At 45.6% G+C, this 105,599-nt stretch overlaps 7 protein-coding genes and 1 long non-coding RNA gene across 11 annotated transcripts in view; 1 reads left to right on the top strand and 7 right to left on the bottom strand.

Moving 5' to 3' along the window:
• Nucleotides 1–1,133: 1,133 nt before the first annotated feature.
• LOC307229047 (uncharacterized protein) lies at nucleotides 1,134–4,812 on the bottom strand (the record flags this gene model as incomplete). The annotated part of the gene is made up of 2 exons (XM_079998920.1): nucleotides 1,134–3,285; nucleotides 3,451–4,812. 2 exons carry the CDS (start codon nucleotides 4,810–4,812, stop codon nucleotides 2,668–2,670), a joined length of 1,980 nt encoding a protein of 659 aa, XP_079855046.1. The 3' UTR covers nucleotides 1,134–2,667.
• Nucleotides 4,813–5,359: 547 nt separating this feature from the next.
• LOC307228876 lies at nucleotides 5,360–6,829 on the bottom strand. Its single transcript, XR_013844099.1, has 3 exons — nucleotides 6,765–6,829; nucleotides 6,389–6,546; nucleotides 5,360–5,673 (listed from the first exon to the last, which is right to left on the bottom strand). It is a non-coding gene; the product is annotated as an uncharacterized lncRNA (long non-coding RNA).
• Nucleotides 6,830–15,209: 8,380 nt separating this feature from the next.
• noctb (nocturnin b) lies at nucleotides 15,210–22,174 on the top strand. The gene is made up of 5 exons (XM_079998481.1): nucleotides 15,210–15,342; nucleotides 19,235–19,389; nucleotides 19,587–19,758; nucleotides 19,871–20,202; nucleotides 20,371–22,174. The coding sequence occupies exons 2-5, from the start codon at nucleotides 19,243–19,245 to the stop codon at nucleotides 20,875–20,877; spliced, it is 1,158 nt and encodes a 385-aa protein (XP_079854607.1). The 5' UTR covers nucleotides 15,210–15,342; nucleotides 19,235–19,242; the 3' UTR covers nucleotides 20,878–22,174.
• Nucleotides 22,175–22,387: 213 nt separating this feature from the next.
• On the bottom strand, nucleotides 22,388–41,765 carry LOC307228798 (ETS-related transcription factor Elf-2-like). 3 transcript variants are annotated; one of them, XR_013844095.1, is made up of 11 exons: nucleotides 41,681–41,765; nucleotides 34,277–34,446; nucleotides 33,852–34,107; nucleotides 28,558–28,671; nucleotides 28,051–28,230; nucleotides 26,861–26,947; nucleotides 26,243–26,438; nucleotides 25,646–26,068; nucleotides 25,363–25,531; nucleotides 24,501–25,113; nucleotides 22,388–24,444 (listed from the first exon to the last, which is right to left on the bottom strand). XR_013844095.1 is itself a non-coding variant. In XM_079998593.1 (10 exons), exons 2-10 carry the CDS (start codon nucleotides 34,349–34,351, stop codon nucleotides 24,568–24,570), a joined length of 2,046 nt encoding a protein of 681 aa, XP_079854719.1. In that variant the 5' UTR covers nucleotides 34,352–34,446; nucleotides 41,681–41,765; the 3' UTR covers nucleotides 22,388–24,567. The 3 variants fall into 3 exon arrangements, 2 of the variants coding, with proteins under 2 accessions (XP_079854719.1, XP_079854720.1); XM_079998593.1 differs by having other exon boundaries at nucleotides 22,388–25,113; XM_079998594.1 differs by lacking the exons at nucleotides 33,852–34,107; nucleotides 34,277–34,446; nucleotides 41,681–41,765 and adding an exon at nucleotides 30,914–30,980 and having other exon boundaries at nucleotides 22,388–25,113.
• A 5,668-nt stretch (nucleotides 41,766–47,433) lies between these two features.
• On the bottom strand, nucleotides 47,434–53,700 carry LOC307229252 (uncharacterized protein). Of its 2 annotated transcripts, none has more exons than XM_079999200.1 (4): nucleotides 53,502–53,700; nucleotides 50,542–50,642; nucleotides 50,294–50,366; nucleotides 47,434–49,260 (listed from the first exon to the last, which is right to left on the bottom strand). In XM_079999200.1, the coding sequence occupies exons 1-4, from the start codon at nucleotides 53,572–53,574 to the stop codon at nucleotides 48,830–48,832; spliced, it is 678 nt and encodes a 225-aa protein (XP_079855326.1). In that variant the 5' UTR covers nucleotides 53,575–53,700; the 3' UTR covers nucleotides 47,434–48,829. The 2 variants fall into 2 exon arrangements, with proteins under 2 accessions (XP_079855326.1, XP_079855327.1); XM_079999201.1 differs by having other exon boundaries at nucleotides 47,434–49,257.
• Nucleotides 53,701–55,843: 2,143 nt separating this feature from the next.
• On the bottom strand, nucleotides 55,844–64,491 carry LOC307228758 (ras-related protein Rab-33B-like). The gene is made up of 3 exons (XM_079998541.1): nucleotides 64,219–64,491; nucleotides 56,418–56,596; nucleotides 55,844–56,332 (listed from the first exon to the last, which is right to left on the bottom strand). Exons 1-3 carry the CDS (start codon nucleotides 64,438–64,440, stop codon nucleotides 55,978–55,980), a joined length of 756 nt encoding a protein of 251 aa, XP_079854667.1. The 5' UTR covers nucleotides 64,441–64,491; the 3' UTR covers nucleotides 55,844–55,977.
• A 2,307-nt stretch (nucleotides 64,492–66,798) lies between these two features.
• Nucleotides 66,799–87,089, bottom strand: naa15b (N-alpha-acetyltransferase 15, NatA auxiliary subunit b). Its single transcript, XM_079999664.1, has 20 exons — nucleotides 87,008–87,089; nucleotides 80,744–80,828; nucleotides 80,486–80,590; nucleotides 78,946–79,103; nucleotides 78,034–78,168; nucleotides 76,582–76,735; nucleotides 75,725–75,844; nucleotides 75,495–75,590; nucleotides 75,155–75,261; nucleotides 74,975–75,047; nucleotides 74,448–74,617; nucleotides 74,153–74,305; nucleotides 73,471–73,599; nucleotides 73,171–73,384; nucleotides 71,443–71,636; nucleotides 70,816–70,924; nucleotides 70,489–70,587; nucleotides 69,768–69,911; nucleotides 69,260–69,357; nucleotides 66,799–69,130 (listed from the first exon to the last, which is right to left on the bottom strand). Exons 1-20 carry the CDS (start codon nucleotides 87,059–87,061, stop codon nucleotides 68,933–68,935), a joined length of 2,595 nt encoding a protein of 864 aa, XP_079855790.1. The 5' UTR covers nucleotides 87,062–87,089; the 3' UTR covers nucleotides 66,799–68,932.
• Nucleotides 87,090–93,777: 6,688 nt separating this feature from the next.
• The window catches only part of maml3 (mastermind-like transcriptional coactivator 3), a gene marked incomplete at its 5' end in the record, with an annotated part of 100,015 nt that continues 88,193 nt past the window's right edge, over nucleotides 93,778–105,599 (bottom strand). The window contains 3 exons of the mRNA XM_079999877.1: nucleotides 93,778–95,421; nucleotides 98,528–98,615; nucleotides 99,676–99,942. Of these exons, the coding sequence (XP_079856003.1) occupies nucleotides 94,292–95,421; nucleotides 98,528–98,615; nucleotides 99,676–99,942 (1,485 nt within the window). The 3' untranslated portion in view covers nucleotides 93,778–94,291. The remainder of the gene's footprint in view (nucleotides 95,422–98,527; nucleotides 98,616–99,675; nucleotides 99,943–105,599) is intronic.

The raw sequence follows: 105,599 nt of genomic DNA, 5'->3' as shown, positions 1-105,599 counted from the left end.
CGCTGGAGACGCTGAAACCACGCCCAACCGTGGGAGAGGCGCAGCCACCCTCAAGTGTCAAATACCACATAACACACGCACACACATAAATGCAAAATCAGAAAACCAATAACGGGCTGTTTTTCATTGTTTTGATTTTGTTCTTGAGTTCAAAATAGAACAGGAGAAGATGTGAGAGCTGAGGGAGCCGTCGGGCTCGGAACGGAACGGAAATGTAAATAAGGAGACGGAGCCGTCGTGTACGTTCTGGCCGGGGTTGCCACGTCTATGCGACAAAACCAGCCCAAAAACCAGCCCAATACCCAATACTTTTAATTCTAACAAAACAACGAAGCTAAAGAATGCCTTCACTCCGGCAATGTAGATTAAGTGTCTAAATACAAATACCCAGGCTATTTGCTTCACCAGATACAACAACAATCCCCTTAGATTGAAGCTTAATGACATCCACTACACAAAATCATTATCATGCGATCGGACGTGTGTGTGTGTGTGTGTGGGCGTTGCCCACGTCCATGCGTGTACATGCTGATCTGGAGTCAGTTTGGTAGGATTTGGGCATACAGTCAATAAATTATTTCATTAAAAAGATGCACTTTCATTCATAGATATTATTCATGTTAATTCTCCTGCTAAATAGGCACAATTGAGCGAGAGAACCACTGACCAATGTGCCATGCCAGGTAGGAATGCATTGCGTCGAGTCATGATATAGCCTCGCCCAAAACAAAAGGGAGCTCAAAAGTTGTGAGTCAGTACGACATCGTTCAATTTACAACTTACTTTCCAACATTCATAATGTGTTTCGAAACAAATCTCGGAATTGACTTTACAGGGACTTTAGGAGGAGAATGTATTTCAGTATTGGTGAGATAGGAGAGAATTTGATTTTTTTTTTTTTTTTTCCCCTGTTGGTGTACTCATTTGTATCTTTTGAGCACTTGGACTGAACAGAGCTTAAACTCTTTTAAAAGTATTTGTTTTATATTAAATATAAAAGGGGCAATAGAGCACTCCGTGGAAACGACCACCACCACTTTGGAAACAAGAGAGGAGAAAGAAGCAGGTTCACTGAAGAGGTCAATTGAAAATGTCACAGTCTTAGTTAGATTTTATTTCTTTTGGTTGAGCAATCATAGACATATATACATAGACGCCGCATTGACTGCACCTGCTCGTCACTGCGATACGTCAACATCGCCTCCGTATCGGAACAAGCAAAACTGGCCTATAAATAAATACAAGTAAACGGGGGAGCTGCGGTTTTTCCTGGATAAAGAGCACCAATTACATTTCTGAAGCACCAATTACATTTCTGACATTACATTTCTCAACTCATTTCAATGAGCCGTTTTTATACTCAAGGGTTTTCGATCTACCTGGAGTAGATTGCTCGACCCTCCGCCATTTCCACTACTGGTTGCTCATTTGTTGGTCTTTTGAGTGCTTACACTGAACAAAGCTTCTACTAATTTGCAGTATTTGTTTTATAATAAATATTAAAGGGGCATTAAAGGACTTTTGCACCGCTGTTACAAAGACAACTGGATCGCTTTACTGAGAGTTCGTACCCAGTGGCAGTTCAAATGCAGTCATATGGAGGTTCATAGGGAACCATTGTAATAGCAGATGGTGTCTTTATTCTAAAGCCATTACACTGTCCAATCGACATTAACTTCAAAAAAGTTGTCTATTCCTCCTTTAAAATGTATCCTTTGCATACAATGCATTATAGTTAACTGTTATTTCAATACTGTCAATTTATTTATTTCATAAAAAAATATGAATAATTCAGAGGAATATGTTAAAAGGCAAGTTTTACTTGGCAGACTACGAGCCAGCCTCACTAGTACAGTTGTAAAGTTGGAATCATATTTAAGATCCATTTGACAAAATGGAACTGAAATTGAGTACATTGCGTCATTTACTTGTTTATTGATTTATGTGACAAATAAGTTTTGGCCGCAAACATACATTGCAGCAGAACAGATTTGATCAGACATGGTATTGCTTTATATTTAGGGAATTTAATTCCCTATTCTATGCAGTAAGTTGAACGTACATCGTTAGCTTTCTTGAAACCTCAAATGTTATATTGTATACAAACCTAAAGTTAGCTAGGTGCCTTTGGTAATTTTGTCAATTGTAAATTCACTTTTCATTATTGTCAAAAAGAATTAAGTAGTTGTCTTAATATTATCTACAAGAGTAAATGTACAACTGATATAGAACTCCAGAAATGTACACAGAGCTCAGTATTTTTAAATTATATAAACAAAGTAACTCCTGTCCGTTTTACACATGTGCTTGTGTAGATGTGCCTACAGGGTATTCTGTCCGTATTGTTTCCACACAGTTGTTAATGTGATCATAAGCACCTCAGACCACCTGCTTACGGTGTTTGGGTGATGTCATTGCTAATGCATTTGTACCAAAATTGTATAGAATATTTGAACAGGTCACACAACAACGACAGGTTAAAAAAGGTACAAAGTTGTGACTAGAAAAGGAAGTGGATACTCTAAAACTACAAACCTCAACAAAAAAAGAATACCTGTAGAGATGTTGGAACTATTTCAGACTAGTACATACTAGTACCGTTGGACAGAGACTTTCCCGCGACAACCTAACGATTTTCCCAACATCTTGACATCTTCCCCGGCTGCTCTATTGTAAATCAGTGGCGGACATGCGGTTGTGATGCAGGAACAAGATCTCAGCCATATTCTCCGGTGGAATGTTCATCCTCTTCCTGCACAAGCCCTCTCCCGCTTCCAGCAAAAAATCCTGCGCTGCGCTGCCCACCACCGCGGGGGCCGCCAGGTAGGACCGCGCGACTGTGGCCAGCAGAGGGAACTGTGCCGCCTTGGTTCGCCACCACATCAAGGGCTCTACTCCCAGCGAAGCCCCCCTGTCCGCTCTGAAGAGAGACAGCTCCACGTCCACCGCCTCTTCCACAGAGCTCTGCTTGCTCTTGGGGGAGCCAAACAGGTCTCCCAGTAAGAACTCCATACCAGAGAGACCGCCCTGAGAGCCCGGAGCCACCACCCCCCTCTCATCCCCCTCCTCTGCGGCGCTGTCCTCATCCTCCCGCTCCTCAAAATTGATCGGCGGGTTGTCTTTTAGTCGCTTGCTCTTCCGGGGGTGGCTGTGATCTGAATCTGACGACACGGGCAAGGGGCTTCTCCTCTTCCGACTTTGCTTTCCAGTCCGGTTTTGACTCTTGTCCTCTTTCACAATCCTGACTGCCTCTTTCTTCAACCAAATGAATGTGGCTGTTTGTTCCTTAAAAAAAAATAATAATAATAAAAACACAACTGAATGAGTTATATGCATAGCTTCTTAATCATTTGTACTTTCATCCATCAAATATACAATCACAAACATGTATAGAATAATAAAGAAAAACAACGACAATTAAAAAAAATAAAAATCAGCTGCATGATTTACCTTGGCTTCCATGAATCCCAGGTTAAGAAACTGAGGATCAAGGGAACAGGCAACACATAGAACCCTGTTAACAACAGGGTTGTCGTAGCAACTTGCCAAGTATTGTCTCATCTTCTTTTTGACTTCCTTCATGATGATGGATGACGAATCTCCCGGCTGGGAGACGAGGTGCCGGGTGAGAAGGCCAATGAGGATGGGCTTAATCAGAGAAAGGCGAGGGAACGCCTCCTTAGCGAGCGTTTGACAAGCCACTTCCAGAGGCTTTAGCACCAAACAGAGCTCCTGTAGAACCTTCCATTCAGACTCCTCAGGAGCCATTTTGACACCCATTGAGGATGTGTTACAGGGGGAGTTTGTGTTACACTCGGCAGCTGCGGACCTCGACTCACCTAGTCTCATTAATGTCTCCGTTTCCATCTCCTTCATGAGGTCGCAGACTTGGTTTTGGTGTTTGATCAGCGTATTGATCACAGTGTACAGACTTTTCCAGCCGGGCCGACTGTGAGCCCAAGACTTGAGCCGAGCCTGATCTTGCGTGGGCATTTTTAGCAAAAAGCTCTGGATGTGCAGCTGAGGTGATTGGTTGTTTTGTGTATATACCATGAACAGGCTTGAGAGAACATGCTGAAACAGACTGAGGGTCCGGGAGATAACAGGAAGCGACATCACTTCCTCTATGCACCCCTGTACAGCGCTAAAGAAGCAGGGAACGAAAGGAAGAGCTTCACTGGAAGTATGACCGGCTTCTAGACCTTTTACCTCCTTTGGCGACATTGAGTCCTCCCTTTCAGGAAATGTTGTCGAGTTAGGGTAAAGGCCGCTTCCCGCGGGCTCACCACTTCTCTTGTTTCTCCTAAACCCTAACCTCATCTTCTCACCTCCCTCCCCTCCCAGCAGGACGAGATGAGGGAGAGAGATACGCCACTCCCAGGCCAGAGCCTTCACCTGGGCCTCCACATCTTCAGTTCCAGTTTCTGTCAGTTTTTGGGTGGTCAGGGCCAAGTTCTGAAACCTAAAGTCAGCATCAATAAAATGTGCCCAGAGGGTGGCATACCCATGGGAGTCTCCCTGCCACTCATGGAACCAGGCGTCCACACTTAGCGTGACAAAGTGAGGAGCCTCCCTCTCAGAGCTGGGGGGTCGACCTCGTCTCCTCGAAGGAATCTCAATGGGAGCGGTATAGTCAAAAATGGTTTCCTCTTCTCTGGTGCCAATTTTCTGTTTCAAAAGCTGCAGCAGGGTCCTCTTTCCCTTGATGTGGAGGTCCTTCAGCAGACCCCCCAGCATGCAGGCTGAGGGCAGATCTTTGTAGGACGGCAGGAGGGTGTGGATCAGTTGTCTGAAACCCTCCCCTTCTACCATGGCCGGCTGATGGAGATCCCTGATTAAAAAGTTGGCAATGGTGCTGGTCACACAAGGTATGGTTTGTGGTAGCGGGGGGAACGGAGAGACCCTGTCATGAGAGCTGCTGAAGACTACATTCTTGAACCTTTGACCTATCAATAAATGGCACAAAATAGAAAATAATGTTAATAATTTAGAATACATAAATAATAAGTGGCTTTTAAGTTGCCACAGATGGCTGAAACTTGAAAGAAAACAGCTTGAGCTAATTTTAGCAGCCCACCATGTTGAGTAATAGCGGTAACAGAAGGTTTAAAAGGAAAGAAAAAAGTAACACATTTAACAAATAGAATTACAACACACACACACACACACACACACACACACACACACACACACACACACACACTTTAACTCTGTAGCACTATGAGGAAGGAAAATTTTAGTTACCAGATGTGAAAGAGCTCCGATCCTTGAGGGCCCTTGTGATGTCATTTGGTCTAATGTCATGTTTGCTCATCAGGTGACTCTGACCATCTCCAGAGGCCACCTGCTCCCCACATAGCTTACACACGGCAAGGCTCCAATCTAGAGGCTGCCCAGTTGGATCAGGTTCAAACCCATAGAAGTACCAAAGACCGTTCTGGGCCGCAGAGGGGTGGATCAACATCTTTTCAGTTCCCGGAATAAAATCATACTTTTGAAGATAGTCAAAAAAGGGCAATGAACACATGGAAGAAGAGCTGGAAGCAGGCACTGCACAGGAGTCGCCAGCTGAAGAACTGCTGGGCTCTTGGAGAGTAACCACTTGGATGTCCTGAAAAAGCCGCAGGATTGCCTCCTTTTTTCCAACGTCATACCTCATGCGCTCAGCAGGATCTAGAACAAAACAAAACAAATTGCTTACAGGGTGCGCAGGTTTCAAGATTGTTTCAACCAGTTAAAAAATAACTAATGAACTCAATCAGAAAAGAGCATCAAACAAGACATTTAAAAGCCCTCATAGTTCTTGACCTAGCCACATTATAATAAGTACATTGTAGTAATTATTATGTACTGAAAAATTATGTGGCATTTAAGTGAAATCAAAGTTGCAGGTGTGATGACAGAACTCAGCAACCTACTGCTGAACCCCAACAGGCGGCCTATACATCTATCCAGCACCCTGGACAGCGGCCGTCTGTCGGGGTTCAGCACTACTCTTGTGGACAGCCAGAAGACCCATGCTGGAAGATAAAGCCACCAAAATGTGCACCCCTACCTCCTGATCCCCCCTGGAGCTGTAGTGGATCAGGGCCTTCACCCACAACCACTAGCGTGTAAGACAATAAAGAGTCCACGGGCACTCTTGTATTCCAAATCTGTGTTTGAGTGTTCTGCTGCCCGCTACAGCATTCCTCCCCAGACCACACAAGCCAGAGAAAATCTAGATTCAAACTGGTCAAGTAGAAGCATGTTTAATTTGCCTGACCTACAAATTTTACTTGCTTAAGCAAGTGTACGTAAGGAACAAGTTATATAAAGAGCCGCGTGACATTCACCGGGGAGTCCATGCCTCAAGGACTGAGACAAGAGAAGACTATAATGAACTCACCCATTCCTAGGCCCAGCATTCCAGCATAATCCTTGCCAATCCAGACTTTTAGTTCTACACCTTCTGGGATGGGCTTAGAGGTTCTGTAATAGATCTGACGGTACAACTGGAACACAATCAAGTTGTGATCCTCCTCACTGCGTGCATACGACACATACCTGAAACATTGAACAGGTTGACAACTATCAATATATGATGGCGAATAAAATAATGGCTTAGTCCTGCAAGACAACGGCACTATATGGCAATAAGTAGCAAAGAGTCAGAAGAGACAGTCACAAAACATTATTATGAAGATAAAATTCTAAATTATGAGTTGGGAAAAATAGAGGACGATTAAACTAAGGGAGAAATGTAATTTAAATGAACTTCTCACCTCATCCAATTAGATTTATTTTCATCTGAGGCATCTATGTAGTAGAAATCAGCATCATCCCGAATCTGAAGAGTCAAGCAAAAGTGATGAGTTTGTTTAGTACAACACAAACAAACTGTTTTTTTATTATCCAAATAATTTGGGTGGGTAGTATGAACATTACACCGGAGATAAATTAATATGTATACATGCAAACAAATGTGAGTCGAAAAAAAATCTCAACCACATAACTTCCAAGCAGCAAACTGTCTCAAGCCCTATAGCTACCTCCTCTTTGCCATGTGCTGCTTTGTGTGGTGTTGCTACTGGCATGTGCGCTGGTATAGGTCACCTGTACTAAATTGTTTATTCTTGTTTGCCCTGTTGTCCGTTATGTACTACCGTAGTCTGTGCTGTCTATTGTGCTGTGTGATTTTCCTGTTCATGTGGTTTGTTACCTCATATGTTTTTGCTCCTCCCTTGTTTTTATTTATTTATCTAACCCCACCTTAACATTTTTTCTTAATTAACTTGCTTGGTAAAATTAAGGTTGATGATGATGACTATGTAATAATAAATCTGTAACAGTCAATCAAATAATTATGTTTAGATTGATCTACTCACAACCCAGGCGAAGCTGAGGCTGGTTTGCAGCTGTCCTCTGGCCACTTCCCCAACAAAGGGTCCAAATATCAATCCCTCTTGAAGGTGGTGCTTTGCAAACACTTTCATATCTCCCATCAACTCCTTGCTGGAGGATCCAGGAAGGGCCACTTCGCTAGGCTCGGGTTCCCACCACAGATGGAGGCAGAAGGGCAGGGAGAGCATCGCTCGTGACGGTCCCTCCCGGAGCCATGGTTCTCCAGGCGGCATTGCTGCATCTGAGATGTAGTTTTGGTTTGGAGTGGCCTGAAGAGCTGTGGATTCCTTGAGGTCTTCCAGGCTATGATCGAACCCTACGAGCCCAAAAAAGGAAATTGTTAAAATGTGTAAAAAGTATTAACTTACATCATTTAGCAAACGCTCTTATCTAAGGTGACTTACAATACACAACATTTTGTCGGAAGGAGTTAAACCGTATACTGTACCACAAGCCAAATGACCCTTCTATGGGAATAAGCAGCATTTGTAGGGTTATGTATTTTTTTTAGTTAAGTGATTAGAAAGGAAAATATAAAGATTCTGATTAAAGGTGGAGAAGAGCAAGGGGGGAAGAAATCCTTATGCGATAGAGATCCTTATCAGGTAGACAGGTGGGGTCCAGGTCTAGTATGAAGAGATGGGTTACGCACAACGCATACGAAAGACATGCGATTTATGATGTAGATACGAAGGCAAAATTTGACGTGTGCCGTTTCAAAACGCCTCACTGGTTGTGTCCTAGCAGGGAAGCTCGTCTTTCCACTCACACTCCGTCTTCGGGAAGCCAGGGTAGAAAGAGAGCGACGGTGCGGGAACGAACACCACAACACGGGGCAGACTCGCACCGCCCTCAGACAGTCCTGGACCCGCGGGGCTTTCACAAGAGTTCTCCGTTTTCCAGAAGGAAGGGGTCGGTCTCTCCATCCCGGCGACGCTCTTGATTGTCGAGCACTCCTCGTAGAGCTCCCGGTGGTTGTATTTCAGGTGGTTGTGCAGGTTGGTTGTGTTCCCGCGGCTCGTAGCCACCGCGGCTCGGCACGTCTTGCAGAGCACTTGCGTTTGGAAGTAGTCCTTACTTCGGTAGCCGAAGTACCGCCAAACGACGGATGTGCTTCCCCTTTTCGGCAGCAAATCTTCTTCTCCGAGGACATTTTCCCCTTCGGGCGGTTCGTTCATTCTGCGTCTTCCCCGACAGCGGGGTTTTCACGTGTTGTTGTGTTTATTCCGCGAATGTATTAGTCGCCCGGTGATGACGTCATGACCCGAACCGCTCCAGCGCACGCCCACGTCAAATGACGTCCATAAACGAACAGGTCGCCTCCTGAAGTGGATCTGTTGCCAAATCCGATACATTTCTTTATCAAATCATTAAAAGTTGAAAAACAATACTAATTTCAAATTATTGGAAAATTATGAAAAATGTTTATTATTTTATTTTACTTAAATAATAATACTCATAACTCTAATAATAACAAAAACATTAAAAAATAAACATTGCCATCATTATCAAATAAGAAAATGTTTCGTTTTTTTTCCAAAGGATATCATTTGTATTTTATTATTATTATTATCTATTCAAACGGGAAATTAATTGATAATAAATCAAGCATGTTTACTATTGCAAAGTTCTTTAAACATACAGCATAATGCCTAAGGACCCCGTCAATAATAATTTCATCAGAGTGTCATGTTTAAAATTCAAAACAAATATTTCAAAGAGACGTATTCATCAGTAGGTAGGTAGGTGCCGTCGTCGTCTCTGCCATGTGTTAGTCGAATCAATGGTATTATTAGCCTTTTTATCAGAATGTTTATCTGCCAAGAGCAAGATGCACCATGATTTCCAAAATACAACCATTCAAACCGGAATGAAATTATTTTTAAAAAGTATAAAAAATTATACATATATCTATAAAGATATACAACAAGAATGTTGATATACAAGATGTGTTTGATGACAGAAGATGTGTGCGATCAATATAAATATTGGCATTTGCAGGTAAAGTGCAAGTCTGCCAACAGTCACAGAGAGGGGACATGGGAAGGTTCCATGTTTGTATTTGAGTATTACTATTGTTACTACAATTTAATATTTTATATACTTATATTTACATTTTTTCATTAATCAGATGCATTTTTCCAAAGAGACTCACATGAGAGGCTAGAAACAATCAAAGCATACATCAACCATTGGTGCAACATCGGACTTAAGTGCATGATCTCCTGTTTCTAAATTCAACCAGATACAAGTGTAAGATGCTGTTAGAAATCAGAATGAAATAGCGTTGTTAACTTTTTATGTTAGAGCATTTTTTTTCCAATATAGAGCATTATTTAAAATAATAACTTAACGGCTGGACAACATCAACAACTCATGTGTTGTTAGTTTATTGTCAATACAACAACGTAAAGCTAGTCAGCCTCAACCAAAACAAGAATAGTTAGTCATAGCTAAGATAGGATCAGGTATTCAGATGTTCCTGAAAGAACAGGATCTTCAGATGTTTCTTGAAGGTTGTGAGTGTATTTGCAGAGCATAGCGAGCTGGGTAGTGTGTTCCACAAATGGGGCACCAACGAATGAGAAGAGTCTGGATTGAGAACTCATTCCACGCAGCAGAGGCACCAACAGTCGCTGCTCATTTGCAGACCTCAGAGTGGGTTGGGGCGTGTGGCCTGATACGTGATGCAATGTGTGTGGGTGCAGATCCAGTGACTGCCCTGTGGCTGCCCGCTTCAAGGATCTGAACTTGATGCGTGTAGCGACAGGGAGCTAGTGGAGAGAGATGAAGAGAGGCGTGACATGTGCACACTTTGGCTGATTGAAAACCTGGTGCGCTGCTGAATAATCTGCAGTGGTTTAACAGTGCCCACTGGTAGACCAGCCAGTATATATTATTAATGTTCTGGTGCCTTATACAGTATATTGTATCATGTATTTTAACATTCTTCTCACAATCCAGTGGTGGAAAGCAACAAACTACAAGTACTTTGTTACTGTACTTCAGTGGATTTTCTTCAATGCACTCGGTTAAGATTTCAAGAAAATATCTACTTTTTCCTCAGCTACATTTCTCCTTCTAACAAAGTCGCATGGAGGCTTTTTTTTAACTCAAGGTTTAAATTTGTTATTTTATATCCTTGAAAATTACAAATAATGTACAATTTATTTGTAAATTATAATCAAGATCTGGGGGGACGGTAGAGTAGCACTTTATGCTGTATTACAGCTTTGTTGTATCAGGGCACTAGATATGACAAGTACTTTTACTTTTAATACGTTGGGTATATTTAAGAGCAAGTACTTAGAGACTTTTACTTACCTTTTACTAGAGGGTAGTATTTGTACTTTTACTTCAGTAAAAGGTCTGAGTACTGGGCATATGGGCCCACGGAAACATAAGGCAGGGGTTGGACTATATGTGTTTGCGGGTGTCCAATTTAATGTAACTTGAGCAGTATATGGAGTAGGGGTGTCACGATTCTCCAAATCCACGATCCGATTTAACGGTCGGCCAACTCTCACCGTATGCGGCTGTGCGTCCGCCATATTGGAGCGGTCGACATCCGCTGGTAGGCGGGTGCCGTGCGCGTTGAGGTATGCGGCGACCGCCCGACCGCAGCTCGTCCAGCTCCGAAGCAGAACTTCACGAAAGTCGGTCCGGAGCCGAGCGAGACGCGGTCGACTCCGCGGAGGGCGCCGCATCCCTCGCACCCGCCCCAGCGCGCCCCGTATTTGTTTGGCGGCGGATCTTGACCGCCCCAACATGGCGACCGCGTCGGACAATAATACCAACAGAAATACGGGGACGGTCGCGAACCTGCTCGTGGTTTCGAAGTTGGAAATCGAAAGATCATTTCCATCGATTTTTCTATTTCGATGCGGAATCGTGAGGCGCGGAGCGCGAGCGCCTGGTATGACAGCCTGCCCGCATAAACTATCACGGTTGATTCGGAGCGGGATCGACTGGATACACACCGTGTATGTACTCCGGGGGAGCTCCCGCGGGGTCTTCCGCCAGGTTCCTGCGGTGCCGCTTCTTCAGGTGAGCTCGGAGGTTCGTGGTGCTTCCTCCTTTACTGGGAACAATCTTCCTGCACTGCCGACAAATGGGCTGGTCCAGGTCCCGGGGGTTGCCATTCTCGTCGGATCTGAAACCGAAATACAGCCACACGCTGGACTTACAGTTACGCTTCGTCACCAGATCCATGTCGGTGATGTTGTTATTGTTTGTGGGTTTTTTTCGGGCTGCTTTCTAACACTGTTCACTTGGGGTTTGTTGACTGAACTAGCATTGTGTCGACGGAGCCGTCTCACTTCTTCCGCTGGTTTCATTTGAGGCTGGAAAAGCCATTTGCTCCGTCACCGCCATCTACTGAGCTGGAGTGGCAAGGAAATAATAAACCATTTAACGCAATCAAAGGATGTAGGATTTATTATTATTATTATTATTATTATGAAAATCATCATCATCATCATCATCATCATCAATACTATTTCTACTAATAATTAATTGTATGATATATTATATTGATTATAATAATTGCGTATTATTAATTAATATATCGAATCATATTATATTTACAATTATTGTATTCTTATAAAAGCAGCATTGACTAATATACTCAATTGGCCAACATATGTTACATTTCCACTCCTTCTACACTGCACTGTTTGTTTCTTTTGCTGAATTTTCCCCCCGAGTAAGTTTAACTGAGGTTGTCACTCAAAATGAATACAAGTCAAGTCGTTTTTTGGTGTGGGTTTTATATTGTATAATAATAATAATAATAATAATAGTTATTATTATCATTACTCCTATTATTGTACCGTATAAATGTTATTAGTAATAACTTTAATTCATCATTATACTATTAATTATCATTAATCAAATTATTATTATTAGCATCGACATTTACCGATTTGGTTCATATGTACATAGTCCTTATATCAGTGTGTACTTCATGTTAACTATTCATTTCTCGCTGGTTTTCTCATTGGATCCAGTCGTTTCCCCGTCAGTGTTTTGACACATTTGAATTGCCGTAGCCGTAGCTTCGTTTCCTTGGCAACCCAAAGTAATCAACGGTGGACACGCGCTCGTAACAGGACGGTTTCTCCACATCCGCGTGATGACAACAAAACAGAACAAAAACAAAACAAACGGGTCATGGCTTCGTGCCTGGTCCCCGACTTCCCCGCCGCGGTGTTCGCACTGGAGCGTTGAGGCCGCCGGCACCTGGGGGGAGATAGCAGCCGCTCTCACCGACCTGGTGGCGTCCAGGCGCGCCGCGCACGACAAGTTGGAAGTGGAAACCATAGGGAACGGCAGGTTGAGACACAACACCACTGGGACAGGGTGAGCCGAGAGATGACGGCCGACGTGGCCGCGGGTCAGACGATCCCACGCAGAGGCAGCGGAAGCTCTGCAGCGAGACGTCCCGGCTGTGTGACGTCACAGTGCGGCGGCAGGAGGCGCTGACCGGACAGAACGCTCAACTACCCCCGGAGAGGGAGCGGATGAGGGCAGAACGGGAGAGCGACGTCGGGGCCCTTCACCACCAGCTCACCTGAAAGGCAGGCAGGCAGGCAGGCAAGGTGCAGCTGAATCAGACCTTGAAGCAGGTGGGGGAGCCCAAGGCCAGCGTCACCATCCTGGAGCAGGACAAAGTTGCACTGGAGCGAAACGTCACACTGGAGAGAGATGTCTTCGAGGTGACAAAGAGGAGCCTTCTTGGTGAGATAGACAACATTGTGGAGACGATTCAGGTGCAGAGGGAACGTGCGGAAAAGGAATGAGTTGGACTTGGCTACGAACCCGGAACTGGACAAAGACGACTAGCTCACTGAAGTAGCACAGCGCGAGGCGAGGCTGCAGGCCAGTGTCGACCGGCTGAAAACCATTCAGCGTGTGAGAAGCAGCTGCAGGAGGGAATTGACATCCGTCGGGAATTGATGCAACAGATGGAAAACTCAGAGGTGGAGCTGTGTGAGCGCTATGACATGTTACATTACATTAATCAGACGCTTTTATCCGAAGCGACTTACAATTATTCAATTTTTCGCAGCCATCAGGAGCAATTAGGGGTTAAGTGTCTTGCTCAAGGACACTTGAGAAACCTTTAGATTACTAGATGACCAGCTCTACCTCCTGAGCTACCATCCCCATGACACAACCGCCCAGAGACTCCAGGACGATACGATCCTGGCCGACGGCGAGACGGAGGAGGGTAAGGCGGTGAGAAGGGCCCGTCGGGTGTCCCTGGCCCGCCTCTCGGAGAGCCTCAGGTCCCGGCGCCGGGAAGAGGAGGAGGCCCGGGCGGTCCATCGAAACGTGTCCCGACGATTGGAGCGATCTGCACGCCTACTGGACGAGCGCACTGCCTCCATAGCTCAACACCGCCTCGAGTTGAGAGAAATGGAGGAGGAGATTGGACGACTCATAGAAACCGACCGTGTGAACGAGGGTGTTTTCCAGAAGAATCAAGAACAGATGCACAGCCGACTCCGTACGGAGCAGATGAACTTGGCTCAGATGGAGGAGGAGAAAGGCAAGCTCACTCTCTTTCTACTGGAGGGGAGGAAGGAACAGGAGGCGCATGTTGCCGGGGTCACATCCGACATCAACGTCACCAGGAGGCGATACCAGGAACTTTGCCAAGAGGAGGTTGCCCTCCAGCGGCAACCTATGTGCAACGAGATCGACTCCCTCGCTGGTCAACTCGCTCAGGCGGAGGTACACCACCTTCAAACGGAGCAGGCATACCAGCGGGGAAGGGCCCGGCACGCCAAAGAGGTTGAGCGCCCCGCGAGGAGGGGCAAGGAGAAGGAGAGGGAAACGGTGGAGCAGGAGGAGATCCTGAAGGAGGCCGAGGCCCAGTTTGACGAGGCGCGGTCGGCGTTTCGGAGACTGGAGAAGCTCAGTGCCGAGCTGGAGAGCGAGCGAGATGAGCTGGAGCGCTCCACCCGGGAGCTGAGGGAGGAGGCCAGGGCTTTGCTGCGGCCCAGGGAGCGGGCGGCCTTCGGAACTTGAGGCGATGCGAGCACGTCACTTGGAGCGGCTGCTGAGTCGGTCGTCGGAGCTGAGGTCCGTGGAGGTAGGCATCTACGACAGCGGGTGGAGGTTGGAGCAGGTCAACATGGAGAACAGCCGCATGCATCTAACCATCACGCGGATGAGAGAAGACGTGGCCGACGCGAGGAAGGACAAAGAGGGACACCTGCCGAGGATCGACAGTGTCAGGGAGGAAGTGAGCGGCCTGTTGGAGCGTCTGCAGGAAGCCCGGAGGGAGGACCTCCGGGTCAGCCGGGAGTTTGGAGACAGCAGTGCCCCGCTGTCCGACTCCTTCAGTGCTCTTCTGGGTTTATTGATTCATTGATTTTATTCCATTTATCGTTTAATTTACTCCACTTTGAGTGTGTTTGTTTTATTACTTTTTTTTCCGCTGTCGGTCTTCACCTCGGGATTTATCCAGAGACAGATAAAGATAAAATTGCTTCTGCAGATCTACGTTCTGGTCTAATTAATTAGACCATACTAATGAGTAATTGTCGTTTTGATAAATACCTTAGACTTATTAATAGCATTTTTTCTATTATTGACTTCCATTTATTGCGTGGAAATGAGTCGATTCCTTCTGTTTCTCTTGTTGGGGCCTAAAAGATTTGTCTTATTGGTAACGGAGCAAACAAATCCCTTTCCTGCCCTGGCTCCAGCCAGCAGATGGCAGAAGGACGGGAAAGGCCTTTTCCACTGCTGTGTATAGTAGCTGTGACCTTGCTCTGCAGCTGTTGGAAAGCTCAGCTGACACCCACTACTCTGCATAACACACACACTCACACACGCAGAGGTAGTTCTGTGTCACATACAATTACATAGATTGTCATACTCAGAAGAAGGGGGTGTGGAAAGTCACCAGCTGGTTGCAAGAAGCTCGAGGGAAGACGTTTTATTCTGGTAAGGAGATCACTTTTCCGGCATGTCTGAAAACCTCTACGCCTGTGGCTGGATTGTTTGTTTTGAACCTTTGCCTCTGATGCTGTTTGTACCTTGTGGCCCCGCAGCTGCTGCTCAGCTTCTGAGATAGGGGCCACCCACCTACTTACTGTACTTGCGCCGGAGAGCGTTGTTTACTTCCATGTAGCTCGGCGACCTCCATATTTCACATGTTCCCGGGATCTCCCATTTATTTGCCTACCCCCGATTGGCGCAAAATCCCAAATGGGTTTAGGAACTCTGATATGTCTGAATTGTTTTTATCTGTTACGGTGATGGACACCAGAACACAGCCTACAATTCTATTTATTTATTTATTTATAAACCCTCATCAGTCCCACAACGGGGAAATTCCTATTTAATTGTGTGCTCAGAGCTTTTTAACATTTCAGCCAATTATATAATATTTTCCTCAGTCATCACCTTATGAGTCAAGGTGGAAACATGTTTCCCACCACGTGGGCAGACCAGGGGTGTTTAAATACAGTGAAGATGAGTCATATATGACCAAATTAATATTAGACAAGAAAAGACGACTTCCCTGAGTGACTATGTCATTAAAATAAGATATGGTTGTGTGAAGACATGTCATGTGATGATGGTTGGCTGCAGCAATATATAAATATAATAAATGAATATATTACATAGATGCCAACCAAACTTAAAATAACACCTTAAAGACTTCCTGTTGCAGAACTAATAACGGCAGTCCCATTTTCATACCAACCGATCATTTATTTGAGAAGACACAACCCCGGTGACGGTGTCTGGTGCAGGCGGCGCTGGTGCTTGTGTTGTGAAGCTGGACCAACGTCACCTGAAGGTCAAAGAGCAGAGCTGCAACCTGACTCCACGTACCGCCCGGACATAACTATTAGAATGTTCAATATGAAATTCACACACACACACACTTCCTTCTCACTCTCTTCATTTATCCCACAGTAGTTAATGTAAACGCACTGAAGTCCCAAAGTATTGGTTTGTTTGTTCATTTGTTTTTGTTCGGGGAAATACTTTGAAATTTAAGTTCAAATGACAGGTGGGCTCTTGAATTTGATGAATATTTAATAACGTTTATCTTAGCGTATCTTCAATGAAACAAACAGGCAGCCATAGCAACGGAAGACTGTGAAGTTGCCTTTACTGAGGCAACATTGGATTTTTCAGTGGCCATGTCCGTGCGACCGGCTGAGGGCAGGGACGGTCTCAGAAAAAAGGAGGTCACCGGGTTTCTGTGCCATGAATCACAAAACGCAAAGGAAGAGCATGATGGGGCCCGTCGTGTGGCTTGGTAGTCATTGTACACACAGCAGACAAAGCCGTGAATCAAGTTTCCGCCGCTACACGCCTTTGTAGCTTCCTGGGTTTTAATTTAGGAATACTAGGAATATATTCTGTTTATTTATCAAAGCACAAACACACAGAGGTGAAGACATGTTGAGAGAACGGAGGACAAAGAAAGGCCTTGGTTTTGTTTTTTTTGTAAATGAATAAACTCATATTTCAATAGCGTTTAAACAAACTTTAAAGACGGATAGGAAAATTCCACCTTGTGTTTTTTTTTTTGTTCTGTGTGCGTGTGTGTGCGTGTTTACACTTGTGGGTGCGTGAGAGAGTGATTAGGTAAGGTCACGTGTCACGCATTGTCATCTATTTGTTCTTTTGCTCAATGTTTGTGGTCACGGGTGCGGGAAACGTTAAGATAAGTCAGTTTATAATATGAGCAATCTTAGCTGCGACAACCCACTGTGTGTGTGTGTGTGTGTGTGTGTGTGAGAACGAGAGAACAGAGCAGAAGTTTGCATTGCACAATGTATGCTACCACACTCGGTGACTCTGCAATAACCCATACGGCTTAATGACGTCGATGTGGCCTAATCTCTCTCTCTCTCCCTCTCTCTTCTTTCCTCACTGGGGCATATTGCGGAGAGTAAACAGTTGAGCCATCTCAGAGCAGTGAGAACACTGGGTAGGAACACGTCTGTCAAGTTTTTACCCTTTTAGCAGAACGTTGGGCTCAATCCGAGGAAATCCGACGGCAATTTATCAGCTCAATTTCTATTGGACGTTCACAAATCCGACAGTGGAGCAATAGTTTCGGTCTGAAGCGCTGAACATTAATATCGCACCACGATGGAGACTATGGGTAAGCGTGGAGGTTGGTCCTTTAAAACCACCAGTAGAGTATCTACAGAAACCTGTCTTGCGTGTTGTCAGAATCAAGAAATGTGCTTATGCTCGTTTGGGGTTTTGGAGCCATTTCCCCAGTACACTCAGAACCTCCAAAGTTCGTGAAATGTGTAATAGAGAAGTAGAATGGTAGAGGCATGAATCCTGAGACGTGTCTTGACATTGCCTGAGAAGCATTGGTATTGGAGTTATTTGGTACTGGAGTTACTTGGTATTGGAGTTATTTGGTATTGGAGTTATTTGCTCAAGTAACAGGCAGACTCAGCGTTACGGGTGTATTTCTATTTACTAACCCGTTCATACACAGACACATCTCTGTGTTACTCTTTGTTGAGTTTCTTTTCTCGCTTGGGATGCACAGCTTTTACAAACTGATTTTGAAAATTCAATAATAACTGCAACTTACAGGAGCAATCGAAGCATCTTTTGGTGAGAAGAATATTTCAACTGCATTATTCTGTTTGCATAACAGCGTTTCCATTGGCTGTTCAGAATCTGTACAAACTTCTTTTTTTAGCCAGTTATACTGCTTTTGTTTTGCTCCGAGGACTTTTGCAGGAAAGGCATGTTATGAAATGCAGGGTTTCTTTTGTTTGCTAAATATCTGTTTATTATAGTCAAGTTTGGGTGATGAACAGGGCTTAATCATAGCTGCAGGTCCATCTTCTCAAAGCCATTGTCCTAAAAATGGCAGATGGTTCTTTGTGAGTTCAAGTTTCATCAGCAACTGGCAGAAAAAATGTTTTCAGGGGTTTTCGTAATCTCAGTGTTTTTGTTCCCAGCGCTGCTTGGTTGATCATGGAGGCCACTCTGGATGTGGAAAAAGTTCCTGATGAGTGTCAGGTTTGCGTTAATAGGGGTCGTAAAGAGAGCGATAACGTCGTCACGGAATCATCATGTCTTTATGACATCACAACTCTCCCTATAAAGCGTTGGCTCATTGAAGAAGCGAATGATTACAGGATTGCTGACTCAGTTTGATTTAAAAAAAACAAATGAATATCAGAGTGGCTGACATCAGACATCAGAGCGGCTCATTGGCTTCAAGGTTTCTTGCAGGGCAGCACTAACCCAGGCCAGAGTTGGATCAGGCCGATCAAGGAAATACGAGGCAAAAAAATGGAAGGCCACCGGTCCGTGTTTACATTGAGTGTTTTGGGCAACGAGGACACGACACAGCCAAATTTAAGTAGGTCAGGTTTTGCAGGCGAGGACAGAAAAGTGGGGCCTAAAAGGTGGATTCAAGTTTTCCTTCGATAAAACCAGGAGAAGAAGGTACATGCGAATATGACGTTGAAAATGTACAAAAGAGAATTGGAGAGAGGGACTAGATGAGATAATAACACTGTTGATAAGAACACGGGGCAATGGCACGCGCTTGTCACGTGTCATTCCTTCAATCATTTTCTTCTCTGGCTTGTTATGGCGCCTTGAACCCTGCTCCAAAGACCCTTTTACGGTATTTGTGGATAAAGATGTGACACTGTGCATTTTGAACAATTTCAATGATTCTCTAGTGTTGGTGTTTACACCCTGAGTAACATGGTGATTTTCTGTCCTCCACACACACACACACAGACACACACACAGTCACTCACACACACACACACACACACAGGTTTAGACATAATACCCTTCATGACTCTCCATCTCCTCTTCACAGTGTGTCCAATGGGCGGAGGGGCGACCAGGCTGTATAGTGCCCTCACCAAGAACCTCAGCGGCTGCAGCAGCAGCGGCCATTCTCTCCCGCTGCCCCAGTCACACCTAGACCAACAGCACCACACAGATAGAAACCTGGACCCGTCTTACAGTCAGGTACTCCACACCGCTCTTCCTTCACTTCCTAACAGCTGCTTATAGGATTAAAAAAAAAAGGACGCTCAGCTCAGGTTTGTTGTTGGGGTCATTAAAAAAAACAAAAACGTTTGTATGCATCAAATGTGTGAAACTAATGTTGAGTTCAAAAACCGAAGCTCATCTCCGGCCCCGTCGTGGTATTGCTGACTTTGCAGGGGCAACACTTCTCTATGTGTAACCACGACCCGCTGGAACTGCTCAGGGAGTGTGAGATGGCTCTGCGGGACCGACCTCCTCGCTTCCACAGGAACTTCATCCACCCCGGTGATGGAGACAGCGCCCCCATTAGCCCCATCCGGGTGATGCAATGGAACATACTGGCTCAAGGTAGATCCAAGACAGTTCTCTAACGTTGTATGTTCACAATGTGTATCGGTTTATGGCAGGCTACCTCCCACTCCTGTTTATGACCCTGTGTTACTCGTGTACATTCCTCTAGCTCTAGGCGAAGGGGTTGACAGTTTTGTCCAGTGTCCTCTTGAGGCCCTGAGCTGGTCTGAAAGGAAGTACCTCATCCTAGAGGAGATCCTCACCTACAAACCCCATATACTGTGTCTACAAGAGGTAGACCACTACTACGATACCTTCCAGCCAATACTGACACGCCTGGGCTACAAAAGCAACTTCTGCCCCAAGCCCTGGTCACCGTGCCTGGACGTTGCGGGCAACAATGGCCCCGATGGCTGCGCGCTGTTCTACGATCAGTCACGATTCGAGTTCCTGGATAGCGTGAGCATACGCCTCTCAGCCATGCTGATTCCTACCAATCAGGTGCGTGAAGGACATCTACATAGGCTGAAATGACTCCTCGCACGTTGCTTGAATTACAATGTTGAAAATATTACTTTTACCATTACTTCACGGCATTGACAAAAGCAATGCTTCGAAATGCCATTCCTGAGCACTTCTCAATGTCGGCGTCCTGGTCTTTTGCCGCAGGTCGCTGTGGTGACGATGCTGCGGTGTCGCACTAGTGGGAGGCATGTGTGTGTAGCGGTGACGCACCTGAAGGCCCGCAGTGGCTGGGAGCGGCTCCGCAGCTCCCAGGGCTCCGACCTCCTGCGTCACCTCCAAAACCACCTCCAGAGACAGGAGCGCGACTCCGACCGACTCCCGCTGCTCATTTGCGGCGACTTCAACGCCATCCCATCCGAGGAGGTTTACCAGCGCTTTGCCTCGTCACCTCTCGGGCTGGACTCGGCCTACAAGAAACTCAGTAGAGACGGCTTGACGGAGCCGGGGTACACGACCTGGAAGATTCGGCCGACGGGCGAGTGCTGCAGCACGCTGGACTATATTTGGTACACTCAGGGCCTGTTGAGCGTGGAGGCAGTTCTGGACATGCCTACAGAGGAACAGATTGGCCCCAACAGGCTCCCGTCCTATAACTACCCATCTGATCACCTCTCTCTGGTCTGCGACTTTAGCTTTAGGGAGGAAGAGTGAGAGACCCAAGTGATTAGGGAAGCGCAAAATAAAAATAAAAGCCAACCAAGGCAGTTGCCTCTGGGTTGCATTCGGTTGGCAAGTGGAAACGTGAATGCGGACAGAGTGTAAAACCTGCCCCCCCCCCCCGTGCATTAAATGCAGCAAACGGTCGGTCACCCTAGAAGCAGAAAAAGGCGGAAGAAAAGTGTCAGGTAAGCTATTACAACGAGCTGCAGAACCAGACCCCCTATCGGTTTCTTTTGTTGTACGCTGTTTGGATACCGAACCGTCATTAAACCGACCCCGACTCTCTGGCTGCAAGGTTTCCTACATCTTTCTTGCTGCACAGGTTTCTGATGTGAACAACGCATAGCCTCTGTGATGCAAAGTACATCGTTTAGAATCAATGGGTTAGAGGTTTTCACACAGATGAGGTCAATATGGCCTGTTCCTTAAATATCATTATTTTCCTTTTTACCCGACATAACCTTGTGATGCTTTTGGCCTCTGGTAACCTGAAACTCAAAAGTTAAGAGTGACAGTCAGTCACCTGTTAAATAATAATAAAAAAAAATAAACCTTCATCGAGCAATAAACTTGTGGGATAGTTTTGGAAAACATAAGTTTACATAGGTTCAACACTAGAGGCACCATCCAGAGGCAAACTTTGGTTTGTTTACAGACAGAATGATCTCGCAGCTGGTGACCTAAAAAGAAACGAAAATAAATAAATAATACGTCAGGCTGTGTCGACATAACCTCATGATCACCATCACACACTGGCAGCCATGAGACAAACTCACAATATGGTATTGTGTGAAGGCAAGATAATAAATAAAAAAGTGGATTTGGTAAAAGAGTGATGGAGGTGTCACATTTTGTCAACCACATGAGACTGCTGTGACGGTGTAGTCTTTTTTTTTTTTTTTTTTTTTTTTTTTAAGCTGAAGCAATAAACAAGCACGTTGGTGTTTTAAATGGCATGGGCAGATTTTGTTGATATTCTTGTGTGGAATTTCTATTTGTTAGGCTAATCTTAAATGGTCCTGCAACATGAGTAGTTGTTGACTGGCAACACACTTTCAGACAAAATTAAGAAATCTTATTAAATTTAAAAACAGGATGGCCTGCATTTTGCACTGTGGGAGCACAACAGGAAATCTGCTCCTTCAGCATTTCTAGAAAACACATGGAGCATACAATACATAGCTACGTCATCTACTTTCCATAAATTGTAAGCTTTTTTTTTTTTTTTCCATTGGAATTGAATGCCAACTCAAATCTCTTCATCCACGACTAGGTCCAATCTTATCAGCTTAAGTAACACTTGATTGCAATCTCATTGTACTGCTATACAAACACAAAATATACATGAAGTCACACATCTCTGAATATCAATAAAACAATACTCCTTTGTGTATTCAGACTTTGTTGTACGGACTTCAGGCTTAAACCAGCTATAAAAAGAACTTGATCAAGCGTCTTAACAATGTCGTCAAAAGGAAGCCGTTTAAAAGAATGAGAGAACTTTTAAGGTTTCAAATGTCTTTTATATCATTAAAATCTACATAATACACTTTGAAACAAGAGTACAACAAAATAGAATATACTTCAAATGTTGAATATACAAACAGTTCAGTCCGAACAAACACCTTTCTCCCTCTCTCTCACATCCCGATTTTTCATTTTAATGTTAACAATAAAAAGTAATACCTGTAAAAGGAAATGTAAGGGTAGAGTTCTAACCCGGCTATAAAACCTATTCCAGCGATACGACCCTCTGGTCGAGAAAGAGGAGGAAATGGAAAGTTGAACCCACAGTGATGTTGACATCTTGTTTGGTAAAGTCTGATAAACCCGACTGACCGTACCACAAACCCACGCCAGTCTCAGAATGCCATAAAATAAAAACATTAAATAGGTAACAGACTTTTTCCTTTCCAAATTCTACCATTTTTACCCCCGAGCAGGAGCTTCCATTGCCATCACTGGACAATTTCCAGTGGCGGCAATGGAAGCTCCCGGGTTTGAACAGGAATTGGCAGCATGTGTTCGATCACAGTTGCATTACAGTATATGCAGTTTTCAGAAGAGGTGTTTGTTGTCAAGAGGGGGAAAAAAAGATGCACAGAAGGCCTGAGGGCTTTTTGCTTGTTTAAAAGGTGCAGTGTGCAGAATTTACGGAATAGACTTTGCAGAAATGGAATATATTCATAAGTACGTCTTAATTAGTGTATAACCCCATGAAAATAATAATGGTGTTACCTTAGAATGAGCAGTTTTTTTTAATCTACATAGGAGCGGGTACGCTTCACGGCGGCCGCCATGTTTCTTCTACAGTAGCCCAGAAAGGACAAACCAAACACTGGCTCTAGAGAGGGTCTTTCGCGACCGTCTCTTCCAGGCCACCGTGGAGAGGGGTATTCAGTTGGTTGCCTCAACCTCACCCCTAGATGCCACTTAATTCGACACACTGCACCTTTAAAGAAATACTCCAGAAAATGTTTATCATCCTTATGATTCCTTATATTTGATTTACTGCCAACCAATACATCTAAATGTCGAATGTTTTTACATCCGTGGCAGCTGTAAGGACAGCTATAGAATTTCAGACCTGCTGAGGGCTGGATTATCATTAAAATAAGTTTGATCCATATAGAGGATGCATTAAAAAAATAAACAATAATTTCGGAGTATTACCTTAAATAAAGCTGACACCAAGACGTCATGAAGCTGTCAACTTAAAAAAAAAAAAAAGAAAGGACAGAACCCAAGCCCTCCGCTGAAAAGAGGAACATGCTACAGGTCAAAAGTGATCCAGGTTTAATTAATATTACAATTTTACATCCTTACAAAGGCGGGAAATCTAGAAACATGAGCTGCCCTAGAATCAGTAATACTGTGCTTGGTACAAGATATAAAAAAAAGGTCAGCTTACTGTGGAGACAATACATGAAAAAGTAAGGTCAAATTAAAATCTAAGGCTGTCCTGTCATCTTAACCTGTGTAAACTGTATAGTAGATAGATATATATACACACACATATATAAACATACAAGTCTCTTTTTTCAATAACGTGTCTTTCGCATACTCTGGAGTAGGTCTTTAATAGCACCGGCCACACTAAATCTGCACAGTGATAGAGGGAAGAAATAAAAGAAATAAACAATATGCTGGTTTCGACATCTGCAAAGGTAAAAACCAAACCACTTTATATACACAACAGCACAGCTTCCAGACATCTCGTTTCTGTAGTGTTTCGGTTCCTCCAACACATTATCTGTCGTCAGTCAGTGGTTCAGATGTAGTGATTGAGGTTGGTCCCTTCAGCTGCGAAGTTTTATCTCCCGTGTCTTTGAGGGGGGTTTCCTATGGGTTTCCTTGCTGGGGGATGGGGGACGGGGGCTGTACAGGTCACAGCGAGTGAAGTCAGAGGGTGGCCGCTTGTGTTTTACGGCTTTAAAAAAGAGAAGGAAAACAAAGCGCCTCGAGGAGTCCTTTAAAAGTCTTGCAGACTGTTGCTGGTGGCGTGGGGTAGTATCCACACTGTACAAACCAACCCTCTCTGACGGAGGCTGATGACATCTAATCTCACACACACACACACACACACACACACACACACACACACACACACACACACACACACACACACACACACACACACACACACACACACACACACACACACACACACACACACACACTTCAGCACTCTACCTCCTCCGCCTTGGCGGCTACCGGGGCGATTATGACCACTTCTTTGACCGTCTCTGCAGCCGCCGCTTCAGATCGGCTCTGGATCTGAGCGACTTGGGCCATCGCTTGGTTCTGTTTGACCGCCGTCGGCGTCAACCCGGGGCCCTTGATGATTCCGCTGATGATGCGAGGCTGCGCCATCGCCGTCTGATTGGCCGTGGACACCGTGACCATGCCCGTCCCGCCGCCGGCCTGAGACACCACGAGAGTCTGTTGCTGCCTCTGCTGCTGGGGTGTCTGCACGGCGAGCCTCATCACCTGCGTTCCTGTGGCGACGCTGACCGGGGCCAGCGTGAGGGGGCCTCCGAGGAGGCTGATGCCCGTCTGCGTTGGCCCCATGCCGGACTTGTTGGAGCCGGAGCCGGCGGGGGTCTGGAGCTGGCACTGGGCCAACTGGTGTGCAGGGATGGTGATGATCTTGGCCAGCTGGACCGTGATCTTGTCTCCGTTCTCTGCTGTGGCTGGGACCATGGTGGGGATGGTCTGGATCACAACCTGGGGGGGGGGGGGGGGGGGTACAGATATAATTAGCCATGCATTAAGAAATAACTGAAGTTTTTACTGAGGGCTCTGAACCCTCTGAACAGAGAGCTAGATAAACACTGTATTCATCCTTGGAATTGCAGCAGCACAAATGGGCAATAATACCAACGTCATAATTTCAACAATAATCCTCCGTATCAGTTTGTTAGAGCAGAAAAATGTGCATTCATGTCAAAATGAAGGAGCTCCACGTTGCCGGACCTTCTGCTGCGAGTTGGGGCTTCCTGTGGCCGTGCCAATGGGAGACGCGTTGGTGAGGAGGGTGGCGTGACCGGGCGCCCCCGTCGCCTGCTGCACGGCAACCGTTGATATCTTCTGGCCCAGGGACGTCGTCATGACCACGGGCACCTGCATAGCGACCCGCACCGTCCTGCTCAGGAACAGACGACACAGCGTTTTGTCAAAAAAATATTGTGATTTGTTTTTGTCAAATCACAATATTTGACAAAGTAGTTAGATGTACGCCACACTTCCTGCTTCTGACCTGGGTCCCGAGGCGGTCGGGATGATGGCCGTGTGCGATTGCTGGATCGGGCTCCCGTCGGGTGCCGCAGACACGGTCACTATCCTCGGAACGCCCGCCGCCGCCGCCGCGCCCCCGCCCGCGGAAGGCTTGCTGTCCTTGGCGACGCGGGGGTGCACGGTGACGGGGGGGTTGACAGCGCCGGTTCGGTTCGTGACTCTGAGAATGTTGGGCTTCTTAGAGGACACCTCCGTCACCTGGAGGAGCATGTCGGATGACGGCGGAACGCGCTCGTAGGACACCGTCATCTCCGAGCCCATCAGGTCGTCGGGGCGGTCCGCCTTGTCGTCGTCGATGATGACGATGTTTTTGGGCATTTCTTTGAACTGGTAGACGAGTCGCTGGCCTTCTACCTTGGCCAGGATGCCACGCTGGTAGTAATACCTGGTGAAAGAGTACGGCATTAAACAACTGGAAGATGGTGTCGTCACGATTCCACTAAGAACGAGCTCAATTGGAATGCTAGTTTTGATACAATTAAACACAAAACTGAGTTTATATCACTGTTATTCTGTCATTTGTGCATCAATGTGAGCACTGGCGTCAGCCCCCCCTCACCTGAGTGCTCGCCCCATGGTCTCGTAGTTCATGTCCGGCTTGTTCTTGTGTTTGCCCCACAGCTTGGACACTGCCTTGGAGTCCACCAGCTTGAAGATGCCCTTCTCCCTCTGAGTCCACTTGATGTACCTGGGACAGGTGTTCTTATCCTGGAGCAGGTCCAGCAGGAACTCCCACAGGTAGGTGGTGCTTCCAGCTGGGGAATAAGATGGTGACACACACTAAGCGGCTGATGACCTCTTTAATGCACTGCAAGTGACTGAACCGAGACAGAGACACGGTGGTGACTGCAGATTAGGAAAACATCCCATAAAGCAGAGGGATTCAAGCTGTAGGGTGCGCCATCCCCTAGTGGGAGTTGAAGGAATTGCAGGAGCACAAGTAAATAAAAGATTATAGAGATTTTCCAATATAAATTCCAATATGTATACAATGATATACAAGATAGGATAGGTAGGATTATATGTAATAATATAAATATAATTAAATATTATAAATATAATGTTAATATGTATTCATCTTTATGATCTAATTTACCAGTACTGTTAATTTCTGCTTCATTCATAAATACATTTCCATTTGTATTTTTTAATGAGTTTTTGGGGACCACTGACGTACCTTTTCCTTCTCTTGGCTTCTTCTTGATGCCGAGGTCTGGAGAGCCGTTGGACATAGCTGACTGGTGTATCTTTGGCTTGCGGCCAGCTACGAAACATTTATAATTTATTCAAGTAAGAATGACTGGCTTGCAGTGATGAATTACATTCTTGTATCGTGGTCTTAGAAAACCGACCAAGGGCACAATAACTCAAATCCACCACAAGATGGCAATCTTGATAACCTGTGAATGATAGATAGTGGGCAAAACATCCAATACATTCTGATTTTATTTGACTAGCGCATGCCTGTTCAAAATGTAACTTTCTAATGCACGGGTGTTCAAAACATAACACTATAAAAGACATTTTAATGCCACAACAAAATGTCAATGATTCAGTCCTGTGTTCCACAAAGGAAGATGAAACTGCCGATTAAAGTCAAACACTCTGTCACTCAGTCGTAGAGCCCGGGCTCGCGGATTATGGAAAGTTTATTAATATTACACGTGTCGCGTGTCCAAATTCGACACGGCACGACCTTGGGCCCACAGCAATACACCCGTCAAGCGCGAAGTTAAACGGATGAACGGTTATGGAGATAATCTAAGGAAATAACTTCCCAATTCCTTTAGTTGGATTAGATTATTTGAAAATAAATCAATACTTTACCCCAAGTATTCAACACTTTTTTTTTGTATTTTTAGAGCTTATTGTGCGTAATCACCGGATTTTATGACATTTCACTGCATATGTATGACTGTATGTATATGTATGTGACAACCTAGAACTAAACTTGAACATGGAACAACTACAAAAAAAACCATTAAAACTCACAGGTTGATGCTTGTGGCTTAGGATACTGTGCCCATGTACGCACTCATAATAACCCTCTGATATCTAAAGCTGATATAAATTTTAGTTGACATAGATGTGTTTAGTTCCTATTTGATGTTGTGTGTGTGTGTGTGTGTGTGTATGTATATTTATATATTTATTTTTGATAACTGACAGCTCTTTGGTACTTCTAGTGTAGTTTAAACAAAGCAGTGAATAAATCCAATTCCTTAAAATAATAAACACACATGATCAAAATCTGATATTCTGATTTGAAATGTTCCTCGGGTTACTCTCTATCATCAATAGATCAACAACAATCATGTGTGAGTACTTTGTGTTCTTGTGACTTAAGACTTCAACTTCTCCTTTTACCTTTTTTCTTTCTGATAGGCTCTGGTTCCGGCTCCTCTAGAAGAACCTCCATCTCCTCATCCTCCTCTTCCTCGCAGCAGTCTTCGGTTGAAACCTCGACCACAGTCTCCGTCATCATGTCGGGACGCATGGCTGCGTGGAGGAAGTCTGGCGTGGAGACGCACGGTGGGACAAAGACATCTGGATAGTAAGGATTTAAAGCGAACGTTTCATGAGCCGGGATGATCAAGCTGAAAATGCCGCTCGTCATCATGTATCGTTACTGCTATCATCACCCCCCTGAAAATTAAGACACCTTGCTTCCATGTCACGTCAGCCAATTTGTCACTGGAAGCACTCAGTATAACACACACACACACACACACACACACACACACACACACACACACACACACACACACTTTATTTAATCATACCTTTATCCCAAAAAATCTTAACACACATTACCGTACAAATATCCCTTCTTTGAACAACACCAGAGACTGTTCCTTTGAAAATCTGTCTCACCTGGACTGTGGTCTCCTCTGAGGCTGGAAGGTGAGTCCATATGTAGGAGCGCTTCAGCAGCCTCAATAGTCTTGTCGGAGCAATGGATACTTGTGCCATGGACAGAAGCCTCCACTGAAACACACAAACACACACAATATCATTTACCCGTCTGGAGAAAATTCAAAAGGACTGTACTTATCTGCCTATTCCCCCCTAATAAATAAACCAGTTGAACATTTGCCAAATACTTGACTAGGCCACTGTCATTATCAGGCACATGCTGGCATAAACAAAGCGCCCCCTAGTGTAATTGACAGTGCCTAGTAGGTCACTAATCACAAGTCATAGCCAGTCACCTTCACAGCAACAACAACATCCTGACAGTGTCTGTGTGTGTGTGGACGACTTTAAGAAATAAGAATGTTAGCAAATTAGACTTGCTTCCGTCCAACACCCTGAGACTCAAAGGAGGGTCGATTTGTGTTACAAATATGAATGCAAGCATGTTGAAGAATGTACATTATTGGGAAATGTTTTGAGGAAAACACAGACTGCAGCTGCGCAACAGCATGGACAAAAACAAATAAAGCAACGCGTAAAGGTCAAGTGGTAGAACCATCATATCAATACACACAAAAAAAAAGATGGGATAAGAAAAGGCAGACCCCACAACACAGAAATTAACCCTGTTGTTAGGGAATTGGCAGAGGGCCCATTTGGCAGCGTGACGGGGACCATGGGTCACCTGTTGATGTCTGTCACCGACTGGAAACATCAGATCGTGCTACACCCCACTGTGCCCATGTTTGGCTATCTGACTGGGGGGAGAGAAGCAATCTATCTTTAGCCTAGACCCCCTCATTCAGACCTTCACACAACCAATACCACACACTGGTGACAGCTTCGCAGACAGCCTATAGGCGGCTGAGCTACCCCTGAAACTAGGCAGCGGGGCTGGAATAAGACCCAGCGAGAGCTTCCCGTTGTCCTGACCTCTTTCACTACACACGGCCCATGTGTTTGAATTCAACTTCTCGGGACTTTTCACTAAAATACCGTCGCATTTAGAGAGCACTTCAATTCTCTGCAAAGCGGGGCGATGTGAACAAACGCATCGATGAGGAATCAAAACAATAATTCACGACAATAAATAAATTCACGGTCATAAATGAAAAGTGGTGCTACTTGGCGGCGCCCGGACAGAAAGTAGTGCGCTCCCTGATGACTTCCGTGTTTACACTCCATCCTTTCCCTCCAGTTCTCGTCAAAGAAGAACACAAATCTCCAGTCAGTCAACCCCCGCTCCAAGCTGATTGGCCCGCCCCACGCCGGGCGGCCAGCCCCCAAAGTGCGGCGATTGGCCCCCGACGGACTCGACACCGCGACGGGGCCACCGGTCACGTCAATCAACGCTACGGCCCCGCCCCTTATGCATAACAATGCTTCCGCCATTGAATTTGCAAAAAAAAAAAAAAAAAAAAAGAAAGAAAAAAAAAAAAAGAGGAAAAAGAAAACGCTCATAGATTTGCAATTCAACGCGGAGCGTCAAGTGTTTTGCTTTTGGAGATCGGAAAAATACAAATGCCAGCGCGATGCAAATTTCGCCAACAAAAAAAACAAAACAATTGCTTTGCGGGTCGAGGTAGACGAATGCAAGAAACGCCGCTTAAAACCGTTCAAGTCCTCCAGGCCAGCCCACGCTCCCGGGTCCACAACAAATAAACAAAACAAAACACGGCACGATGTAAAAATAAGGAGCGTGTGACTACGAGGTGTGTGAGAATAAGTGGGAAGCCCCGTGCGATGGTTTTTTTTTGTTGTTTTTTTTAATTCGCATCCATCACCATTAGCCAAAGGCTATGCCAACTTTGATAAACTACAACAACAAAAACCACAATGATATGGATGTTGAAAACGCTGCGGCGATTACGGGCGACGTCCGATTTAACGGCGAAGGGGAAACGGGGGGTGTCGGTGAAAATAAACCCACATGTCCTTCCCTCAGACAGCGTGGCAGAGACAACATCCCCCTCACTTCCTGGTTCCTCGCAGCTCCGCTGCAACGCCTTATCGGGAAACAAATAAACGGCGGGAAGTGCATTCGAATGTGCAGCTAATACCCCGTGCAAAACACTCCTTTGTGCGTGGGGTCCGCACGGGCAGGGCGCGCTCCTGCCGGTCGCGCCGGCTTTTGGAGGTAAACCGTGCGGCGATCCCGCACAGGTTGCTGCCAAGGTGATCACTTCCTGATTGCCCTCCATTACTTCACCGAACTACCCAGCGGACCCGGCCACGGCGCTCGCCGCTAAAACGCCCGCGGCGGCTCAAACGTCAGCTCCCGGGCTACCGCGGTCGACAAACCCCCGTACATTACCCGCTCTGATGAGCAGATCGAGCTGGTTAGCGGGCCCCTCATGCAGTGAAGTCGCCATGTTCTTCCCCCCTCGCCGCAGATTCACGTTGAGACTTCTCACCGAATCACATTGGAGGCTGCGGACTCAAATCACTCCGCCGCTCGGCGGGGGGAAACGCGTACGTACGTACGTACGCACGCACGCAAGCACGCACACGGCAGCGGGCGGGTATCCCTCCGCCGCCACAAACAGGAAATCCTCTGCGCTCTGGCGTAGAAACCGACGTCAACAAAAACACCGGAAGTGGAAAACATCCCCAAATAAACGAATGAAACGACCGATTTAAAAAAGGTTCAATTGTGAGCTGTAGATTAACAGCACGCGTCTCAGGGTCATCGTTCTCCCAAACAGTGAAGCCTTCGCTATTCTATATAAGATTAATGCATACTTTATACTTTATAAACACAGCGAAAAGTAATAGGACAATATATTTTAAAATGAAAATATACAACTAAAAGTAGGTCGCCCGGAAATAGTAATTTACTGGAACACACACACACACACACACACACACACACACACACACACACACACACACACACACACACACACACACACACACACACACACACACACACACACACACACACACACACACACACACACACTTTTGGTTTTGTCATTTTTCCCAATCGAGTAAAAGTATTCTACACAGCTTTGATGAGCGCAGAATGCCGACAGATATCATTTAAAATGTCATAACTAAAAGGTGTCTGTTAAAATGGAATCTACTCAAGGTCAAATAAAAGCAACAACAAAGAAAACCCAAATTATTTTCCTAGTAGCTTAAGCATTTCTCTACTAAATCAAATAACAGTTTACACTTACGCAAACATACACACTATTTAATATGAAAAAAGGAGGGAAATGCATTCAGGAATAATACCATAAAAGCCAAAAAGTTCTTCAATAACTCTAAAAGACATTATTATTGTCAAAGATTGTTGTTTTTTTGTCTCACTGTGTAAATAATCTTTTGTATAACATGGAATTTCTATTGTAACTCAGTGAAGCACAAAGTAAAAAACATAACTGCATAAAAACTCTGGAGGAACTTTGAAGAAAATACATCAACATCAAGCATGGATTTAATTTGAACATTTTAATGTTGTACCCACCGATGCACAATGTTTCCTCAATGCAATGCAAAGAATGTTGGGTAGTGAATAATGTCATGCATCTTATAATAATCCCATAACAACACCAATTCTAAAACTCCATTTGTAATACAGCGATTATGTAGGATTTACTATCCCAGAATATGCCACAAGGTGGCCTTATGTGCCCTGGGCAGTAATAATAAGTGCAATAAAGAGTCTGGCTTAGGCATACATATAACCAACCATTGCAATGAATCAATATTGTATAATGAATATTTATCACACAACAACTGTCTGAGAGTTGATCGCTACGCTGAAAATAATGCTTGATTCCCTAATCCAGATTTATATTAACATAACGAATACTATATAACAGCATTGCAGCCACTTTTGGTTATGTATACCAATAAACGCTGTATATACACCACTAAACCAATAGAATATGGGCAGAGCATTTTTATTTCGTTAATTTAATTAGTTGCTTTATTTGACAGGTACAGTGTATATTAATAAACATCACAGTAAATGTGCCAGAGTTAGCTAAAAAGGAAAAGTTCCCTTGCCAGATGTTAAATGGGCTGGGTAAGGAGTATGAAATTAATTTCAGTAGTGTGTTCCCAGTTTTCATGCAGGCGTGGGGACATTAAAGTATTTAATGTTGCATTAATCAAGAAATCAAGGAAATGAAGATTGATGTCAACAAACACTGATTTTTGTCCCCCCCTGCACTCTTTCCCAATCATTTTCGATACACATGGAGGCCGAGGAGTAACGAAGAGCGAGAAATTGGCAAACACTTGCATGAGCAAAAGCAGCAGAACAACCTGTCATGTCGACTCGAGCAAAGAAGTACGATACCATACAACAGTCTTCAAAAACATTGCTGTCTTTACTATATTGCCTAGTTGACAATACAAATCTTTCTTTTTTTTGGTATATTCTGGGGCGCTGTTGGCACTGTGCTCCCGGCGGGTTATCTCCCAAATAGGAGCCTTTCTGTGTGGAGTTTGCATGTTCTCCCCATGCTCACATGGGGTTTCCTCCACCCAACGTCAGTAAGGACCCCCACCAAAATCATGCACACATCATCACCTGACCAGCGATGGACACTCGTCACCAGGTCCCCGGGCGCGTCCACTAATGCTGCCCACTGCTCCTGGCTGTGCCCCCGGAGGAAGGACAAGCCAGGATGGGTTAAAAGCAGAGGCCTCATTTCACCGGCCACCATCCAAAGCATGTGCGTGTGTGTGTGCTTGCGCGTGCATGTGTTGTAGTGTGGTGTGCTGTGTGACGATTAAAGATTGTTCTTCTGTTCTTCTTCTTCAATGTTGACTGTCCACCAACCCCTTGTTTTCCTCACACACAGACTCGCCTCCATTTTGAGCTTCACAGACAGCCGTGCCATCAAGTTCAAGGTTTTAAAGAAAGGAGACAACACCCAGTTCTCGCTGACGGACCACAGAGAAAACAATTAGCCAAAACACAAGTGAGCCGAGACACAGCGAGTCTTCTGATTCAAAACAATAGCAGGAATATTGCCTCCCCTCATTTTTTAGAGGCTGGTCAGTTCAATGCCTGTGTGTTTATTCAGATCCTCCTAAGGGATTTGTTAAGATTGAGGACGAAAGCATGGAAACTGCCACAGCAACCGGCTCACTGACCACACTCAGCATCTGCGATCAACGCCGAATATGAGGCAGCCGCCCCCGACAAATGAAACGTGCCACCTCCCTTCAACCACTCACATACGAAGCACGCCAAGCAGACAAAACAGAAAGGTAAAAGGACAGAACCTCACCTGCCTCTTCCTGTGTATCCACCTCCTGCTCATTGTCCAGCTCCTGCATCAAATACAGCTCGTTGTCGCACACCAGCACCTGGGCTGAGAAGCCCCGGTCCTCAGTCAGGCCAGCGCTGGGCACCTCCTCCACTATCACCGCAGGGTAGTCCTCCGCCTCCTCGTCCAGCTCCACCTCCTCGTAAACCCCCTCGGCCTCGCAGTCATCCTCCACTGCTCCCCCCGACTCCAAATCCACCTCGCACCCGGCCCCCGGCTGTGTCGGGGGGGTGGGGGGCAGGGGTGCAGGAATGGGAGAGGGAAATATAGGGTGGTATAGAAAAAGAGACAGGAAATTAAGACAAAAATAGGATTTAGTCCAAAGGACAATATAAACCATGTCCCTGTGTGTGTGTGTGTGTGTGTGTGTGTGTGTGTTGTCCTACCTGCTGAGAGTTCTCCACAGCTGTAACATACTCCACTACTGTTCCCCCGCTGTCGACGAGCACCACTGAACTCATCACTCATGCTCCGGTGGGGGCCTCGCTCGTTCTCCCCGGGGGCTTGCCACAGCGCCTCCACCTGGTGGCCCCTGGCACTGTGGGAGAACCGGGCTCTGGAGAGACAACGGCAGTTCATCAAAACATTGATTTGGATTAACGAGTTTTTCCAGGTACATATGATTGTGAATGTGATGTCTTTGTAATGTAAATCAAGCTAGCACTGGGTCCTTTGAACGTTTTATTTCTTTAGTAATTCATATCAAGTTGGTACCTCTAAATGAATAGAATTATGAAAACATTTCAAGTGTTTTCTTCGTCCAGTTGTCCGCTCCTCTTAAGTTGTATACAAGGTCCCGTGTGCCTCAAGCATTAGCTGTAATTAAGTGTGGTGCATGTTTTAAGTCAGCAGGAGGAAATGTATGCCAATAATTGTGTAGTATTCTGAGGGAGTCAATTCAGGACATATACAATGTAATGTATTTCGATTATTGATTATTTAATCATCACATTTGTAGATGGTGATTAACACTTTTCAAAGTGTTACAAACAGTTTCTAATTGATTAATTCCACTTGTTTAATTAATATGGCGCGGAAGAAGCAAAAACGATACATTTAACGACTAGTTTCACCAATATGCAAAACGGGTCTAACTCCTGACCAAACTGACAACTGCAGCGGTGTGTTTTAAAAACACTGCTGTGTGCAGGCTCAGTATATACAATTTACTAGTTCATGAACAAATTGTACAACAAAGCACCGAGCATGACAATGCCAGAAACAATGATCGTCTCATCGTTGTCATCATGTCCATGATCACAACACACAGCATGGGAGCCCGGAGGGAAATAATACCAGTTGCCATACAACTCCAAAAAACGCAAACCTTGCTTGGACTGCAACAATTAGCAGTGTCTACAGAAGCCATTTATACCAGTGCGTAGACTAGACTACAGTAGAGGGGGTTTGGCACAAGGGGATGGGGGAGGCAACTTGCCGGGAAAGGCTGCTGTCGGGCTTGGAGTGGGAGTTTCGATTTACTTGAAGAATGTACCACTGCAGACTTTGTATATTTCAAGCTTGAGTTCGTACCATTTCTAGTTTTCCTGCAGCACTAAGCTGGTTGTCTTGCACAACAGGTCCAACCGACAACAATTCTAAATAAACTGTAAGCATTACAACTGCATTTACAACTTTAAACACAGCTGTGGATCACCTTTTGGGACTTTGCAAGTGGCCACGAGGCCCTATGGGATCCTACGCTTACCAGCCACCATCCATCTGTCAAGAATGTATCCTATACTTGTTACTTAAATGGTACAATCTGAGGTGTCGAGATTTCTTAAATTTTCCACCGATCTAGGAAATTCCTGGCAAATAAATCAAACACAGGGTTATTTTGTTTAGTTACTCGTAAGGGTATTCTAACAAGCTGACACAACTTTTCAGGGCAAAACCATCACAATCAGGCTATCAAGGCCTAAACGCTTTCTTGTTCCTGTCCAAACCACCCCCCTCCACACCCATGGTTTTTGCCTACTGGAAGTGCCTGTCTGCCAATACAGGAAATCAGCAACTAACAGGAAGCTAGGTCAGCGTTAGCCAAACGAGACACATGCACGCACACGCACGCACACACACACACACACACACACACACACACACACACACACTCAAAGACACGCACATACACAAAGTCCAGTGGAGGTCTGCGGGAGAGTAGGAACTATGGCAACAGTTGCCAGGATCTGCAGGGCCCACATTTCCTGCTCCAGGCTAACAATGGGATGCCAGATAGGACCGAATGTGGGGAGATGGATAGATGGACAGATGGAAAATGCATATTGCAACACAAATGCATATTGAAACATGCTGGTCCAACTGATTGAATGGCCTCCTGCTTTCCTCGCATTTGATTGTCTGACTAAATGTAGACCTATCGATTTAGTGCACTCAGGCAACGCGCAAGTGCAGAGATACGAAGTTCAGTCCAGAGGATTCAGATCATTAAAAATCCACCACGGTCATATAAGCAATTCCTGTTATGCATGTCCACCAGCCGAGGCCTCTCTCAGAAATTCTAAATGCTGTATAATTGATGAGTCAGGCTGTGCTGACGTTTCCTCCGCCAGAGAAACTGACATGGGATTGGTTCCAATGGAACCGCTGTTAAATTATTTATACCTCCCAGCAGACGCTGATCTATTGAACTCTACTGTACACTGCTGTACGAGGTGGGGTAAATGTAATCGCTCATCGTGACACATGCACTGCAAAAGTAGTCTACATATGGGAACAACGTGCATGCCTTTGCATTTACATACTGAGCCAGAGTTAAAAGGAACTACTACTATACATACTACTACTACTACTACTACTATTTTGGTGTGACCTGACCCTGTGCTGGACGGATTATAACGGTGACAATGACTAAGCATGTGATGTTTCAAATTCAGTTTGTGTTTTCCAGAAAGAATGTTTTACATTCCATGCAGATCAAATGAGTTGAAAGGTGACGCACCGTGGGACAGGATTAGGTGCATTTTCATTTGTTACCACATGCTCCTCCCGACAACAGGTGTACGCCTCCCCCTGCCACAAATAGAAACTTCTCGAGGAAACACGATTCTAGGCCTCCCAATTTGATTGCAAAACAATGTTGTCAGTGAAGGGGGGTCTCCAAGGGTTGATCCCATCCAAAATGTATTGAAAAGATATTCGAGGTACACAGTTAAAAACAATTTCAGATTGAATACTGAATGGGCACAGATTTTTACTGAGCAATACCGAGTACTGATGCAAATACTGGAAATGTCAGTTGCAATAATCATCTCATCATGTTTTTATTTATTTCACAGATTTGTTTCAGCTAAATGAGAGATGACATGAAGATGTCACTAGGTTCCCATAATATAACAATAAACATGAAGTCAATGGAAAAATGTCACGTTGGTGGGGGATTTAGGTATCAGAGGATGATTTGGGTACACGAGCACAGCGTTAGACCTGATACCCAACAGAGGTTACCCAATAATACAGTAACTTAAACAAAGTTAAAAATCGGACATCTTGGGCGTAGCTCCTCTTCAGTAAAACTTTCTATAGAGATATTTGTATAATACTGCGATAAGAAGAAATTAAGAGACAAACAAAACTCCAGAGTTGCGTAACAGTTGTTTTATTTTACCCCACAGTAGAACAGCTCGACAGCTATTGCAGCAGTCAAGATGCATTGTAGACCCAGTGACACGGACAACGATAGAGCCTGCATCGCATTACCTTGAAGTTTGTTTCCAAGAGTACCACAAATCTGTCTTTAAACCTACTCTGATAGTCCAGAGAAAAAAAATTCTCACTGTGAGCTGTGAGGCTTTTTTTTGCGAAGTTGAGAAATTAAGTTTTTTTCCTCAATAATCAGTCAAAATGACTGACTGTCTCAACAGTTTAACAGAAAACCAAATGCAAAACAAAATGACACCCTGTCACAGTTAATGTACCAGCTTAACCATAATTTAGCAGCAGTTCGCTGGACGCTGGTTGCCCGGTTTGGATGATAATGACCTCAAGACCTTATTTCCTATTAGTGTACCATTCTAAATAGGCATCCTGTTAACCACGACATTACTTTGATAAGAACACAGTGACTCACTGCAGTCCTACAGAGGCCTGAATAACTTTTGTTTTTATATTTCACAACAGCAACTGTTCCTCCACACCCTTCGTCCTTTGTCTGGCAAAGAAAGGGAGCTACAATAAGAAAGCTGTGTGTGTGTGTGTGTATGTGTGCATGCGTGTGTGTGCGTGCGTGCGTGTGTGTGCGTGCGTGCGTGTCCGTGTGTGAGATCTGAGTCGAAAAATCACAGTATGCAGTCAGGTGTCAATGCATCACCCATTTGCAGCAGACATGGCACCACAATGACAATGCCCTAGTCATTCAATAGATGGTATCAGTTTCAAATAATGTATGCTTTTTTTTTTTTATATAAACACTGGGCCGATGAAGATACGGACATGTCTAATTAAATAGGCAGACAAAAGGAGCAAAAGAACAACACCAAACGACATTGTGACATATAAAAAACAGTCAAAGAAAGGAAATTCTAAGCTTCTCACAACTGCAGTGAAGCCTGCATGGTTTATTGTTCCGCTCTAAAAATTGGAATCGAGTGAAAAGTGTCGGCCTAGATTAGTTACAAGGTCAGAACGAAAACCTCACTAATGCTTCCCTTACATGACCTCGAAACGTTTTACTTTGTCTTTCATTTCTCGCCAACCCAATGGAACAAGCACACGGGAGACACAACACACACATTTCAAAATGAGTTCCCAATTGCGTTATACAAATAGTCACACATGCATGCATGTGCACACAGGATGTGCCAACATTTAGAACAAGTTTTAGAAGCTGCACAGAAACAGGTAAAACAGGACCTGCCAGAGTGCTGCACACAAACGGCTGCCAAACAGGTCCGGTATAAGGGTCCACATTGAACTGAAATTACCATTTCATTCAGTTCTTAGCACAAGGAATGCATTAGGTTTCATTGTATCTGCCCTTCCCAATCGTATAAATGAATCATAAATGGCAGAAAAACTGAGATACAGGCACCAGTGTGAACCTTGTACTCCTCACCATCGGCTACCTGTAATTAAGTTGTTTTCAGGCCTAAACCGCTGCACTGAAGCATTTAGAATATTAAAGTTGTGGCCAATTAAAGAGTCAGCTTCATACCTATTGCTTTAATTTGATCTTACCGGGATTAAAGAGGGTGGACAGCATGACTTCGAGACGAACGTTAATCCAACTTGCCAATGAGTCACAGTCCCATGACCAGGAAAAACTGCTAAATCATTCTGACGGTCCAGCTTTCCCCAGCAAGGACATTTTCCCACCGAGACACAGAGAGTCCCAAACTGGCCTTGGAACAGAAGATTCCCAAATGTGGACAAAGCAGGCATGGCCATGTAGCTGCTTTTAAAAAAAATAAAAATAAAATAAATCCATAAAAAGTGAAGGATAAGGAAATTGGAGAAAATTATACATTGTTTTCTGTCCGAGATCCTTTCTTCTGTGACGTCCCCGTCCTTTCCCCATGTATCCATCTCTCCATCCATCCATCCCACTGAATGCTGTCTGTCTACTCCACGCGGTGGAAGGAACCTCACAGCAACTCAGCAATTCTCAGCTCCAGCCCTGCCCCTAGACCACATGACACACACACACACACACACACACACACACACACACACACACACACACACACACACACACACACACACACACACACACACACACACACACACACACACACACACACACACACACACACACACACACTCTCCTTTGACAACCAAGCTTTTGTTCCAAGTGACCAGGGCTATGGCAAATGATATAACACCCCGCCTTGTACCCTTCCCCGCAACGCAAGGCCTACATATACATGATACGGAGAGCAAATCCACAGTAGTTATGGGTTTGGTTTTTTCCCCGACACCAAGCTCAACCCCAAGACACACCCATAGACAAACACATGCACATGACATAACTTAGGAGCATATGGCATTAGGCTTCTCACACCACTGTCTCAGGACCAAAATAACTGAATAGGTTTCCATCTGATCAGGTTATGATGTTTTTTTTTTTTTTTTTATTCATACTGTGTGTCTTATCCTCATTTGTCTCATTCAAAGTGCTGCATTCAAGCTAATCAAACGTAGGCCTCTCTGCACAGCCATGTGTGATTTAAGTCTTTGTCCCATTGACTGTTTCAGGACATAACTGCTATGCCTCTAGGAAAGTGCATCTCCCGTCACTCAAAGCACTGTAAACAACCACTCCACTGTTAAGATGGGCTAACACAACGCTCCCTATGTGATTTTATCTACGCTCCCCCACCTCACCGTTCCCTCTTCCATACCATCACCATGGTAACCCAACCCTCGTGCTCAGTGCCAGTTTGTGCCCTACAGGCCACTCTCTTCAGCTCCAACACAAAACGTTCTTGCAACACTCTTCTCGCAAAAGCAGAGACCTTCCGTGTGGCACACAGGAGTCAGATCATCGTGGATTGGGCGGAAAAATAACAGGTTAATCATTTATCAGTTCCAGAAGGTAGTTTGGAAAAATGCAAGTTAAAGACCGTTGTTTATGTGTATGCCTAACATTCCTTCCACATCATACACATTCAAGCCATTCTTGAAACAAATCTGGGTAGTCAATCAGAATCATGACCAGTAACCAGAGCACCATGTTAAGACCTAAGATATTTGTTGAAATAGTCTGCAAAGTCAGACAACAGTAAGTAGGGGGGGAGGATTCAATTAGGGGGTTACCAATACAAGTGTGTGTTTTTTGCCTCGTTTCTAAAGAAAGGAGTGCACATATACAGAACATGTCACATTGGGAATAACGGCATACGCACAATAAACAAATGCATTTGGTTACAAGTGTGCACTTATTTTCCCCATTTCCAATCCCTTCCCAAGCAAAAACATACAAACCACACACACACACACACACACACACACACACACACACACACACACACAGTCTATTTCTGTATAAACCTTTCAATAACCAAAATGTTTCAGGTAAAAATGTCTTATTATAGATATTTGGAATCGCACCAACTCCCTTCTGCTCAATAGCTTACACCATTGGATATTGCCCTTGATCGGGATTTTACCTAATATTACTATGAAAAACAACTTTGGTGTGCATGACGCCACAGCAAGGCAGGATCAAAGGTCTGGTTGCTGCAAAAGAGATCCAGCCTGCAACTCACTTGGTTGCTCTGTGTGTGTGTGTGTGTGTGTGTGTGTGTGTGTGTGTGTGTGTGTGTGTGTGTGTGTGTGTGTGTATTGAGTCATGAGTGATCAGCAAGCTGTTTTTGTTCATCTCTGATGGTCAATGCAACTAGCCTTATTAACAATGTTTACCATGTTAACCATATTAACCATGTGAACCCAAGTCACATTAACCATTTTGTGCCATAGTAACCACTAAGGTGCCAGGTCTTCCATCTGAGAAATAAATGACTTGAGCTTCAGAGCACGGATCCAAGCCACTTTCCCCCCACAAGAAACAACCTGTCTACGCAGTAATAGATGTATTTCATATTTCAGATTAGTCCCAAGGTAAACAAAAACAAGGCTAACAACAACAAGGCAAACAACAACAAGGAGAACAACAACAAGGCAAACAATAACAAGGTAAACAATGAACCCGTTAGCTGGAGAAGTTACCAAGGAAACTAGCAAAAAAAAAAAAAAAAAAAAATGTCTAAAGGAAAGAACCACGAACTGCGGCTTGCTGGTGGTGAACGTTGGGTCGACTCAGCGGGACTTACCTCGGCCGCGTCTCGGGCTCAGTGTCGGACGAGCAACATTTTAAGGTGAAAAGTTTGTGTTTTCTGTTTCATGCGCGACATCCAGTGCAGCCCTGCGGACGGCTCGCTCACGGTCCTGCCGGAGCGACGCGAGGCGGGCGGACGACTCGTCCGTAGCGAACGAAGCGCCCGGGGAGGGAATCGTCGACCCACAAACGGAAACACAATTATTCACCGAGGACTAAACCAAAGTCCGACGAGGGGGAAAAACGCTCAGCGGATTCAAACTTTTTACAGTTGACCCCAAATTAACCATTTTGACATTATAAAATCCACCTTGTTCAAGTTCAAGTTCAAGAGATTATTTGTCACACACATACACACACGGTCGTACATATATGCAGTGATTCGTGCTTTCCGCGCTTCTCTGCCAAAATACACTTTTTTTTTTGAGAGAGAGAGAGCGAGAGAATACGTCGAAAAGGTTTCCCGGGAGCCTCGGCTCGCGTTCGCCCACGGGGATAAATAATTACGAAGGACTGGACGAGAACCGCACCCACTCAACTCAGGGCCAAACGACGCGTCCGCCCCTCGAAGAGTCGCAGAGGCGAACGGATCGTTTCACCGAAGACACGCGTCAAGAAACGAGTCTGAATCAAGGAGTCGAACCAGTCGGGCTGTCAGGCGTGAAGCCCGGAGCCAACCTCAGCTCGCCAACCTCAGCTCACCAACGTCAGCTCGCCAACGTCAGCTCACCAACCTCAGCTCACCAACCTCAGCTCACCAACGTCAGCTCACCAACCTCAGCTCACCAACGTCAGCTCACCAACGTCAGCTCACCAACCTCAGCTCACCAACCTCAGCTCACCAACCTCAGCTCACCAACGTCAGCTCACCAACCTCAGCTCACCAACCTCACTGGCGTTCTCCAGCCGGAGGAGCACGGCGTAAAACCAGCTACAAAATCGAGCACAGCAGCGAGGTCTCTCTTTTTGAAAAAGAAGAAGATAAAAAAAAAAAAAAATATTCATAACGATATATTAATTTCTGCATAAATTAAAAATAATAATAATAATAATAATTCTCCTTCTGTGATTGGCCATTTCAGCTCGCCGCTAGCTGCCGGTTATGCCGCATTCGAGTCCCGTCGGAGAGTCGGGGAAATACGAGCTCTGAACTCGGGAGTACAAGTTCAAGTCGGCTCCACCGACTTCGCCGTCTTGGGAATAGCGTGCAGCAGTTTACAGGCACAACGAGGAAAGGAACGTTTACATAATAAGGCCCGAGGGAAAACAAATACAGCTGAACTCAAGTTACCTTCGTAGGCCGGAGGTTTTTCAAACTTGGGGTCTTGACCCCCACACGGGGCCCGTGGGACATTTTGACCGATGTGTTGTTCTCTGATTGATGAACATTTGTCCTTTCGAAATCATCAATTCGCTGCTCCTTCCACGCTGTGTTAAAATCAAAGTATTTGAATAAAAATCACATAAATCACATAAAAAAACAGGCTGATAACCCCTGGCATAATATAACTCCAGATAAACTAATGTATATCATGTGTAATATTACTTAATGTAACACAACTTAATATAGTGTAATAATTACTCTCATGTATGAATGAATACCTACATCACATATTTATTCATATTTATCTTTTTTATTTAATAATACAACTATTGAAAGAAAAGTCCTCCGTCAAGTTTCTGCTGTTATTATTTTTTTTTCTTTTGTAGGATTATTTAAATATTATGTCAAAATTTGCCGTTAACCAATTTACTCTCTCATGACCCCAAATCATACATTTCTTCAAAACAATGCGCTATCCAGTCCCATCCTATCTGATATGATATATACGATAACCACATAATAAATAGTATATGTAGTGTTTTGATGCCCTATTTTCAGTACATACTTACTGTCAAGGATAAGTATGACAAAGATTGACGATCGTAAATGTTACCGTTAAACTGTAGATTTAAAGTATTTGTCGCCACCAAGTGGCCCAATAAAGGGCATTGCGGTGTGTAAAGAAGCGCTAAGTACAATTCAAATATTTAGGTGCGGCAAAGTAACACGACAGCTACTGTAGTCCAGCTTTTATTTTCTTTCTTTTTACAACCACGCTTTAATCTCTTTCATTCCGACCTAATTAAACAAACACAAATGCCACAATCTGTACATTAACAAAGAAAAGCTTAAATGAAATTGTTGAATTCGAAGTCCATTAGGGATAAGGGCTTCTTAATTCACTTCTAAATTCAAGATTTATAAATGAAAGCCTATACTGGCAAATTATAGATACGTATGTTGATCCAAGGCACTCACAAGGAATCTAATCTTGCCTTTTAATGCCTTTATTAAAACATGGCAGTTATTCCATTATATATATATATATATATATATATATATATATATAAGCAAACTGCTCAGGACCTCAACAGCCTTCCTCACGGGGCCGTGTATAACATTGTATTCCTGGCGAGTGCCTTGGATCAACATCTCTGGGACTTCTATCCCGTTATTCCAAGGAGCAAATCATTTATTCATGACATAACATTATATTAAGGTACACGCCACTAATCCAACGGAATAATGGCCAGATCGGTCAAATTTAAACAGAATCATTGAAACAGTCCACATCTAAACCCTGACAGAGATGTCCTCCTGACAACACACACAACGGCGATGAGGGGTGAAAAAGGGAACATCTGGGAACATCAGGATCCATCTGATGTTGTTGTTGTTTTTTGGGTCATCCTGGCTTTGGTCGTGGAGGCAGGCGAACACAGCTCGGAAGGCACGTCTCTCCGTCGTCTCCTCACGACCCGACCGTCGTCATGGCCTCGGCGACTGAAACAACAAACAACGAACAGAACTTTGGGTTTTTGTGTCGGGGCGTGGTCTCGCCAGTGAGCCGCAGGGGGAACAATGTTGTTTCCATAGAATCTGAATTGGTGGAATGGTCACGTGTCGTTTCCACGCTTCCAACAATTTCTGCGCGCGTCAGAAAAACAAGGGTGAGATTCAAACATGTTGTTTTTTTTGTGTTTGAACATCAAGATCTGGATCAAATGTCCGTTCCACCATCCCGGGTTCTACGCAGAGTCCTAAGGAAATCTCTGTTTTGTGTAAATCTCCTTATGTCTCAGGTCTTTACCTTCACAACTGTACTATTACATCACTGAGCAGCTTTTTACAGCCCACACAGACTCTGCAGACAGAGGCAGAAATGCAAACCATGTGATCAGGGCCCAAATCTGGGGAATATTCTGGTGAAGTGAAAAGTGAACGTTGATAACCTATGAAGTACAGGTACTCCTCACTTAACGACCTACCCGTTTAACGACCATTGGGATTTAGGACCAGCTCTCTGATCAGACTGTCTTGTACGCTGCCTACCACACCGCGGCGTCTCAGTGTCAAGGATTTGCGCACTATATACACTATATATCAATATACACTATATATACTATAAACACTGTAGATACTATATACAGTATATACACTGTATACATCTCATCACCGTTCTCAGTCTCATTCCCGCAGTCTGTCAGTATTCACCACGCTAGGGTTCGCAATTGCCACGCCCCCTTACCGTGACGCCACGGGTTCTCGCTTATCGACCAATTCGCTCAACGACCTGGTCCGAGGAACGGAACTCGGTCGTTAAGTGAGGCGTACCTGTAATACATTAGACCCCACAGTCCTACTGTAAATTGCATCCTACATGAATTCACGAAGACCAATATAATCTCCAGCTCTCAATGTTTTTCCCTGTATTATGTGGATAGCTTCGTTACATTCCCCGAGACTAAAAAACATATATAAAAAAATGATAATAAATACAGACAGGGCATAAATCCTTTCTTACCCGGTCCCTCCATTTGGGACGCCGCCTCCTCACCCTCTTGTGCGAAACCTATGGATCCTTCCCCGGCCCCTTGGAGGTCGGCTGGTAGGGCCACTGCCTCCTCCGCATCGGCCAATGAGTGGCAGGAGTGACAGGGTCCGCTTCCCTTCACTGGTGCTGGCTCCACGGCGGCCGGGAGGATCTCCGCGTCCGATCCGGGACACGCTGCTGCCGCCAGCTGGTCGGCTTCCCCTAGCCAAGTTGCTGCCTCGGGCACCGGCTCCGTCACAGCAACGGCCTCCCCCGCCCCCGATGTTTCTTCTGCCGCCTCGTCCGCCTCAACCGTCTCTGCGGGGACAGGAGCCTCGACAAGGAGCGTTTCCTCCGCCGGGGCGACTCGCTCGGTGTGAGCCGCTTCCTCCGCCGGGGTGGTCTCGGATGGGGCCCCTGGGAGCGGGGCGTCAGCCTCCGCCACCTCCTCCAGCGAGGGAGCTAAAACCGCCGCCTCTTCGGGAGCCACTTCCCCCTCCTCTGCAGCAACAGCAGCGGGCGTCTCCCCCGTACTCACCTCCTCCACACACGGGATGTCCTTTTCTTCCATTACCGCTGCGGGGGCATCGGCAGCATCGGCGGCAGCAGCAGCAGCAGCCCCCGCCGACCCGGGCCTTTCCTCGTCGGCCACAGCTCCATCAGCTTCATTGGGAGTCGTCTCCGCTTCTTCTTCTTCTTCCGCCACAACCGTCGCCGTCTCCTCGCCGTCCCCCGAAACCTTCGCGTCCGGTCCCAGAACCTCGACCCCGGGCGCCCCCGTCCCGTGTTCTTCCGTTTGCCGCGCAGCAGCGCTCACTCCGCCGGCCTCGGCCACGGAGGCCGCAGCGATCTCACCTGTGGAACCAGCCAGGACCTTCACAGCAGCGAGGCGGCCTGGAAGACACTCTGGAGGGGGACACGGGGGTGGAAGACGATGCCATTGAGACAAAAGGGAAATCTGGATCGATCCCTAAAATATCTGCCACGCCGCAGGGAATTGAATATTTAAACTGCATTGTGCAGTGAAGAGTCCTACCTCATGAATGGGATGTGCTGATGTACTGGGTATAAAAAGGGTGTGGGCTGTTTTGCATACATGTTAGTTGGCCCAGACCTCACCAACAGGTATAAAAACTCTACATCTGCCAAACATCCCTTGGAAAACTAAATGGGAGTCCATGTTCCTCGTAGTGACGGAGCACAACTCAGGCCCGAGACCATAATTTCACGTCATCATAATTCAAAACATTCATATCGATTAGGAATTTAACATCAGCAGTTATTGAAGTTACATTACCTGACTAAACATGGCATTTAACTCACGACCCATGAGGACAAGCGCAAAGAAGAATATTATATTACAATCTTCAAGCAGTTAGTCAAGATTTTATTTTTGAAGTTATAAAAAGATGTAAACGGCGGCATGCACGTAAATTTTATTTTTTTTAATGCCTTTGTTAAAAGCTTGTTGAACGGGACGTGCCACATGTCTGATACTGCAGCCAAGCAGTCACCGCCTCAAGGCCTCCATCCCCTGACAAGGCCACTTCCACACATCGTAGTGATTGAATAATGACTTTGTGCAGATAAAGAATTGCAGGCATTGCGTACCCGCGGCTCCATTTCTGTGTAAAAACGAGAATAGCTTTGGATGGCAAAGAGAAAAAAAACCCAGTAAACAAGCAGTTCTACAGGGAAAGGCGGATCTAAATTTAAATGAAGGGATTCCACAAATAAATAGCTTTAAGATACTCAGTTACTTTACACAGCACCAAGGTTGCAAGCCACAGACGAGGAAGGGAGCAGGAGCACATCACCAACTGCAGTAAAGAGGATTCAATGTAGATTTTCCATTGCACACAATTTGAAATAAATGCAATTTAGACAAACACAAACTGCAACTTCTTTATTGAATAACTTGGAATTCCCTTATTTACTAGTGCTTTTCATTTCAACACACGACCAAGTGTGAACAAGTACAAAATCTCCAAAAAGGGGCCAAGAGGGGAACAGTGAGAGTGACAAATGATTCCACGGCCGACGGGTCAGGCATCAACGCCAACGTTGGACAATTTAACAAAATGTGTCGTGATTTTTATTTTTACTTAAGAACGCGGTTGCTTTGGCCTGTGCTGCATATGCAAGTGAAGTGACAAGACCAACAAATGAGTTAAATAAAGCAGGTGCAGACTGGCGGAGGCTGGCCTGGGATTCAATTCGTTTCAAGTCTGACCTCAAGCACAGGAGTCAGGCTCGTACGCTGCAAGTCTCCGATTGGATTAGCAGAGCGTTGGAGCGGACAGCGACTCGCTACCTGTTGTTGATCAAGAAGGATTAGACAGCGATTGTGTAATAAGGGACCAGGTTGTGCCAATGGCAGCCGTGGGTGCATGAGAGCAAACCCCTCCCCCCCAGTGCTTAAAGTCAGGATTTGGCAGCTGGACCCCAGGAGTTGCACGGCTCTCCACTTAGAGCCAACGTCAACGATATCCCCAATGTCAATTTAAGGTTCACCATTTATTCACATCCTTTATGATCGTCCCCAATTACCACACCACTGTTAATTCCTTCTCAGATCCCTTCCATTTAAGTGTGTGTGTTTTTAAACTAGAGAAAAACAAGGAGCTACTGCAGCAAGGTGTAGGTCACTTTCCGGTCACTAAGATAGTAGAGGGAACACAGATACGCTCCCATTGGCATAGAACTATAACCTGTCTGAAGCAAGAACAATGCTCACTGGTCAAACACATAAAGCATTATTATATGGGAACACATGGCATTTTCTCTTGGTTAAGACAGTCAAAACTATGCTAAATGCACAAGATGTAACAATAGTTATTTATAAAAAACAAGGTGTGGGTTTGCATCCTGATTTAAAGAGCACTTTGAGAGTTTTTTTTTTTTTTGTTTGTTTTTTTAAAACAGACGCAAATGAAGAAATTTGTGTGATCTATTAAAAAATCCAAAACGTCAATACCCAAGATAGCATAGTTGGTCAGGCTCCTACAGACAAATATTTAACCAAAAGGATAACAGCATGGTCTTATTTGCAGATTATTGAACAAACTTTTTTTCATGAAACTGGATATGGGCTTCATTCAAAACAGGAAAAAAAAAAAAAAAAAAAAAAAAAAAAAAAAAAAGTGGAACTGGAACAGGTATGCAATCCCACTGGAGTAACATAATGCCATTTTTGGGGTCAACCAGTCCACTCTGTTTGGGCACAAAAAAGAGGTACACGACACACAGCTACCTACTCCACAACCGCTCCTTCCTGGGCGAAGGCCTCAGGCTGCCGCCGCAGGAAGAGCCGCGGCTTCAGCCTCAGGAGCTGCGGGTTCAGGGGAAGGGCTCTCATCTACTACGGCCGTACCCGCACTCTGCGCTGGGGTGACTTCAGCCGCTACGTCCTCCACAGCGAGCGCCGGCTCCTCTGCCACCGCCGCCGGCTCCTCCGCGGCGGCCTCCTCTGCCGGCACGTCCGCCTCCGACGCCGCCGCCGCCTCCGACGCCTCTTCCACCTCCTCAGCGGACGCCGCGGCAACGTCCGTCACGGAGAGTTCGGCGGCGAGCTCCGCCACGGGTTCCGCCGTCGGAGCCTCCTCCTGGGGTTCCGCGGGGGCAGCGAGCGACTCTGGAACCGGCTCAGCGGCGGGCGCTGCCTCCTGCACGGCAGCAGCCTCGGCTGGGGCGACCGCGGCCTCCGCTGCCTTGGCTACTGGAACAGCAACAGAGATTAAGTGCTCGGGAAGATGATTAAAGCAGCCCCTAAAAGATTTGTAATCCTGATAAAAATACGTTTGTCAGAAGCAGGTTTCTTTAAAGCATATGGTTTGTGACACTGGCGGCACCGAGGTCGTTTCTGCATGAATACAACCAACGTGTCCATCGGACACGTTGGTTGTAATTGGTTGTAAAACGTTGGTACACTAATCAGCTGTGGGTGAAAAGTTAAAAACGGAGGTCAAACAGTTACGGTAATCCTCTCAAATCCGTCGCTCGACCTCAACAGATCTTGCCCAGCTTTGGAGAATCGATGACCTGTCCCAAATTAAGGAGGCCGCAAGCTTTATTTTGACTCATGCAATTGCATTAAGCATGTGGAGCAAAGGCATTTTAAATACTTATACTCTTTAGAAACTTGCAGATTAAAAAAAACACTCCTAAAAATAAGTGAACGTCAGGGGTGCGAACCCAGGGCGAAGCCATGAAGAGCTTGAATCTGGATTTTTCAGTAAAAAAATAAAAATAAAAAATAAAAGTTGATAATATACAAATAATATAATGTACAAATCCAACATAACCCCAACCCCTGTTAAACGGGTGAGTCTCATAATAACAACAACAACACAGCCTGTTCCGCAGGCCCCAAACTGCCTCCATTGACAAATCCACCACCGACATAAACCAGATTTGACAGGCCAGATTAACCCATTGAAAGTGCCCATTCTAGCTTGTTTGGTATGTGGCTGCTGCGGCCCCAGCGAGCGACGGCCCGAGATGCAGAGTTTCTAACGTCTCTTCCCAGCAGCCAACTGGGAACCCACTGTTGGTTTTACCACAATTCCCCCGTTTTTTGTTTGGTTTTTTTTCCCCCCGCTTCTATACTGTAAGGGAAACACTGCGACACCCTCTGAGCTGTAACTACGAGGAAGGGATTACAGCATGCGATGCAAGTGTGGGCCACAGCACGTTGCAGGGAACAAAACACTGGTGGTTTTTTGTGTAAAGCATACACGACGGACACTCACCCTTTGTCTTGGAACCCATGTCAGCAAGTCTGTCATTATACCTCTCACTGTCGCCGTTGATCGTCTTATAGGCCTGTCAGGGGTGGAGGGAGACGGGGAATTAACATACAACAAACTCACTTTACCCACATGGATATTCAAAAGGAAAACAACAGATAGAGCAAGATTTGTTCTTAAAATGCACAGACAAGGGATACCACCGTGAAAAAGTGGTGGTAAATAACGGAACCAGTCGGGGAGATACCTACATAGACCACGGCAGCAGTGAGACCCCCGCCACACAGGACAAAGTAAGTCATGTTGGTGGAGCCCCCGGGGATTCCATAGGACATGAGCCGTGCGGGAGCCACTGATAAGAGAGCACAGTGCAATGGGTTCGAGCATTTGTTAACGGCCACACAAAAAAAAAAAAGTAATTAAAAAAAAAAAAAAAAAAAAAAAGGTTATTCACATGCCTAAAATCATCAAATCGCGCATTTTGTCGGATCAGGGTCGCACCCACACCGGTCGATTGAGCACAGGACCGTAGTTTATTTTAAACATAAAAAGGTGACAATCTAACCCAGTTCTAACGTTCTTAGTCTGCGAAACGGTCAAGATGCACGACGACGCAGCTTTCTGGTCGTCCATTTTGAGAGAGTCCAAACCCTCCAAAAACACTCCTACAACCTCATCAGTCATTATTCATTTCAAGAAATATTGGGTTGGGTATTGGGTATTATTTTGATTGGGTTGGACGGGATTTCAAAGCAAAATACACTTAAAAAGAGGGAGAGGTTCCCAAATGTGAGTCCCTCTCGCCCCTTGGCCTGAACCTCTCTGGGTGGCCTGCGCAACACAAAGGAAAAACAACACTCATAATTCCGCCTCCCAATTTCGCCCCGCTCCCCCTGAAAACGCCCCCCCCCCCTTCGACTGGGACCGGACGCCGAGCGCCGTGTTCCGTTCGGGTGGACATGTTTCTATCCCTTAATCCAGTTACACAATAAACCCCGTCACATTTTGTCTCGGGAGGAGATGGAAAGATTTAGCGGCAGCCAAACCAAACAGTGAAATGTTCTTGTAATTATGTCCCCCCCCCCCCCCCCGTGTAAACACACACACACACACACACACACACACACACACACACACACACACACACACACACACACACACACACACACACACACACACACACACACACACACACACACACACACACACACACACACACACACACACACACACAAGAAACAGTGGCTTCCTGCTCAGATCTTCAGAGATGCATCTAAATAAATGACATGAATTATCCGAGCCGGGTCTCTAGAGGTCCAACACGATCAATCAGCCTCTTAATTCTCACGCCACACGTGACAGGAGGCAGCGACTACACCGTGTCACCAACAATCAGGGCAGCGCGATGTGACGTGAGAGACGAGGAGCCGCCGCCGCAGCTGCAGCTGCTGCTGCTGCTTTGGGGGACGTGACACAACAACATGCAGCTCGTGCAGAGTGTCAAGGTTTAGTGGATTGCCAGTGGTGCATGCAGGGGAGGACAGAAATGACTAATCTCTTCTCAGAATCAGACACACACTGACACACACTGACAAACATCCACACGGAGGTGCGGACGTACGACTTAAGACAGAACAAATGAGCTTTGGCTTATGCTCTCGCAGCCTTGAAGGGACATCATTTGCCGACTCACGAGAACGCGGCTCCAAGGACAATGGGCGGTTTGGGGTCAGATTCACATTTCCTGGAAAAGAAATCCAGTTGATTTGAAAAGTGTGTTCAAAACGACAGCTCGCTGTACATCAAAACAGAAACGGACGGCTTCAGCTGGATGCGTGCATTTCAAAAGGTATCGAACCTGGATCCGGAATAGGTATCACTTAAATTGAGGAAAAGAATTCATAAAATAAAAACTCCTTGGAATTAACCAAATATCAGTTATGTCAGTGCTTGATTAAAAACATTGAAATATTTTAAATGCTATCACCAACTAAATGACCTTTTGTCTATGAACTCCAGAGAGCGGCACCTCTCTTTAAGGGAAAACAGAAAAACAAGAGACTAAAAGACCTTTCACGCCTCCCACGCGCGGCTTCCAAAACGGCTGAGTCGGCGTGGAAACCCCGAAGGAGCTCATCAGTGGGTTTCAGCTCTTACTTGACAGTCTCTGGACACGGGCCTTGTCATTCACTGAAACGACGGCATTCATGTCGGCCGACGGGAGCGCTGCAGGTACGATCTGGCCGCACACAGAGCCTCCTTTGCCTCATTTCGGCCCTGACACAGCAGTGGCGGCGGCGGCGGCCCTGCACGAGGCCAAGTCCAGGATATTTATAACGGTAATCAGTTAATCCCTGCGCCGGGGTTAGGGGAGAGTCGAAAACGGACACAAACACACAAAATGGCTGCCCGTGCGTCCACAACACATGCCGGCGTGTCGCTGGAATGTGAATAGAAGGAGGAGGTAGAGGCAGAGAGAATAAAAGATGGAGGAGGGTTAGACCGGGCTGCCTGCAGGGCACCGTGTGTGTTACGTCACACACACACACACACACACACACACACACACACACACACACACACACACACACACACACACACACACACACACACACACACACACACACACACACACACACACACTTTATTTTGTTAGAATTCCTCTGAAATGGGGGATAATTGATCTCAGTAACTTGACGACTGACTCGTAATGAAACACCTTGCCACAGGGACATCTCATCTTTTGGAGTATTATATAAATGACTGGGTCCAAACATTATACCTCGATGGAAGCCTCAGAGACTGTAACAGATTGTGCAGAACTGCTTGTTCCCAAAACGAGGACACACCCCTCTGAGTGAGGGACGGGGTGATCAACTCCCAACACTGAGTTCCTACTTTTCAGTTCGTTTGAAAAAGCAAAATTATTCGCAAAATACGGGAAACTACGACGCGCTAATGCGGATGTATTTGCTTGGCACATGAACCAAACGCGCGACTCCACTTCGGGAAGGGGAATCAGGAATCCCTCAACAGAAAGACACACCCACGGCGTAAACACTGACTTCTCTGACCTGAACGGTAAACAACGAGGAGAAACAACCGGTTCCAATTATTTGAGGTTAACTGACTTTTGTTTGTTTGTTTTGTTTTAAGTCATTGAGTCGTAGCCCTGAGCCAATTCACCCCAAATGTTTGGGGCAAAACTCACCCTTTCCGTCGGATGGCTTGGTTGCCCTCCGTGCCAGTGGGCCCAGTCTCTGCAACATGCGTCTGCAGAACATTTTGAGTTGTTGTTGTTGTTGTTTTTTTTTGTTTTGTTTTGTTTTGTTTCTTTTATATCGATATGGAAGAGAAGTTGCGGTGCGTCGGTCGGGAGTTTCTGCCGGAGCTTGACGGAGCTGAGCAGCGCGCTCGCACGGAGAGAAAGAGAGAGAGAGACGCACTGAGCCGCATCCATCCAGGGAATAAACCCGAGACCCCTCCCTATAAATAAGCTGCGTCACCAGCGCGTCGCTCGGTCCACCAAGTGTGCAAGTGTATGTCATAGATTTTCGAAAACGAAATTACATTTAAGGGTAATGTTTTTTTTTTAATTTAACGAAATAACATTTGAAATCAAATTAAATTAAAATGTAATCAAATCTTTAAAACATATTCAAAGCACAAAGAATTACAAATTACGCGTTAATTTGCATTTAATTGTCTCCCCTTGAAGTGAGAAGCCCTTTTATTTCAATTGTTTTTATTATTGTTGTTATTATATTAGTTATCAATAGTAGTATAAATTATTATTATTATTATTAATATTAACAATAATAATAATAATAATAATAATAATATAAAAAATAATAATATAAATAATAATAATAATTATTATTAATAATAACAATAATAATAATAATAATTATTATTATAATGATAACAATAATAATTAGAGGTTTCTTTTTCAAACCCTGTGTTGGCCTATTTAACTTTCTATGGTTACCATATTGTATTTGCTGCTCTGTCATGATTTTTGAGTATGAAATGCGCAATGTTCATGTTCAATGAAGTTTTGTTCATAAAAAAAGTTTTGAAATATACTTACTTTATTTCACCCCAGCTTTTTTTTCTACAACTATAAAATAGCCTCAGCCGATCCAATGCAAATTGTAATGAATCAATGGTAATAAAATTATCTGAGAGTTTATCTAGTCAATCAGATGGAGGCTAGTGTTATTATTATGATTATTATTATTATTATTATTTCCAATTTAATTTGGTGAGTTTGGCATTTAGATATGAAAAGTCGACAGGTTGAGTTACTTCTCCATGTATCTGGCGTCCTCCCGTGGCTGTGGATAGGATAGGAGGCTGCACTAATCCCCTCCAGGTGGCAACAGAATGCAAAGTATGGAGGTGAGAAGTAAGGGACTAATGGAGAAGGGGCATTCCCTAGACGACCCCTTAAGAAGCAGAATGATCTATAGGTGGAGTTTAAATGACATAACATGTCTATTTTGTGTATATGTTATGACTTTATTCTATTTATTTTAATATTTGTATTTTATTCATACTGGCACCTGTACAAGAAGAAATTCCTTGTGCATAATTCAATGGTAGGAAGGCTTATATAACCCTATATTTGCTGTGACTGACATTCGCTTTTTAACTACAAATTGTTAGTTAAAGTTGAGTTAAAGTCAAACATTTCTACCAATAGTGCCTAATATATTCAGGGTTAGAAAGTTATAGTTTCCTCTTGAGGTAATTACAAATAAAATCTTTGGGGGAAATTGTGCCGAAGCAAGGAATGTGACTGGAAACAGCCTTCTACCAGTTAACTGGTGAATGTTGCACCACTGTGCTGTTATTTTCACACACATGTATGGAATCCACACACACATCTGTTATGCACTCTGTTATGCAGGGAATTGTGTGCCACTGGAGAGGTATGTGAGTCATGTGAGGCCTCCTGAATCATCGATCAGACACAGACACAATCACTGCACATGTGATGCACTCTTCATCGCCCACGCAACCCGTGTAGCCTGACTGCAGCTCGTCCGTCTGGGCAACACTGCAGCCGAAATACGTAAGAATTCATACCGCGAGAAGTTAATATGCCCCAGCTCTAAACTGTGCTGTCATATTTACAGAGCTGGCCCCAAACACATACGATTTGAACAAGTCAATGAATCCTCGTAGATTTTAAAGTGTCTTTTCCAAAACTGACTGAGCTGACTCATGATGAGCACACTTCCCTTCAGTGATTTTGCAGACAAAGAATTGAGCTGCCCCGCTCTCCCACTACCCTCAAAGCAACCTAGCACTAATACGTGATGTGAGCCAGGGAAGCCATGAGACGTCCCCAGCTCCCCTCCCAGTCAAGTTGGGTCCAGACAGAGCAGTCAGTCACTCCTTATTGCCAAACTGCATCTTTATATATTATTTTATTTTACACAGTTCATCAAAGATAAGATCATAAAGGTGCAGATTTATAAATGGTATTTCATAAAAATGTATAACAGTATCAGGGAAAAAAGGCACTTTGTAATAAGATCATGCCTTGCTTTGAATATAAACATATTCTATATGGTAAAAAACAACAACAACCATAATCCACAATATGAAATTATCAACCCCTATACACACACACACACACACACACACACACACACACACACACACACACCATCTGGGTCTCAGCAGGTACAGGCCCACAGGCCTTTCTCTGGTAGCCTTTTGCCGGGGAGCTTAAAGGAGCCGCTGCATTCCTTGACGTTCACCGCGGGGGGTTTCCTGTGTCTCCGTAGCCTGGAGGCCACGGCCACCACTATGGCCTCCACAGTGTCCTGGTGGTGGGACACCTCCACCTCACTGTGTCCTCTCCCGTTCCTCCCTCCGTCCTGAGCGTTTCCTCTGACGCTCTGTGGGCTCTTGGCGGACGTTTCGAACAGCGTCATGCCGTGGGCCCTGGCGAACTTCAGGGCATGCTCCCGGGACACCGGGCTGCCGGCGTGCGGCTTCCGGAGATCAGTCTTATTCCCCACCAGGAACCTGGGGGGGAAAAACATTGATTAAAAAATAACTATAGTGACTTCTCCTGAGATGAAGCCAACCGTTGTCCACCGACCGTCCGTACCTGGGTATTTCCTGACCAAGGGAGTACTGCCGGCACTCCTCCACCCAGGCGGGAAGATCCCTGAAGCTCGTCGGACAGCTGACGTCATAGACAAAGAGGACGGCGTGCACGTTGCGGTAGTAGTGCTGCACCATGGACTTGCGGAAGCGCTCCTGCCCAGCGGTGTCCCACAGCTGGAGCTGGATGGAGAAAGAGCAGAATGAGGCCAAGGCTGTGTCTGAAATGGCTCTCTAACCTGCTCCACCTAGCCCACTCTCTACAATAAACTGTGTGTCTGAAGCCCCATTGTCTGTCTCTGGGCCGGAGGTCTCTAAAAACGCCACTTGGATGGCCTGCGGTGGGAGAAACTGCCTCTTTTAGCGGGTATACTATATTATATTTAGCTTGGAAAAACAACAGCTCATCACCCAGCGAGACTCTATTCCCTTCACCCCTACAACAGAGCCTGACAAAAGAATCTGATCTTTTCTGAATGAGCCAACACTACACAATCCGCAGCATGGAGCGTCCATGCCCACACATCGCATCGGGCACCGGTCCTTCGGCAGCCGTCCTTCCACGCTCCTTCGGTTTGGAGACCCGCTTGTGGCAGTGCTAGAGTGGCTCGGAGCCTAGCGGGAAGTGCGGGGGTTCTCCGCGGTGGTCCCCTCGTAGCGGTCCCCACACTCAAAACATTTCAAGGACCTTGTGGCAGACTCGGGGGCTTGATTGAGCGGGCGCTGGGAGGCGAGGTGAGGTCAGCGTGGCAGACTGACGCTCCCCGCATCGGTGCCAGCTGTGGCCAATTGGGCTGACTGGCCAATCACAGCAGCTGGGAAGGGTTCATACAGTATATGTCTGTCTTGTCTTACACTGAGGACAGTCACAGCAGGGAACGTGCAGAGCGCTCTGGAGAAACCCACGTCCGAGTACGTCGTTAAGTTCTCCGTTTGCTGGCTGTTCTGAGCTCAATTGAGCTTTTTTCTTTGTTGGGACATTAATAAAACCTGCCGTGTCGGCGCCTCTACACCGCGACCTGTGTGTCACGAGTCCTTGTATGAACCTGGGCAGTGAACCCGCTACAGCGGCGTAGTCGGCAGGACTTGACAAGGATGAAATCACAATATGGAGCGGTCCCCTTTGGATAACCTGGTTGGCCACCTGGCACATATGCAGGAGGCACAGACAATGCTCCTGCAATAGCAGACCCCGACGCTCCAGCCAATTGCGCAGGATGCCGAGGGATGCGGTCAGACGGTGGCTACAGCCTGGGGAGAGGGCGACCGGCCAGATCGTCAACGTCGTGGTCCTGGGCCGGTTCCTGGAGTGCATTCCGGCCTGGACGGCCAGCTGGGTCCACTGCCATCGGCCTGACAAACTGGAGGTGGCCATAGTGCTTGCTGAGGGTCACCTGGCGACCCACATCCACCTGGTGGCCGGGGACCCTGAGCCAGCCAGAGGCCCGCCGCTCCGTCCAACCCCAGGACCACCGGGGGACCATTCGGGGCGGTGAACCGTCCCGGCAGCCCACAGGAGGGTGGCTGGGGCCCAGCCAGGACCATCGGTGCCACGGGACACCACGCCGCATTCCCGCACTAACCCCTTCTCTGCGCCGCAGGACACCGTGCCACTTTTCTCCAATCCAACCTGGCACAGCGACGGGCCCACAGATGGCTCCTCAGACGTTCGGGCAGGGGTGCTGGCGCTGCAGGCGGCTTGGCCACCTCCGCAGGGACTGCCCCTTGATGGAGGTGTGACAGGTCGCCTGGTCAGGAAGGGGCCTACTACGTACTGGTAAGGTTACAAGGGGGTAGACACCTGGCTTGGCTGGACTACAGCTGCACCCAGACCATAGTCTTGCCCAGGGCTTTGGTGTAAGCATCATGGGTGGAGACTTGGTTAGTGCATGGGGACATTTACGTGTATCTAATGGTGCGGCTGGAAATTCGTCACAGGGGGAAAAAGAATTTGGTTCAGGCCACGGTTAATTCCCGCCTATCACAACCCCTGTTAATAGGCAGAGATTGGCCTGAGTTTGGAGCGCTGATGCAGGAAGCAGGGGGGGTGCATTCGTGGCCAGTAGGGCCTTGGGAGTGCTGCGCGGTGCCCTGGAATGTAGAGATACATTGGAGGTGGGCAAGGGGGCGGGGACAGAGGAGCATCCCCAAGGGGCTTCCCCGGCGTGTTTTCCTGAAGGGGACTTTCCTCTCGAAAAGCCTCGGGACGACACTCCGCACGTTGCATTCAAACGGGTAGAGAGGATTGATGGGGTGACCGTGTGCCCAGGCGCCGCACTCACAAACTAGTACTTCGCAATGATTAGGGACAGATTATATCGGGTGAGCCGCGACACCCAGTCAGGAGAGGAGCTCACCCAGTTGTTGGTACCGAAAAGTCGCCGGGAAATGCTTTGTGAGGGCGATCACAGCAACCCGATCGCCGGTCACCCCGAACAAGTAAAAATGCTGCAGAGGATAATGGCGCGCTGTTACTGGCCAGGCATCTTGGTTGACGTGTGCAAGTGAGGTGCCGCCTGTCCAAGGTGTCAGCTGGCTCACCCGCCAGCCACGTCAAATGCACCGTTGCGGCCCCTCCCCTTGGTGGAGGTCCCGCTTGAAAGGCTGGGCATGGATCTCATTGGGTCCTTAGACCGCAGTGCAAGTGCGCTTTGTGTTGGTCCTGGTGGACTACGCAACCCGATACACTAATGCAGTGCCGTTACGCAATATTTCTGCAAAAAGTGTTGCAAAACGCTGTTCAAGGTCATCTCCCGAGTCGGGATTCCGAAAGAAATCCTGACCGACCAAGGTACATCCTTTATGTCACGCACACTTCAGGGAACTTTATGAGCTGTTGGGCGTCCGCTCAATCCAGACTAGCGTGAACCACCCCCAGAGCAACGGCCTGGTGAAGCAGTTCAATAAGACGCTGAAGAACATGGTTTGTAAGTTTGTGCACGATGATAGCCGTAATTGGGATAAATGTTTGGACCCTCTGTTTGCTGAATGGGAGTTTCCCAAGACCTCCATGGGATTCTTTCCCTTTTAACTCCTACTCGGAAGGAGACCCCGGGGGCTGCTGGACCTTAAGGAAAACTGGAAAGAAGGGCCTAACACCAGTAAGAATGAAATTCAGTATGTTCTTGCCTGCGACAAACTCTACACGCTGGGTCACCTATCACGCGAGAATTTGCTCCAGGCCCAGGAATGGCAGCAGCAGCTGTATGACAGAAGGGTGCAACTGAGGCAGGTTTCACTGGGAGCAGGGTACTGGTTTCACTCCCAACATCCATGGCAAGGACCCTTCGTGGTCACACGGTGAGTCGGGGAGGTGGATTATGAGGTGACAGACTGACAGGCGAGGGGAGACTCAGGTGTATCACCTCAACCTCTTAAGGTCGTGGAATGAGGGGTGTCCGTCTCTCTGACAGCCTCGGTGATCGGGAGAGACGAGTTGGACAGAGTTTCCGTGAGAAATATTTGGTGCCGGTCAACGTGTCCTGGAAGATTTCAATTACCCGGGTAAATGGGAGAGATTCCGGTCAAACATTATCTGTGTTTATTGAGCTTAAAAACAATGACATCATCAAGGCATGTAGATGTATAATATTTTTATTGAATATTAAAAATAAGTCCCGTCAGTCAATGCCATTTAAAAAAAATAATAAAAATTACGAAAATTACTACTTGAAATCAAATAATTTCCATTCGTAAACAATAAGTAAAGGTTAAGTGCAGCCGCTTTATCATTTCACTGAAATAACATTTTGATCAAATCAAAAATAAAATAAATATGGCAAGTAGGTCTAAATAAATAATAAAGTTTGTGGTGTTTCCCGTCTTCGTCGGGACGTCCCGTCGACACATTTTAAACAATGAATATTTAGCGTCCGCTTTGGGTCGGAACTTAAATATCCAAGAAAACGCCAAACTATGGATGTATGTCACCCTGATGTCAACGACACATCATCTTTCTGTTTCTGTTCTGGATGCTGAGGCTCTGTCTCTGCTCCTTGTGTACTGTGTGTGTACAAGCACACTTACAAGCTGCCTGCGAGGGAGGGGGCGGGGCTTAGTTCTATATCAACAAACATGACTGGTCAGAGGTGAAGCTTTCAGATCAGCTTTAGATTGTCCAAACTGATTTGGCTTCCCGTTGCAACTTGCAGAGCGCGGAAATGAACAGGTCTGCAGACTTTCATGGAAATGATCCAACCAGCACTAACTCAAATTGTGTTTGGAGGGAATTCTTTTCACCAGACATTATGACCGGATATGACATGATGACATTATCACGGAGAGATTTAAATATGTCAGACTTCACCAGATTGTCCCGGTCAAAAACCTGCAATTACCAGATAACGGAAACTCTGGAGTTGGGCCCGGAGGTTCCAAAACCTACCAATGAGACCCCGGCCCCTTCGTATGACCATTTCTCACCAGGCCAGGCGGCGGAGCTGGCCGCCTTACAGCAACAGTTTGCTGATGTGTTCTCTTCCCTGCCAGGCCACACTTCTCTCATACACCACCATGTAGAGACAACCCCGGGGGTGAACATATGCACCCAGCCATACCAACTGCCCGAACACAAACGCAAAATTGTGCAGGCAGAATTGAAGGCCATGCTGGAAATGGGCGTAATAGAGGAGTCTACAAGTTACTGGTTTAGCCCCATCGTCATAGTTAACAAGCGTGATGGGACAGTCCTGTTTCGTGAAGACTACGGAAGGTTAAAAACATGTCAAAATTCGATGCGTACCCAATGCCCTGGGTCGTCGAGCTATTGGACTGGTTAGACGTGTCTCAATTTTGTACGACACTGGATCTTACCAAGGGCTACTGGCAGATTCCCTTGTCTCCAGGGTCCAGGGGAAAATCGGCTTTCTCCACTCCACAGGGGTTGTACTAATTCGTGACGCTTCCATTTGGGTTGTTCGGGGCCCCAGCCACCTTTCAGAGACTCGTGGTCTGGCTTCTGCGCCCGCAAACGGCATACGCCGCCGCCTACTTAGACGATGTAATCATTCATAGTGACAGCTGGGGGCGGCACATGCAGCATGTGGGGGCAGTACTCGAGTCCCTGAGGCAGGCGGGGCTTACCGCCAACCCTAAGAAGTCTGTGGTTGGGCGGTAGGAGGTACGGTATCTCTGGTACCGGGGGGTCGGCTGTCAGCCCCCGGCCTTAGTCCGGCGGTGGGGGTGTGTGGCAGACTTGGGGGAGTGGTCGTGGGGGCTCCGGGAGGCAAGGGGAAGTCAGCGTGGTAAACTGACGCTCACCGCCTCAGTGCCAGCTGTGGCCAGTTGGGCCGACTGGCCCATCACAGCAGCTGGGAAGGGATCTTACCTTCTTGTCTTACAGTGAGGACAGGGACAGGCAGGGAACGTGCGGCAGCGCTCTGGAGAAACCCACGTCTGAGCACGTCTTTAAGTTCTGCGTTTGCTGACTGTTTCGCACTTGAGCATTTTTCTCTGTTGGGACTTGTTGGGATATTAATAAAACCTGCTGTGTCGGCGCCTCTTCACCGCTACCGGTGTGTCACTGAGTCCTTGTATGAACCTGGGTAGCGAACCCGCTGCAGTGCCCCATGCAGGAAAAAAAAACGAATTATTTTGGATTCTAAATGAGATATGAAATGATGGAATGATACACAGTGTCGTGTTTCCATCAGATCCTTGGAGGTGAAGCAGATTAAAACATGTCTATTGCAGGGTAATTTCACCCGGGACTGAAACTCATTTTTCCTTTCCCATTAATGACAAATGCCAGATGTAAGCTTGTGTTACCGGGTTTTTGCCGCAGTGGGAAAGGAGTATATGTCATCTACTATTCGAAGTGTCTATTCTAACCATGCTGGATGAAATTTACATTTCCATGTCAAAAGCTGTCCTGGAAATGTTTGTTTTATTCCCCCCAAATACTTTTCAAGCACTCCAGCACAAAAGGGGCTATTTTCAAGGTATTCCAGTAGTTACATTTCTGAGGGTAGTAGTAACCCTTTCTGAGGATGGAAGTCAAGCACTTCAAGCACCTCAAGGACCCTGTAAGAACCCTGTGCTAAGTACGCTGGATGATATTGCATATCACAGACACCGCCAAGCAGATCAAAAACAAGGTAAACAAGCACACGTTTTCTGGAGGGAAAGACACAGTCGAGGAACACAGGAAGCACGGCGGAAACCCAGACGTAGACGTGTCCTTCATGTACCTGACCTTCTTCCTGGAGGACGACGAGCAGCTGGAGAAGATCAGACAGGACTACGCCAGCGGAGCTTTGCTCACAGGGGAACTGAAGAAGATTTTAATCGAGACTTGAGGTGGCGAATCCCAACTCACAACCCAATAAACCACTATCAGAGCAGAGTAACTCAAAATGAACACCATGACTGCCACAGTGTTTGTTGTCTCTAGCCAATTTTTAGAGCAAGCGAGCGACAGACAGACAGACATACAGACAGAGTGACGGACAGATCACCAAACCGAAGTCCCTGAACAGGAAGTAGAGAGGAGGAGATTACTGAATAAGAGACAGAAGAGAGGACTGAAGTGCCCAAGAAATGGGAAATACCATGAACAAAGCTTGTGCACCCCCCCCCCAGAGGGAAGTAAGCAAAACACGTTAAATCACTAGTAGAGTTAATATTATATATAACATTAGAATCTTCTGTAAAGAATATAAAAAATAATAATATAAAGACAGAAAACCAACAGTCATTAAATGACATCGGTTTTCTATTGTATTGAGATTACATTGATTATAATACAATCAATAGTATTAGTGGTATAAGTGTACTTTAATTTAAATAAGAATTTAAGTGCAGTCACACTAGTACTGGATTGTATTTTGGTTTTGCAACAAGGGTTTAAGATGCATAAAAAGTCAAGGCAAATGTAGATGAAAATAACTTTTGATCACCACCCATCAACATTTCACTAAAGCAAATCCAAATCAATCCTAATAATAGGTCGCGTTTCGCTATGGTTTGAACAAATAAAGGTTTTATTCTAAAGGATAGCGACGTACAACTTATGTAGACAACGCTTGACATTCAGCCCCGACTTCCTCCATCATGTGGCTGTTGCCAAACCCCGTGGAAAGGAGAACACACAGGCATGAGCTGTCGAGCCCTTCACTCCGTGCACGAGTTTTTCTTTTTTAACCAAGATGGCTCCTGCAGGTCATTAAAAACAAGAGTTAGATCAATGCATCAGCTCTGTTGTATAAACCCCCGGCCCGCCCTGTTCCTGATCCCATCAGTTGTGACCTAAGCGTTGTTCAGGTCAGGGGGTAATCAGTTCACACCCGAATTCACCCATTAAACACAATCAGTGCAGTGGCTTTCAATACACAGACCTGGAAGATGTTTGACTGATATGAGACCTTTGGTACTCAGTCGTAAGTAGTAGGAAGGCTCCCCTTGTTAAAAAAAAAAAGTGTGTGTGTGTGTGTGTGTAGTTGAACATTTTATGCAGCTCTATATGCAACTAACAGCGTTTTAAATTAACATTGAATCACAAGCCAAGCTTATCAGTAGATACAGACAGACACAGACAGACAGACAGGCAGGCAGATACAGACAGACTGATAGAGACAAACAAACAGACAGATAGATAGATAGAGAGAAAGACGGAAGCACAGACAGACAGACAGACAGATGCAGTAGATAGAAAGATAGAGACAGACATAAATAAAGTTAAAATAAAAATAAAAAAACACTCGATAACATACAATACACGTTAAAATACAAATAAACGACAAAACAACAGAAAAGCTATAGAACAAACAAACAAACAAAAAAGATGAAGGACAAATAAATGAACGCACCTTAATCTTTTCTCCCTCCACGTCGACCAGCCGTTCTCGGAAGTCCACCCCGATGGTGGCGTCGGCTCTGCCGGGGAACTCTCCGGCGCTGAAGCGGTGGGAGAGGCACGTCTTGCCGACCCCCGAGTCTCCGATCAAAATGACCTTGAACGTCCGACACCGAACCGTCAGCGAGGAGACGCTGCTGCCCAGGGAGGTGGATAGCTCGAGGGATGACTCCATGGCGGAGCGGCGGGAGCGAACGGTCCGGTCGGTGCTGTCCCCTCCGCGGCGTGAGAGCCACACTTTCCGAGGAGCCTCAGGTGTTGGGTCGCGGGACTCAACTCTCGCGGGATTTGGTGGGCGGGCGAATTGCGACTTCGGTGAAGGACCAGGTTCGTTGACCGGTCCAAAGGTCCTCATGATGATGTAAAAAAAACAAAAAAACTACACACACACACACAAAGACCCCCCCAATCATTTATAATAGGCCTGTTGTACAAGTTTATCATTTATATATATTAATACATGTATTTATATTGTATTTGTTTGAGCACTTTCTGCCTCAGTACGTAAGTAAGTTCATTTGTTCTAATAAAAACCCAAACATTTTACCCTCTATCCCTCCACGGGCCGCTGTAACTTAAATAGATGTATATATCACTCATTGTAAGATAAGCTATTACGCTCCTTTTCAATAAGTTATTGTAAGTCTCTGAGGTCCCCAAAACATGTTTTAAAAGTTTTTTTTTTGCTGACAATACCACTCAGATTACGCATTCTAGCCATTCTGACATGCCTCTAAAACCGCCTGTTGCGGGACGGGCCGCCCCTCCTGAGGCCCCTGGTTCTGTGAGCCAATGAGGTTTGAGCATGACATCCGGGTTCCATTGTATTACGTCCCTAAACGTTCACTGATTTCACCTCATCAGTCCACCAAAATGTGTTCCTGAACAAATTTTTGGTGAGAAATCAACAATCCGGTTGCTGGATCTTCACTCTTAATAGATCTACGAGGCCTCATTTAAAAGTTTGCTCCGACTTTCATTGCCGTGCTCCAGGCATGTGGGGGAAACCAAACTGGGCCACTCGCACACCGGGATATTTTGTTTCTGTCAATTAGTTAACGCCGGGAAAATAAATAAAAACACTTTTTTATTGGTTTTATTTGACGAAACACAGCGGATGGGATGGAGCGGGTGACCATGTAAAGACGAGCTGACGTCAGCTGGTGCAGAGTGGAAAGAACCTTTGAAAACCAATCGTTCAGAGCCTTTCGTTCACAGCGATTAGTTTATCATTAGTGACCTCATTATTTGACACTTCGGCCACGTCTCATATGAACACCCCACACTGTAACATTAAATATATGACAGAAAATAAGCAAAGCTTTAATAGGTTGCCTTTAAAATTCATTTGATAAAGCGGCGTAGCTTTGTCCAGTCGCTATGGATGAACATTGACGAAAAAGAACTGCGCCCTGGGGTCACCTCAAGTGACCGAGAGAGGAAAAACAAAACAAACCAATGTATCAGAAAAGGGCATAGTTTCAATTAAGGCAAGTGACCCCATTGGAGGGAGGATGAGGGTAAACCTGGAAGCCTTTTCTCCCAAAATGTAAAAACTGTGCCCTACACACGCACTCCCGAGGACAGCAGAATATTCTACCGGGGCTGAACCAGCCAAGATTTGAGAGACATTGGAAACAGTGATGTAGATAAGCGCTCATCACTAGGAGCCTTGAATCAGCAATAAACATAAAAGTACTTTGTTTATTATGACATTTTACACAATTGATTCCCAAATAAGACCAAGATATAAAACATTTGCCCAATAGCGAGGCCATTGAAAGTTGCCCAGTTATAGACATGTTTGTATATTAGGTACCATTAAGGTGTCTTGACAGTAAGGCTTGGCATTGCATGTTCCAAAACGACCCGTGGCGCGCCGGGGGCCGTACAGGGAAGCCCAGGGATGCAAACAGGATTACAGAGGCTCTATGCTACATCCAGTGTGTTTTGTACCGAGAGGTTCCGAAACGTTCTCAGCCACGTTGTGGGGACTGGGGAGGTTGTTCTGAAAGGACACACCTCTACTCCTACACACAGGGGAAGGAAACAATGATAACCTTGTTCATGGGGGGTATAATAAAAAAAAAAAAAAAAAAAAAAAAAAGAGAGAAATAAATCTGCGTCATCAGATCGTGCAAAATACTAAGCGGCATATAGGGATGCATTATAAAAAAATAAAATTTGATAAAATTCATTAGGAAACATGCTCAGGCCATGTTAGTAGACATATGTGATCTATATGAACAGACGAGCCAGAGAAGTACTGAGAAATCATGAGGCTGTGTGTACGTGTGTGTGTGTGTGAGGGGAAGGGAGGAATTTCACACAGTTTCATGGGTTTGAAATGTGTCGGGCCGTCCTGGGTTACTTTGCTCGACTCATTTCCACTCTGAAGTGGTGCGGATCTAATTCTCGTGGACATGTTAAAACGTCAAAAAACAAAACTGAGAAAACATTTAAACTCCATTTTGACGCTGACAAAGATGTCACCGAAAATCCCGGGAGATTGAAGTCGCTCAGACTTGGGGAAGAATTGAACAAACCAAAATCTTTATTAGTCTACAAAAAGGAGGACCAGGTCTCCGTGGGCAGTTCGGGGGCAGAACTTCGACAACAAACTCGATTACAGAGAGTCATGGCGGTGTTATAGAACACTGACATCTGCGGCTGGGCTAAGCGGTGCACCTGATGTTACTGGAGCCAGTAGTTTGACCTCCTGGAAGTGACTCTGATCTTCACATCCATCCAACTCTCCTGTTGCGTTCAGTGTGTTATAATGGAAAGCGCGCTGGCCCACACAGTGTCCCTAAACCACAAATGCAGCTGTTGCACATTTTTGCATCTACTTTACAAAGATTGACAAAAAGTCGGGAAAAATGATATATCTTTGTTCTGAGTAATACTATTAACCCTCGCAAGAAATTCAAATCTACTACATTTTTCTCCCAAATGAGGCCGGAAGTAAAAAGCTCATATTTGTCGAGACTTCTGTAGCCTTACACATGATTGTTATTTACTGTAACGTCCGTTGTAACAGGAGGAATCGCGAAGGGATTGTAGCATAGCTGGTGAAGGCTAAATTAACAGGTAGATTGCGTTTAATCTGCAACGTCACAGGCAAGTGGGAAATAAGGACAAACAAAAAATGTGTTCCTTATAGAACCGTCAAAAGAAAAAAAAAAAGAAAAGAAAATTTAAAAAAGCAATAAACATCCATGAATACACTGATGCAAAAAGTCACCCATTTTCTTTTGTCTGGTTTTAATACAAAAATCCAGATATCATACGTTACCATCTCAGATGTCACCTTTCACATTATAATCCAACGTTAGAGGGGAAAAGGGAGGGAGAGCATATTAAAGAGAAAACTCAATGGGGGGGAGGGGGTGTCAAACAACAAATACCCGGGGCATCTAGCACTACTTGGCTTGTAGTTTGATCATCATCAACACTGGGCGACAGGCTCCGACTCTGACCTGAGCTTTGTAGAAGCCATGTGTAATCACCAAAGGAGAGCCGCCTCAGAAGGAGCTGGATGTAGTGGAGGCTCATTTCCACGTCGACGGCAGGAGGCCCAGGGTAAATTCATGCAAACAAAACCAATTAGTAACAGCGACACTTTGTACAACAGAAAAGAACAATGTAAGTCATTCTGCAGAGTTTCTGTGCAATCCATTTCATATGGATCGAGAGATGATTAGCATTGATAACAAGATAAAGAGATTCATCATTCCATTATGGACTAGACGGTGTCTACAATATTGCTTAGATCTACCCAAATCTGTCAGATCTAAAGAATAAAACAAAAGTTTCAGAGTAGCAGTATAGTGTGGAATTGAGCACAACACACAGCCTTTGACAGTTTCCGATCGGTGCTGCGCTGACGCACAAAAGCCAAGCTCCGAGTAGCTCTGTAAAAAACACAGATTTAGGATCATTTATTTCCAAGTTTATCCTGGAACCATGAAAGGAATTGAGGGAGACCTCCTTCTCAGAGTCGTCCTCCTGCGATGGCTGAATACTTTTGCAGGGCCGCCCGCTCACTGCCGCGGCTCCGCCGGTGCGCGGCCCTCAGGTTCGGCGGATCCCGGACTTCCCTCGCGCATTGGCCGCGCCCCGTCCTCTGTGTATAATCGGAGCTTCCAGTAACCGTTTCGCTTTCCCCCCAGACGTCGGACAGCGCTCGGGCCGCCCGGCACGCCAGAGTATCCTTTTTCCTGTTAAATTAGCTTTTAAAATGCGGGGAGCGCTGCGCACGGAAGCATCACGGAAGCAGACTCAGGTTGAGCGGCCGCCGCCCCGGGTGTTCGTGGTAGTCTAAGAACTGGTCGTCAAGGTGATTCCCCCCCAATATTCAGTGTGGTTGTCAGCACTTAAAAATTTAAAATGGCCATTTTGTTATCTTCCTCTTTTTCCTCCCTCGCACACAAACATACAACACGCGCACGCACACACACACACACACACACACAGCCCTGAATTTCACCATGTGGAGAAGAGCCAAGCCATGCCGGGGCAGACGGTGTCGAGTTGAGCCAAAGAACAGAAAACATCTCTTTTGCTTCCCCCTCGCCTCCGGCTCTCCAAAATGGCCGCCAGGTGTGACCCCAGAGCTCGTTTGCCAGGTCCGATTCGTCGCTCCTCCACTGCTGGGCCAACTCCGCTCACATCTCGTTGGCCAGCTCCTCTGTCTCCGTGGAGACGTCGCCGTTCGCGATCTTGGTGTTCTCCTCGTATCCCGGGGGCATGAACGCTAACGTGTAGGGGTAAAGCTTGTGGCACTCCGCGCGGTACGACTCCGCCCGCTCCTTGCACTCCACCAACGTGCCATTGCGCAGACTCTCCAGGACGTCCGTGGAGATCTGGGAGGACAGAGAACATTTACTTAAACATCATAACCGGTGGCAGTAGGACCTAACAACGCGGCCCCCTTATCTAAGCTGCTGCCGGTGGATCCGCAGAGGAGCCATGACGCTGCCGTGCCCACGTACTTCTATGCTTCTGTTGGTGAGAGATTCATCCAACGCAGTCGCCAGCTCCACCGCTTTCGTTTCGGTCGATGAGTCCAGGTACACCATCATCTTGGCGGCTAAAAGGAAAAAATAATAAATTAATAAAAACCTTGAAGAACAAATAGACTATCAGTAGTAGTATAACAGTTCTTCTTACTTTATCATTACTATTTTCCCCTAGAGAAGTGGTTGTATGCATTGATGTGCATTATATTAATTTAATGTGTTTATTTGTGGGCATTAATTAGTTCCGCTCGTCACTAAATAAAAATACATCTTCTTACAAATCGCCCAATATACCAACACCTTCTGTGGGAGCACTTTAAGCTAATTATCAGACCATCTCACTGTTTGGGTACATGCACGTACTTGCATGCACTTATGCATGTGTGTGTGTGTGTGTGTGTGTGTGTGTGTGTGTGTGTGTGTGTGTGTGTGTGTGTGTGTGTGTGTGTGTGTGTGTGTGTGTGAGAGACCAGAGGCCTACCAGCCAGCCGGTGTGGTATGGAGTTGGAGTGCTTGCTGAGGTAGGCCTGGTTGAAGCTCTTGGCGTTGCTGTCGCCAAACAGCCGTGTGATCTCCTGCTTCAGGACCGTGCGCACGGCCTCCGGCAGGTCCTTGCTCTCCGACACTGGAGCGGGAGGCAGGAGAGGAAGGAGGGACGTTTCAACGTTTCAACATTTATCTAAACATGCCGTACGCACTGTCCCGGCACACGCTGTCGTGTCTGGGAACATGTTCGCACATGCGTGTGGCGTCGAGGTGTGCACTAGGGGGCAGTGTCGCATTGAGAGAACCAGAGCGTGCAGGAAAGTAAAAAGAAACCCAGGACACTGAAACACATTTTCCACCACGAAAGATAAATCTGAAACCATAAAAATCTTAAAATAAGTATTTTGTTTGAGATGCATGCAGAGTGTTGGCCTGACCCAATGGCACCCAATTAAATTGGTATTTGGGGGACCACATATCTATTCAGTTTGTCTTATGAAAGGTGACACATCTGGAACAATCTACGTGGAGTTTTGAGGGAAGATGGGGGGAAAAAAAAAAATAAAAAATAAAAAAAGATGCATTGATGCAGCACAACTACTGAGTAAATAGTTTCTTTTCCATCCGTGCACCCCAATGGAGACGTTAATGTGCGTCTTTGCAGAATCATGTTTCCCCCTTAACGGCGGCTGCGGCGGAACGTCACCCTCCCTCACCTCCTTTAAAGAAGCGCACGAGGCACTGGTGTAGCCAGGGGTGGTCCCGGTCGATGGCCACCGCCCTCTTCACCGACTGCAGCATCAGTAGGTACTTCTCTGAAGCGGCAGGACAGTATTGAAGCGGGAGGGGAGAAAGAGTGGAAGGAAAGAGAAATAGTTTGGGTGAATTAGATGTGGGAGAGGGAAAAAAAAAAGAAAAGCTGAGGAGAAAAATCTGAAAATGCAAAACGAGAATGAAACGAAAAGCGAAAACGGGGAGATGTTGTCCCCGCAGACAGGGCAGCGGTTGAGCTAACGTGTAGTCATCTGCGCCTCTTTTCCTACCTTTCCTGAAGTAGATCTCAAAGGCCAGGAGGTGTGTGTCGATCTTGTCTTTGACCAAGTGTTTGAGTGGCGTCAGGAACTTGACAGCTTCTTCCAGTGGGTTTTCTACCTGCAGAAAAGAAAAAAAGGAATTAGGAAAAAAATCCAAATTACATTTTATGAAAAATTAAAGTGGTATTTTGTTTAAAAAAAATTCCACTTGATTTTGCCGGTACTTCATAAGAAACAGCAACTCCATGTATTTTGCATTATGTCATTTGAATTATCCAGAACGCTGATATCAGGCACACGCAAGCAGTAAAACTATTGTGGTAATGGTACTGTCAATATTGATGAACATTGACAGAAAAGAACAGCACCCTCGTACAAAAAAAAATATCCCCATCACCTCATGTGCCCAAGTAATAATAAGCGAAAACAAGAGTAAATCCGGATGTTGGGTAAAAATAACTTTTTATTTTTTAAACATTCTTGGAAATCTGGGACCTCTAGTGTAAACCACCAAACATAGACACTCTTATGGAAGACCACTTTAAGCTGTTACCACACACACACACACACACACACACACACACACACACACACACACACACACACACACACACACACACACACACACACACACACCTTGGCCAGTTTGTCAGGGATGAGCTCCTCCTTGGGCCCCCCGATCTCCTCGTCATCGTCCTCCTTCTTCTTCTTCTGGTTCTTGAGCTGCTTCTCTTTCTCTGCGTTCTTCTTCTCCTCCTCCAGCTGGGCCTTCTTCTGGGCTCTCCGCTGCTTATTACGCAGCTTCTTCAGCTCCTTGTCAGACAGGTTAGCTGGGGGGGGGCACAGGGACGCAGTGGATCAAACGATGGCTTAAGTCTTGGAGCACAGTTACACAAGACGACTGGTGTCGACAATAAGCAGTGCTAGGAAAATCATTTATATATTTTTGCAGTTATAATTCTATGTTTTTTCATAGTACTAATATCCTTATTATTACTGCTCGTATTGTAATTGCCATAATTATTATCATCATTGCTACCATCTTACCAATATACATATATATATATATACACACACACACTACTCACAAAAAGTTAGGGATATTCGGCTTTCGGGTGAAATTTCAGGATGAACCTAAAATTCACTATAACCTTTACAGGTGAACTTAATTTGACCTTCTCTCAACTTTTGAATGCACATGTCCAACTGTTCAATGTTTCAGTACTTTTTGCACAACTTGCTGTTCTCCAACAAGGAGCTGAACGGCAAAATTCACAACAGGTGTTTGATCCATGAATGGACCAATACATTTCCTGGTTCAATTAGAATTGGTATTTAAAGTCCTCTTCATCAAGCTGTTCACATGTTGACATCATGAGACCAAGACGACACCTAACAATTGATCAACAGGACCTCGCCATTGCGAGGCTTCAAACAGGATGTTGTCAGAGGGAAGTGGCCACTGAGCTTAGAGTGTCACAGAGTGTCATCAGCAGGGTCCAACAGAGATACAGAGACTGGAAGAGTCACAGAAAGGCATAGAAGTGGACGTCCTTGGGCCACATCCCACACTGATGAGCGCTTCATTGTGAGCAGTGCCCTGCGGAACCGGATGATGATGCCACTCAACTTTAGGCACATTTAAGGGAGGTGAGAGGCACCCAAGTGTCACGTCAGACCATTCGAAACCGTTTACATCAGCGTGGTCTGCTAGTAGATGACCTGCAAGGGTACCTGACCACACCACCAGGAACAGCCATCATCGTCTTGCACAGGCCAGGGAGCATTGACGCTGGACGAGGGACCAGTGGCCTCAGTGCTGCTCTCTGATGAAAGTCAATTCACGTTGAGCAGAAATGATGGCCACCAACGATGTTGGAGACGTCAAGGAGAGCGCTATGCATCAGCCACTGTTGTCACCAGACGACCCTAACTATCCCTCCCCCCAGTACAGTACTACAGCATTGGCAGTACTAACCTCAAAATGCACGTCTTTCGAACCCTCTTACTGAGGTGTTCCTAACCGCTGAGCCACCATAGCACTACCATTGCAATGCCGTATTGATTAAATACTTACACAGCATACTTCTATGTGCTTTGACTAATCCGTCACAAGTTGGGCTCACAAGTTAACAGTCAGTTGTACAAGTGCTATTTCGATGTCAACTAAATATTGTATATTGTACACAATGACACAGCAACAGAATGTAGTGATAACATGCCGGTTATTGTGAGTACTTAAGAAGCCGCTGGATTCCTTCTCAGTCTGCACAGATTAAAAAAAAACAAAAAAACAAACTCATACGTTCATATCTCCCTCGGGAAGCAGGCACAGAGCTTCCCTCACCCCCTCCCACCCCTCACCCGTGTCGGCCTGCAGCTCCTTGCTGTCGTCCGTCAGCGGATTGTCATGGAGGCTCAGGTAGATCTGGATGGCGGTCAGAGCGGCCTTGTAGTAGAAGGGGTGCTGCCGCAGAACGTCCTCCAGCTTGAGCAGGTCCACATAGGAGCGCAGCGTCATCTTCCGCATGCAGTACGTGTGGAAGTCAAACTGGTCGTCCGTGATCTCCACAAAATGCTGAGGGGTTGGAGGAGTTTGGGTGAGGCGAGAAGCAAAGCTTTTTGGAGACCCGCAGAACAATGGCAGTGCCGGCTATGCCTTACCCTTTCAATCTCGTGGCACTTCTTGAGGGCATCCCCAAACTTGTTCATAGCTTTGTAAGCAAGTGCACATTCAGTCTGGAACCACATGCACTGCATCTCATTCAGGTTCTCCACTGCAGAAGCACCCTCCTACAAACCATTAAAAAAAATAAATAATAATAATAATAATAATAATCAGTGAGCATAAATGACAAAACAGTGATCAGGGTGAACACAAGACAAAGAACAAACATAACTTTCTGGCTTTATCTGAGGTCATTTTTTGCTTGGCTTTTATTTAGGAATTTTTATAGTGTATCTTTGAGCTTATTTATAAAACTTATTTTTTAATGTTAATATCATGTGTAAGCACATTTCCACTGGAGGGTGCTCCGATGCCACAACCTTGAGTATCTGCTGATCTGATGCCCAGGCTCAAAGTTTAGTTCTGCATTTATGTCATAGTTTAGGCTAATGGATCGGATTATACTTTTATTCCCCCCAATATACTATCCAGTGATTTTGGCCAGTATCAGACCAATACAGAGTATGGGATCGGCGCATCCCTAATTTTAACGTATGAAATGAGCTGTATAAATTAAGTTTTATTGATCATCAACGGATTAAATACAGATAAATAAAATACCACACTGTTACACAAAAAATCAGCAATACTCAATCTCCTGACACACATAATTCTTACCCGTGTGAACTTGGAGCACATTTCCTCTGCCTCTTTGATCATACCAGCTTTCAGCATGTACTTGGCACACTTTGAGTTGATGAATCTGTCGGCCGTGTCCAGGGCCTGGGCCTCATCCATCCACTGAGCGGCCTCTCTGATGTTCCCGGCGTGCTGCAGGGAGTCAGGGGGGCAACACTGAAAACGACCAAACCTCATAGGCAGCCCAGGCCGCTGGATTCTACGCGACGGCCAAACGGCCATGTCCACTACAACTCCCACTGAGCGTGTGTGTATTTGTGTATGTCTGTTAAACCTTGTATATCTTGGCTTTGATGAGGAACAGTTCAATGAGCGTGGGTGTGCTCTCGATGGCGGTGTTGATGTATTCGAGGGCGAGCGTCTGCTGGCCAATTATGTCATAGTGCTGTGCCAGGAAGTACTGCACCCAGAGCAGTGTGGTCGGCGGCTCCTCCTTTCCATCATCTGCAACCACAGATAGGATTACAGCTCAAGTGGTAAATTCCACGTGTTCAGCTCCAACAAGAAATTAACTGTTGCTTGGTTGATTCATGTACTCCTGTTTTAGAGTAGCAAATGTCAACCGAGTGTCGTTAACTATGGTCACAATCAAATCAAACCCACCCCCCCAAACCGGGACTGAATCTTTTTTCATTTTGTTTTCATTTAAATAAACAAAAATACATCAAAACAATACATGTCTGAGTTTTTAATACAGTTACAGGCCTTGACCTTAGCTTATTTGAATAGATAAAAATATTTTAAGAATAATTCATTTTAATATTTCCTTATACTTTATAATGACCAGCAGTCATTACTCACCGTTCTGATTAAACATCCTACAGCTGTTTAAACATGTCTCATAGCCAACAACTAACTCCTCTACAATTGCCACCTACAAAGAAAGAAGAGAAGAGAAGAAGCAGGTTGTGTTGGCACAGCGTGGCTGCAAGTAACAAGAAACAGCATAATGATATTAACAACCAGGCCGGTTGCTGTCACCTTTTCTTTGTCGTGGTACAGTGATTTAAGGGTGGTGAAGACGGGCGGACAGCCTTTGCTGAAGTTCATCCTCAGGTATCTGTCCAGACATTCACGGAATTTCTCACCTGAAGAGAAACCAATAAAATATAAAATATAAAATAATAACAATAATAACCATATGTCAAAATACAACTAACAACCTACATTGTGTGTTAAAATATCTTGGGTCTTTAACTTGAAACAATGAAGCTAAGTTGTTTGGTAATAAGCTGTAATTTGTTTAGAAATTATAGGACTGCAAAGGCTAGCTGCAGATTCTGGCATTCATGGTAAAAAAAAGGCATCTGATTGGTCGCACCGGACAGGAAGTTGAGGGGCAGTCTGCGAGGAACCAGTCCCTTGGGATATTTCTCCCAGGCTTCCTCGTAGATTTTCTGTTTCTCCTCCACGCTTCCTGAAAGAAAAAAACAAAACAAGAAAAAAAACATAAATAAAAAAAAAAAAAAATTCTAACAAATGTTCATATGGCTGTTAAATGACATGCTTCTGCGATACAGAGTCCCTGGCTGTCGCTCATGCAGGGTGTACCTGCTTTCAGGGCGTTCTCCAGGCCGTGGTAGTAGGACCAGTTCTCTGGGTTCCGGTGCTGCAGGCGGCGATAGACCTCCATGGCCTCCTCCAGCCGCTCCAGCTTCAGCAGCACCTCTCCTAAAGAGATGTAAGAGGCAGCGTGAGCGGCTGTGATCAGAGTGAATGGGAATGATAACAGTGCAATAGCGTTTCATAATGATCAGGCGGGGGGAAAAGTCTGAATAATCTCTTGACAAGAAACAATCTTTAAAGCGTTTGTGGAATAAAGATGCAGGATTTTGCAAGTTCTGCTTTTGATAAGTCATGAAGATGAGCTCCAAAGGTCATATTTTGTCAGTGGTTTTCTTTCTCATGAGTAATTGTGGGATTAAAATCTATAAGTTAAAACACAGACAAACTGTCACGGTGCACTGTGTAAAGATACACAAACTTGCGAGTCAACAGTACTAATGGCTCGGTCATCATGCCATCAGGTCACCTGGAAAATCTCAGCATTTTCCAGTGAATGAATGAATGGAAACTGACAGAAACCCAGGTTGGAGTGATACACCTTCTTTTCTACTGCCACCAATGCTCAATGATACAATTTTATTCTGCAGCGTAGACTGTGGAATAATGACCAATCAGATGCCTTTTTTTTTTTTACCCTGACCGCTAGTTTGGAGGCATTAGAATACAACAGTTGACAAATAATAAAATGTCTCCATTCGAGGCATTTCACTTGCTCCTTTGCGTTAAAAGAAAAAACAAAAAAAGAAAAAGAAAAAAATGGAAACCAGGCTGCTTTTCTTTAATATCCAACGTGTCCGATATTTTTGCACTCTGCCCCGCTGGCAGGCATGGTGTTGGCTCACCTCGTGTCTCCTCCACAGCCAGTTTGTCACAGATCTGTTTCTCGTAGTTGGAGAGGTGCTCCAGGGCCTCCTTGTACAGGCCAGCCTCTCGCAGCACCTGGTTCTGGTACAGTAGCAGCTCGCTGTACTCGTAGTCCACCTTGTCTGGAGAGGTCTAGACGCACAGACAGAGACAGGCACAGGTAAATTTGACATTAAAGCGGTAATCCATACGATTATTCTGTTCAAGAATTACCATATTTAATACTAGCTGGCACTTTGTAATACACAGCCAATTCGACGTATTTTTATGTATGTGCTCCTCTATATGCTGTTTCTTTTGCTGTCAGCGGGATCCACCTTTCCCAGCAAGAATGCATTGAACGGAAACATGCAAGAAGTGAAACGGCAGCCACAATGAATTTGATAAACAAGAAAAAGAAAACCCTAAAAAAAAAATATATATATATATATAATTTTACCGTGTTAATGAAAAGATGAGTAACAGATGTTTGGGAGTGAAAAAAAAAAAAAAATACTATGGACCTACACTTTAAAGTAATATACCTATGCAACAGAGAATAATAAGGTGGAATTCTACCGACACCTCACCGGAAAGGCTACAGTGTAACTTTCCTGCGTATGCTTATTTTTGCCCTCATTGCGCTGCATAGAAGGCACAAAGACAGGATGTAGGCCGGCCTTATCAGGAGCAAACAGTAGGGACTGACTCACAGACAGAGGCCATATGGGCCGTTTTAACAACTCTGCTGAGGCTGAAGGTCAAAGGGCTTCACGGCTCCCACACTGTACCTTAATGAGCCTCTAAATATGGACATTTGTTTCTCTTGCCTCATTTTTTTGAAAAAAATGCAAAGAAAGTGGGCAGGGCTCTGCTGGATGAGTGTTAGAATGGATCATCAAACTTATCCCTTGTCAACTGAATTCCCATTCACGCCCTTCTGTCGCCGCTATAACGTGACTCAACAACCCCACAGCGCAAGCTTCTGTTACTGACGTTAAAATAGTTGAGTGGGCGGTACTCTGAGCTGTGGGGCAGCGCCTGAAAAAATCTGAACCAATCAGGATGCATTATGAATTTTAAGGATCAATGCCAATCATGCTGATTCATATTGCTCCCTTCTCAGAGCAGTTTGTTTTTGGTGGTATTGGCTGAAACATGGAAACAGCTATTTAAACCTTAATATTGGTGATTTTAGATTTCACATCTTTTTGTAGTTTCACTCGATAATATTCCTGAAGTGATAATGCACAACCATAAATTGTTAGCAAAATGTGATTTGGAGAAAAGGCCCCATTTTAATGAGCAAGAAGTCAGAACCTGAGTGGGGACGGTGTACTGTTTGAATAATCGGTTGCTGGGATAATAATGTTTTATTTTAACTTTAAATACTACATGCTAGATACATAATGATCAACTCTGTTTTAATTGAAGTCCATGTCATGGCCAACCTGTTGTGTTTTTCTGAACTCCTCGATGATCTTTGCAGCCATCTCGTAGTCCTCCAACAGGTGGTAGGCGATGGCGTAACCGATCCAAGACGCCCGCTGGGCTGGCCGCAACTGTAGCAGCTGGTACCGTGTCTCCTATGGCCAGATCAATAGGTTAGCCATTAGCTTCAAGTCTAGACCAAAACAGTGCAATAGGTGTTGAGGTTATCTACCAGCTCTGTTTACGTCAATTATATTCTCACTTCTACCAGATGGGGCACCAAGACTATTCGATTTGCGCACAACTGAAAAACACAGTCGGGAAAAGAAGAGAACATGAAGTTCAGTGTTTTCTGTACTCAGCTCCGCTGGCTGCAATGTATGAGGAAAACAATGGTAGGTCTTGTGCACTCCCTCAGTTTATTCAACACCACATCTAGCTTGCCTTACAACGTGTTCCATAAAACCTGCTTTTGATGCCCTCTGTATACCTGGAGTCTGCCTGGCAAAACACTCAAAACACAAATCTGTTCAATGAACACCCCCTAGTGCTGCTCTCTGAAGGTTATGTTTGCCATCTTCCCCTCTTTTCTGGTCAAGAGTTAGTTTAGATGCTAGTTCTTGCTTCCATACATATGTTTCACCATCCAGCCGGCTTAGTCATATTTTAACTGTATTTATTTGAAATGTTTAGTTGTGTATATTGGAAATAAAATATGTTCTTTAGCCAAATCAATTTTTTTTAGAAACTCTTAGAAAGAAAATAATATTGTAAAAAAATCCAAGAATCAATAATTTCCTACCACTGCTATGATTTAGGGGAGACTAATTACTCTCAGACCCTGCCCATACTTTGAGGTGAACAGTAAAATGATAATTTTCCTCATGGGGGATCACTAAAATATACCACATAGGCCTCCTCTTTCCCCTCACCCTATATCCCTCCAGGTCTCTCATCTGGATCTGCAGTAGGGAGAGGTCCCTCAGGATCTGCAGGTTGTCCTTGTCCCATTTCAGAGCATTGCGGTAGCACTTGATGGCCTCGTCGTACTTCTTGTCTGAGCGCTGCAGCAGACCATACACATGCCAGCCTGATCGACCGCAGGGTTAAGGAAGCAAGAGCGTACGTACACAAGCAGTGGGGGCTGAACAATTTGGAAAAATAATCTAATTGCCATTTTTTAGACCAATATTGCAATGGCGATTTTTTTCAAAGATCCTTTTCTTCTGTATTATTCACTAAACACAAGAAATAAATCATTACCTACTATGACAAACACAACATTGGATACAGTCAATATATAAACTGCTCTTTCCTGAAGGCCAGGCCTACATGTTATGATGAAATGAATTGATGCATGAATTGATATGAATAATATATCTTCATTTAACTATCGAATTGTAAAAAGTAAAACCTTCAATAGAGTAGACTAGTAGAATATTGACTTATTTAACTTCAAGCCTTGTAATTGTTAGAATCTGTCAATGAACATTTAAAAAATATGCAGTGTTTCAGCAGAAATGTATTATTTCTTATAAAAAATGTTGTGTGTATACATCCACATGTGCTCAGGGACAGCTTTATGCTCTGTAAAAAATAATATATATATTTAAAAAAAAAAAGGTAAAAATAAATAATTAAAAAGAAACGCAGTGTTCTGGAAGAGGCTCCATCCGAACTCTACAGGTGTTCCGAGCTCTGCCAGCAGAACATGCACACGCCGGGTTAAAACAATGGCTTTAAGTGGGGACACAGAGAAAGTGTCCCCGTTACGCACGGTCTGTTCCATAGGCACTGTTTTGTTCCATTTGGAGACGTAAAGTAAAATAAAAACACTGTTCTGGCACGGCGATCGAGGGCACCCCATCGCTGGCAAGCGCATCGTCGGAGAGGGAGGCAAGTGCGCAAAATGTGCCCCGACACCCTCCCCCCCACACATGCACACACACGCGCGCGCACACACACCACACACGCACGCAAATTGCGATGTCGGTTTGAATTTGATTAATCGTTCAGCCCCAACAAGCTGGCACAAAGATAAGAGACACATACCTTAGTTCTATTTAAAGTGACAATGTGCAATTCGTGACCGCTGTCATAACCTGATCAGAACAAATAAAATAAGTTGGAATACAACCTGACTCTTTTACCAGAGCTCTCACTCTTGTAAAAGCTTCTCCAATCTTGAGACAAAGTGAAATAAATGACATCATACTGTTGAGCAAGAGTGCAAATACAATGGAACAGAGCACACATATCTGGCCACAGGTTTTACCTCAGGAAACGTCTGCAGATTCCATGTACCTGCATTTGTGAGTGTGTGCGCGTGGGCGTCCCCATACATGAGAATGTGCTGGCTGTGGTCCAGAATGCCAAATACTCTACGAGTATGTTGAGCTTCCAGCAGTCCCGGATGTCCGTTCTAGTTTTACAGACATGCCATACTGACAGGCAGAAGTGATTTAAGGATACAGACATGGCTCTTGAGGTCGTTGCGCAGGCCTCTCCTCACCAAGTCGTACGCCTCTTCCTTCTTTCCCAGACAGTTGAGAGTTAATCCTTTCATCGCCAGGGTCTCTGAAGGGGGAGAGGCGGAGGAGACATGGACAGAAAGAAAGCAGGAGACGAGAGAAAAGGAAACAGCAGACAATTTAACATTTCTGTTCAATGCAGGAAAACGTTGTCATTTCTTTACCCATGAGGGGGAAAAAAGATGTTCCTACTTCTTACCTCCATGCTCTGCAAATTTGGGATTGGACAGGATCTGTTTGCAGAACTTCAGTCCATTTCTGTACTGTTTGTGTTCGTAGCATCGCTGTGGAGACCAAAAACCATCAGTGAAACGAAACAGGAAAGAAAAGGGTTCAACGTGTGATAAAGTGAAGGCAGGTGAGAGAAGGGGAGAAAAATAAAGACAGTGGCTCTATAAAGAAAAAAAACACTCTTATAGCTGGCTCAAAGACTGGGATAAAGTAGGAGCTGGCACGGCAATCGTCAGTATCACACTTGAGTCAATCAGAAGGCCTGATCTTCAGCCCAGTCCAAACAGATGGCAATGCCTCACCAAATGCCTTAACACCCTCTGAATTACCAGTACTTTGCCATGTAATTATATTAACATGCACTGATGTTAAATCACAATCAGTCTATTCAACCCATTTCAGCAGCTCCGACTGCTAGGGGAAATATTGTGTGTGTGTATGTGTGTGTGCGCGACAGGGGAGGTGGCAGATGGTATTTCAGCGACCCGCAAAGGACACCACTAAGAGCAAACATGACAGTAACTTACCACATAGACAAAAGGCTCAGTTATGAAATACCAACTTAAACATTGTACAACGAAGCTGGGGATTTAGTCATGAGCCAACTTGGGACTAGAAGACTGAAATCAATCTACTTTCTCTCATATTATCTTCATACCGGAGGGCAGTATACAACCAGTTGTAATTATGGTCAGAGTGTTCACAATTATTTAGGGCTGCAACAACGAATCTATGAAACTGATAACATTTGATTAAAAAATTGTTGGCAACGAATTACAATATTGAGTCGTTGGGTCTATGTTGTTTCACAGTGTCGTGGAGCTAGCTACGTCACTGCTGCGGTGCAGGGCTGGCTACGTCACTTTAAGGAGAAAAAAACAAAAAAAAAAACATTTGAAACATGGCGGAGGAGGAGAAAACTGTTCGACCAAAATCAACTATACAACAACTGCTACTGCTGCGATCTTGCATGGCCTGGGAGCACAATGGTAATAAGAGAACACTTGAAACTAAAACATGTTGGAGCCATGGATGAAGGGGACTCAACAGCAGAGTAAGTTACTACAAAATCTTAATAAATTAAACAAGTTTATACATTTCTAAGTGAGGAATTGTTCGTCTCACAGCAGGTGGCTCTTATGGTTTATCTGATACCCGGTGTTTGCTCACAATCCAGCTTGAATGGTCAATTAAGTCAAATGTACTTCAGTATTGTGCAACAAGTGTATTTAACTAGCTGGCTCACGTCAGTGGCAGAGCAGAGGCGGTGTAGCTAACGTTAGTCTAACAACCTAATTAAGTCTATGCGGTAGAGCTAATCACTTATTATAATTATGGCAATTTAATGAGTAAGCAATTTCAAAGTGTTAATTCACTAAAATTAGGTCAGAGTGAGGTGTCTTGTCTGTACATGGGTTACTGGCCTTTACATAAGCGATTATTAACTAAAACAACCATGCATGTATTGACTTTTATGTAAAACATGCTATTATGCATACTCATACTGTCTCGTTTCAGGGAAAGAAAATAATAATAAATAATAATTTAAACCTCACCATGAGTGGCTCCTTGATTGGGAATACAGTGCCATGCACACCACAGCAAGCAGCTTTTTTGACAGTAGGGATGAAACGGTACAGCGGGCCCACAGTTCGGTGTGGATCACGGTTTTTGGGCCACATAACATGTGGTTTCGGTACTTGTATATTTAAGACAAATATATATTATATTTATGTTAAGTTAAGGTGTAAAATAAAAAAAGTTTTTTATAGTAGACGTATAAATAACTAGTGTAACACTGTGTGTATGACTGCGGGGGAGACAGAAACAGAGACTCTGTTCCCTCCGTTCCCACAAAAGAGCTGTTCAGAAGAACAGGATCGTTCGTGAACAACCCAACACTAGTGTGAGTGGAAGCGAGAGAGAATGTCTGAAGAGAAGTTCGTAATTAAAGAGGACACTGCCATCCCAGGGGGTTATTTTCCGACTGGACACCTCAAGCCCGGGGGTAGTTGTAATATATGTTTGTTCTTTGTATTTAAAACGGGTCTTGATCAATAAGCAAATCCGACAGCAGCTCTAGGTCTCTGGTACAATGTACACTCATATAAAACGCATTTAAATGAACTGCTCTATTTACAAAAACATTTCTTTGTAGTTTTAACTTGTTTTTATTGAGAAGTCCTGCACAGCTGTATGCAGTTGAAAAAAATGTAAATAAAAAATAGACCTCCCGCAAAAATCGAGAAATGCTGCGGGGCTCCGGGCAGGACGTGGCCGGTGGAGCTTCAACAGTGGATTCAATAGGAAGCAGCACTTACGGCACACCGCACCCGTACACTGTGAGAAAATGGAGCACAAACAAAGTGTCCCAACACCACTGTCAATATACCCAATACGATGTATATTCAAGTTGTGAGTATACTGGCGCCATAACAGGAGCTACCTTGGACTCAAGAAAGAAGATGTCTGTCATACTGATACACTTGTCATACTGGCATACAAACATACAAATGCATGCATTTTATTTTGTGGAGGTGTTTTTTACAGCCGTTGCATGTAAAGACCTGAGTTTCCTATCAGCAGCAATTTGTTTACAGCTCATTGACTGAGCAGTGAATAATTATATCTGGCAACAGACAAGATAGTAGAATCAATGGCAGCAAACCTTGTTTGCTACTTAGTCTTAGAAAAGGTTGAGACGCCTTCAGTGCTCTCTCTCTGCCTCATTCCAGATGCTACTTTATACTGTCAAGAGTAGACTCCAGTTTGGCATGGCCTCGGCCTTAAATAATACCCCCCTGTTCTTTCTCAGAGAAAAACCAGGCCCCTGCTTTGTGCTCAAATAGGCTGAACATTGGAACTTTGAAATCAAAGACCGAGCACTGAAGGCAGCGTGTTTGGTTTAAACATTTTTGGGGCACATTTTCTTTCTTATAAAAAAAATAAAAAGGAAAAAACCTGAGACGGATAAAGTGTATGACATGAAACATGAGCTGGCCTCAAATTTGTGATATGATGAAATTAATGGGCCGCGTGGGTGTTGGGGAGCTGAGCCAGAAGACAAATAATTCAAAAATTGACAGGCCTGTTGTAATCCATATAATGTTGAGTTTTCCATGCCAAGTTGTGATAGATGCACACTGACGTAGCCCGGTCTGTGTTTACAGGCACAGTTCCGCTCAGCTTGCATCCAACACACATCAACAGGAGGGATAAGTGTAAAGTGACAACAGCATTCCCTTGGTGTAAAACTTAGTTATGTCGGTGCGTTTCCAGCACATTCTATGCCTTACTCGAAATAACTTGGGCGGCAGTGTCAAACTGAAAAGTGCAAGTGTCATTGTCAGAGGAGTGGTTATCAGCAGCAAGACTTGGAAGCAGACATGAGAGGGCGAGGATAAGCTTTTGGGAAGATCTTTTCAGCCTCGCCTTCAAAGCACAGTCGTAACATAGTCCTTCATTCTCTTCCTTGTGACAACATTTATGATGGTGAAGCGCAGATGGAGCATACCAGAGCAGACCTGTCCTGCACTATTGCCAGGTTGGGTGGTTTACTGCACCAATCCAATTCTGATGGAGTTAATCGAGTTCTCAGTTCAAGAAATGCAGAACTAAAATTCTTTAGCTGTTAGTCTCAGTTTTCACGTACATGTCATGATAAAACATTGCAAAACAAATGTATGGTCTAGTACTACAATGTTTTCTACCGATCTGCTTCAACGTTCAACCCATCTGACCTTCTGTGTTAAAGGACGATAAATATAGAAAGCCATGGATGACAGACTTCTAAAGGGCAAACGGTCACCAATGAAATGAACTATGCAGCGTATTTCAAAAATTATGACCTGAATAGCCTTATTTTATAATGATTCTGCTTAGCCAGCTCGTTGCTGTTAGGGCCGGCCAGCAGTGAGGAAACTGGCTCCCAATCCCCTGCCCCAAAATAATAGACTAGAACCTCATCCAACTCCACTGCCAAACCAAAACTGGAGGCATGCCCAACTTATAAAAATCCACTTAGGCAGAATGCTGGGCACGGTGTCTTGGACAGCAGGAATAAAGGAGGGCATGGTCCACTCCTTATATAAAAAAAATAATAATAATAAAAATTAAAATAAAATAAAAATTAATAAAAAAATAAAAAATAAAAAAGCCCAGCAGAAGTTTTTATAATTCACTAATATTAGGTAACTAATACAGGTGAGTGAGAGGGGATTGTATTCTGGATTAATCCCTTCGTAAATGCATTTCATCCCTTTGTATTGCATCCAAAAAAAAAAACCCAAAAAACAAAAGCTGCAAAAGCTTGTCACTCAAATTTAATAGACTCAACCCAAATTGCGTACTCCACCTGAAATTCAATGACAGCAATGCAGGGAGAAGTGATTTATGATGTGCTTTGAGAGCTCTTCCACCACTTACAGCTTTATACATTTTTTATTTGGGTAATAATTTTTGCATCTTTATTTGACATACTACTCTTGATAATATGAAAATATTTGAAGGACAGATGTACTCATCTTAAGAGAATTGTGATGCTATTAACTATAAAAGTCATAATCGTTATGTGCAATGAAACATAATTAAGTGTATTTCCTCCCATTAGAAGGCACGCAACAATCTATTGAGCAGTTAATTAATTCCAAAACTTTGGTTTAAGGCATAGGCGTGTTTATTTATGTTTTTTTTATAGCTAGGGGGAGTGCGAGTGGATGGCAGCGGTCTGTTCTGCGTCCTGATACACATCAACCAGCTCGCTCCAGGGACATATGTCATCATGCAAAGTTTGGTTGTCCACCAACGATGGACCGTTCTATTTACAGAATGTACAAGGCATTTCCAAAACAGAAACTACTTGACAAGAGTTACCTACTGATATTGTTAACATAGAACATACCTGAGCAACCACATTGTCTTTCTGCATAGTATTACAACAAATGCAGGTCATGTTCCCTGGTAAGCGTGTCGAGGTGTTCACACACCTCCAGAAAAATGCATTGAACAGATTTGTAGACACACAGTTCAATACATGATTATTGGTTAAGTTCAGTGCCACAAATCCGGCAAAATGAGACTCAGAGCCAGACTTAAATTGGGCATATTTGGTTAAGTTGCTGCTTAGGAGGAGTTGTTGTTGTTGCTGTTGATCAACATCTGTGATTGTGCAACAAAAACATTTTTACTAGGTCTAAAAAGCAAACAAACAAGGGCCGAAAAACAAAACCCACAGAGACTAAAACTTTCAATCATACGACCGCATTTTCCCCTCACATCTCATGTTGTCGTGCTGTTTCAAACTGCTTGTGCACAGCCTGTTCATTGTGTTTTACACTCAGCCATCAGGTGTTTCTCACCTCAATCCAACAAGTTAGACATGTAACCTTGCCAGTGTTTTAAAGCCAAGTAGCACATGGTAATATTCCACTGGTTAAAGAATTGAACAAATTGCGATTGGTCGAGACGCCAATGGGTGGGACATCAGGGAAACTGCCTATTTTAATTGGAGGGCATTTAATCATGTTTGTGGTGGGGGCTTTCATTGTGTATTGCCAATTTATCTGATTGAAAGGGCCGATCTACACTGATGCGGGCACATGTGAGCCCCTGACCGCCAGTTGAATAGTGGATACATGGGTCCTAAAGCACATTGGGCCCAGGTGACGTTACTACCCACTGATGTGCTGACACAGCCACACCACTTGTCCCACTCTCCAGCCATGCTTTAACTTTTACGCCGCCTCGGACGCTGGTTTCAAACTCGGCTCCTGCTGCCGCTCGTAATCCGGTAGATCAAGCCCAACTCGTCCACTCGCGAGGAAGCTAACCCGCTACCCACCTGCCTAACGTTAGCATGTGTTAACCGTGCTAGCATGCTAGCCGCCGTGGACGCTGATTGGTCGTGTTTGACAAGTGGAGAGGCCGCTAAAAAAAGCCTGGGGAACTGAGGGCATAAAGTGGCAAGAGCCGCGCGGCTCACGTCTACCGTTCGCCGCTATTAATTAACAACCGGCGGGTGGCAAGCGGGAAACTTGGCGCCGAACAAAGCCGCTGGTCCGCCCTTCTCCAGCCCGCAGCAGTGACATCGCGGAACGCGCACGGGCTCATTCAATGATGCCATTTTGCTAAAGCTAACTAGCTGGGAAGCTAAAGTGAGATGCGGTGCCACCGACAAAGCGCCACAACACCGCGCTCGCCGCAGCGGCCGGCGTCGCGGAAGCCGTTATCTCACCAGGATCCTCTTGAAGAGGGCGTTCTCTTTCGGCGGCAGAGTGATGGTCGGCATGGTCGCGGTCGAGATCAGTTCCCCCCACTCGCCCTCAGCAGCACATGTAGCTAGCGTTAGCCGGACAAGGCAGAACGAGTCGAACGACGTCGGCGGCTCGGCCCCTGTTCTCCTGTGTCATTCGGTTCGACTGCTCTGCGCTCGACTCGCAGCCCTGCCCGCGTCACGTGGTGCGTCGGGGAGTCGCACGCTACGGTTCAAAATGGCCGCCACGGACTTTGGTAAGGGTTCATAAAAACACTTTGACTTTTAATCAGTATAACTAACTTTATAAATACACACCTATACACCCCCGTCTCTTATTTCACTTTATAGATACACGCCAATACATTCCTGTCCGGTCTTTAACTTTACAAATACACCCCTATATTTATAAATACACACATTCATTCCTGTCTGTTATTTAACTTTATAAATACACACCTGTACATTCCTGTCTATTATTTAACTTCATAAATACACACCTATACATTCCTGTCCAGTATTTAACTTTATAAATACACACCTATACATTCCTGTCCAGTATTTAACTTCATAAATTCACACCTATATTTATAAATACACATCTATACATTCCTGTCCGGTCTTTAACTTTATAAATACACATCTATACATTCCTGTCTTTGATTTAACTTTATAAATACACATCTATACATTCCTGTTCAGTCTTTAACTATATAAATACACATCTATACATTCCTGTCTATGATTTAACTATATAAATACACACCTGACAACCTCACCCCGTAAAAAAAGCATGAATGACGAGAAGAAGCCATTCTTGTAAGGAGCAAATGGTGGGGGCTCGTTGCCCAATGTTCCAGAAGGAACGGGAGGAACTAACTAACTAACCAACTAACTATACATTCCTGTCTATTATTTAACTTTATAAATACACACCTATACATTCCTGTCCAGTATTTAACTTTGTAAATACACAGCTATACATTCCTGTCCAGTATTTAACTTTGTAAATACACAGCTATACATTCCTGTCCAGTATTTAACTTTGTAAATACACAGCTATACATTCCTGTTCAGTATTTAACTTTATAAATACACACCTATACATTCCTGTTCAGTATTTAATGTTATAAATACACATCTATACATTCCTGTCCAGTCTTTAATTTTATAAAATATACACTTATACATAGACAGACACATACTTCAACTCCGAAAGGTTAATGGTGGGGTTTACAACAGCACGAATCAAAACAATAGTCAAAAATAAGAGTCATGAAAAAGAAACAGAAAAAAAGCCAATTCCCATTAAAATAAACATTTGTCAATACATTATTAATATTTAAGTGTATCAAGTGTATTATTGGTGATGAATATTGAACGTTATTCTAACTGGAAAAATATGCTATTTTTGCATTTAGATGCCTCTCTCTACGAGGCCAGTGGCCGATTGTTGTGCTGTTCAGATAACAGTGTTTACTCCATGTCGTGTGTCACATCGTGTTGTACTTTAATGGAAAGTCGTTGTGTTTTGGTGCAGATGTCATGAAACAAAGCCCTCATGAGGAGGCGATCCCGGCTGTTCTGGGAAAAGGCCGATAGAGGGCGCCACCACAACGGCAAAAGTCAGGGCGCGTCCTCCCAGACGTGGAGGAAAAACAATGTCCAGGTGGAGGAGACACTTCACTGTGTGTGTGTGTGTGTGTGTGTGTGTGTGTGTGTGTGCGTGTGTGTGTGTGTGTGTGTGCGTGTGTGTGAGAGAGAAAAAAAGCAAGACAGCGTCACATAAATATATTCTGCAGACAATAGGTTAGGCCTTGCTCTTGCGTTATCTGGCGGCCTCCTACTTCTTCACCACCAGACTAGTGGCTGCTGCCTCATTCATCAAGCTGACAACACACACACACACACACACACACACACGGTCACTGTTTTCCTCTCCATGCTCTATACCCTTTTCTCTTCATCAATCCTTTCTTCACTCCACCCCATTAAGATGGTTAATCTCTCTCTCTCTCTCTCTCTCTCTCTCTCTCTCTCTCTCTCTCTCTCTCTCTCTCTCTCTCTCTCTCTCTCTCTCTCTCTCTCTCTCTCTCTCTCTCTCTCTCTCTCTCTGTCCGTCCGTCCGTCCGTCTTCTCGGCTGCATTCCTGCGTGAGACATTTGTTGTGCTGACTCGACAGTCCTCCGGGAGTGTGCGTCACTCCCGCGGTGTATTTCCGCGTGTCTGGCCGCACGACAGACCCCGCTGACGTGAAAAGGTTGGAGAGGCGAGATGGAGCGACGGGGCAGCTGCCACCGCGCTCCGCCCTCATCTGCCCCGGCTGTTTTATTTATTTTTTGCTCGTTCCAGTTGTTCCTGGTGATTCCGGGTCGGGTCACCTTCGCCAGAGAGGAGCTTGATGGGGGGTCTGGAGGTCCTCCGGCTGAATACCGTCGATGCTATTTCCAATATTGGAGTGCATTTTTGAGGTCATTTCATGCAGAGGGCTCTGAAAACGTGGCTGGGAGTTTCCAGGACAGGGGTGCTCTGTGCAAACAGAAGGATTTGGATAATAGTACTTTTGAAATCCGACAGGTCCCCTTCCCCGCTGCCACGCCCGTGATATGTCTCCATTTAATTTGATTTCATGCATTTTTGTGGAGACGGGAGAACAAAGTGCCAAGCTGAGGTACTTATGTAAAACATGTCAATACACGTTGTGATTCTGAACACCAACTGCTGGAAGACAAGTAGTAAATATTTATCATCATGTAGTTGATGAAATTAAAATCCACACTTGAGAAATTAAGTGAATTCAGGAGCAGTAATTAAAGACCAATTGTTCAAGAGAAATCATTGGCTGAGGAATGATAAATCCTTAATCCTAAATTGATGACCCATATCTAATAGAGTATAATATGTACCTATTTTTATTAAATTCATTATTCTTGTTTTACTTTTTGATGGCCTTCTATTAGTGTAAAGCACTTTGAGTGACATGTTGTGTATGAAAGATTATTTTTATTCTTAGTATTATTATTTAAACGTATATTTCCAGACAATATCCAAGACTCAGTCAAAGGTTTAGTCTCTGGATGTTAAAAAAAAAACCCCAGCACATTTTATATTACCACTTAGGCACGAGCAGTGTAGACTATCATCAGTTATTTCAATGTCCTTTAAGGTAATTTATGAAGGCACCCAAAACAAAACATTCACCCTCCAGACCCCAAGACCGTCTGGAACTCTTCATTTCCTTAATGGACCCATTGACAACTTGCTCTTGGAAGAGAATGAGGTTTTGTGTCCGAGGCCGGGTTTGTTGTCGGCGATGCGGCTCAAATTCGACACCATCCTCCCGATGCCTCCTACTGCGTCACCATCACTATCTGCCTCCCTCCCTGTCCTTCATTCCTGCTCCAACTCCCGTTTCTCCCTGTCCTCAGTGGTGTCGCCGCTGAACATGAGTAATGATGTTGTCATCTCTGCGAGTCTCCATTTATCAATGTCAGATGGGTGAGCGGGCAAAACAGGACAGAGTGCATACATGTACGTGTGTGTGTGTCGGCCTCCGTGTTTGTGTGTGTGTGTGTGTGTGTGTGTGTGAAGGGGACTACTGTGGAAAGTGAAGGGGAAACAAGGCTGCTGGAAGAGGGAGTTAGTAGAGGTATAAATGGAGGGGCAAAACAGGGGAGAGAAGAAGCGACATTGGGGAGGACGGGGGAACGTAGCGTAGGAATTGAGAGACAAAACGGAACGGAGCACCGCTGCGGTCTCCCTGCTCTGTCTGCTGACAGGGACGGGGGAGCCGGTGATTCATAGCCGCCATTACTTCCAGACAGAATTAAGGCTCCGCGTTTTAGCATATGTAAGTTTAATTAGGCAAATTAAATCCGTGAGACAAAACATTACTGCTGTAGTTAGTGAGTCTTGTCGCTGACACCGTCTGAATGCGTGCGTATTTGTCCCCGTCAGTAATGCAACCTGCACCTCGTCACTAAGCTCCCAGTGTTTATGATGTGGATGTACGCAAAAGTGTTGTGTTCTACCTGTGATACCAGGCAAATTAGCCAGAGAACGAGCAACAGAAGTTCATTTAATATGATCATTGAGAACATTCTCTCTTTATTGTATCTTTTTTGAAAAACAAAAAAGGGTTGTTTTTTTTGTAATTCTCTTCTCGTTAACATTTCAGAATTCTGTACAGGATAAAAAGGAAATAAGCACTGCTTAATAACAGAGTCAAATTTCAAACTAGAAAAAAAACAAAAACAAATAAAAAAGATAGGGGGTTTACAATAAAAATTAGTAGTAAGACATTGTCTGAAGTGCAATGGCATAGCTCAGATGGGTTAAAAGTGAAACCGAAAAACCTTGAAATAAAAATACTTCTCTATTTGTCCAACAAACAGTAAATTCTTTACAGAGTAGAGACTGTATTATCTGATGTATTTAAACCTGTAAAAACATATTTACAAATAGCCATTATCTTTTATATACTTTTTCTCATAATCACATATATGTCAGCACCAGTAAAAAAAAAAAAAAAAAAGAAAAATAATCCAAAACAAGAACATCAACAACAACAATTTTAAAATGTTGTCTACATTTGACTTGGTCCCAGTTGATATTTGGAGGAAGCTTCTCTCTTGTTTTCCAAAGGGATACCATGCCATATCCCATACCCTCACTTGAAAGATGACACAATGGCCGCAATATTTACCACCTTTACGTGCCCTGTCTGCAGTGGAGCCTGCTGGGAGCCGTACTGGGATACCACCGGTGGAACTTTGGGAAACGGTGTCCCTGCACCAGACAGGCTCTGTCTGTCCGATCAGCGGCTCCTGACCCAGCCTCGCCACTGACACCGAAGGGCTTTAGTTCGCCGTCTCCCTTCGGAAAGGGCGCTGCGGCAGAGCAGCGGATCCCCCAACCAAACTTGACGCCGACAAACCGAGCATCACCCTCCAGGGTCAAACGGCGTGCGCCCCCGACGGAAGAGCTTATTTATCCAAAGCGTGACGAATTAAAGAGACAAAATGAAATAATAAAAAAAAAAAAAAAAAAAAAAAGAGGAAGGAAGATAGCCCGGTGCATGGGCGCTACCAAATGTAGCTCTGCTTACAAGGACGTGATGAGATGATTAAGGGTTGTATTTAAAGGGTTGTATCATACCACACTGACAATAACAACGAGAAGAAACGTTTCGATGGCAAGGAAGTAGGCTGACGGAGAAGAAGGCTTTTTTGGTTTGATTACAGCGTCATTCTTAACCTCTCATTCTGTTGAGCTTAATGGGTAGGCGTACAAAGCAAAAGCACATTCGGATGCACTCCTTCCAAATCGAATGTCATTCATCTTTTAAACCGACGCGGGGAACAGGCGGAGAAGCGACTGCCGAAAGAGCTCTTTAGACGTAGACTGATTGGTCAACCAGAAGAGTGACGAGGCCTGTGACGGAGATTAAAACTACACCAAGACTGAAGCCGGACTTCCAGTAAAATGTGTTCCCTAGGCCAAAGATAACGGGAGGCGCTTTGACGGAAGCCGAGAATATGTCGGTGATCTTGACACCCTCCATCTTGTTCTTCAGTCCCTACAGTTAAACGTAGAAGCCCCAGCGCTGATCATGTTTAGAAGTGGTTTTAGTTCCAAGTTAAGAGGTTGGTACGGGCCAGCTGAAGCCAGGGGATTTTACAGCCAAAGTATGAGGGAAAAACTCAAAATAAATCAGTTTCTGGGCGGTGGAGAACCAGCTGTGTGTCCCGATGTAATGAAAGTACAAGCTGCAATGGGAGGACAAGCATATTATGGAATGGAAACATATCCCAGGCCAAACAGAACCTGTTTTCTATAATTTTTTTAGCTGAAAGCCCAATATCAATAGATAAAGCAAAAACCCAACAAATAATCATAGTCGGAGGGGCTTCATCGGCGTGTCGATCCTGTCCTTTTTCTTCTCTGAAGCAAAGTCACTTGTGGTACTTGAATACATTCAATGTCCAGTTATCCTTTTGCGCTGTATTTCTTTTTTCTACTCTTACACATGAAATATCATCTGCATCACAGAAGACAAATGGTTATCAGTCCTGGCGTGATCATCAGTCATGGCAAATAAGATATGCTCATCCTCCCCAGCAGCCCGTGCCCGTTGGTGTAAATGTGTGTGCGGGTCTGTCTGTCGGTACTACTTTGCGTCTCGGAGTGTGTCGGCTTGCGCAGCCCCGGCACCTGCCTCAGCCGCCGATTCTCCTGCTTCCTCCCGTCTCTCCGCGTCTCGGCGTCGTCTCGCACACAGCCGCGCGCCACGTGCGATGGAATTAAATCGACGGCACCGGGCTCGGCGCCGTTGCCTGGCAAAGGCACTAGGGGGCAGAGTGTGCCTGCGCGGCGGCGCCGCCGCGGTAGAGCATCGTTTGTTTTGTTGTGATGTTCACAGTTAAACAGAGAAGCGAGTGTAGACAGCCAGGAATAGGGCCTCTAGAGAGCAGCGGGAAAGCGAGAGCGAGAAAGAGCGAGCGAGAGAGAGAGAGAGAGTGAGGGAGACGGAGACAGGAAGTAGAAAGCACTACTTCTTCCTTTCTCTCTCTCTCTCTCTCTCTCTCTCAATTGTTCTCTCTCCGTTCTTTACATAGTTGGGAGATCTGAAGCACTGAGCTGGGTGGCGTTGCAGAAATGAGATGACACACTCATGCTCGCGCGCGCACACACACACACACACACACACACACACACACACACACACACACACACACAGATAAATCGCTCTCTTGAGTCCCCCCCCCCACCCCCTATCAGCCTATGGTGTTCAATCAACCCATGTGTGAAGTAGTGTCTTGGGGGAGAAGTGGGGGGGGGGGGGGGGGGGGGGTGGCTTCAAACTTTGGAACACCACAAGAATTGGTATAATTACACTTCACAGCAAAATCAGGAAGCTAATGGATACACACCTCCTAATCTCTATTATGGATTTTCATTAATACCACATTTTATCAGATAGCATGAGCTTTCATTCTCTAGCGCTCTCTGAAAGAAACACACACACACGCACGCACGCACGCACGCACGCACGCACGCACACATGCACACAAACACAAATAGTAAGACAAGGATGCGTTTAATTTATAACCTTGCCCATGTTTAAACAAAAAACATGCTGGCCCCAAGTCCATGTCATGTCTTCCGTCATATCTTCCGTCATGTTTGAATTTCCCAGGTTTTTAACATTTCTATCATCGATGTTTAGTCTATTCAGTAAAAACTATGATTCCCACATCCCGTTGGCTATTGGCTGGGGAAGAACTCCTCCATCCAACCATCGCTCGAGTCCAGCTCTGCCCCTGAGCCGTCGCCTAATCCGAAGGCTCCACCACTGGGGGGCCCGCCCACATATCCAAAGGATGACATGTCCTGATTAGCTGTCCTCTGGTAGCCCTGAGGCTGACCGCCCATGCTGCCACCCCCTGGTCCGTAAGGCCCCCCGCCTCCTGCTCCTCCGCCCGCTGCGCCAATACCTGCCCCCCCGGGACCTGGCCCAAAACCCCCCATCCCGGTCATACCCTGCCCCATCACTCCCTGGTTCATCCCCTGGTTCATGACCATCGGTCTGGGCTGGTTGGTCCTGGGCTGACCGCCCATATGAGGGCCCATCATTGGCCCACTCATTCCCGCTGCAGGGTTGCCTACCCTGGGGTCCATGCCCTGGTTCATCCCCTGTCCTGGGCCCTGGAAGTGTTGCTTGCTCATGCGTGGAGGTTGACCCGGCTGCATAACATAGCCCTGGGTGGAGCTGAACCCCACCATGTCTCCCCCTCCGCCACCTGTAGTCCTTCCAACTCCACCCGGCATGGCCTGAAGACCTTGTCCTTGCTGCTGGGGCCAGCCACCTCCGCCCATTCCATTGCCTCCTCCTGCTCCACCTCCAACTCCCAGCATGCTTTGCAGTCTTTGTGCCTGGGCTTTGGCATTGGTTGGGCCTTTCAGGGCCTGTTGGGACATCGAGTTTATCAACATCCCCTGTCCTCCGTGTCCTCCGTATCCTCCGGCTCCACCACCTCCTGCTCCACCAGGCATACCCCCTACCACTGGGCCTGCACCTGCCTGCCGAGGGGGACCTCCAGCTGGGTTGTGCTGGGACGGGAGGCCCATTGGTGCTTGGACACTTTGGCTCTGATGCTGCTGCTGGTGGATCATTTGGCTCATGGGGGGGTTGAGACTGTATAGGGAACCCTGGTTGGATCCTTGGCCAGTGTAAGGGAGGCTCATGTCGGGTTGGGGTCCCACCGAGCCCCCCTGCGTTGGAACCGTACCCATCTGAACCATCTGCTGCTGGTTCTGCTGCTGCTGTTGGAGAAGCCGTGCTGCCCGGATGTTTTGGAGAGTCTGACTCCTGGACGCCATCTCCTGAGGCGTACCTGAATGAGAGAAAATTGGGAAGAAGTTTAGGTAAGAAGGGTGAAACCGAAAAGGGCAATACGGTTGAGAGGAACTGCAGAAAGAAACGAATAACTGGGGAGAAAGAACGTTTTAGATACGGTAGGGCAGCTGCTCACTAGTATATCTATTGATTTGACTACTCTATGGTGTCAATTGATGGTATGCATGTTTTTTTAAATAGCTTATTTTGTTCTAAGGCTTGGCTCCCAATTATGTTTGAACTGTACTTTACTTAACTTGGTAAGCACTACCACTTTTATCTATTAAGAAACCTGACGGAGCAAGCTTGAGGAGGCAAGCTAGTGTGGAAATTATCCTAAATCCCCTAATAAACCCACTCCTGACACAGTTCCACTAATCCTTCAGATCACAGCTAGCACCACTCCAACTGTTAACTGATAGCATTTAGAAAGGAACTGTAACTGGGCTTCGGGATGAAGAGAATGAGGCCTTTGGACAACCTGGGCAGTGAGCACTTGTAGATGTGACAGATTTTAAAGTTTATGACTTTTTAACCTGCATATGTTACCGTATTTGATATGCCATGCATATTTTTGGGAATGTGTAATTTAAGTCCACACACGTAAATAAATATGTGAGAACGTGTATAAAAAAATAGATACATTCAGGGGCGAATTCACAAAGAATGGATTGTGGCTGCCATTCATATGACAGTGCAAACAGGCCCATGAAGTTTTGCTGCTGAGTGCAATTTGCCCTTGTTTTGCAACTGATCACAATTACCCATGTGGCAAATGAATAATCTGTGCATCTGTGTGTTAGTGGGGAGGAGTGGGTATCAATGACATCGCGGTCACAGGCCTTTTTTGTTTCGTTCAATTAGGAAAACAAGTAAAATAAATATATTTTATTTTTATTGTGACACAATAAAAACACACTGCTGTTATTTGTTTTATTTGGAGAAACGGTAAACGGGCACGTCCAGCGGAGTCTAAATGCGTAATGCAGAGTCTTTATTACGCATTTACTACTCTACTGCTCTACACTTGCCTGTTTTACGAATTATCAGTCTTAAGTGAATATAAAACTTATAATATCTGTGGGACTCGGACAGTAGTTATTTTAATGAGCGTTTAATGAAAATGTAAAATTGTAAGGAAATCCTCCGGGAAGCTGCGCCAGTGCTATGCAAAATCCAGACGGAGCTTCAGCACCGGCAAGCCCCCCCTTAGCGCCAATTGCGATTTAAAAATAATGGAAATTATCCGGCACCCTGGGGAGGGGGTCCCCGGGGAAACCCCAACGGGGTCTGATCGCGTATTGAGCGGAGGCAGTGAAGGCGCTGCCTTTTTACTTTTTTTGTCCGCGCTGTTCCCACCAGGTCCCTGCAGACGGTCAAAATTTCACTCTAACTGCGTGTGACTATTAGCGCCCGTGTTCGTGCACTGGCCTTTTTTTGCAACGAGGCTCATTTGCATGGAAAGGGGCCAATTTTGCGCCAAATCTATGAAAAATACCTCATTTAAATACAAGTCAATAGCACCAGTGCACCGAGATTATGTTACTTCATTTCACCATTTGCGGTGCTTTGTGAATTATGCTTTTTGTGTTATTTGCGAAGGTTTAGCGGCCGCAAAAGCCACGCAATCCTTTCGTGAATTCGCCCCTCAATGTTTTAATGGGCACAATAGATGAAGCAAATATGTAAATCTCTACCACCCACATACTCAGTCACTGGATATGGTCAAATAATATGTTAATTCCCATTTGGCAATCAGATCGCAGCATAAAATCAAGGTCAAACTATTGTATTTTTATGCCTGTGTGCATCGGTTTCTCTCTCAAGCACATCTTCAGCTTTAAACCCTTTTTTTGTCCCCCACGTGCACAAATTATCTTTGAATCTTTTTTATCGTTCACAAAATGCAGAACTACAAATGTTACTTTAAATATATGCTTAAATTCTCTCCGGCATATCAAAACATTGAAACGTATCTGGTCAAATCATTTTTTTTCCCCCCTTTCATCCGCATTTTACGGATTTTGTGTAAACTCGTATTCCACTCAGTCTCAAAAGATTTGTGAGCAACGTAAACACCCTGATTTCAAATGACAAACAAGTGTTCTGCAGACAGCTGAACTAACAGGTATTTCGATGCCGCCGATGCCCTTCCTCCCCATCAGACGACTATCTCTCAGACAGGCAAACAGACTCTTTGATGGCTATAAATGGCTTCCGTCTTGACTCTCCTCCAAGTTCTGTGCCTTTTCTTCTGTCCTTCTCCACCTGTCTCCATCATTTTCTCACTCCCCCCACAATCTTTCCATCTACCTATTCCTCTCTCCTCCACCTCCACCATAGCCTCTCTCTCTCTCTCTCCCGCTCTCTCTCTCCCTCTCCCCCCTCATTCATCTCTCCGACTTCACCGGAACTCTAGGGGACCCAGGACAGACAGGTTGCCGTGGTAACAGGCAGAAGAGTAATATGCTGTATCTTTCAGAGGAGGGAGGGAGAAAGTGCGGAAAAGAGAAGAAAGGCTGAGTGCCAGCCGATATCTCCCCAAGAGTCGGCGAGAGAATGGATCGGTTTCCTGTAAAACAATGCGATCAAAACTTTGCCAATCTGCGTTTCCATCAAACCCCCGAAACGCCACAGGAAGTCCCCAAAGTGGCTTCGTGGGAGGAAAACGGCGCTCGCCACGGATCGGCATTTATTTGCTATTGTACGACTCCAAAACCCAGACTCATTTCTTAGTTAGATGTTAATTTAGAGTTTGATATCAAGTCATCTTAAGGGGCCAACCAGCCCTGCTTCACAGGGCTTGAGCAGCAGCAAGTGTCCCTTAGGTTGTGGGACGTTCGCCTCTTATCAATGACTTGACTTTTCATACAAACCCAAGGTTTGAAAACCTCATTTAAGCACTGTTAAGATAACGACGTGCTCAACTAGTGATGTGTTCTGCGTCTACGTCAGTGTATTTGGGCGTTGGCAATTCGTTGAAGCACATAGGAACAATGGAAGTATTTGAGCCTGTGATGCCTCTACGGTTTGACACTTTTCCTTAATATTACCTAACATACATGTCTATATACTGTTCAGTACGAGTGTGTGTTGTGTCTTACCTTGGTACTGATTGACTTGGGGGTAGGGATTCCGCTGGCCCTGTCCCATCTGTCTGGGGAGGTGCTGCTGCTGCTGCTGCTGCTGAAGCTACGCACACACGCACGCACAGTTATTAGTGAGTTATTAAAACACCTCTTGACACATAATGAATGCTCTTTGTACTGTGTAAACTGACCCTGCTCTTCCCATACTAGTACTTTGCAGAACTGAATCTTACCCTTTAAAACACCTTTTAAAGTGTGATAAAGACTCGCCCTTTTGCATGCCACCCCGTTTTGACACACTCTCTTCCTGTCTTGGGCGGTATTCTAAATCTAAAACAAAGTGAAGGGTTTGCTAGTTTGCTACTGTGACATGACTACAGTAGAAACATAAGGCTGTAAGGTCCGCACCTCTACGCTGATTTAGTGCTGGGTCCTGGCAGCGATAAAACCTGCTGCCTCAGAACCAAATGCTGCATGACTGGCCAACACAAGGTGGTGTTTATTTAAATGGAGGTGTAATATCCATTTAACTGCATAGACAAAATCCCAGAAGGATCTGTTCTCTTCTCGAGTGCCGGTGCGTGTGTGCATTTGTGTTTTTGGATCTGTGTGTGTGTGTGTGTGTGTGTGTGTGTGTGTGTGTGTGTGTGTGTGTGTGTGTGTGTGTGTGTGTGTGTGTGTGTGTGTGTGTGTGTGTGTGTGTGTTTGTCTGCTCGAACATCCAATTAAAAACAATATACATAAGTGTTGACTTCAGAGTTCAGAACTCTTTAACACTGGATTCCCACACAGACAGAATAGAAAAGAAAACACCAAATTATCACAGCAGGTGGTGCACCGCTACACACACACACACACACACACACACCCCTCAGATAAAAGAAAGCACCGAAGGTATGGGTGGGGGCTGGGTGGAGATAATTATGCTTGCAGCAAGACAACAGTAGGGAAGGTGATGAGCTCTCCTGCTAAAACACAGGAATGCATGAACACGCACATGCGACGCACAGCTGCACGTCCAGTATGCATGACAGGCCTACAACCCAAACCAACACACACACACACACACACACACACACACACACACACACACACACACACACACACACACACACACACACACACACACACACACACACACACACACACACACACACACACACCTGTTCGGCCAGTAGCTGCTGCTGCTGCTGCTGCCTCTGGTCTCGGAGAAGCTGCTGTTTCTGCTGCTCCATCATGTGAAGCTGTAGCCTCTTGTCCTGCTCCATCGCCATCATTTGTTTCATCATGGCTGCCTGCTGCGGGTTACCAAGGTAACCCGGCGGCGGCCCCGCCCCTTGGTTCGGGCCGACCCCTGCGGCCACGCCCCCGGCAGGGTGAGGGGGCGGTACGGCGCCGGGCGGCCGTGACATCCCGACCACTCCCTGTTCCTGGAAACACAGGGAAAGAAGGCGTTGGGTTAAACCATCGTCTGAGCAACTTGCTGATCAGACAGGCCGGTCGGCCTCACGTTGGTGTCGCTAGTAACTGCAACCAATCGTCAGAGGAGCACACCGCACCCAAATATCACCACGGTTCATGTTGGAGCACAGCACAACGCACACAAATACATAGACAGGGTTTATAGTTCAGCTGTTGTTTCCTGCCACTCACCCTACTCACGGGTAAGGATAAACTGGAACTTCATTCCCAAAAATCACACACATCCGCTCTAAACTCAACTCAACGCAAACTACAAAATAAATCCTAAACACATATGCTGTGAGGCGTATATATCCACCCGCACGTTTGGTTTTTCAACACGCGCACACGCTATTGTCTACGCGTGGAGATTACGTCGGCACCGCAGATGGTCCATCTTCTTCATCTCCTCCATCTTTTTTCGCTCTTTCTGTGATTCTATTGGGCGGGCCACCCTGACGCGGCCCGCCGGGGCACTGCTGGGTCCTCAGCGCATACATTAGCATATAAAGAGCACTTCCTCCTCCACTCATCCGTATGCTAATCTCTAATAGGATGAGCCACTGTCCGCCGGCCAATGGGAAGGCGGCTCTTGCGAAATCTATTAAAGGTTAGATGGCTGCATGAGAGTGGCCGTCGTTTAGGACTGCCAGGCGAGAGAAGGGAGAGGCTTAAGTGAAGTGAGGCAAAAAAAAAAAAAAAAAGGAAAGAAGATTTCAGCCTCATGTTAACAAGTCTACGCGAGGCTGGAAGACCTGAGCTTATAGAGGCTGAAAATACACACCCACCCGGAAACGTACGCCCAAACAGAGGCAAAGACAAGAGCACAACAAATCCAATCGGTCTACAGGGCTCCAAGAAACAGGAAAATAAGGATCACGGCGATGAGTGGAAGTATCGGGGGTCTGACACACACACACACACACACACACACACACACACACACACACACACACACACACACACACCACCCCACTTTATTCAATGTGTTTTTATAAGGTCCAAAAACCACATACAACCACACCTGTGCTGAGGCCGCTCTCTTCGAAGAGGGGTGTTGCTGGGAGATAAAAGCGCACACGCCGGACCACGGAATACGAGAAGCCCCACGAGCCGCCTGCAGACAGGCCGGACCGGGCCGGACTGAGAGCTGCTCGAAGCCGAGCGCCTAATCTCCTGTTGCCGTACGTTAGATTGCAGCAGGGTAACCAAACGAGGAAGAGAGATGGTGAGTGGGGTGTAGCATCAGGCACCAACCAGTGGGTGGCAGTGATGATCTTCAAGGGTGTGTTCGTCTTTGTGTGTGTGTGTGTGTGTGTGTGTGTGTGTGTGTGTGTGTGTGTACGTGTGTCTCGCTGGTCTCTCTCTCAGCAGATGGCTCAATCACGACAGCTCTGATCTACGATCTCTCTCCCTCCCTCCCCCCACTATGTACTTCGTCCCTTTTCTATACCCCCCCAATCCTCCTTTACTCCCTCTATCTCTTGCTCTCACCCTCTTTCTCTCTCTCTCTCACTCCCCCTCTTTTTTATGTGGACAGTGGACCTGAGTCATGCCCAAGCAATCGAAAAGGGAAGGAGGGAATGAAACAGAGATGGATAAGGAGGGGGAAAGAGAGAGAGAGAGATAAAAGAGTGAGTCCTGGAGAGTGCGCGAGCGTGGTTGGCGGAGCGCTGGCCCCCGTTGCAAGCGGCGGGGAGGGGAAACGGAGGAAAGAAACGCACGCATGGGAGGGGACAAAAGAACGCAGTGAAATGCAGACGGACGCTCTGCCGCGAAGAAGAAGGAAAAAAGCGTTGAATGATGGGAGTGGGGAGAGAAAGGGAAGGGAGGGGAGGGAAAAGAAAGGAGAAACAGACACAGGAGGATGAGGAGGAGGGAATAATGAGGAGGAAGAGGGGCACGGGGAGCGCAAGGTGGGATGGGTGGAGGGGGCCAGGTACCCTGGCAACCGCCGCTGTGGCCAAGGAGCAGATGGCGCTGAGAGGAACAGTAATGGCCGCCGACGCACACCCGCCCGCCCGCCCGCCCGCCCGCCGGACGATAGTTTAACATGCGACACACACAAACACACACACCCACGCACGCACGCCCTGCTTTCTTCGACTTTGTTCCAACGTCCTTTTCCCACTTTACCTTGTATTCTCTCTGTCCTGTGTCTCCTAAATGAAGAGAGTTTGTCGGATAAAGTATCTCAAAGAGCATCAACAAACTCCTTCTGTCTCGTCTCTGAGCCTGGCCAGGTGGAGTCGGCCCCCAGACTCTGGTTTTCAATACACACGCTGCCAACCAGTTGGATTAAATTAACTAAAACTAATTGGTTTCGGTTCCGTAGCGCTACCATTCGTATAATGACAGGAAATATGAGGTGCTGAGAGAGGGGAACAACACGAGGAACTGAAAGAGTTGACTGAGTAAAGTGTGGATGTCTGCGTACATATCTACATGTTTATTTGTATACAGTATGTATGGAAGTATGTACTGTAGATACATATATCTATAAACTTGTATATACCATCTATGTTTTCTCAGTTTGTCTGTGCATGTTTATGTGCACGTGTGTGTCAGAGTCAGAGTCCTCTTTATTGGGTTAGGAGACATAGAGGGCTCAGGTGATTACATTACACAGAGCCAGCGGAAATGTGTGTGTGTGTGTGTGTGTGTGTGTGTCTGCGTGTGTGTGTGAGAGAGAGAGAAACAGGAGAGCCGGAAGAGCGTCAAGAGAGAGTCTTGAGTTTATGCATGACCACTGTATGTGTGTGGGTGTGTGTGTGTGTGTGTGTGTGTGTGTGTGCGTGCGTATTTGCATACATTGTTATCGCCACACGCCAGGCCGGGATGAAATCACCTGTCCTCCTGTGACCATGCCGCAGTAAAACGCGGGGCTGCTTTCCCTCCTCTCGAATAACGCACGCACGCACGAACGCACACACACACACACTATGAGCGAGCGGTAGCGTCTGGTGCAGGAGCGCTGGGCTTCTGAGCGTTCTGGAGTGGCTCACATCTGTCACCCGGTGCTGCGTGATGGAGGGGGCAGGAGGGCGAGAGCATCGGTAATAAAGAAACGACAGAAAGGGATGAAGAAGAGGGAAAGAGATAGAGTCGGCGCTCCGCCGGACAGCTGGGTTAATACTCGTGATGGAGCAACACCGGCACCTAAACTCAACAACCCAATGTGCGGCCTTTACGGCAGAGGATCCACTCGGAACCTCACGGGTGACGGATAAAAGGGAAGTTCTTCTCCCTCACGTTTGATCACATGATTCCTCTCATCAAGACTTTTGTATTCGGTGGGTTCTCATTTCAGACACCAGTATCGCCTGTTCCCGCCACGCAACTCTCGTTGTAAGAGAGAGTTATAAGGAGAAAAAAAAGTAGAAAAGGAATCGCTTCATTGATCCCGTGGGAGGAAACCCCGTATGAAAAGGGGGTGGAGATGATGGAAAAACTCCACAGTGGAAAGGAAACCCCCGTCGGGTTCAAACCCAGAACCTTCCTGCTGCAACAGCGCTAACCACAACAGCCACCATGCCAGCCATTACCGGGTGGTCAAAGATCGTCCGGTGCTCCGAGGGCTGCGGCGCCCATCCACGGTTGCAATGGGATTTGGTCGGGATTCGGTCAAATTAAGGGAAGAGATGCAACAATGGGTGAAGGGGATCGATCTGGTATCTTGAAGACTACAACTCACACACAAATGCCAAAACGACGCCACAGTGAAGGGTCTGCTGTGTGTCTGTGCTTCATTAAATGGAGAAGGTGCACACACGCGCACACACACACTACCCCAAGCAGATGGTACGACTGCTCCATTATTAAACTACTACCCTTAACTCCCTGTAACTCATAAGGTAAAGAAACACACACACACACGCACGCACGCACGCACGCACGCACACACACACACACACATTGAAGACACACATTCAAAGACAAACAGAAACCACATATTTAAGCAGAGATGAACACACACGCACGCACACATATTACTCAGTTTCTCCCTGGAGAGAGTTATATTTAAACTGCTGGAGAGGAGGTTTGCTCCCCATAGAGGTCTGTTTAATCTCTAACATCTCTCCACTCTAAACCCTAACTGGCCTATTTCTGAATCCTCCACTCCCAAGCGCGCACACACACACACACACACACACACACACACACACACACACACACACACACACACACACACACACACACACACACACACACACACACACACACACACAAAACCCATGCACATAGGAATAAGTAGGCACACGCGCCCATACTTACACATGCACCACCCTCGAGCACCTCCTTACACACACACAGACACACACACACAGACACACACACACACACACACACACACACACACACACAGACACACACACAATAAACTTTCAGTCGTATTGTATCATCTTGAAATTAAAGTATCGCCATTTTGTCCGTGATGCACAATTTTGATGATGAAAAATATGAGACCAAGTGTGAAATTTGTCACAATGAGGTCGGAAATATTAGAGTGTCACTGGAGCAAGTGTTGATCTTATATCAGACCACACATTACAACCTGGTTCCTGTTCACATATCGCAGATCAAGATGGCTGGGCGATGAAGACAAATTCCAAAATCCAAATACTCTTTTTAGGGAATATCTTCATATCGACGACTATTGTTGTTTGGATATATACCCACAAAAAATATCTGAGAAACAATCATGTAGTAATGTGGATATTATGATTGATTGATCAGAACATCTAGAACGGTCTATGAAGTTCACTTTCCTCTCCCAATATCGATATTATAACGACATATCGTCCAGCCCTAAAATCGTATTGGTTTTTGTGACAATGCAATTTTCATTATACGGAAAGCAATGCAGTCCGCCAGCTCCCTCGCTGGCAGTGGCGCCGGGAAACAAACCCCGAAAGAAATAAGCAGAGAAAAAAATAAAAAATAAAAAAAAAAGATTTATATTCTGCACACACACATCCTCGTAGATGAATATTTATTGCCAACATTACGTACTATATAACCTGTTTCAAGGCAACGGCCCAACTTGTCACCAATTCCAACCGCTTACAATCACCCCGAGGCTGACGGCCGGCGACGCGGGCAGACACCGGCTGCGGTCAGCCTCCGCCATTAGCGCGCACGGCTCTCTTTCTCTCTGCCTTCGCCTCCGTCGATCCCCCCCCCCCCCGCCGATTTCAGAGGTGACTCATTAGCATTTCACCTGAAAACCCTGCGCTGCGGACACCCAAACGACCGGGCGGCGGAAAAGCAAGAGGAGGAACAGAGCAGGGAGGAGGAGGAGGAGGAGGAGGAGGAGGAGGAGGAGGTGTGGTGTGAGAAGAGAGAGAGAGAGAGAGAGAGATGCACGACAGGTGCGTTGAAAGAACAGAGCGAAAGAGACACAAGGAAGAAGGGACAGCAGATGAAGAGGAGACTGGAGAGAGGATGATTTAACGCGGAAAGATGGGAAGAGGTGCAGAAGGAGAAAAGGAGGGAGGGCATAATTAATCGGTGAAAGATGAAGGGGGGGAAAAAGAGAAGGAGGAGAGAAAGGGAGAGAGAGGGAGAGAGCGATCGGGAGAGGGACAGCGGCGCGAGGGATGAGATCATCGGCGGCCGGGGAGCG

Source organism: Zeus faber (genome assembly GCF_960531495.2).
Source record: "Zeus faber genome assembly, chromosome: 4".
Classification (NCBI taxonomy): Eukaryota; Metazoa; Chordata; class Actinopteri; order Zeiformes; family Zeidae; genus Zeus; species Zeus faber.
The sequence above is the reverse complement of the archived record's forward strand: the minus strand, read 5'-3'. Positions and strand labels throughout refer to the sequence as shown.

Coding starts and splice junctions, on each gene's coding strand:
- noctb (XM_079998481.1), top strand. CDS start 19,243: ATGGGCGGAGGGGCGACCAGGCTGTATAGTGCCCTCACCAAGAACCTC. Junction 19,759..19,870: donor ATGGAACATACTGGCTCAAG/GTAGATCCAAGA, acceptor ACATTCCTCTAG/CTCTAGGCGAAGGGGTTGAC. Junction 20,203..20,370: donor TGCTGATTCCTACCAATCAG/GTGCGTGAAGGA, acceptor CTTTTGCCGCAG/GTCGCTGTGGTGACGATGCT.
- LOC307228798 (XM_079998593.1), bottom strand. CDS start 34,351: ATGAGTTCAGTGGTGCTCGTCGACAGCGGGGGAACAGTAGTGGAGTAT. Junction 26,439..26,860: donor GAAGCCAAGAGAAGGAAAAG/GTACGTCAGTGG, acceptor CTTATTCCCCAG/CTGGAAGCACCACCTACCTG. Junction 26,069..26,242: donor ACCATGGGGCGAGCACTCAG/GTGAGGGGGGGC, acceptor CTCTTTCACCAG/GTATTACTACCAGCGTGGCA.
- LOC307229252 (XM_079999200.1), bottom strand. CDS start 53,574: ATGTTCTGCAGACGCATGTTGCAGAGACTGGGCCCACTGGCACGGAGG. Junction 50,643..53,501: donor CAAGCCATCCGACGGAAAGG/GTGAGTTTTGCC, acceptor CTCTCTTATCAG/TGGCTCCCGCACGGCTCATG. Junction 50,367..50,541: donor TCACTGCTGCCGTGGTCTAT/GTAGGTATCTCC, acceptor CACCCCTGACAG/GCCTATAAGACGATCAACGG.
- LOC307228758 (XM_079998541.1), bottom strand. CDS start 64,440: ATGGAGTCATCCCTCGAGCTATCCACCTCCCTGGGCAGCAGCGTCTCC. Junction 56,597..64,218: donor TGGAGGGAGAAAAGATTAAG/GTGCGTTCATTT, acceptor TTCTCCATCCAG/CTCCAGCTGTGGGACACCGC. Junction 56,333..56,417: donor CTTGGTCAGGAAATACCCAG/GTACGGACGGTC, acceptor TTTCCCCCCCAG/GTTCCTGGTGGGGAATAAGA.
- naa15b (XM_079999664.1), bottom strand. CDS start 87,061: ATGCCGACCATCACTCTGCCGCCGAAAGAGAACGCCCTCTTCAAGAGG. Junction 78,169..78,945: donor GAGACCTGGAGGGATATAGG/GTGAGGGGAAAG, acceptor ATCTGGCCATAG/GAGACACGGTACCAGCTGCT. Junction 75,262..75,494: donor GCCCCTCAACTTCCTGTCCG/GTGCGACCAATC, acceptor GTTTCTCTTCAG/GTGAGAAATTCCGTGAATGT.